General features: G+C 38.0%; 1 protein-coding gene across 1 annotated transcript; it reads left to right on the top strand.

Moving 5' to 3' along the window:
• Positions 1–46143: 46143 nt before the first annotated feature.
• lingo2 (leucine rich repeat and Ig domain containing 2) lies at positions 46144–126570 on the top strand. The gene is made up of 2 exons (XM_026182363.1): positions 46144–46448; positions 123228–126570. Exon 2 carries the CDS (start codon positions 123240–123242, stop codon positions 125076–125078), a length of 1839 nt encoding a protein of 612 aa, XP_026038148.1. The 5' UTR covers positions 46144–46448; positions 123228–123239; the 3' UTR covers positions 125079–126570.
• Positions 126571–130968: the final 4398 nt, after the last annotated feature.

The following is a 130968-nucleotide window of genomic DNA, read 5'->3' as shown; positions in this document are numbered from 1 at the left end:
GGTGCAAAGAGTGCTTGTATCTCCTACTATGTCATCCGTTGATTCGCTTCCACTTATCCTTATTAGAGTTACGGGGATGGGGGCTGGAACCTATCCCAGCTACCATAGGGCGAGAGTTGGGCTTACACCCTGGACAGGTTGCCAGTCTGACACAGGGTAACACAGAAAGACAGACAACCATTCTCACTCACATTCAAACGTATGTGCAATTTAGAATCACAATTTAACCTAACCCTATTAATTGCATGTGTTTGCACTATGTGACGAAGCTGGAGTACCTGGTCATAACCCACACAAATATGGCGCCTATTCAAGATGGTTGCTCAGGCCAGTGGACAAATGAGTATCATGTTTTTAAAATTAATTAATTATTAATTTAATAATTATTTTTTTAAAACCATGATAAGAAATAAATAAATACTCACTCAGTTCTCATTGTGACTCTTTGAGCTCCCCTTTAGCGAGAGCTTATATCTTTAACTGTCTGCTCAATAACTCAGTTCCACTCTTATCTCAGCCACAAGGAAGAGATTTAGTGTGAGGTGGGAGACCATTCTCTTAGATGCTGTAGGATGTATCTCACAGCCCAGTCTGTAAAGAAATACAGAGGAGCCCATCAATGATGTCTTTGAAAGATTACCATGAAGATAGTTAATAACATTGCACAGCATGTCACAACGGATGGTTTATTAATGGATGCTAGAGAAGCATTTTGAAAACAACATGGTGGTGAGCAGTTGTTTTACAAATAGGACTGCATGGAGAGCATCTAAATGGAAGAGATGGGTCTATTTGGGATATTGATTTTCTTCATATTTTTACTATAAACGTCTGGTTTAGGCAATCACTGAAATAAAAAAGAATACAGGATCATATACTATTTCTGATATAAAATTCCCATAGGAGAGAGACTATTTCAGTAAGTACTGATGGAAATTATTGTTGTCCAATATTGTGTCCAGTGCTGGCCAAAGGGAAAGGTACGATTGTAGCAAGATCTGACAATATTTGTGTGCTTCTAATGGAAATGATTCTGCATCAACCATTGGTAAGGGGTGCAGGAAAGGTGTCTGTAAGGTGTTATAGGTGTTACTTCATACTATATTTAAAGGCATCTTTAAAGTCAGTTCCTTAAATAAACCCATGATGCAGTAGATTCCACAATCTAGTTGAATGCTTTCCCGCACTGCTGTCGATTGTTGATCTGATTTTGAGCTGTGTGACACTTTGTTGATTTTATCGTGGCGTTACCTCTTTTTTTGTCTTGTGATTAGATCATCACATCTTCTGTGTTAGTGAGCACTGCAGTTGACCTGTTACTTTCCAGATTTGACTTTGTGGAACGGAATAGAAAGGATACTAGATTTTTCATCATACTTTTCATTGTCTCAAAAACAGACATTTCAGGTCCCATGATTACTTCTCTCATGAGAAAACAAAGCGCCACTTTGGTGACGGGACACAAGAGTGTGATTATGTGCTCTTGGGGTGCAAAGGGACATGTTTATACTAATACATTCTGACCCGAGATATGTTTGCACCAATTTTTCTCACTTCTTCCTTCATTTGAAGTTTTTCTGTGCCTCACCCTGTTCTCAATTTATTCTGCCATTTCTTTATTTATTTTCCTCAATTTCTCCGTACTTATATGTCTGGAATTTGTATGAGACACATTATTTGCATTAGTGGCTGTGCAGAATAAAAAATGAATCCTATTTTCTGGCTGGTCTGCCTCACCCTTGTTTGTTCCCTGCCCTTTATTTCTTTTGTTTCCTATTTTGACATTATTTGGCCAACTTGTTTGTTGTCATACCCAGTTTGTTCGACTTTGTGTTTGTCTGCCTTTGTATTTGTCTTCATGTTTACAGAGAGAGAAGATGTATTTGTTCTCTTGTGTTTGCTTTTACTGTTTAGTGAGGAGGTTTGCTGCTGCACTTGTAGAGACCAAACCAGAGAGAGGAGCTGTGTCTTTCTCAAAATGTTCCCATCTCCTGTTATACATGGAATTCCACTGAGAGGAAAGTGTTTCTGAATAAATATATGTGCTCATCTAGAGAAGGTATTCAGAGAAATAGCAAAATACATGCAGTCTAATATAACCCAATACAACAGTTCTGTATTAAATACTAGTGTTGTTTTATGTACTTCATAGTGTTAAAAGTAAAGGGAATAATAAAGTATAATAATAATAATAATAATAGTAATAATAAAGTCTATTTTGAGGAAATTTGTCAGTAGACTGCAGTGTGATATTAAATCACTAGAATATGCTACAATACCAATATGTTACACTTTTAGCAGTTCTTCGTGAACATCATACTTAATACAAGGCAATTGCTGCTGTTATGTAGTTCCACCCACCACAGAAATACTTTAAAATCTTTAATTGTTGGACATTTAACAGTTTTGATTATTTTCTCATTGCTTTAGAAGTGAAATGTTACAAATCCATGGCAGCATATGAATACCATCCAAATACTTCAGTCACTTAACATGTTTAAATAGGTCCCAGGTTGATTCTGTGAGAGCCTCCACTCTGTTGCATGCTACAGTCATGACCAAAGGTTTTGGCATTTACAGAAATGGTGTTTGTTTATAATATAGTAAAGAACAACTACAACTGTTTCAAAGACTTTACTGGCAAAAAAGAATCAACGATGGCTGCACGAGTGTCCTCCAAGGTAACCATTGTTAGCCCAGGAAGACAATGATTTTTATACTAATAAGTCTGCTCTTAAAATTCATTGCAAACGGTGGTGTGACTTGAGCTGTTTTGTATTCACTCACACTTTCCGCTGTGCTAATGAAGTGATACAGAAATTCTATTAGCTGATCATTTAACATCAGGGCCAAAATGCAGTTAACTTTATCACAAAGACACAATATTAACTTTTAAATGGATGGAGCTCTTTGGAATTCATGAATATGCTTCAGCTCGTTCTGCACAGTAATTTAAAAATATTGAAGCAGCAAAAAAATTGAAGTTTGTGAAAACACAGTTTTGGTCATAACTCTGCCTGTGTATGTATGGAGAATACTTGACAGAGTGCATGACTGCATCTTCAAAGCATGCCAGCTTGATTGGTTGCACCCTGTTCTTGTCCTATAATGGAATCATTGCTTATGTGATCTGATGACAAAGAGGCAGTTGAACTGATACCTAACCATCCCCAACTCATAAGAATAGAACTGGTTCTGCCTAAAGCCGCTAGCTAACCCACTCATTATTGTTATTGTTAAGCCTGATCTGGGTTGTAAAGTAGTCCCCTTTTCCCTCCCAGTTTAGGCAGAAGTTTGGTGAGGCCAGGTATTTTTTTTTTTGTCTCCAGAGCTCCCCACTAGTGGAGAGACTTAACCCTTTAAGACCTACCATAGAACCAAGTCCGCCAGGGCTTATATCATAGTTTTACATGCTGTAGTGCCATTTTTTAGAGCATTTCAAGTTGATATACATCAATACAACCATTATAGCCCAAATTTTAATAATATGTATGCATTAAGTATATAATAATTACATAAATTGCAAAAAAGTGCAATAAACTACAAAAAAATTGAAAATCGCTTTTGTTTTTTTAACATATATTTCTAGTTAGAGAAATTTAAGAGGCTCATCCCTCAAAACTGTAAATACAAAAAAGTTGCACAAACTAGTTTCCCACCACAGGAAATTTATTTTGAGTGTCTTCATAGTTTTATTTTTGATATACACCAAATTTTATATACTGCAAGAAAAACGAAAATAAATATTATAGTGCAAATTGGCAAAAAGACAGCATATGCATCAAAATAAACTATTTCCAGCAGTGCAATATGAGTCCTAAGCATCCGAGAAACGACACAGAAAGTCATAAAGTCAAACATAACTTTTAAAAACACCATATAGGCTCATGAGGCCCTGATGGTAAAAAACTTCATTTCCGCAAAATGACATCACTTCCGGTTTCGGGCAGGACATGGCGGACATGCGATAGTTCGCCCTGATGGACATAGGAAGTGTTACGAACAGCTGATCGGATCAGCAAAGCGTGTTTCTGGAATATTATGTTTTTGTTGCTGCAAGTGCTTTTTATGCAGTTTTTGCAAAGCTATATGTGGAAGGAAACTGTGACCTAGGACAAGCTGAAGGCATAAGCTGTAAGTACAACTCCTCCGGTTTCATATGCAAAAAAGATTATTGCGCTAGCTTATGTGGTTGCAGTGCTACCAGGATTTAAAAATAGTTACGCAAAACAGAGCGTGCCCGCTCCGACCGGCTTTAAAGGGTTAAACAACTTGGAGCAGGGAAGAGCAGTTGAACTGCAAAACTAACTACATAAATATCTTGGAGCTGAACTGTCCTCCTCACTGTCAAATAGATCCAACCAGGGATGAGAGGTCATCATACCAACATCAGGACAGACAGCACAAGGACAACAGCCTACATCAACAGGCAGCAAGGTCTAGGCTACCCCCATCTCTGCAAGATGTCAGCTAAATTGTGGCAGTGGACTGACCCCTGTTTTGCACTCAGAGCAGGACCTGTGCCATGATCATTCAGCGTCAAGGCAGACATAATACTGAAAAGGGGCCAAAATCCAGGAGATTAGACCATATTTGTCATCTCTTTAGAAAAGCTGCCTTGTTGCCAAAAAAAAAAGAAAGACGAATCACCGTTCTAGTTCAGGAGAACTCTTCACTTGTGGTACTTGCACTGTTGGCTCAGCAAGGGACAGACTTTGGGCATTGCCAGAACCTGTATTGAGGAGGTATGTGGGTTCAGAGGATAAATGCTTATTGCTGGTATTTGCTCCTGTTCCAGGTTTAGAAACAAGACCGTCTTTGGCTTAGCGTTTACAGCATGTAGGCCTTGACTTGGTTGCCATTTAAATAGGCGGAGTAGTCTGTTTGTTTTTACAGTCACTTATCAGGGTATTAGGCTGCAACATCTCCTCCTGGGGTGTCTTCTAGACAAGCTATGACTACACTGTAACCTTGGTTCTATGTTTGAAAGAGTCTAACTTTCCTGCTTTTTGGCCACTCTGACAGGATTCAGTTAAGCTATATGATACTATATGTAATTTAGTACATCTATGGGGTAGCTTTAGCTAGATAATGTTTGGTGGTGCAATCCCTGGCTGGTCCAGTTTTGGTGCCAAAGTATGGGCAACATAGATCTAGTTTGATGAGTGTAGAATAAAGTGTTTTTGTAAAAGGGTGAATGGGGTATGTTGTATGAAGTGCTGTGATGGTTCAAGCAGAGTAGAAAAGCACTATATACATACAGTTAACCCACGGGGTATAACTAGGCAAGCTAAAGTATCTACATGCTCTGAAAAGCAGTGTGGTCATTCTACGTGAAATGTTGAATATGCGAACAGAGTGGAATCTATTCACTCACCAAACCAAAGCTATAATATAATCAGAGATCACTAAATAAGCCTGGAATGGTGCTTGTAACTAGGATAACTTGTTTAAGATTCAGGTATAACAATAAAACAATACATGTGCAGAAGAGAAAAATATCTGTTTATACTTTCAGCTTGAATACTCCCCAAGAATAGATGTTAATAAATCTTGAACTACCTGAAAGAATAACTGAAGAGTCACACAGGTTGAAAACATGTGAAGTAAAACACTGGTCCTCAAGCAATAAAAGCAGAGAGGGTTTATCCTTCTATGAACTAATAAAGAGGTCATGTTTGTATAAATCCCTTCATGGTTGAGAGGATGGCATCACCATCACACCAAGGCAGAAATGCCAGGCCTCTCTGGTAATGCAAGAAAGCTGTTATGTGGCAATGACCAGGCTAGTGCACTTCCCCAACCTTCGACTTTATGCAATCTTTCTATGTACAACCAAACATTATCTGGGTCATGGAAATACAAATGTCAAGTGTTACCGCATGAGAATAGTTGTGGTTTGGGCAATGGGGACAAACAACCCCACCTCTTTTACCCTTTCTCTAAGCTTTCTCCCAGTCCCCCTTTTTTCCCTCATTCCTCTGTCTTTCTCATTATTTCATTGTTTCCCGCTTTCTTACGCTCTCTGTTGTCTTTCCCTTCCTGTGTCTGTGCTATGGCACGCACGACATGTCCACTTGTTTGTGGAGAGTGTTGTAGTAATGTTGTGTGGCAGTTGCTGAGGACAATGGCCACTGGGTGTTTTGTGATGTAATGATCCCTGCCATTGCCTCTCAACTCCCTCTGGTCAGTTAAGGAGAGAAGTGGATGGAAGGTAACACGCCAAGTACACACACATTTAAGGAAAACCCACCTGAGAAGCAGTATGCTAACAGAGCCAATCTTTGGAGTCGACAGTTTCTGGCTCTTATATTGTACAGGAAAATTAGCCCATGACATGATGAAGTATAAACCACTATACAGCATTTGGGCAAAGCACTCAACTCCCAGATGCTCTGTTGAAGCTGCTCAGCAGTGAGCTGTAAAAGATGGTGGCTGCTGTCATATGTGAACGTGTTTAAACATATGACTTTAAAACAAGGCTATACTGGAAAAGAGCAGGCATGCTGACCAAATGTTTTGTTGTAATTAAATGTCACATTGGCTTTTAATCATAAAACAGTATGGCAGAAAAGAGAATATGCTGAGGTGGGAGGGGGGGGGTTGCATTGCTCAGCAATGCTTTTGCCTAGAGAAACATTTGAGATTTACTGAAGTGAATCAGCAGGATATATATTGTGTTACCAGTGACTCACATTTTAAACTTATCTTGGGGTCATCGTTGGTGATTGGAGTTAGCTCAGTTGTCACTGTACTGGCTTAGCTGTAGTCAGCATGTACATGAATACAATGCACCCATAGTGGAGCTTTTTCGGCAAAGAGACAGTTTAAATGATACACCACCAGCAAATCTTAAATAAATAAGAAAAGGAACGCAACCAAATTAGACTCTTTTCAAGCTTTGGTAGATGAAAAATTTTAATATTCAGATCAAAATATTCTAAATAAATAAATACATGTAGAGTCTATGTAGAGACTGGGATTAGCCAACAAACTGATTTGTTGATTTGAAGTCACCAAATTTTGCTGAAATGTTATTTCGACCTTTCATAAAGATCACACCGACTGACAGAACAGAAGCCCACGAAAAACAAAACCAACAAGACCAACATTTGGGCTGAAATATGACATTGTGAAAAACCCTCAAGCCGCAGATCACATAGTCATTGTGCAGTAACATGACTGCGAACAAGGCTTTGTGAATTGAGCCAGCATTGTAGTTTTCTCTCGAGGACACAGCAGACCTACATATTCCAATCAAAATCTGTTCAAACTGAAACACAACTAATAGGAGGAAAATTGTCAGTAATTAAAATGTACATCAGAACTTCTTGTTGAAAATACACCACAGGCTGTTCTTCCATCTGTTAATTACTGTATGAGTGGCTTGTGAAATGAGTTCCTAGGCAATATGCTCATTTCAAATACATTTAGCTGCTGAGTATAACTTCAATGATGAGGTTTAAATTTGTGTTCGTTAAAGCCAAATTTCATACTTTTTTTTGAACATGTCCTAAATCTCTCACTGTAATTTCTGTTTACAAAACATGTACAGCACATAACACAAATTTAAATTTAATGCAGTTAAATTTGCGTTTAACTGCATTAAAAGTCAAGGAATCTTGATTCCTTGACTTTTTTAATGTTATTATTAGTTTTTATTTTAAATATTTATGGATCAATTGATTAATTAATTAATGTCTTGCACCATTATCAAGAAAACAATTATATGATAAATAGTTATGCAATAGCTTGCATAACTGTTGTGCATATAAATGCATTTTTCTTTCGTTTTTTTGTTTCTCCAGTCTTATTCTAATTGTGTAGAGATTGTACTGTGAGAGCTTTCTAAAGTTACTTTTCTTAGCAAAGTCAAGCCCACTGTTTGTAATCTCCATAACCATTGTTATTGTTAGTGTCAGACATTTAGTTTTAAGACTACAAATACTATTAAAACTGACTAATCACATTTTTAATCTGTGAAGATATTTCAAAGTAGTTTAGGCCTATACTCATATAATATTTAGAATATACTCAGGTTACTGTCCATTATGCTGAAGCTGAAGTCTGTAGACTATTTTCCCATGAAGAACACCACCACAATGATTTGTGATTGCAGCGATTCACCCACAACATTAGTTGTGTTTGTCTCCTTCCGACTGACTGCTTCTAGCCACAAAAGCATGTTTGTGCATTTTCATCTGGGCATCCCTTCCTAAGTGGGATCACCCACACATTCCCCTCTACACTGAAAAAGGATTTGATCACTGCTGCCAAGCGGAGTCAACGCAGGTGTGGGGAAATGTATTGCAAGGAGTGGGAGAGATCTGTGTGCAGGCTGAGCCTGTTTGTGATGTCTTTATCGGGCCTATGCAAATATAGGGACTGAAAGGCTCTTAAATAAAAATACTTCTTTTTCAGCTTATAGCAGGTGCAGACAGACAGGCAAACACACACACACACACACACACACACATACACATATGGGTCAGTTCAGAGAGAATTTTTCCTTCTTTGTCGTTTTTCCTTAGTTACTTTTCTTTTCTTTTCAGTGGCTCAAGAGGTTTATTTATTTTTTTATATCTGTATTTCCATAAAGTCCTTTGTTTTATTTTGGTGTATTTAAATAATGAAATTTGTTTTTAAAGATGTATCATGTTAAAAAATTTAACTGTCTTAACACCTTAGCTGTGGCTTTTCACACTGCTCTCACAGTTCTCTGTGTTCTGTACATGCACGACATCAATACATATATATGTAGGTATTTTAGGCAAAGCCCTTTGAATATAAAAAATTAATGTAAGAATTCTTCAAGCCCAAATTTATAAGACAGCAACATCAGGAAGAAACAACAAGGGAAGATATGGGAAGGTAACAGTGGTCCCAGTGGTAATGGGAGCACTAAGTGTGGTGACTCCCAGCAGATCCCAGGAACAGCATCAGAGATCTCTGTCCAGAAGAGCAGTCCTAGGAATAGCAAAGATACTGTGCAGGACCCTCAAGCTCCCAGGCCTCTGGTAGAGGACCTGAGCTTGAAGGCTAGACCATCCGCAGGGGTCAGAGGGGAATTTTATTACCCTATTACTCTATAGCATGAATCTATACACAGAGGCATTTGGGATCATTTTTAAGCCTGTTTTTGACTTGGCTGTACAACAATTATAGCTTGTCTCACTACAGTGTTTAATAATCGTGGTGATTAGGGATTGTAATCCCTAATCAGAAAGTTGTTTTTTTAACAGGAGTAATTAAACTGTAGCTGAAAAAGAAAAAAAAATAGACATAGTTTTTAAGTATGTGACTTGACTTTTGTGGGCCAGGTCGGCGCTTGCTCATCTGATGTGGTTTCTTAATTACCCTTATTGAATTCATTATTTATTTGCTGTGTTGAACCTGTTTAACCTTGCTGCCCTTCAGCAAAAATGATTTAGAAGGTAACAGAGAGTCAGCAGAGACCTCTGCCTGTGGGAGGATGGCCAAGTTATCTTCACCTTTTTGAAAAGTCATCAACTGAAATTAATCAAATTTTGATATATGAGCTGGAAGATAAAATTGTTTTATTATCAGCTTAAATCAAGTATTTAATATTCATAAATCATTCAATAGACATGTTAACATTGTTTTGTTTTGTTTTTGCTCAGGGTTGCGTTACTAACTTGCAGATGTATTTGAATTCATTTTACTACTACTAACAAATCAGTGTTCAAAAAAGTCATACAATTGTGCCTCTTTAAAGATCCTGTCTTGATTATACTCTCATGTAGTATGACATTACACGTCAGAACAACTCATCACAGAATTAATAAATGGAAGGCAAACAACATGGTTTTGGCAAAAATCCCATTACATTTTGATGGCTGGAAAATTCAGTTCTCCAACAGCACTGAGTTGCATTATCTTTTGATTAGCTCGAGGTCTTTAATCAGTGTGCAAAGTGAACATTACATTGTTTCACTTCACTGGTTGTAATATAAATTCACCATAAAGAATGTTTGTGTCAAAACAGACCTGATGGAACCAAACAAGGAAGGCGCAAACCACAAAACTGCAGCCTCCACAGTTCAGTGTCAACCAGCACATGTAACACAAGACCTTATATTGTGTTCCCATCTAGTGAATAAATGAAAAATGAATACATAATACACTCATGAGCAGCTAAAAAGTCTTAATATTAAAGACAGTCTATATGGTTGGTCTGACTCTGTTTAGAAGAATATGTCACCCATGTTTGGCCTTGGAGACTGACAATGAGAGACCAAAAAGAGGGGGGAAATGTGGAAGTACATTGAAGTGAGTTATAAACCCTGAACACCTATCAGCTTCACTCCATTGGGCAAATGTGTCTGTTTATTCCAAGTCCTTGAAGGGCTGTGCTTTTGAGTTTGCCAGCTACTGGAACACATCTCATGGCCACATTTGCCTTCCGTTGCCATGGTAGTGTAGGCAGAACTTGCTAGATAGTAATGATCATTTCAGCACACCTTTAGCATCCAACTCACTCTTGGCAAAATGCATTGAGATCGAGGGAGAGAGACAGTACCACTTTTTGTCTGTCTTTTTCTAAGATTGAAGGAGGCATAAACCAGCAGTTATATATATATATATATATATATATATATATATATATATATATATATATATATATATATATATATTTATTTATTTATTATTATTATATATATTTATATATATATTTATATATAGCGAGCGAGAGAGAGAGAGACAAAGACAAAAAATTAGAATTTGCTAGATCCCCATAGCCACAGGCCTGCTATATTCAGATTATTTATTGATATTGTTGTGCTTTCTCCTTCATAGATGCTTTGTGAATGATTCATGAGTTAATTCATACAGTAAATAACAAAAGCTGAAGCAGTCCGTACATATATTGGAAGCTTAGCCAAATATTGCACAACCTCTGTCACTAACCTTTGCACAGCATATTTGCTCATAAAGGATTTATGAAACATTTAAACAGACCTTCACTGAAACTTGAGGTGCTGAAGTTTGTGGAAAGTTGTTACAATTTATTTTAATTACTTAAATTATTGACTTACCCTACATGTGTGTGTTTGTGTGTTAGTTGGATTGGGAGATGGGGTGATGGGGGGTAGGTAGGTTGTTACAACCTAAAAGTCAAATTAGTGTAGCGAAAAAAAATCTTTACACACTATCTGTGTTTAGCGTGATAAGGACTTTGAAGGAGTTTCAGTCTTCCAGTTCTCATTAGTACTGACTGTGATTCTATTGCAAATCAGTGGGGTTCATGGTGAAAGGCAAGAAAATGTATTCATATCAAACTGAATTATGAAGTAGCCCCGGAAAATTGGGGTCAGTGATGGATCCCTTTGATTTTTTTTTCTAGTAGCTGTATGTCCATATCACTGAGGTCTGATTTGAAATACAAATTAAGTGAAGTAGTGCAGCATAAATCATCAAGGATATTTTAAAAAAGAATAAAAAAAATCTGCTGATGACTGTCGTTTTTGTGCGTCTGAACAGTTTTTATGTGATTGTCTCTGTGAAACTATGTGCACATTGACGATGCTGTAGCGTAGGAGGCACAGCAGGCCATCTACTAATCTGAAGGTTGGTGGTTCTATTTGTTGCTGTTCCAGTTCTGCAAAGTATCCTTGGACAAGATATTGAACCATGTGGGGACCACAGACTTCAACGAGTCCCTGGCGAAGTCTGTGGTCCCCACATGCTTCAAAAGATCCACCATCATCCCTGTGTCCAAGAACAGCAAACCCTCATCCCTGAACGATTACCGGCCAGTTGCACTGACCTCGGTAGTAATGAAGGTGTTTGAGAGGCTGCTGAAGAACATCATCTCCTCCTCCATCCCAGACACCACAGATCCGCTGCAGTTCGCCTACAGATCCAACAGATCCACAGAGGATGCCATCGCCCACGTCCTACACACCACTCTCAGCCACATGTACAAGAAACAGGGTAACTATGTGCGAATGCTGTTTGTTGATTACAGTTCAGCGTTTACCACAATAGTGCCCTGCAGACTGTTCACAAAGCTGAGGGAACTGGGACTTAACAGCCGTCTGTGTGCATGGGTGTTGGACTTCCTCACTGGCAGAACTCAGGTGGTGAGGGTGGGCAGGTGCTTCTCCAACAGCATCACCATCAACACAGGAGCACCTCAGGGATGTGTCCTCTCGCCACTGCTCTACTCCCTCTACACTTCAGACTGTGTGGCCACCCATGGCTCCAACACCATTGTGAAGTTCGCTGACGACACAGTGGTGTTGGGTGCCATCTCCAACAATGATGAGGCGGCCTACATGGATGAAGTGAAGAATCTGGCATCATGGTGCCAGGACAACCACCTCCAGCTGAACGTCGGCAAGACCAAGGAGCTGGTGGTGGACTTCAGAAGGGGTCAGCACAGAGACTACAAGCCCATTATCATCAATGGAGTTCCAGTGGAGAGGGTGCAGTCCTTCAAGTCTCTTGGTGTCCACATCTCCTCAGACCTGACATGGGCTGCCCACATTCAGGTCCAGACCAAAAAGGCTAGGCAGCGCCTGTATCACCTACGACAACTGAGGAAGTTCAGGGTCTCTCCAAAGATCCTCAGGATTTTCTATACAGGCGCTGTGGAGAGCATCCTCACACAGAACATGACATCGTGGTTTGGGAACAGCTGTGTGAAGGACCAAAAAGCTCTCCAGAGAGTGATCCGTACAGCAGAACGCTGCTGCAGGATTGCTCTCCCCCCGCTTCAGGACACCTACACCAGGAGATGCCGGACTAGAGCAGCGCAGATACTGAAGGACCCGTCCCATCCTGGCAACAAACTGTTCCAACTTCTGCAATCTGGTAGAAGGTTCCGCATCATCCGGGCAAGGACAGAGAGACTCAAGAGGAGCTTCTATCCCCAAGCCATCCGTGCCCTAAACACACACACCCGCCCTCTCACATCATCTATAATTGACTGAGACAGGACTCTCTTCCAGACACTCTAAACCCAGGCACAATGTACATTCCGAATTCCTTTAATTTTAAATATGTTTATATTGTCTATTCTGTAAAATAGTCAGATGTCTATTCATATTAATGTACAGATGTACACATTCACCCAATGTATATATCTATATATATATATATATGGTAAATGGTAAATGGCCTGTATTTATATAGCGCTTTACTAGTCCCTAAGGACCCCAAAGCGCTTTACATATCCAGTCATCCACCCAGTCACACACACATTCACACACTGGTGATGGCAAGCTACATTGTAGCCACAGCCACCCTGGGGCGCACTGACAGAGGCGAGGCTGCCGGACACTGGCGCCACCGGGCCCTCTGACCACCACCAGTAGGCAACGGGTGAAGTGTCTTGCCCAAGGACACAACGACCGAGACTGTCCGAGCCGGGGCTCGAACCGGCAACCTTCCGATTACAAGGCGAACTCCCAACTCTTGAGTCACGATCGCCATATATATATATATATATATATATATATATATATAGAGATATATATCTCTATATATATATCTATCTCTTTCTCTCTCTCTATATATATATCTCTTTCTCTCTCTATATATATCTATCTCTATCTCTATATATATATATATCCCTAAGGACCCCAAAGCGCTTTGTGATGCATTCATCAGAGTATGAATGCTAGACAGCAAGCACTTAGGTAAAACAAGTGGATTGCATGAATGAGGGATGTTGTACAAAGCGCTTTGAGTGAGATATAAGAACCGGTCCGTTTACCATATTAAACAAATTTAACCCTTGTGTGGTGTTCGTATTTTTGTTACTCAGCCAGTGTTCATGGGTCTGGTGGACCCGCTAGAGTTTTGGCTTTCCAAATTAACACTATCAAACAATTTTATGTTAAATTACTCAACAGATGATTACTTCATCCCAATTACAAGCCACATGAACAGCAAACATGGTTAATTTTTTCCCTTTACCTTTGTTAGATCACATTTATGAATTAATGTGCTTCTCGTTTTTTTTTTGTTTTTTTTTTAATAAAATGTTATAAAAAAAATAAATCAGTTATAATCAAGTGGAGTGAGTGGAAAGACACAACACATTTACACGTGAAGCAATATGTTTCACAACTAAATCAGCTGCTCATCAATGGTGACATTAGGCCCAGGGTTGTAAAACAGGGGGAGGTGGTGCACATACTTATCCCACACTGCCCTGATGGCAGCTAGCTTGTCTCTCTGCCGTCGAGCTGGTCTGTCGTCTCGGTTATCAAAAAGGAATAATCCTGGAAATTTTGTGGAAGTTTTCCAGAGACATTGATGCACGGAAAGGTTCTTGCCGGTTTCTGCATCCCACAGGGATTCTGTGGATTCCCCTTTGGACCTGAAAACTCCAGCAAGGATAAGAACCCCAAAGTAGGCCTTTGGGGTTCTTAGATGAATTTGGTCCATCTCCTTCCACCTCTCTCCAAAAACACACCTTCCTTCTAGATTACTGCAATGCAGAAAAAATTTCTGGATGGAATCTGGGATGAAAAGCTCAAATGATGACTTGATGTCCTGCACATGAGTAACTGCCAGCCGTGTTGGCCCTGGCTTATCACAGTAACAGCTCTGCAGGGTGGCTCATTTCTTGGGCAAGAAGACCATTCAATATCACCAGTTACTGACATCCATATTTCTTCACTTGCTGTCTGGTGGGCTTGTTCTGGTCCTGGAGCTGGCTGCAGATGGGGTACTCGTCTTCGTTTTGTTACTAAATGGTGCTCAACCTCATCCTCTTCTTCAAAGTCACTGTCAGACTCTGAATTTTCAGAAATGTGAAATATTCTGAAACCTCTTTGTCAACATCATCATCCGAAGCCCCTCTCTCTTCCAAAATCAATTGCATGGCCCTCGCAGTAGATAATCTTTTGCCATCTTGATCAGTTGTGATAAAGAACCACACTGGCAAAGTCTTATTTATAGTATTATGCCCCTAATTAGCAGGAGGGACAGGGTATGAGAAAATAAAATTTGGATCTCTCAAGAAAGAGGGTAAAATGTGTGGGAATGTAAGAGCAGACGGTGCTGATAGTTGAATTTTCAACAATGTTGCAACTTTGTGCGGGAGCAGGAGGGGAAGAAAACACTATCAGCAGCACCAGAAAGGAGGAAGACAGAGTGTGGGAACACAGGACCTACACTTTCAACACTTTTATTAGACCTGGGTCCAGTGGACCCGAACACCTTGTATGTAATGTAAATGCGTGGGGGGAGGTACAGTATGAGGTCATTGAAAATTAGTTTGGATTTATGTTCTTCACAGAAAATAAGCCAAAGCCAATGAATTTCAGGTTGAAAAAATAATTCATTGTTTAATTTTTCTCTTGAGAAAAACTGAAAACGGGTCTCACAGACCCGAACACCATACAAGGGTTAAAGGACTGTTTTCTATATTTGCACAATATCTCTAGAATTAGAAACATCCTGTCTCAGAGTGATGCTGAAAAACTAGTTTATGCATTTATTACTTCTAGGCTAGACTATTGTAATTCATTATTATCAGATTGTCCTAAAAACTCCCTGAAAAGCCTTCAGTTGATTCAAAATGCTGCAGCTACAGTCTTGAATATTCAGACCTCATTAAAAAAACTCTCATAGTACTGTTTCCTTCCAATAGAGCCACAGACTACTGTCTTACTTGTGGTTTCTATAGTATTTGAAAGTAGAATGGGAGACAGAGCCTTCAGCTTTCAGGGCCCTCGTCTTTGGAACCAGCTTCCAGACACCGTCTCTACTTTTAAGATTGGGCTTAAAACATTCCTTTATGATAAAGCGTATACAGTACCAAGAGGTGGATCAGGTGACCCTGAATCCTGCAATATAAAACACCTTGAGGCAACTATTCTATTGTTTTGGCGCTAAATAAATCGAATTGAATATAATGATAGGATTTGACATCATTTATACAACCAAGTTATTTTCCACTCAGACATGTTAAACAATATTCTAGCAGAAACACGGAATCATTGTTGTTGGGCATGAGTGAATGTGCTCAATTTGCTTGCATTAACATGATCTACTAAGTAAACTTGTTTAACAAATGATTTAGTTAAAAATTTTGTTAAAAGATACTAATGAGTAGGGATGGGTGTTGATAAGATTTTCACGATTCCGATTCCATTTTTGATTCTGTTTAACGATTCGAGTCTTTATCGATTCTCTTATCGATTCTTTTTAAAAAGGAGAACACTAAGGTTGATTAGCTTAGAACTTTGTTTTATATCTTCTCTTTGAACAAGATAGAAATTTAGGAGTAACATGGCCTTACAAACCCAACAGTGAGATCTTAAGAGATCCAGCCTACGGCTCTTCAATGGGTGTCACAGGGTCCCCAGGAAAAAAATTGTAAATGTAAAATAATAAAATAAATATTCTTCTGTAGCAATAACAAAGTATAACATAAATTATTCTGTAGCAATTACACAAGAATATCCAGTAATGTCCCTCCCTACAATTAAACACACTTACTGAAAATCATCTGCTATGGCAAATGGGTGCAAGCCTTTTACCACAAACTTAGTCACTGCTCGGTGACATTCGTCTATCCTGGCCTGAAAGGAGACGCTACCGGCAGACTGCAGCGAGAACTGCCAGCATCTGAGCCAGACTCTGTCTGTCTCTCTCATCATGGTCACCTAAATGCACAGTAATGGCAGGTTTTGTAATAAGGCAGATCGTGCTAACATAATATGCACTGTTAGTTGATTATTTACCTGCCGCATTAACGGGAGAGGACGTGCAAACGTTACCGCTGCTGCTGGGTTGAGATTCACGAGTCCGAAGCGGAATTAAAAGCACGACATTCATTTAAGGTCATCGTGTCTTTTGTGAGCAAATGCTTTTGCATATTCGTAGTGTTTCCTCCCTTAAATGAAATATCTACTTTGCAAGTATTGCAAGTTGCCCTGATGTCATCTGTTCTTCAACTTTTGAGCGTTTGAGGCGCTTAGGTACAGTGTTTCCTGCCAGGTAAATGACGCTCCGCAACATGGTGACGTCATTCGGGGCGACTGGAATCGTTTGCAAAAATGGCAAACAATTCCAAGGAATTGAAACAGTGGGAACGGGTTTTCGATACCCATGCCTACTAATGAGTGAAAATTATTATGTTATTTTAATATTTGAGGGAATGAAAAAGCACAGTTATATTAGCTTCTGCTCCAGGTGGGTTTTAAATCCAATGTGGGATCAAATGGTATGCAATTGTTAAAAAGGAAAATAACTGTAATCATTTATCTGCTATTTTCAAAGTCACTCTGGTAATAATGGATATGCAGAACTGTAATTGAGCTAAAGAACTTTCGATGAATTTATTGTTTGAGCATTTTTGGCACTTTTTTCCTTTTAACACTCTGTAAAAGGGACCTCATGTGGTGCCACACAGGAGGGCTGGAACAATCAGAGCTTGTGACCTCATAACGAAGAAAAACAAGCATCAAGCTCATCCATAACAACACTTTTGCTATCGCAGTGTGTGAAACAACAGTGTAATGCAACTACCTGCCATCCACCTTTTTTTTAAATTGGAAATTGATATATATATATATATATATATATATATATATATATATATATATATATATATATATATATATATATATATGTATATATATGTATGTATATGTGCATAACAAGCACCTACACTATTTCTCAATGAGCCTCCTTTAGAAAAAGGAACTCAAAAGGACTTCTTAATGGTTTCTACTTCTACAACCAATTAACTGGAAGACATTGTGTCACTATTCATTTGTAATCATTATGTGTATTTGCATGAGTAATGAGAGAGAAATACAACACGTGAGACACTCCCTCACTGTTGATGATAAAGTTGCAGCTCGACATCTCTGATTACAAACCATTAAATAGAAATGGAGGCAGTTTGCAGTCAGTCACATCCGTCATTACGAGAGAGCATTGGTTCCTTCTATAGACATGGGAAAGCTGCAGATACCTTCCTACTAAATCTAAGTTATGACATATTGCATTATGTTAGTACTTAAAATGAGCATATAATGTAATTAAAAGACAAACAAGGATGCAGATTTCATTTAGCCTGATAATTCTTAATCCTTTAAGATCTAAATCTGATGCAGTATGTTAAATGTGTTTGAAACCCACATTAAAGAACAGAGCAGAACTTCAAGACATGCAGATTAGACAAGTATTGAAGATGATGCTTTTTCTTTGTTTTTATATGAATAGGTTCATGCCTTTTGAACCTTAAACTACAATGGACATATGACTTGCAGTGGTCCCACCTATATTTACAGTGTGCATTTCTAAGCTAAACCTTTTGAACAAAGATGTATAAACATGTCTATACTGATCTTGCAATGCCTTTGCCTGTTTGTTTTGCATATGTTTTGTATAGCACATGCTTCAAGTGAGATTTATATCAACAAAATAAAATTAATACCACTGTAACTATAGCACAGCACAGTACAAAAGTAGTCTGTCATAACAAACTGGCTGACTGATTACTCTTTGTTCATTTATATATCTGAAAACCAAAAGCATTTTCAGTTTTCCATATAATAGTAATGCACAGGAAATTATAACAGTATTAGGTAAAAAAGTATTATCAGAAAGCTTTATGAAAATATATGTGATGGAAGTGAAGAGGTTGTTAACTTACTGATGTAAGAAACTTGGGTAAAAATGCATGTCAAATAACTGCAGAGGTCAGTATCATGACAAATAAGTGTCCCAGTCGGACTGTAAGGTACATTAAACAGCAGCATCCATCAATCACCATATGCTACTTTTTTGCTTTTGCTTTGCACTGCTATTTTCTGCAGCTATTTTACAGTCAACATGCAGAGCTGAGTTGACCGCTTATGTTTTTCCTACCACTAAATGAATCGCTTTATGTTAATTCAGGCGGAAACATTTAATGTTCAGTGCCTAAATTCTGCAGAGTCATATCCAGGTGTTAGAGCCCAGATGCACTGGCGCATGGTTCAGCAGAAGACTTCTTGCAGCCCATTCAAAGGCTTTAACAAACCACACCAGCACTACCAAGATATGTGCTAATGTGTATGCATCTTTGTTTGCTCTACACAATAGCTATTGTGATGGGAAAACCGTGCAATACTGCCAAATATGTGTGTGTGTTACTCCAGATACTATACCGTCATCAAATATTCATTCAAATCTCTACTGAGAAAAGCCAACAATTCTGCTGCCCTATTTAACAGCAATTCTGGGTACTTTTGACAAAGGAACTTCCCTGTTCAAGGGGTCATCACTGTTTTTCTTGTCAGAATAACCTGGATGTGTCAAATACTTTTGATTAATCACACAAGGGCAGCAGGTATGTATGCTTGGGTGCTTTGCAGAACATTTGCTGATTGAAATGTCAAAGTTTTGATCCAAAATTGATCCACATCATGTAAATTGTGCTTCAGTAACAAAAAGAATCATGACTGGCTCCATGTTTCATTCTTCTGGTGAAAAGCATACTTTTGTGTGTTGAAATACAGAATGAAGTTTGTTTTAATTATTCATCCTTTATTTATTTCATTTTGTGTGTGAGGTACTAGTATTAGTATTGCAAGATAAATATATATAAAAATTCCCCTCTCACCACTGTGGGCAGTCTGTCTTTCCAACTCGGGTCCTCTACCAGGGGCCTGGGAGCTTGAGGGTCCTGCGCAGTATCTTAGCTGTTCCTAGGACTGCGCTCCTCTGGACAATGATCTCGGATTTTGTTCCTGGGATCTGCTGGAGCCATTCGCCTAGTTTGGGAGAATCAAACTCCCAGGCTTAATTTTGATTTTATAGAGCAGAATCAAGCTCCCAGGCCTCTGGTAGAGGACCCGAGCTTGAAGGCTAGATTGACTGCAGGGGCGATATGGGTAATTTTATTAATATATATAACTGGACTTGCAAAAAATGCAAAAATGTATGTATTGGCTTTGATATACATTATATTATATGCACGTACCCCGTTTTTATGTGAGCTATCAGTGTGATCGGTGAAGGAGGAATAGATTTCAATCACTAAAGCAGTCATTGTTTCAAGGTTATGTGCTACTTTCAATGTATGAATAGTCAATGTGTTCATTCAAAGGAGAAAGTGTGAATGTGTCATAAATGTGGAAATGACATTATGCAGTATGTCAGCCATTCTCTTTTCCATACATTTTTTTAGGTCAGAGGTTCAAAAAAAGGCATCTTTGTCAAGTTCATGTCCCGGTTGTCAGTGCAAACAGAACATTTTGTTTGCAGCAATGTTTTCTCTAATTATGTTGTTGTTATTTTATGTCAGATCCAATTGAAGCTTGGAAAAAAGACAGAAAGACAGATGTAAGAATATGTTTATTTTTCATGTAGATAAAAGATATAGAACCAGATTTTTGTCTTGTCTTTATACTTTTGCATTCTATTCAAAAATATCAACAATAACATTAGCTTGTAAAGTGAGTGATTGCTCAATAGCACCAAATTTCAAGTATTTCAAGTTGAATACTCGCTTGAGTTATTGGAAACACTTTTACATTGTCAGTGATTTAAGTGCTGTCTCATAAGAGACAAATTAAGTGATACTTTGCTCATGAAAAAACTTGATAGATTGAAAGGCACATCAGCAACGCAGTATAACTCATGTAAAGTGTCTACCTCCAAACTTCCATCAGGTAGAAATATAAAATGAGAGCTACGAGGCATGTGACCATTTATTTTGTGGTGAGAGGAAGAAAAAAGAGGCCTTTACTGTAGAAAGCAAAGTCCTCTGACCTGTTTGTGGCCTGTTGGGTTTGATAGAAAGAAAACAAAACTGGGGAAGCTTTAAATTTGCAGGATGTTATGAAAGAGATTGAAAGAATAAATCTAAGTACAAATGTATGATTTATCTCAGCATCAACACCACACCTATTGAGACTTGCTTTTTTTATAGTGCAGAATCAATAAAAAGGGAGTGGAGAGGCCGTTGTGGGGTTTTTTTGTGGGTTTTTTTTTTCTTTTTTCCCCCAGGTTCTCTCGTCTCCCAACATGCCTTTCTTTCACATTGTCAGAGGCTACAGTAGATGCAACCCCTTAGTTGTAGCTCCAGGGGGTCAGATAAAAGGAGCTGGAGCAGGGTCTGCTAATCTTAGACATGCAGACTCCGATTACACAGAGAGGAAGACAGAGGGCTATTTTCAAGCCTGAGAGATACAAAGATGAAATGATACAAATGACAATAGTTGTCAGATTTTTTTTCTGCTCCGTTATTGGAACATTAGTGATTTCAGTAAGTGCCAAAAGGGGCACTTAGATAGAACAGCAGCCTTTAATTAGTACCACATTTCTGCATTCCTTTCTTTTTTCATACAGTGCACTTTATTTCTGTGATATATATTGTATCTAAATTGTTGGGCATTTTTCTAGGTTTTACCCATGATGTTTACAAAAGCAAGAAACTGTTTTTAATTATCTTTTTACATCTGCAAAACATTTAGTGCATTATATATATATATATATATATATTAGGGGTGCAACGATACACAAAATTCACGGTTCGGTTCGATACTTTGGTGTCACGGTTCAATATTTTTTCGATACAAAAAAATGTTCATGCATTTTTAATTTGTCATTTATTAAAATTATAAATATATATTTTAACTCAAAAGTACAGTTTTTAAATTTAACCCTAACCCTTGTGCGTGTTTTTTATTTTGACAGCGAATGCGCACCTGCAGACCACTTATGTGCAGCCCTGGTTATTTAGCTCGTCATATTGCAGCCACAGAAATTATTTTGTCCATGAAACCATAAAGCTGCACTTTCTTTTTGCCTTATAGTCTGATTTGTCATAACTTCTCCGTTTTGTGGTAAGCTTTTCTTTGGCTGTCACTTCTTCACCCTGACCTGTCTTATTTGGCTCAGCAGAACTGAAATGCTTTTACACACACACTCACATAAGCTCAGCGATTCTCTGCGCGACCAACCTCTCACATGTTTAAGCTGCGGGAGATTTCACTTGTCATGTTTGCATAGTAAGCTAACGATTGATAAGACGATGTCAGAGGAATTGGTGCACAAATTATCATCACTCACAGATCAGTGCTGTCGCTCTCTATACACAGTTCGCACGATTGCAAAGTGAAAGCAAAAAAACAAGCGCAAATTCAAACGCGATTTCAATATGTCACATATTGACAGTGGCTCACCGATGCCAATGACATAATTACCCAGCTACATTTCTGAAAGAATGCAAAAGCATTGACATATATTTTTCGTACAATAGCCCGACGGGCAGGGAAGAGATAGATTTTGGTAGCCCGACTGAAAAAATCATGTGCTAACAGCTGTCTAAATGACTCGGCTAAAGTTTGTAGCATGCATGCTTGTTGTTTTTGTCTTTGCACTAGGATGATGTCGGCGTAAATGTGCAGTCATATTCGTTGTGTTCCCACTAGTGCTTTCAGGTTAATCTCGTTGAAATGACCTTAACGCCACAACACGGCAAATCTCCGTTAACGAGCTACCGCCGATCGCTCCGTGCATGGGGCTAGACGGCCAACACGTTAACGAGCTAACTGCGCTAACACACTAGTTCACACCAATGTAATTGAGCATTGCATGGCACATCCAACATACTGTTTTACTTTAGTCCATGACTCGCTTACCTTCAGGGTCATACGTCACATGAAAACCAAAATAATTCCAAACGCCAGATCTGAATGAGGTTCAATTTGCTTGTTGCAAGCAGAGCTTAACTTCTGTCTCGCTAGCTTGCCCTGCGCTCTTCCTTCTGACTATACTGTCTGTGTTGAGCGCTCAGTGGATCTGCGCTGGACAGTGCAGCCTAGGCGGAGTAGTCGAACACAGATTCACTGAGCGCTCAACACAGACAGCATCGTCAGAAGGAAAATTGATAAAATAAATTACAAATGTTGTATTGTTCGATACATATGCGTACCGAACCGAAAGCACTGTATCGAACGGTTCAATATCGATACGAATATCGTTGCACCCCTAATATATATATATATATATATATATATATATATATATATATATATATATATATATATATATATATATATATATATATATATATATATACATACATACATACATACATACACACACACACACACACACACATACATATAACAAAAGGAGAAGTCCAGAAAGAGAAACTTGGAGTGCAGAACATGCATACAGCCTAATGCATAATTCTGTGTGGTATTCAATAGAAATCTTTTTTTCTGAATATGAATTTAGTCCTTGCACAGACTTGTACCATAATTTCGGGCGTTAGTGAGTTTTATAATCTCTACATGTATTTTAGTTAGCTAAGTGCTTTAATAATCCTCGATGTAACTTCAACTACTGCTATGCAATTTTATATGGGGGACAAAGTTCCTTGTTGTTTTCAAGCTACTTGAGTGTTTGCATTTTATGATTCACCAGAGCACATGGATGAACACCCATTTTGGTGAGTGTGAGCCCTAGTTGATGTGAGTGATGGCTAATAGCTGCATGATAATGAGGTGGAGAGGCGATATGGACATGGCATTCTTGTGAGTGAATCTCACCCATTAAGAGATGGATCTCTGCCCAAGCAGAAGTGTGCCACTTAATTGGTTCATTTCATTGTGGGCAAAAAGCTTTAATTGGGTGACACACTGAAAGATGGATGGATAACTTGTCCTGGAAAAAACATAGGTGGTATCTGAGGTGGATGGTTTAGTGCAATTTGCGTGTCTGTGTGGGAGTGTGTTAAAGAGAGTGGAGGCTTGAGAGAGATTATGTTAATAGTGCTCATTAGATCAACAAAGAAATATCTTGCATGAATGTGGCTGTGATACACAAGAAAGTATCTGCCATTGTAAAGGTACTAGAGAGGTAAATGCTCATGTGCTTGGCAGAAATGGTGGATGTGGGTGCTGAGCATGCAGAGACAAAGAGCTGAAGCCCACACATTGTTGTGATGGATGGCTGTGGAGCAAACTAACAAATTTAAACTCTTGAACATATTACAACCCCTAAGTGTACCAAGGCATCCATTTGCATCAGTTCTCTTAATCAGAGCCTCAAAGAAAAATAATAACTTGCAAATTTACCAGAGTGTCTCCTTTGTGTTAAGTTATTAAGCAATACTGATTTTAAATGGCCTATAATCAAAGTACCTAATTTGCCAGTAATGGAAATAGCATATGATAGAAATCATTCAGAATAGCTATTGTGGTTGAGTCCGTGCCACAATACTATTTAAATGAACGGGAATGCAGGTGTTCCTATCTGACAGAAAATATATTTTCTGTTTTGTTTTTGTGTTCATTTCAGGGCGTTTCTACCTTGGAATAATTGAAATAGCAAATCACTCTATACGATAGGTATGCAGAACTGCTGCTCCAGTCAATTGTTTTGGAGATAAAGAAGGAATAATTATGTTTTTCCATTTTCATAAGTGAGGCCATTATCATGGCATCTGTTGAGAAGTGGTGTTAAACCTTCTATTCGAACAGCCCCTATTACTTTAATGATGATATGTCTTCCCTGTTGACATTGGTGGATCTGTTTTTTATCTATTTGTGCTAAGACTTGAAGACAGACCCTGAATTTAAATGGCCAAGTTTCGCAGCTTGTGTCACAGTCTGACAGAGGCAGACTGTATGTATTATGAAAAGGACCCAAAATGCGGACACCATGAAACAAAAACTTAAATGTTAATGCCGTTTATTAAGGCTTGTGAAAACATTACAAAACAAAAGGCAGAGGAGAAGCTAAACAATAACCTAAACTGGGAGAGCTAAGATAACATAGAAACCCAAAACGTGAACCCTAACATGGACACAAAAATACCTGGAGCACAGAACCTGGAAACATGACACAAAGGACAACAGACGACCTGACAATGACACACTGAAAACAGAAGACTTAAATACACAGGAGGTGATTAGGGGAAGTGGGAACACATGGAGGAACAGCTGACTTACATGAGCCTAATGACAGGACAAGGGAAGTGAAACTAAATACAATGAACAAAGAACACATGACTCCTTCAAAATAAAACGGGAAACATGAGACAGACATGATAATACAAACTTGATAACATAAGATACGCAGCATGAAACAAAGGGTGAGGGAAACATAAATACAGGGGAAGAAAACACAAGGAGTCTAATAACCGAATGAACTTCGCTAATCTAATTAACTTAAACATAAACAACATCCAAATAAACTAAAACTTAAAACGCTGGGTCAACAGACCCAGGAACATGACAGCTTGGCTTCGTTATAACTGCCCTCATAAGTGTTACCAACAAGCCTGCTAAAATTTGGACGATAGAGTTTTACATTAATAACACTGGAGGTCTAAATGTCTACATTCATATAAGGACAGAGCACCATTTCTTTTTCAAACTTGCTACCCAGTAATTGGAAGCTGGTGTTATTAGTCACATTACACTAAATGAAAGGTAACATGTGCACAGCTACTGTATAACTGTAGTTCACCCTAATTTACTGTGCAAACCAGCTGGAAAGTTATATGGAAAAGTCAGCAGAGCAGCATAGTTTAGCAGCAGCCACAGAATGGTGAGGTATTAAGATGCACAAAAAAATCTGCCAGGAATTGGAAGATACTTTCTTCTGCAAAAATAAATGAATAAATAAAGGCCTACTTTCTTTTGTTTAATACAAGACTTTGTGTCCAGTTGTGTCTATGTTAGGCTAAACTAAAACTACAGAAAAAAGCGGTTGGGGACCGGAGCACAAGCAAAAGCATTTCAACAGTGGACAATTAATTGTGTTCTCCTTGCCTTTGAAACGGTCACTTCAAAGAAGGAGACCAGGTCTAAAAGCACTCACAAAAAGGTGCAGTTTTCACACCGATATTGGTGCATCAAGATAGCGATAAAACAACGATAAATTTGCAATAAGATGGTTTGCCATAATACTGCAATTAAATAGGATAAGTGTCTAATCATTTGGCCTCTGTAGCAAATCTGTTTCAAATGAGTGAAAAGATCAACCACAACCTGACCGTCATTCACTGCATCATTTACAATTAAACCTTGCAATCCATGAATTATTATTATTAAGTCTGACTGATTACAATGTGCTGGCGATCTGTCGGTTTATAAATTAGATGGGGATTAATTGCAAATGTTTGCCAGTCTGTTTGAGAATGACCACAGTCGGTCTGGGTTGGACCCAGAAAGGTTACATCAGTTTTTGTCCTAGAACAAATTTGGTTTGAGGGTATAGAGAAATACCAAAATCTGTATCGCTTTTTACTCACTGAAAAGGTAGCAAGTAATATTGCTGTGTGATAAAGTGCGCTCAGTTTAATTAGCTCAGATGACATATTTCTGTGTTTGCAAACATTTAATTATTATTATTATTACTATTATTTTATTTTATTGTTTTGTTTTTGGTCATTTTGCACATCTTTGTTTCTAAAAAAATGTGAAGCAATGCAAATATTCTGAAACTGCCAAAGATTGTGGTTGTTTTTTGGTTTTTTTAGGTTGGTGGAAGGTCTTATAAATAATCAGTCATTAGTAACATAACTTGGAATAACTTGCCTATAATTAAATTGATATTGTTAAACATCTAAGAATCATCTAAGAATCTGTTGTCTTCTGAGAGCTTTGCAACGTGACTCACAAATAATAAGTCTCCAAAAAATCATAAAGAAAAACAAGTTGAGTACGAAAAAGTAAAGAGAAGTAAAACAAGTGTTCTCTTAAAAGATTTTTCCTGTTTGTGTGCAAGCATGGAAAATATTTAACTGCTTTCCATGCTACAGTATGTAATTACAGTACATGATAGACAAAAGCTCAAGCTGACACCTGCTATGCTCAGTTTGGCAGAAAAGAAAAACGCCCAGGTGCTCTCTTGTTTTCTCATCCCCTCTCTCTCACCTTCTTTTCTATTTCTCTGGGAGATTGTGTGTTTGAGTAAGTGTTTATGTGCTGGGAACAGCGTGTGTGCTTTAGCTTTCCCGCTGGTGCCGTGCACTGGTTTTGCCTATAAGCAAGCGACCTATTTTTCTCAGCTCTGAATGAAGTAGACATTTGAACACAGAGTGAAGCAGAGCGACAGGGAAGGAGAGGGTGCAGATCAGTTCCTTTGCTTTTATTCAGGCTTGTGGATTAATTACCCTGTACCTAAACCTGATCCTGTGCTGTGAGCGAGACACTTTGGCATCACCCTGATCAATAATGCATTTTTCTGTCTCTCCATTTAATTTGCACGCAGGCCCTACGCACTGGCATCACCATCTCCCTAGAAAAGTGTAACAGACACCTGATATCCAAAGTGCAACACTCAACCCTCACCCCCTTAATGCCCCCTCCCTCCTCTGTTGTTCACTGACAAATTGATTCTCTCTCAATGTGCTGCATTGAAAGAAATCATCAATCGTCTGAGCGGTGTAATAAGATACAGGGCATGGATTAGCTCCTGGACTTGTACAAATTAGTTCCTCTTTTTGGGTTGAACTGTGACATTCCATTTCCAGACATTATGTATTTTGTGATGTCAAAGTTTAAGAAGCAAGACAGTGTAGTAGATGTTAGTGCTCCTTGAAAATGGTAGCTTAGCTAGCACAATGCTGCATCTGCAGCAGTCGGGCAGGAGTAGCTGTTGATAGCAAGGTCAAACTATCGGGGGAGACAGGTAAGTCATCTGATCTCATGTGATTTATCTGCTGTGTTTGTGTGTGTTTAGCCCAGCATTGAAAGAAGAGATGATTGTTGAGATCTTAGACTTTGTGCTTTGTAAAGTGTGTGGTTTTCCTGAATATCTAATTGAGTCACCACTCTCCAATGTTGAGCAGATCACTTTGTGCACCTGCACCTGAGTGTGTTAGGGTTTTGTTCATGTCTGTGAGCAGAGAGACTTCTTTCAGTGAATGGAGCCCCAGATACACTAAATGCATTGGCAAATTTAAAAAGCATAAACTGTTGTGATTTCTGGCATAGTTTACTGATTTTAAGATCATGATTTGTATATGAGGACACACACACATACATACACTGGTTCATTAAAATGTGTTACCAAAGAAAATGTAGCCAGGGACTGTTTGGCACTTTTCACTGCAATACATTTTGTATTTGTAGAGAGTGAAATATTTAATGTATTTCAGTGCCCCAGTGCACATTTGCACAGTCATCCATAGTGTCCTTATCAGGTCAAATGAGGTTATACAATAAAGTAGCCTGAAGTATAATAACAAGTTTTGCTGAATGCACTATGGTAATAGAATTTGTGTGACTTAAATGTATCTGTGGACAGGTGCCACGATAAGTGATGCAGCGGGCTAAGTGAAGCAGTAGGTAGCATACACAGAATCTCATGGGAAACTGGTGAAGGGTAGTCAGCTCTGACTTGCACTGTTAGAATCTTTTTATACATAATAAATTAGATTCTCCTGCAGCCAATGCATGGTCCCACTCACTGTATGATCTATGAACATTGCGTGATGGTTTTTGTCCTAAATATTTCACTGCTATTAAAACAAACAACAGCTGACCATTATGCAAACAAACAATAAGCTATTTAATGCTGTTGTGCAACTGTACAATTTAGCTTGAATTGAGCTCTGATGTATAATGATCATGTATGCTGCGCATTGTTTTTTTGTGTTGTTTAGAGTTCTTTTTCCTCAAAATTCTAAGTTAACTATCCTACTGCCACAATAGTGCATCTCTGAACGGCATGCTTATTGCTCTTGTTAAGTGAATCTGATTTGTCAGCGCTCCTTTTGTATCTTTATAGAGATTCAGACTGACATCAGCAGTCCACTTACTGCCTAATGCTAAAGAGAGTGCTGAGCCAATTAAGCAGTTGCCTTACTTCAGGCAATATGTTGAACAAATAAACTCCTCATGCCAATACCTGGCTTCTCGGTGTACTAGGGTGCCTCACCCAGTTAAGTGCAGTGGAATGTGACTTTTTTACTATTAGAATGGATTTGCTTAGTAAATCAACATTAACCCTTTAACACAATCTTGCTGCCCAATAATAAAGTGAGGCAGCAAAGGGAAATTAGGAGCTTTTTATGTGTCTTTTTCTTTTTTCAGCATGTGTCTGTTTAATCAACTCTACCTCTGTCATCCTTTACTGAACATTTAATATTTAATAAAAGCTATTTATCTTCCAAAATGGATGCTTATTAAATAAAAACTAAATAAATAAAAACAATTACATTTATAATGTTTAATTTTGTCAATTGTATGTGTGTAAGACAAATGTTTCCAAAGGCTGATATTTTCATTCGTTTTTCATTTTTAGGACAATTACCTCACATGTATCACTGGAGTTTGTTATCCGTAATATGGATTTGTAATGTTATTATGAATGCTTGTAGTTGTATTATTAATTTATGGAAATGAATGCAACTCTGTTAAATAGGAAATGCAGTTTTGTTTTTTTTTAACCAAATCTCATGATATTATGGTAAATGAAAATAATTGTAGCTTTTTAAGTACCAAGAGTGTCGCGCAAACCCACTTCCAAGCCAGCTTAGACATGGTGTAAAATGTAAATTAAAACAATGCAATGATTAATAATCGAACATAGAAGAAGATAAAATGTATCATTTTAAGATATTCTGGTAAAGGACTGCAGGCTGGACAAGTTCAGCACTCTTCTGCTACAAAATCATGCTGTTGCTGTAGATACTGTATGTGGTCCAGCATTGTCTTGCTGAACTATGCAAGCCCTACCCTGAAAAGGACCCTGTCTGGATGGAAACATATATTGCTGTAAAACTAAAAATATTTTTTTTCAGCATTGATAAATTATTTTGAGATGTTTGGGCTGCCACTTCCATAGGCACAGGCGCACCCCTTACCATCAGAGATGCAGGCTTTTGAACTGAGTGCTGATAAAAAGTCAAATGGTTCCTCTCTTTACTTCAGAGAATGTGGCGTCTGTGTTTTCCAAAAAGAATTTCAAATTTCAATTCGTCTGTCCACAGAATAGTTCTCCTCTTTGTCTCAGTCCATTTTAAATAAGCATCTGGCCCAGGGAAGATGGCAGTGTTCCTGGATAATGTTCACATATGGCTTCTTTTTTGCATAATAGAGCTTTAACCTGCTTTTGTGGATGGCATGGTGAGCTGTGTTCAGACTATGATTTCTGGAAGGGTTCCTGAGCCCAGTGATTTCCATGGTAGAATTGTGCCTGTTTTTAGTGTAATGCTGTCTGAGAGCTTAACAATCAATACTGACTTTTGGCCTTGTCCATTGTACACAGAGATTTCTCCAGATTCTATGAAGCAGTTGATGATATTATGTACTGTAGATTATAAGATATTCAAAGTGTTTCCAGTTTTATATTGATGAACACTTTTTGGAAATGACTCCAGAATTTGTAGACTCCATTTTTTTGTATAATTGGTGAATTTCTGCTCATATTTATATCTGAGAAACTCTGCCTCTCTCACATGTTGTTTTTGTACTCATCCATGTCACTAACCTGTTGCCAATTAACCTAATTAGTTGCAGAATGTTCCTCCAGTTGTTTCCTCTTAGCATCACTTACTTTTCCTGCAATTTGTTAACTCTGACCAAACTTTTATGAAAATATGTTCCTACCATAAAATTTTAAATTAGTTAAAAATGTTCTTAAAATGATAAATTCTGACATTTGATATGGTTTGTGTATGCTGTTGTGAACAAAATATTTATTTTTGAGATTTGCAAATCATTACATCTTTTTTATAAGATAATAGCACACAGATGAATGGATACAGCTGTTCAAATAAAACAATCCATGATGTGATGTGGTGTGTGATGGTTTGCAGGGAAATCACCCTTTATATCAGTTGACATGGATAGTTTATTTACTTTCTTCCTGATTGAAAATCTTGAAAATCCTCATTATGAAGCATGCGCCTTTGTTCACTCAGGAAAATGCATCCACAGAAAGTAATTTTAGTGTACAGGTAACTAACTGGTGTTGCTGGCAGTTTTTAGTGCACATTACAAAGTTACTGATTCTCCATTAGTGTGCTGACAACAAAAACCCCCATTTTAGTGTCTTATTTAATGCAGGCTAATGAAAACACACCGGCAGCTCTTGGTTTGGATTGTGATTCACAGCTGTGAGATGACTGTGTACTGAAGAGGAGAGTGTTTCCTACTTGCACCTGCCCTTCTGTATTTGTCTCCATTACAGACAGAACAAGCTGTAAAATCTAGAGAGTTGTATAGTTTATGAAACACACCCCGTTTCTGACAAATTCTATTAATATTTTAGGCTCTGTATTGTGTTCCCAGTGACAAAATACTTGGTGTATTGGAAAAAAAAAAAAGAAGCATTTTTTGCCAGATGTGGGGACATACACGCAGCTACCAGGGTAGCTCTGGGAGACAGTAATGTAGTCTTGTAACTCAATCTCTGAGCACACCACTGAATGGAGAAATGCAGCTTCTTTGGCTCATAGTCTGTCATTTCTCTGCTGTGACCTTTTTCTGATTAGAGACTGCACTGATCCCGGAGCAGTCATTTGACCAAGAGCAGAACAATGAAAAGACAACAGTGTGATGATTTGTTTTCATTTATGGTTATGGCATAGCAGTAGAGGTTGTAGACGGCAACTTTCAGTATATTATGTCATATCAAAGCTGGTGAACTGATACTATTTACAGTCTCGATTTAATGATACTTCAGTACAGATTTTTTATTACGTAAACAACTGGAAGCATGGGCAAATCTTTTTCTTGTCTTATAGCTGTTGTTCTTTTGGGAAGGAGACAATTTTATATTGCTAGCTTTGATTAGTGTACCTGCATACATCAGTGAAACCACATTTAAGAAATGCCCAAGCACTTAAGTAAATAATTTAAAAGATAAGCTCTCCATGTAACACAATAACTTGTAAATATTGTAGCCTTACACAGTCACACTGGAAGTAAATAAGTTATACTAAAAATACCTCCAACTTTAGCTAGTGCATTGCATGCATAAAGAATGAAGAATGGCAGTTTTTATTTTTCCACTGAATTGCAATGCCACCACTCAAGAAGCAGTGAATGGCACAGTATCTTCTTTTACTCCCGGGAAAAGGGCCTCGGACACATTCTTTGAGCTATCCCATGGCTTAACAACCATAACAGTTGGGAAATTGATCTCTTCAGACTTTGATTATCTCCATAACTCTATATAAACAGATAGGACATGGTTGCTGCGGTTTTTAAAATGACCAGGGGTTCAATCTGCCATCATGAACCTGTCAGCTGTGTGTTGGACAGCGATGGCCACAAAAATTGAAAGCTTATGCTACTTGAATCCAAGGCTACAAACATGACTTACCACAAACATAAAATGGGCCTTAGAATTTTGTCAGGTTATCACAGGTTTCTTATCAAGGTCAGGAAAAAACGTTTTGTTTTTTGTTTTGTTTTTTTAGACTGAAACCTGTCAATTCTCGCGTGATTGTACTAATAATTAAAAAAGCACCATACAATACAAAAATTGCATTCTCCTGGATGGGAGGGACCTTTTCTGTGATGTTTAACAGAGGGAAAAATGACAACAATGAAGGGCAATAGGACAGAATATTTCATAAAAGCAGACACCTTGCAATTCAAGAGCCTTTTTTGTGAAACTAGCCGTACTAATCTTGTTTGAAAAATGGGGTGTGGAAATTTTTGCATACCTGGTCTTGATAACAAGCTTGCAAAAATGAGTGGCACAGTGGGTGGAAATGTGTTAAAAATAATGGAGTGAGCACAATCTATTTCTGCCCTAGTGTGTTCCTCACGCTGCTACACATAAACCAAATGAAGCATTTCTATTGATTGTCACTTCCTTGGATTCCAGTGTTTGGGGACAGGAGTGTGGGGATCTCCTACTATCAGCTGATATGGCTCATTGCTCATCATGGACTAATAAAGAGCTTTGCTGGTACCATTGTGCATTCTCTGTGGCTGGTGACAAACTAATGACAAGCCTTAAAAATGCCTTTACAATAGAAACAATAAAAGATGGGGAGTCCCAGTTATTGCCTTAGCAAACATAAACCTTCATATGTATTTTTGGAATAAATGAAGTCACTGGGACAGAGTGGTTGGCGGAGGTTGGGGCAGGCTGAAAGCTCAGATAGAGGTCATGATTCCGCTTGACAATGGCTGCTTTATTGCAGATGATATATTCATTTGAACAAGGAATCTGTGTGTAATAGCTGACCTGTGTTTTCTGATGTCGCATAAACCCATAGTAATCTATGTCCCTGTATGTCCCTCTGGAAAAACGTATATTGGACAGAGAGAAGCAATCAATGAATTTCAGAGCACAAATCACCCTTTTGCACAGGGAACATGGAGTATGCCATAGCCAAACACCACCATGACACCAAACACGGCTCTCCTGGCACTCTGCCTTTCATTGGACTTGAACTAATAACTCCTCTGGCCACAGGGGGCAGTCTACCAAAGTTCCTGTCTCCGAGTGAGATGTATTTCACACTTGCTGGTTTAAAATGTTTCTTCTGAGCAAATTTACATAAAATACAATAACAGAGACTATTGTAACTTGTAACTTCAGCCAGAATTCTATTACTTTGTTTTGATTATCATATTATCAAAAGAATGTTTATGAAATTGGGAAGTTCATTACCATGTGAAGGCAATTACCTTCCAAACTACTAAGCATAATATCACGACCTCGAGTTTAGAGGACACGAGGCTGAATTGTTTACATGTTTGCTGACATTTGTTTGTTGCCAGAATAAGCCAACTTTTTTATGAAGGTTTCGGCAAGTACTAACTGTTAACTGTACCTTTGGGTATTCAACATTGGACCACTGCCAACTTATCATTGCATGTTAAAGAAAAAAAAAAAGCTTAGCAGTTAGTTTGTCTGACTTTATGGCTGTTTACACTCTATCCCCATTTACCTCCTTTGAACCCAAGTCTCCACAAAAAGATCACAACATAGGAAATAACAGTGAGGGAAGCAGGGTGAGCTTTTGATGTCAACTACTTTTATTACCTTTATTATTTACGGAGTCATTACAACACTAAACTAGTTTAGTTTAGTGAATTGGTGGAGTGAAGGGAGTAAAATAGTTAGAGTGCAGGTCCTTAGCAAAAAAAGCCCCAGGTTCAGTTTCACGTGATTATTCTTGAGGAAGACACTGAACTCTAACAGGCTATAATGAGAATTCTTAGCTCACGTTAACCCTCTCCATAGAGATCAGAAACTGACCCTGCAGATAAAATCTTGACCTCTGCTTCTTTCCTTTATAGATAATTAGGCAATTGCTTGGTATTAATAATAATCTTCTATCAGCATGGAAAAGGGAAGAATGATTGTGGCATAGAATAAAGAACTGTATGTTGTTTTTGCTGTTTGCGTATCCTCATCACATGTTACAGAAAATTGACTGCTTGAATCATAACATACTGAAAAATGTATTAGTACATTTTGTTAGGGTGAGAGATGGAAAAAAATCATCAAAGATTAAGCAACATGCAGTAATTTATTTTGTGTTGCTTGGATAGCAGGAAAACCCTGAAAAGACTTTAGCTACTTGACTTTATTACCAATATACACATTGTCTCTTTAGTTTTTTTGATGTCTCATCAAAGATTTAGAGATCTGTCAGAAACAGTTCCTGATCCATTCAAACTGAAAATGACAATAACTGCACAATTATTTTACACATGCTGTCATAGCTGGAAATATCTGGCTATAATGAACGTGTTAACAGAAACTTAATTCAATCTGAAAAAAAGGGAGAAAGAAAATTCCCATATGACCAAATCATTATTTTACATTAATATACCTTCAGATACAGAGGAAGAAGAAAAAAAGCAACTTAGTGACAGACAGATACACAGAAAGAAAGACAGAGAGCTTTTTTCCACTACATACATTTTCAGAACACTTGTGATTCTCGATCCCAGCATGCCGTACCCTGCCACTGCCATTACAGATGCTCTAAAATTGAATATAGATTTCAGTGAGCAAGGCTGGTGTGCCCGATGAATCTCAATTTGCTGCTGTCTATATTTCTTAGTCACTACTATGGATAGCTCAGAGGGAGGCAGTGAGAGGCCTATGGCTGCTCCTGCCAAACTGTCAGTTGCAAGTGTCAAATGATGATTGGTTCCTCATAAAAGTCCATATTTATCCCAGTCTAATTCCTGCCTTACATCATTTAATCACCAATATCTACGTTAGAGAGTAGTAAAGGAACAGATAGTGCAAAGATCTGCTTTATTTCACAACAGTGGCAATTTAAGAGAAAAGGAAACCCACAAGATGACAGTTTCTCCGCAGACAAAGATTGTAAGAATAGTTTACAGTAGCTCGAAGGTGGAACAAACGTACCAGAGCTTTCCCAAGGGGAGTGGAGGTGCCTTGCCTCCTGTTTACCTGTCAGTCTATTTACAGCAGGATTTGAAGTACTCATAAAATGAAACAGGACGCTATTGTTCTGCAACTCAGCGCTCTTCTTGTCTTCCCATCAAAATGTTACTTTGTTAGAAGTGCCAATTTTTTAATCAAATTTAATTGAACATAACTGTAAATCTTGCTCTGCAGTTAGTCATCCCTCACATTTATGCATTTAATTTAGTATGAAAATTAACCTACTTTCCTTGCCTTAAGTTTCATAAACCCTTCTATTAGAGAAAGTTTCGTAGGGACTACAGAAAGTGAACCTACTAGGATTTGAGCAAAAACAACAGTAAGACACTGAACTAAATTTTGCAGCAAATTAAGTATCACATTATGTACAAGGGACTATAAGGCGTGACACACAACCTTTTTGGATACGCAATGCTACTTTTTAACAGCTTAATCTTTATCAAATGATAATCATAATTGTGTTTCACTAATGTTGCACGTGTTTTTTTATTCCTCATCGATATCATTCTTAACTTTTTGTCATGGTCTGCGGAGGCAGACCGTGCGGAAATGTGTGTGGTGGACCCAGGAGCGAACACAAGCGAGGATGCAGGAGTGGAGTAAAACAAAAGCGAGCCTTTTATTCTGGCTGATGAAAGGAACAAAACAGAGTGAGGGCAGCATAAGAGTAATAGTTAAACAGAAACCTAAACTGGACATAAACTAAGGAAAAGCTATGGCTGGAGATCCGGAACACAGGGGGTGGTAACACAGACGACGCGACACAGACTACATGAAACACAGAGACTAAATACACAAGAGGGATGATCAGGGGAAGTGGCCACACATGGGAACACAGCTGACACAGATAAACATAACAAGACATGGCAGGAGTAAACAACACTGACGGGAGACTGTCAAAGTAAAACAGGAAGTACACAGGTGCAAACAGGAGGAGAGAGAGAGCGCGGGCATAGTGGGCTGGGGAAACATGGAATGAAACAAGGAGGGGAGATGAGGGCTCACAGATACATAGAGGGGCACACAGGGGATAAAAGTCACAAGGGGAAGTCAAATAAGGAACAACACAACAGGACAACTTAGGAAACATGGCCTAAATAAGGAACGAAATACAAAAATATAAGAAACTAAGAATACTGGGCCCACATGGCCCAGGACCATGACACTTTTAAACTTGTCATTTTAATAATGAGGCAGCTAAATGCCACAAATGCTGTGCTAGGATCAAAATAAAATAATGCAAGAGTAGAGTCACAGCATTAACAATTAATTATTTTTGGAACTGAAACTGAGTAGAAAACTGCTTGCACAAAGTTCAGTCAGATCCAGTCTAATTACTTTGTTTTGTAAAAGCATTTTGCTTTCATTGAAAGAAATGCTAATGTATTCATAACAAAGAAAGAATAATGAAATAGAATTTAAAATTCCAGATCTAATTAGAATTTTGTATATTAATTTATTAAGAACTACATTTTGCAGAGAAGTTCCAATTTGTTTTATGCATTTGTTATTTTATCAACAATAAAGTCAACACTGAACTAATCTAAACCAGCACATACCATGTAGCACAAGCTTGACTCTCTTACATACTTATACACGAGCCTGTACACCTGGAGATACTGAAATGCTCAAAGTAAGGGAAAATAAAATGAATGCATAATAAATACATTCAGATAATAAAAGGTTACTGCAATGCACATTTGGACATAGTCAAAATGACTTATGAAGTTCAAACTGAGCATTAGAATGTGGAAGAAAGGTGACTTAAGTGACAGTGGAAATGACATGCTTGTTGGTGCCAGGCAGGCTAGTATTTCAGAACCTGTTGATCTACTGGGATTTTCCAACACAGCCATCTCTAAGGCCTAAAGGGAATGGTCTGAAACAGAAAATATCCAGTGAGTACCAGTTCTGAATAAAGATGCCTTGCTGAGACCAAAAGTTAGAGGAGAATAGCCAGACTGCTGAAGCTGAAGCAAAATTGGACAAAAGAGGACGTTGACTGATATAATGTGTCTCGCAGTGCAAAATTCAGATTGTAGAGTCAGAATTTGGTGTAAACAACACGGAAGTTTCAGGCTCCTGCTGGTGGTGGTGGTGGTGGTGCGCTTTGGGCTCCTTAGTGCAAATTGAGCATTGTTCAAATGCCACAGCCTATCTGAGGATTGCTATACCTGTTATACATTACACCATCCACCCAAGCCATTATTTACAATCTATCATAAGCTGCCAGAGTAACATTCAAGTGAAAAAGACTAAACCGAAACTAAACTTTTACATATCAAAGTATCACACTCTCACAATACGCTTTTTGTTAAGTACAATTATAGTCTTTTGCACAAAATGTCAAAACATGTGCTCTGCACTGTACATGATTGAATTTTGTTCCTTAAAAATAGAATACAGATAGGAAAAAAACCTTCAGAGTCAATTTCATGATGGCACCAGGGGGTGAAGGAAACAGCAGAGCTTTCTAGTGTAATTAGAGTAGACATGCTACATGTGTCTGTGTGTGTTGCCGCATCTCATTAGGGCGAGGCATGGGCCACTGAGCCAGCTAAGAGGAATGGATAGGGAGCATGTGGCGGTGTAGTTTGCTTTACCACAAACATAGCCTCTCTGCTCTTTATCTTTCTCTCAGGAGTCGCACAGACACCTCTCGAGTCAGGGCCAATCAAAATGGCTTCGCTTGATGCAAAGGCCTGTAAGGAGCCTTTTGTCAAAATGAATGCACAGACACAAAATGGCTTGTCTGTAAATATGTGTATGCACAGTATGTACAAAAAGCACAAACTTCAGGGTACTTCAGAAAATGGAAATCTTATTGAGATACGGCACAAAATGTAAAAGGACAATTAGCTTACGTTTTTAGTTATGTAAGACAATTTGATAATGTCTAAACATTGCATAGACTTATTTGTTTATCAGTGTGGCTTCCAGCCATCTGCTGTACATCAAAGCACAAAAGTTATTTTTCCTCAGCACAAATGTATCTCTTCTCTTTTTTACTCTGTTGAATATCCACATCAATACTTATTAAAGAGATAAAACACATGTTTATCTCATTTGTGAGCAGAGTGAATTGTGTTTGGACAAATTAAAGTTACAGTTTAGATTTGTAACTTCTTTAAGTACTGCTTGTGTTGGCTGGTAAAAAGAAAAACAATACCCCTAATTCCTGAAACTACTCATCAAAGATTTGACAAGGTTTAACCAATGGAACCAATTGAGTAGCCCAACCCTTGATAATATGAAATATTATTGCAACAACCCACAGACAGTTTGAAAAATCAAAGCAGGTCTGTTGCAATGTGATTGTTAGGGCTCTAGCAGAGGTGGAGGCACAGCAAAATGTTTTAAATGTGAGCAACATTGAAAGATGATGAAAAATTACAAAATACATTTCTAGTATGCAAAGTTTATAAAGATGACGTTTATAAAGAGCCATAATCTAATATAAAGGGTGAGGCAAAGGAGGGAAATTATGGCTGCAGTACTGTATTCATTAGGTAAAGTCTCTCATAAAGATCATCATTTGGGCCTCAGCACTACCAGTAGGAATGGGAGGAAGGAAGAGCTATTGATATTATAGTTACCGTCAGTTCAGTCAGAGACACTTACAGGAACAGATCTTTTATTAACCAATGTGTATGTATTATGTTATATATTATATAATGCACAGTATATTAAACTGTAGGTCTCTGCGAGGAAGCACTTAATTATTCTGAGCAAGAATTACAATATTGCTGAGAGCTAATCCCTGACAAAAAGTACTATTCCTTCCTGATCCTCAGCAACAGAGTCACTACAATATGCCACCATTAATACAGCAAGCATGTCTTTAGTAATGAGATCCTGTGGTATAACTTAAATAATAATATTCATTGCCCTTAGATAAACAGGAGGTGATATCGTGATATCACATGAAATAATATGTATTTTACAATTAAAACAGTCTCTGCCTAATGTGCTTTCATACAAGATTTCTGTAAAATGCATAATCTACTGTAGAGACTTGTTATACCTTGAACATTAGCCTTACCAATGCAAATATACAGATTTCAAGTTAATATAGAAAGATTCAGAGAAAATAATAGCGCGAATCAAATCACTTATAATCATGTAGAAGCCATGCCTAATGTTTATCATAAATTGAATATGAATAACAGCACAACATTTAGGCTGCATCAACATCAAGCAAGCAACCACAGGAAATTTCAGTCTAGGCTTGAAAAATACATGTGAAAAAGTGTTTCTTTGTTAAACATATATTCTTTTTAACAAGAGGAAGCACTCACGGCTCAGTTATAGATATAGGGGTGGCTGTAGCTCAGGTGGCAGAGCAGGTCAGCCACTAATCAAAAGGTCGGTGGTTCGATCCATGCATGCCAAATCCTTGGGCAAGATACTAACCCCATGTTTGCCTACTAGTGGTGGTCAGAGGGCCCAGTGGCGCCAGTGTCCGGCAGCCTCACCTTTGTCAGTGCGCCCCAGGGCAGCTGTGGCTACAATGTAGCTTGCCATTACCAGTGTGTGAATGTGTGAATGACTGAATGTAGTGTGAAGCGCTTTGGGGTCCTTAGGGACTGAGTAAAAGCGCTATACAAATGCAGGCCATTTACCATATTTGTAACAGAATTATCATCATTATTATTATTATTCAATGAGTCTTTACTGGTTTCAGATTTTCTTTGTTAGTTTTTGCGGCATTATATTTATGACACAACTCTGGTCTGCCGGCATATGAACAAAGCTATAGTTATAGACCATTATAATCAAAGTATCTTCTGCAAAAGTCAGAGGTGTTATGAAAACTCATGTCTGTGCTTGATTTTACCAAACTTGTCACAGCAGAACTGTTCAGACAATGTTTTGTATTTGGCATCATCTATAAAGGAATATATTCCTTTATTGCTTATCTTCCCAATCTGAAGATAAATATTCGGTGTTTACATTTAGTCGTACACAAATGTCTTTATCATCCAATGAGAAAAAAGATCATTAACAAAGTTGTTTAACAATTAATTAAGCGTTCAAATTCAAATTTTATTTGTCACGTACACAGTCATACACAGTACGATATGTAGTGAAATGCTTGGACAACTGCTCGTGACCTAAAGAAAACAAAAAAGGAAAAGGCTATGAATAAGATAGGAAATAAATATGAAAAATTAAAAAGGGTAAGTTCAGATGCATTGTAATGATATTCATGTTAAACAATGGTAATAGGTTAAACCATGTCCATGTAGAGGACTGGGGTGATGGGTGCAATTTAATGGCTTGCATTAACTTCTTGTAGTGCCTTCCACTCACATCTTCAGTTCCCTCATTGTTTTTTTCTACCTTCAGTGGAGCAGACCAACTTCTTAATTGGCATAATAATGTGATTAATTGCTTTCTTGTCACTGGGCCCACTGCGTTTTGCACTGTAAAGAAATATAAATCAACCGTGTATTTACAAGCAATCAAATGGCCTAGATTGAAAAGAACATATAAAAGATGCCCAGCTGTGCAAAGTAATTGGTTCTGCTTTATTAACTGTATATCATTAGTTGAAAGTAAAGCCCTTTGGATTGGAAAGATGAGTTACTTTGACATGCGTTACACTTGTCAACTAAACAGTAAAATAAAACATTGTATAATAATGGGCAAGTCATCGAAATCACAATCAGATTTTATTTTGATAGCTATGTTGCAGATACCTTGAATTGGGTCCCAGCTGTTAGTGCTATAGAAAGTGACAGTGTATACAAAACAATATATTTGGGCATTATATTACACAGAAGCAACAGCATATCTTCTCTACATCTAGATTTCTGTTTTTGTGTTTTTTTATTTTTTGTGTTAACTTTAGCCTTGCATTGTCTAACACAACAATAATCGATTAGATAAATTAAAGACTCAGAAGTGAGTTTAGCAACAGTGGCTTTCCAGTTGATTTTGGACATTACCTTAATGGTGGGTGGAGGGTGTCCGTTCTCAGAAATTAAAGCCTTACATTAAAGACCATAATCTTAAAATTATTTTTACAGAAGTGCTCTCTTTGAAGGTTATTTCTGATTTATTAAATCATAGTGTGCATGCTATTCCATTCCCACCATGAGCTAGTTCTTGCTCTTAAAAATAATCCACTTGCTGATAAATACATTTGAGGTTGTCATTTATCAGTAAAATGGGAAGGCAAACAAACATCTCATTCTCCAATCTGTCCCTTACCATTTCCCATATACAAAATAAAACACCAATTATCTAGACCTGGGCATGGTAGTTAGGAACAAATGCTGATGAAGTTCTGATGTCTATAGCAGCATCCAGGTGCTCTTGCATATTAAGACATTTTATGGTCTCATAATTAAAGAGAGAAGCTAATGGCATGATCAGTGTGCATCTTGATTCCAGGTGGCAAATGGCGTGTTAATGCATCCTTGTGAATCAAAGCCAAGTTTGTTTCAAGGGAATTGCTGACAACTGTCACAGGGTCTGTGGATGACACATTGTCAATGGAAAGTTATTAAATCCACTAATGTACAATGATATACTCAAAGTGTGATTCTGAATTTAAATGATTTTGTTTGTTATAGGCAAAATGAATATACTGGCCTATAGCAAAAAAAACACAATAGAATGGATAATGGGCCTGCGTAGTTGTGCACTGGCCCTATGCAGAGCCTACACACAGTTTTGCAGGCAATTGCCTTCATGTTGTTTCTCTGTACTCTCATGAAGAGGCACTGTCACAGACGAGGGCTTGTGTTGTTTTTGGTCCTTTGGAGATTCATGGAGAAGACCAAACTTATGACAATCTTGAGATCCCTTTCCTGGTGCCTCAACATCCACTCGCATCTTACTTCAGGTGACCTCAATAGGTCACATGATAGGGTGAGTCAAAGTCTCACAATGGTTTTACCTGAAACCACTCGCACCTTGTTTCACCTTGGCCCATGTCATAAGGCACATGTAATAATGGATCAACGGCTGTCTTGGGACAACCACCATTAGGGTTTCAATACCTGGGACTCTCCACCATGATAAGACTGCTATGACCTGGATGACTGAGAGCCTACACAGACAACTTATGACATAAAGCTAGAGTGAAACCGGGTATTAATAACCATGAAAAGTCTCTGCTGCAGCCACAGCGTGTGCTTTTCCTGATTTATCTTTGATTTTTTTTTTTTTTTGCATGTTTCCTTCTAGTAGTAGTAGCTTAATTTCATTCCCTTTCCTTTCCCAGCCCACTATTCAACCAATCGGCATTTGACCTGTACACAGCCTCATCCATATTGTCACACACACATAGGTATGTGTGTGTGTGTTGAAACAACAACAACAACAACCTTTATTTATAGAGCACATTAAAAGCCTAGGCATACCAAAGTGCTTTACATAAAAGAAAAAAATTTTAAAAAATAAATAAAATAATACAGTTAAGAGCATTAATATCAGGCTATTGAGTCCCAAAAGATAAATATCTGTAGGGTAAGTGGCTGTAGCTCAGGTGGCAGAGCAGGTCAGCCACTAATCAGAAGGTCGGTGGTTCGATCCCAGGCTGCATCCTGGCTGCATGCCAAATATCCTTGGGCAAGATACTAACCCCGTGTTTGCCTACTGGTGGTGGTCAGAGGGCCCGGTGGCGCCTGTGTCCGGCAGCCTCGCCTCTGTCAGTGCGCCCCAGGGCAGCTGTGGCTACAATGTAGCTTGCTATCACCAGTGTGTGAATGTGTGTGTGTGTGAATGGGTGGATGACTGAATGTAGTGTAAAGCGCTTTGGGGTCCTATGGACTAGAAAAGCGCTATACAAATGCAGGCCATTTACCATTATTTAAGTAATTCAAATCTTGACTTGATGAATATAAAGTGATTTTCAGAGTTCTGTCTGTACCTGTTCCTCAAGTATCTTTAAGGATATTAAGTTCAGAACAAAAGAGCAAAACAGAACTATGTATAAAAAAGGTTTTTTTTCTCTGAAGCTATTGTCGAAGGGTATTTAACCCTCATCCTAATGACTAGGGTATGTGTAGACCCAAGCCACAGCTTACAATGTTTGTTAGTTGTTTTGTGTGTGTTTTTTTAAATATATAAATCATTTTTCCCCTTTATTTATTTTAATTACTGTCAATGTGTTCTTAATGATATGACATCATTATGTTAGATTTCTGCTTTGATTAGTGGTTTTTAATAATGCAAATGTCATGGGGTCCCCAGGGGCTCCAGTAAAACGCACCCAATTCCACCTGTATAGTTTTAATAGTGAACTATTTATTCAGTTAATGTTTCCCATTGGCCCTATCACACAGTGCTGAGGTAGTTAGGGTACCTCTGCCAGTCATTGTAAAGAAGAAAAGCTCCATTGCTGTCATTCCTGGTGGGTGTTGGTCTCTGTCATGGGTCTTAACAATTTTAATCACAATTCTTAAAGACAGAATTTCTAGGCTCAGTCATGAGGTGGAAGGTGGAGCATGTCAGGTGTGGTGGACTCAGGATCTTTCGCAGATGATGTAGTTCTCCTTGTTTCATCAGGCAGTGACTTGCACTGAGGCCGTTTGCAGCTGAATATGAAGTGGGTTGGATGAGAATTAGCCCTACCAAATCTGAGGCCATGGTTCTCACCCAAAAAAAAAAGAATGGTGTGTGCACTCTGGATCAAGGACAAGTAGCTGCCCCAGGTGGAGGATCTTAAAATTTGTCAATCAACAAGAATAGATTGAATTGTGGATTTGTGCAGCATCTGTAGTGATGTGGACGGTGTGCTGGTCGGTTGTGGTGAAGAGAAAGCTGAGCGTCAGTGCAAAGCACTTGATTTGATCTGCACTCCGGGCCCAGCGAATGCTCGCGACGCAGGGGGAACAAATTTTGTCCGGATACCTACCTTTGCATAACACCTGGTTTGGCAGCGTGTAGCGTGGCTCCACATGCTTTCAGTGTGAACTCCAGACTGCCGACAGGTCTAGCACACAACAGCCGCTCTATCACGTGATGTATACTGCTCCGATGTGCTCAGGTCACTACCTGGGTTCTGCCATGTCACCATGAGATAGCTGAGGTGGTTTGAGTATCTGAACAGGATGCCTTCTGGATGCAATGAAAAAGAAGAGCCTTTAGTATTGTTTGAATGGTAAATGGCCTGTATTTATATAGCGCTTTACTAGTCCTTAAGGACCCCAAAGCGCTTTACATATCCAGTCATCCACCCATTCACGCACACATTCAAACACTGGTGATGGCAGCTACATTGTAGCCACAGCCACCCTGGGGCGCACTGACAGAGGCGAGGCTGCCGAACACTGGCGCCACCGGGCCCTCTGACCACCACCAGTAGGCAATGGGTGAAGTGTCTTGCCCAAGGACACAACGACCGAGACTGTCCAAGCCGGGGCTCGAACCGGCAACCTTCCAATTACAAGGCGAACTCCCAACTCTTGAGCCACGATCGCCCCACTATAAAATATTAAGTTTATTGAGAGATTTAGATCAGCATCAGGCAATTAACCTTTCACTCTGGAATGTCAAAGACTAGCTCATCTGTATTATCAAGAACAGACAAGAAGAGGATTATTATGAATTCAGCAAAATCATCCTTTCAACCCATCAATATTCTGTGGCCATTGTGAGGAACTGGGTTCAGGCTTAACGAGGGGATCCAAGGGATAAATGATCAAAAAACAGGACAGCTATTGTCCTTGAACTCTTAATGGCGTACTAATAGTGCAGGGTGTCAAGAGTGATTTTAACAAGAGTGTCCTGAGTAAAACTTTTATTTAATCTCACTGCCTTTGGACTTGGAGTAGATAGCTCCCTCCTCTCTCTCTCCCTCTCTCATCACCACCACATTAGCAACTCAGACACGCCTATTGCATAATCACTATCCTTTGTGTTTCCTTCTGTAGTTTGGATAAGGGGTCTCATTATAGAAGGAAAGTAGTGAGAAGCGGCCAGTGTTCATTTTGCACCACATGCCGTTTATTAGGAACTTGGAAATTCGAAAGATTCTGAAACAGATACTTGAACAGCAATCCATGTACCCACATGCACGACACAAATCCCAACTTCCAATTTATGTACTCCATATCAAACTGAACATCATAACCAAATGCATTTTAAGAACTATATGTATATATATATATATATATATATATATATATATATATATATATATATATATATATGTGTGTGTGTATATATATATATATATATATATATATATATATATATATATATATATACACACACACACACATCATTGGTATAAACGCAATTTAAAAAAATGGAAAGTAGGTGATGACTCACAGTAATCCCAGATAATCTCATGTCTCTGACATGTAGCAGGTTACCAGCTTTTATCAAACATCTGATTTATGTGTTATTTTGCATCTAGTTAGAGAATGTAAACACAATGGATGCTGTGTGAAATGACTCAGGGTCTGACTCAGTAAATCAAGGCTTCACATTTTTCAGCATGTTAAAACAACACAATTTTTTTTTTATGTCAGTTTAAAAATACCCTGTCTTGGCTCAAAAGTATTAAATCTTTAACATTTTTGTTACAAATCCAAGAATTGTATGTGCACAACCTCATTTGGATGAATCTCCAACCTGTTCTCTCCAAGTACATGAAGTACCGATCACATAAATATGCCACAGACAGGCAAAGACAATTTTAGGAAAAACTGTGAAAGCAATGCTGTTCCTAGGAGATACAAAGCTTGAAACTGAAAATGAATGTAGATTCAGTTCTTTATATGTTGTTATATTTAGTTTTCTCACTACTGGTTAAATGATTGTTGTTGTTTTTAACCCCTACTTTCGGTTTGTGCTTTATTTTTTTCACCACTCATTAAAACATGCTGCATTATGTGACAGTTTAATAACAAAGTCCAAGGCATGATGTATCCACCATCTAATTTGACGTTTGTTGGTTTGTTTAGGGATTTTACTTTGGAAATGTTGACATTCTAGTTGCTGATTGTCACTGTGGTCATAAACTTAGCCATGATTCATGGTTATATTTCGCTATTTTTTTCTAGATAAAACAAGAAAAAAAGGGACGACCACACCAAAAGAAGAGAGAAAAGAACAGGCCATGGCTGCGGGGATGATTGCTTCTCAAAGTGGTAAGCAGCTAGCCTCAAATAGGCTCTGCATACTTTTCACTGCAACATACCTTTCTCTTTCATAGCGATTCTATCTTGATTTTCCACAGTTAATAAAATATGTAAATATGCAAGAGTGTGTTCAACTTTTCTGGCTACAGCCAACAATTTTTGGTGTAAACTTTTCACCTCAGAACTCATTTTTGATTAATTTCTTCACTAAAAATGTGAACTTGTGCATCTTTTGAATGGGATATTTGAAGAATTTGGTGGTGCGGTCTGTGAATTAAAGTTGTTCGACTGGTAAAAAACAACAACAACAACAACAACAACAATAACAACAGTTTCAGTTTTCAGGTTCTACAAGATTATCTGCCTTACATAAGTGTGATGGTTTCATTGTTATTTGATAGCCAGCATGTTGTTAAGCTAATTAATTGTATTTGTCAGCAGATTTTACTAATATGTTTTGTTTACAAGTTGTACCATATCAAGTTATTATTAATTAGTAATTTTATGCACACTGTTCATATCATATATGGTTTTGCCATACTTTCCATATCATATTTAGTTTAAGTTAACCCTTTAAAGCTGGTCGGAGCGGGCACGCTCCATTTTGCATAACTTTTTTAAAATCCCGGTAGCACTGCAACCACGTAAGCTAGCGCAATAATTTGTTTTGCATTTGAAACCAGAGCTGTTGTATCTTATGCCATCAGCTTGTCCTAAGTCACAGTTTCCTTCCACATATAGCTTTGCAAAAACTGCATAAAAAGCACTTGCAGCAACAAAAACATAATATTCCAGAAACACACTTTGCCGATCCGATCAGCTGTTTGTAACACTTCCTACGTTCATCAGCACGAACTATCGCATGTCCGCCATGACCTGCCCGGAACCGGAAGTGACGTCATTTTGCGGAAATGTAGTTTTTTACCATTAGGGCCTTATGAGCCTACACTTGTGTTTGACTTTATGACTTTCTGTGTCATTTCTGGGATGCTTAGGACTCATATTGCACTGCTGGAAATAGTTTATTTTGATGCATATGCTGTTTTTTTTGCAAATTTGCATTATAGTATTTATTTTAGTTTTTCCTGCAGTATATAAAAATTGGTGTATTTCAAAAATAAAACTATGAAGACAGTTAAAATAAATTTCCTGTGGTGGGAAAGTATTTTGTGCAACTTTTTTGTATTTACAGTTTTGAGGGATAAGCCTCTTAAATTTCTCTAACTAGAAATATATATTTAAAAAAAACAACAACGATTTTCTAATTTTTTGTAGTTTATTGCACTTTTTTGCAATTTATGTAATTACTATGCACTTAATGCATACATATTATTAAAATTTGGGCTATAATTGTTGTATTGATGTATATCAACTTGAAATGCTCCCAGAAATGGCTCTACAACATGTAAAAATATAATATAAGCTCTGGTGGACTTGGTTCTATGGTAGGTCTTAAAGGGTTAAATTCACATAAGCAATGTATTATAGTAGTGACATTATAGTTTTGGTAAGATCAATAACTGAATAAAACAGTTTATTCAGTTGCATTTGCCCATGTTTCTGTCATTTGTCTCAGTGACACTGCACAGTATTGTTTGCATCAAGGTCTAGCTCAGCCTTTAACTGATCTGGCTTCCATGTGCTCTGTCCAATTTGATATCTGGCCACAACAGCTTGTGTCAACAGGAGCTTTACTTCAGGAAATCAAATTTTAGTTTTAGATTATTTTATTTCATTTTGAAGGAGAATTGGCCAACCATGAAAAAAAAAACTTGTAAGTGGTCTTTGCAAGGTCGGGGTGACATGAGGTGTTACTGTCTACCTGCTAACATTTTGAACCTCCGCAGATGATTTTCACCCAGTCATTTCAGCTCTTTGTCATTCCCACAAACCTCTTGTTGTTCATTAGTCATCACTGCATAGAGCCCAATTTTAAATGCGACTCTACTGAGTCTTCAAATCGATATGCTTGTGCTTTGAGTAAAAAAGTATGCCATTGTCCTATTTAATGGTATTTACCCTAAAGAGCTTTGTTGGACTCTATATAGGCACTTTTAGCTTTGTGACACTAGACTTGTTTGTGTCCTACAGTTTAATTTCCTTTCTGTACTCCATGTCACCATGGCAATGTTGAGTCAGTGTCCCCTGCTACAGCCTCTCTGACCATTGAACCACAAATTAATGGTGAATAATGGCTCAATTCCCCATCAATGCTGCCAGGACAAACAGGTCAAAGCAGCAGGATATGTCCCATCTGAGAAAAAGGTTTTTCACTGTCAACCTGGGCTTTTGCTCACGCTGAGAGCATCCTTTAAATTTACAATGAGTCTGTGAATTCTTCACAGCTTCTGAGACAGCACCTATGAATCATAAATAATTTACAGTCATGGATTTCTGGTACTGTGTATTTATTTTTTTTTATTTTTTTGCGGGTAGTGTAGGAAAAGTCATTCAAAGGTTATCCCTTGGCTTGTGTTCTTATTTCCATGTGTCACAAGAATGCTAAATGGTCTGTAAGTTAAGCAGTTGTTTAGTCATGCGTGCACGATAGCTATTACTATAGACTATATTTACTATACTGAATCATTGTAAGATAACATGCTGCAGTTAGACATATGAGAAATATGGCTATATAGGCAAATGTTCTTTGTGTCGATCCAATTTAGTTTATAAGGTTGTTACAGATGTGCAAAACATGAGATCCATTGTCATTAGGCTTGACCCCTTAAATTCAACTGAAAACTGATCTGTCAGTTTTACTTCTCACTACTTCATATATTATAAAGAATATTGGTTTAAGAAAGGAAGTCATTACACTTAGATTTTCACCCTTCTATTATTAACTAGTTGGTTGCATCTGAATTTCTCAAATGTGGCCCTTGCAATTGAGGCATGCAGTTCTTTTGTGTGGATGCAATATTGACTTTTATTAGCTGTAAACTGAAACATTATTGATTTCTCTTTTTCTTTCTCTTGTAGACCTAGAGAACAATGTTGCCCTTTTTAAGTCACCAGACAATAAAGATGATCCAGACAGCAATACTCCTTGTGTGTAATGCATTAGTTGAGTTTGACAGTCTATACTGATAATATCAATGCAAAAGGGGCAATAATGGCTATTTTTTTATGTATGTTTAAATCAGAGCATTCCCTTCAGTCACGTTTGCTTTGCCAGACATGTTGAGTGCCGATCCAACACTTTTTAAGCCAATTCCATTTTTCATGCTACAAAAAGATAATCTTGACAAGAGTTTTAATTTACAGCTGATTCCCCCTGCCTGTAGCAGAGCTTTTGTCAGAGTTTTTATAAGAGTATGTAAATTTGCACGTGCATGTGCATACAGTCATTTATGGCATGCACACATACTTGTATGGCATGGCTTTGTAGGAAAATGCATCTGCAATTTTGTTTGATGAGAGAATAAGGTAGAAAGGCAGCAGACGTGATGTTGTGTGAAGAGATGGGAGTATGCAGACAGATAGTGTCATTCCCTCAGTATCACCATTAAATCTTAATCTTCTGGCCCCTCATGGGAGGAGCCAGCCATGCATGGGACTGTGTTTTGCATCTAAATCAAGATGTCTTGTTCTTTCAGAATACTTCATTGAGACAAAGTTTGATGTGTCTGTTTTCAACTTCCCATACATCTGGATTCAGCAGCTGATCATCCAGCTGTTGTTGTTTATGCTAAAGTCTTGTTAAATGCAATTGCCTCATAAACTGTAACATCTGTAATCAATTATAAAGAAAGAGGGAAACTAAAACTCCAGAGCAGAGTACTAAAGTTTTTATTCCTGATTGGTTTCAGCACGTTGCATCATGTGGGCTCAGTACTTGTGGCACTTGATTCCACAAGCTAAAAGTAGACAATTATATATTAGATTCAGAACATCCTTTCTTTCTAATAGTGGCTTAATGCCACCTTCATCATATTTCCACGTTGATCAGTTTCGGTGGTGTACCAGAACAAACGTTGCTCATTAGACTAGTATTGTCTCGACTATTAATCATTCCAGCTTTTGTAGTAACATTCTTTCTGCTTATTCTAAACTTTGGATGAACTAACTTCACACTTTCAAATTTCTGCTCCTTTAAAAAGCTACAAGAATATTACATAGAAAATCAGTGTGGAAATCACAGAAGAGACAGGAAAACACAGTCTGTAACATCATTATCATTAACATCAGATATAGTTCATGTCATCAATACATTGTAATATTGGATTGAGGTAAATGCTTTGTGCTAATAATTAAGTGGCTCATGAGATTTATTAGGCATTCACTTTAAGAAAAGCAAATTATTAGCAATACTTTGAGAATTGCAGTTATTTTGTTTTTATGTATATGTCCTTGTTGTCCTTGAAATTGTACCTATGGCTGTGGATTTGAAGGGTTTGTACTGCATATAACCTTTGCATAAGCCTATGAACATTCCCAAGGTGGGTGATTGTGACTAATTCCTTTCTGTCATAAAAAGGAGATTTTAAATGCAGCAACTAGCCTTTATTATAAAGGGTACTGTTTCCACACATCTCAGCAGGAAGTGGCTTATAGGTCTTTATTACCTCCCTTTAGGACCATCTTCTCATTTAGGATAAGAAGTTAGCCTTAGTTGGGACATGCATTTCAGGATGTCTTCAGGGTTACTCTTAAACATACTTACCTGCCACATTTCCAGGTGACAGGAGAACTCGGATGATCTGATATCCTCGTGTTGGTGTTGTTCCCAGACCATCATGAAAATGTTGTTCCAGGTTCAACATTGCAAGTGACCAATCACATTGTTGTGACGTTATTCTTTTGTGCGCCAAGCCATTCGTGCATTTATGAAATTCCAATGTTGCAAGGACAATATCAATTCTGCTTACTGTTTATTAAAGGGTTAGGGTTAGGGTCAGGGTCCGTTGATCGGCGGACAGAGGCGGTTTCACGCAGCTTTAGAACAGTTTTTTGTTTTACGCCGCTTTTTCCCAAAGTCGCAAAAGTATGACGTCACAACATTCTGATTGGTCACTTGCAATGTTGATCCTGGAACAACATTTAGTATGATGATCTGGGAACAACACCAACACGAGGATATCAGATCAACCGGAGAACTCTGGTGGAGCTTTTATATTCAAGTGACACAAAAAAATGAGTGTTTATTCATTGGTATTAAAGAATCTGGTGGTGACATTTGGGGATAGAGGACATGATTTGTGTTCTTTTTTTGTGTTCTCATTGTTTTCTTTCTCCAACAAAGTAGTAAATTTTCCCCAACATCAATTTCGATATGGTATTATTAGATCTGGCTGCACACTTTCAGATATGAAAGTGAAACATAATCTTTGTGAAAGAGGAAGGCTTCAATAGCACATTGACACTTAATGGAAAGCCTGGCTGCTGTTTCAAAGGGAGAACACAGCAAGGAGACTGGTTTGGAGAGCTAAAACTGTTTACTGCAGACAGGGATAAACCAGCAAGCATGCTCAATTCCTTTTACTACACCAACTTCTGATTTATTCTGGATAATGTTTCCCCTTTTCTTTCTCGTAGTTTCATCTTCTTTTCATTTGTGGACAATGTAATTTATTGAATTATGTGTGTGAGACAGTATATCGGAAACAGGAAAACACATGAGCTGCCTTGAAACGTCAATGATGACTTTAGACTTTTAGAATTTCTATTGTAAGTAGATAGCCTCTTAAAGCCTAAAAATGACACCTAACTCAAGAAATGAGCCAGTGTTGTGTCTATGCATAACAGACATAGCCAAGAACCTACTAGCTCGTACTAACCTTGAATTGTTTAGATAGCCTGTTGCCATGAAATATTAAGATGGTACGGTAGGATAGCACATTTTTTCTTAACCTTGTATAAAGGAAAAATGAGTAACTGGATTGTTAATTAAATTTATTAAAGATAATTAATGTAAGCTATGAAAACCTATATGTCAAAAAATAAATTTTGTGCCACCAGTACTTCTGGAGCCTACATGACATCTTTGAGTTAATGGATTTGCCATTTTTGAAATACACCTGTTATTTCTTATTGTTTAGTATGGCTAACCTTCCATTATCCTCTGACACTGTCCTCCAAATGCTATTATGTGGGTGATTAGGGAAATGCCAGCAGTGATCAGAATTTTTGGCCTTGATTAGAGAATATTCACCCTTTTTGTTACTGTCAAGAATGATCAAGAGGAGACAACTTTTGCTAAGTGAGTGAACGTGACTGGGAGTGTCATCATCATCTCTTTAACACAGCAGCCCCCGCATCTGTGTGAGAACATATTAACATGCTGGCACACTGTCATCCCCAGTGTCCTACTTAGACCAGATGGGCCTTATTCAGGTCTTTCAAAAAACACAGGCATGAAGGGATCTTAAATGTCAGCCTCAATATCACTAAAGCCATAATTAAGAATGCACCAGCAGAAGGACATGCACTTCTGTGGCCTAACTAGACAGACAGACTGTGCCATATCAAAAATCTAATTAATTAATTAAAAGAAATAATTACGGGGTGAACTGTCAAAAACTCCAAACAGTTTAGCATCAAAAGACTATGCAAAAAGTCATATCTGTATGTAGAATATCAGTGTCACCATTCTAACAGAAATCAGAGGGTCAAAAATCAGTGCCATCAAAAAGTATTTTCCCCCTTCTTGATTTCTTACCTCTAACATATTTATCACACAAATCTTTTATATATTATCAAAAATATTTTAATATTAAGCAGAGATGACCTCATTAAAAACAATGTGTAAGGTAAAAAAAAAAATAATAATAATAATAAACCTACCTGGCCCGATTTGAAAAAGTAATTGCCCCCTAAGCCTAATAACTGGCTATGCCAACAGCAAAAACTGCAATCAAGCATTTGAGATAACTCGCAATGGCTCTTTCACATCGCTGTGGAGGAATTTTGGCCCACTCTTCTTTGCAGAATTGTTTTAATTCAGCCACACTGGAGAGTATTTGAGAATGAACTGCCTCTTTAACATAATGCCAGCCTCTGTGTTCCTGAGATTGTGATGAATCTTCTTTTTTTCAATGCCCTGTTGTGCCAAACACATTTGCTTTGCCAAAAAAAACGCTCTACAAACTCTCTATAGGCTCCTTTGGTTTGTCAACTTCTTTTTATGCGTTGTTTTTGTTCATGTTATTGTTTTCCTTTCTACTATTATTGTTTTTGCATAAATGTATGTATTGTGTCACAGGGTCATGAGTAATCAAGCCCCACATTATCTTAAAGATATATAGTATCAATCACATTAATAGACCGCTAGCACTTAGACTGCCCGCTTACTTGTGGTGCCTCGTATACTTAAAAGTAGGCTTTCAGCCCCCTCTTCTGTGGAACCAGCTCCCAGTTTTCTGCCTTTAAGATTTGGCTTAAAACTTTCCTTTTTGCTAAAACATGGTTGAGGTTAGATCAGGTGACCCTGAACCCTCCCTTGGTAATGCTGCAGTAGGCTCAGGCTTCTGGGGACTTCCCATTATACACTGAGTGTTTCTTCTTCACTCACCTTTTTCACTCACTATATGTTTATACACCACTCTATATTTAATCATTCATTATTATGAATCTCTGGCTCTCTTCCACAGTGTGTCTTTTATCCTGTCTTCCTCCCTCATCCCCAACTGGTCACGGCAGATGGCCGTCCCTCCCTGAGCCTGGTTCTGCTGGGGGTTTCTTCTTGTTAAAAAGGAGTTTTTCCTTCCCATTGTTGCCAACTGCTTTCTCAAAGGGGGTCATTTAATGTTTTGAGTTTTCCCCCTCCATTATTGTAGGGTTATTACTTACAATATGAAGTGCCTTGAGGTGACTACTGTTGTGATTTGGCACTAAATAAATAAAATTGATTTGAAATTGAATTGGATTAATAATGCCAACAAAAGAGGATGAGCACAACAACATAAACACATCTTAATCTGATTTAAATCCAGACTTTAAGTAGCCATCCCAAAACCATCATTTTGGGGGGTTTTTTTTTGAGCCATTCAGAGGTGGACTTACTGGTGTGTTTTGCAGCGTAACGCGAATGTCCTTGAGCTTTAGGGTGCAAAACTGATGGTCAGACATTATCTTTCAGGATTTTTTGGTAGAGTGCACAATTCATGGTTCAATCAATTATGACACCGATGACTGATAGATGTCATTGATTTTATTTCTCTTCTGTTTCTGTAGATTATGGAATAATGGTTGTTTTTTTAGCTCTGTACTTCACTTTGTCAGATAGGTCTATTTAACAGATATTTTGGGGTCAGCATGTAATGCATTGACTGTTAACCAGGCCTTGGTGTGGCTAGTTAATTGAACTCAGTTTTCTAAATAATGTTAATCACAATTAAATTTTGATTTAGGAGGGTTATTATTTCAAACAGGGCCATGTAGGTTTGAATAGCTTTTTTTGCTTTAATAAATGATTTGAAAACCGCATTTTGTGTGTACTCGGTGTATCTTTGTCAACTATTAAAATTTGCACTCACCTTTTTGTTTTTATGATTAAAAGGCAGCCCATTAACTGGACTGTAACACTTTTGCAGGACCTTTTTTCATATCTTATAATAATTTATTCTAAAATAACTTGATTGATGCAGTTATTTGACAACATAAAGATTCTCAGATGCTCCCAATATGTCATGATAGTAATGGCACCTCTGAGCATAGTTATTAATTGTAGACCATGTTATATCACACATGGTCTACATGGCATTATGGGTGCCATGAAAATGGCACCCATAATGCAGGTGCCATTTTCATGGGTGCCTTTTTATCATCAGTAATTTATGTATTCAGGCATTGAAGTAATTCTCCAGTGGTCCACCACTAACTGTGGTAACCAGCCAATTTGTAGTGCATCTGTTCAGCCTCCATAAGTGTAAACTCATATGCAGCATGAAGGGATTCTAGGCTCAAAATAAGATGATAGGGAGTTCTAACCTTTGAAGACAGCAGAGGTGAATAAAAGCATAAAGAATGTAGGTCTTAATTAGATGGTGCTGAACCTTTGTCCTGTCACAAAGCCCACAATTACTACATACTGCTGCTATATAGTACATACAACAAACACAAAACAGGGTTTCTTTGTTTGCTTTGGTTTCTCCAGAGGAAATGCAAGGCTTTTAGCTTTCAGCCCAACTGTGAGCAACTATCATAAACTTCAATTTGATGTTTAATTTATGTGTGCTTTACAATTTATGGAGGCCATGATCTTTCTCTGGCTTTCACTTTCTCTCTCTCTCCACACACACACACACACACACACACACACACACACACACACACACACACACACACACACACACACATATTATATATATATATATATATATATATATATATACACACATACACATATATGCCCCACCTAATCACGACAATATTTACCTCAAGGTGCTTTATATTGTAGGGTAAAGAACCTACAATAATAGAGTTCAGCTTAGTTCTGCCAGAGAAACCTCTGGCAGAACTAAGCTGAGGGAGACACAGCCATCTGCAGTGGAGGAGGAAGAAAGGATAAAATAGACTATGGAAGAAAGCCAAAGGTTCATCATAACTAATGATTAAATCTATCTGTCTAAAGATCGATTGATTGACTGTTATGCACAAGATACACATATACTGTATGTGGTTCAAAAATATATGTCCCGTTTTTTTGTTTTTTTTTGCCTGTCCCATTTGGTTCTTTAGCCGTCAGAATTGTTGTCTGAAGACCAACAAGGATACCCAATGGATTTATTTTGCCAAATGGATCATCGTGGCATTGCCGTATTGGTCCATTTGATCGACCTTTGTTTTTATTATTTATTTTCTTTTATTTTCAGTTGTTACAGACGGGACAGACATGAGTGAGGGATAGGAAAGGGAGAAAGAAAGAGGAAGGAAAAGAAAAACAGCAGGGGAGAGGGGCAGTGAGAAAGGGGGGAAAAAAATAAAAATAAAATAAAATCTCCTGGATCACCTGTTGAGAGAGAAAGAATAGAAAACAAGCAAAAAAACCCAAATCAACATACTAAACACAACACCATCGCATTAATCTAGCTAAGTGTAAACAGCAGTAAATACTAAATATTCAGTGTTGTTGTGCAGCACGCAGGACAGACAGCGCACAATGTGCTTTGAAGTAGCAGCCAAGAAAGGTGTAATGTAAGTCTACGAACAGTGAACACGCGTGTGCACACCTGTGTGGATCAGCGCGCTTGTATTCAAATGGTTTCCACATGTAATGGTCTGCAAGAGGATGTAGAGAGCCATAGCCCCGTCCCCCAGGGCATGAAGCAGGCATGGAGGAGATCCAGGCCCCAGACATCTAGAGGCCCCAGAGTGCGAGAGCCCAAGGAGGACCACCGGAGGGGCATCTGTGCCACCCTTATGGGAAGGGCTGCGGATCCCCAGAAGAGGCGTCACCCAGTAGCCACCGAGCAGAAGCTAGAGAGGGGCTGCACCGGCAGTCAATGTTTATTAAAGAAAAATCTAGAGAATAATCTAATCAATAATCTGATCAATGTTTTTTTTTTTTATTTAGGGATTAAAAAAAATTAGTTTATTATAAAGTATTCTAAATGAGGTAACAATCTATCCCTAAAAAGATCTACATTAATCATATGTGTGCATTCAAATGTTTCTCCCTGTTTGCTACAGTGGAACATAATCAGGCCTTAGAAGGTGGATGGGAGTAATAACATTCATGACATTGCTGTCTACAATGGCCACGAGGACCGTGTTTATGTTCCTTTAGATTTCAACCTTTACTGTGCAGTGATGCAGCTCTAACTTGCTGAATAATATGCACTAAGCTGAGGCAACTGAGGGCTAAATCCATGCCTCAAAATATGGCTTGGATCAGCAAGTGTGACTGGGAAGAATAGCCCAGATTTGAAGAGGGGGAAATGCAGAGAAAATAAATATTTCATGGAACATTTTCTCACAACGCAGTTGAAAGGGAGTGGGGATACAGATCAATAGTAGTAAGAGATCTGGCTATATACAGATAGGATTACTGAGAGAGGGTAAACTAGCTTCAGTTAGCAGTTGTACCGGCTGCAAATTCTGAGTTAGGAGCACAGGTAGAGTATTGGCTTTTGATGATAACACAAACTGAAATGCATTCTGTTTCTGAAAGATATTATAATGCTCCCTGGACAGGACTGTAATTTACAGGGAAGAAGAAGATGTGTACCCTGGACCCTTAACTGTTTATACCCCAAATACTAAAATGACACTAATGACACTAAAGCAGAAGGGAAGCCACACCGTAGGACCACATGGATCTTCCATCTTCCCCTCCGCTCTCCTCTCTCTGATATTCAAACTGGTTCACATAGTCATTCAGCTGAACTCAGCAGAAACCCAGCAGCCCAAATACATAGACAAAAAATAGGGTGTGTGATGGTTTCAGAAAGATAAATCAATCAATAGATAAAATAGGTTAAGCTAGCTATTGTTGCCAGTATTTTAATAAGCTTCTGCTGAAACCAATGACTGTGTATCTTAATTTAGTATTAGTATTTAGTATTTATTTATTTATTGTCATTGTCAAGAACAATGAAATTGCGTTTGGGGCTTCCATACAACCCAAAAAAAAGAAGAAAATCATAAATACCCCTTAAAACCCAAGTGTATATATTTAACCCAGTGTGACTCCAATGCAATAAAACAATCCTTAGCAATAATGTTCGTAGAAATTCAGACAAAGACCTGAGAAACATGACAAAATACAACAATGCAACCCATTCAATATTATTGTACTGTGAGATATGATATCAGATATGATAGTTATCTATTTAAGAAAGAGGGGGGGGGGGGGGGGCAGGAGGGGGAAGAGAATAATCTGGCTAAATATGAATTGGGGAATTCATTGTATCCTGCAGATTTGCTGTTTAGTTATATTTTTTTAGTTTCATGGTATTTTTGCTATATTTTGCTGTTAGACATATTGTTGCTACCAAAGCTATTTTAGGACAAGATATATATATGCTCATGAGTTTTTTTGTTTGTTTTTTGGGCATAATGTTGATTCCACTTTTATGTTAGGGTTTCACCAGCAAAAGAGTCACACTGTAGCTCTTGAATAAATCCAGCACAGGTGATTACAGTATGCCTGAGTGAAAATTTTGATAAGTAAATGGCTAGCGAGGCAGCCGGAATGAAACAAACAAACGTATGTCATGCACGAAATTAGACTCAGGGTAGCAATATTGCAGTTAACAAGCTTACTGACACTTTGAATAAGGTGATTGAAAGGGAGGCAGTTTCCTGGCCAGGGGTACTGGAGCGTCAACCTTCAGTTTCACACATCCTATAGCCTCTATTCAAGAACTACATGAACCCGCACTGAAGGTGAGAGAGGGACCTCTGCTTCACTGAAGCTGCTCAGTATCCAAATGAAATTACTGTACTGAATACTGAATACTGAACATCCTGGAGTCAAATGGATGTTACTGGGTCTTTTAAACTGCAGGATTCCTGGAAATAATTTGTCCGTGTTGCAGCCACCTATTTGTATTCCATCCTGCTTTTCAGAACTATACCTAGGCTAAATCTTCTGACCACATTGAAAGTTATGCTCTGAGGAAGTTACCACTTAGGAAAAGTGACAGTTGTCCCAGCCCACACAGCAACATTTGTATCTTGATATATTCAAACTCTGTTCCTGCTCATTAACATTTTTGGCTCAAAAAATAAATTAGGCTGAAAACTCAAACTAGGGTGGCATAATCATCATGTTTATGTTTTGGTTTTTGACTGCAGGAAATACATTCAGTTTACTATAAAACAAGCATCAACATGTAGGGGTTATAAAACCTAATGCTAATTTCAATGTCCCTCTGCAGAAATAATGATTGTAGGCCAACTTCTGACATATCAGTAGTTTTGCTGATCCCTGTCACTGATTGTGATTGTGACTGAAAGGTATCATATGTTCTATCCACTACTACTGCCCTTGAGAAAGGGTCTGAAATCCTGAATCGGGCACTGCACTCTGGCTGACCCTGAATGTGTATCTGCCTGATGAAATATATATTCATTTCTATGAATAATCTGGGAAAGCTATGCAAAGAGGTTGAACTATACCACAGACAGATATGATGAATACATTGTTATATGAAGAGCCTATGCACACTTTGATCTCACTCACTGCCTGCAAATGCTGTACTGTGCTCTGCCTTGATAAATGACCCACTACTGGAATATTGTAATATTGCACTTTTAGAACCTCCCTCTTCCACCATTGCATTTTACATGCTGCGCCCTCTTTGTAGATAGACTTCATCTTCCATTTACAGGGAATGTATGATGCAGGTAGCTCATAAGACTACATTTTATGTGTTCAATTGGGAGTCGAATGGTCTTGAGTGATGGGCTTGGTAAGGGAAAGGACTTCATTTTAACGCCTGACTGAAGGTGAACCTGACCTCCTGTGTGGGCTGGAAAGACAGTAAAACTCTGAGCAGTGTAGCATTAGCATACACAGAGAGTTCAGAGGCTCTGAGGGGTCATTACCCCAAGGAGATGGGCTAGGAACACTGCCAGGGTGAGGTCATTATCAGTTTGTTGGTACAGGTGATTATGGTTTACTCTGCCATAAAAATCACACAGCCCACTATTTGAACTATGTTTAGCTCCACTAAATGGCCCCTGCTGAAATGACAGATATAATGTTTATGAGTGACTTATTTATTTCCAAATACAGTTCACTGAAATCAGTTATCCTAAAGGCACACACCAGGTTTATTCTGTTTAATTTTGTTTTAGAATAAAGTAATAAAGAGTAATGAAATCCATAACAGCTATACTTTCAATAGTGTAATGAAGGGGAAAATATGAAACAAAAGAACTATCCTTGGGAATAAACAGACACAAATGTGGCATTTAAAAACTGTGTTGTAAACGAGGAATAGCATTCGTAAAAAGGTGTGAGGAAATTCATTTTTCAGCTTGAGTAGGATCACAAACAGCACAGTAATTGACGTGTGTTTGAATTTTCTAGCTAAAATCAGTTAAAGTATAATGGCATGGGATTTGTAATGATGTTCCAAGCTTATTATCTCATCTCCAAACAACTGAGCATCATTAGCAGTTCCATTATAATTAGGACACTAAGGCCTGGAAATGGCAAGAGTGGTGTCAAACAAACTGCTCCAGACACTGCTTTGAGGATTTCTCTGTTAACATGTTGAAAAGTACCTTAAGGGTTAATCACTGGGTAAGGATATGATTGGATATGAGTGGATATGATTGTTTAATATGTTCTCAATATTTTCAATGTTGCTTCATATGTAAGTAGCTTTCGTAATGAAGTTTGGAGGATTCAGCATATTTATTGTAACATCTAAAGTAACTTCTAGTAAAATTTCTTTATTGCTTCTTTATTTCATTCATATTTTAAGAAGAAGTGTCAGGTGTGTGAATGCAGCAAAATAAGAATACATTGTATTTAAAGTGACCATAGAGCTTATTTATATTCATCTTTTTTTTTTAATGCAACTGGATAATTGGTATTGTCAACATTGTTTTTACAAACATGTAGAAGTACTATAATGCAAGTAGGAAGGATCTTTGATGGCACTGCTTACATTCTACAGCTGCACACTGAAGATTACTAATTATTACCTCATAGTGTAGAGGAATGATTGCACACTGAACATAACCCTCCTGGCAAGCAACGTGAAATCCACTTCCACTTGGATCTATCTCAAAGTTAGAAAGAATGAAATGAAATGATGAGCCTGTCTCTAGCTTGTATCAAATATTGTTGTATATTTTCAGCTCTGTGTATAACCTTTAACAATGTGCATGTGCAATTCCTTAACATAACCAATTTTATTCACCAACAAACCGAGCATCTTTCACTTCTGACTGCATCCATATTTCCTCAAGGACTAACTAGTTTAGTCACTAGTAAGAAGTCTTATCCTTAAAGTTGTCTTCTTGAGTCTTGTTTTAATTATCTTTAAAGTTCTTTGCACCTCTGGAGAGCAGATACAGGCCTGGGGCACCGCCTAAGCCATTGTGTGGAGGATGCATAACCTCCCCCTCCTTCGTTTATGCTTAGAGCCTGCCAAGGTTTTCTTATTTTCCTGCTGGGGTGCTTAGGTTGCTCCAACTGTGCTTGGGTCAAACATCATGCAGACTTTTTGGCACTAACACTCTAAGGTGACCCAGTGATTAAAATGTGATCATGAAGCAGCCGGGTTAACTTTTTTTGACTTTAACAATAGAGTATGTTTATTTTCAAAACATTGTAAAGGAAGTAATTAACTTTTAATTTTTGCCCTAGCGCAATTAACACTTATATTTCTCCTTTAATAACCCACCTACGTAATTCTAAGTGAAAAATGATCTGATTTAACATAATTAGCAAGCTTGAGTAAGTTTAAATGCTAAGAAAGCCTTCCTGACACATCCCTGTGTGTGCCTGTCATGAAAGATCTTGCTCAGATCAGTGGGTTTTGTTATTTAGCTGCCTAACAGATGGCTGATGTATGCTAGGCATCTTCAGGCTATCAAAGCTGTACCATGGTTTGAAAATTATCTGTAGCTACTTCCCAGAAGAGCTCTGACTTGTTTAAAATGTGAATACATTTTACACAATTTTTATGATTGTTACATTAACACCCAACAGGCACTTAGTCAATTAATGTTATATATTTTCATTTTATTTATTTTTTCTGACACTAAAATTGACACAGTGAGTCATTATGGTGCAGATCAAAAGCACCTTTTTTATAAAGAAAAACACACCCCAGAGCAGGACCTTAGTTACTGAACACCAAAGGAAATTACGCTGTGTTAACTGAAAAATGGAGCTGACTTGAAATCGGGATAGTCCCCTTTTAACTTACTTCTGTATTTCAGATTCAAGGAAGTTTTCTCTGCAAATCTTGAGATCTATAGATCTTGTGTACCAACTAAGTTAAACATGCTCATTTAGGAACCCCCAGTGGTCCCTCTGTTTTTAAAGAGAATGATAATATTTAAAAAGAAACAAAATCATTATTGTAAATTTTTATTAACTATCACAACTGTAGATATGTCTTTTTGCATAGAAATCTGGTAAAGAAAACAATGACATTCTTTCATCATTGATCATATGGACTCCATACATGATCTATGTATATCTATTTAACTATTTAAATTACATTATGTCAAAAGTAATAATAAAACAAATAGGGTGCAGATTTTAACCGGTCAAGTGACCATGATAGGGCAGCAGTGGCGAATGGAGATAGAGGGCTTCCAGCATACGTTAACATCCAGCCTGATGATGAATATCTTGATAATGCAGCCTACCTGCTCTCCTCCCTCAGATATTGTGCTGACAGCAGGAAGACGTGTGTGCCAGTTAAAGTAGTCTGAACGAATCCAGTGACAAAGCAATATATTATTTTATTTATCTTACTTCCCCTGCATCTCATTGCTGCTATTCATTACCCATGTGACAGCCCACACCATGGGTGTACATTGATATGTGGGGAAATGTGTTGTAAAGTGTGGGGGGATGTTCCAAGCCAGACATTTCCATTCATTGTAAAGAGAAATCTTATCACATTGGAGGTAATAGAGAAGAGAAGGAAACATGAAGAAGAAAATGCATTCTGTGTCCTCCTGTATTGATTTAAAATAATTAGTTGTACCCAAGCACAATGTCATTGTCTATGTAAGGCTCTAGCTTGACAGTGACATTTCAAGTGCATTAAATCACTCTCAAGTCTAGAGTAATCCACATCAAAAGAGCAGACGTTCATTGGCGAGTGGTTTCTGAAAAGAAATGGAACAGGTCGTACCTCATTTCACATTTTACAGAATAGTTATTTAACCCTATGTGCAACCTGCTGATTGTTGCATTTATGTGTGGAAAAACATGTAGATATGGGCAGATTATCACTGAAGATTGTGAATGTATTTTTGTGGCTTTCTCAGTAGCTCTGAAGGAAGCACCAATTTATCTCCTATGTAGTTTGCTCCTTATCTGGTGTCACTGATTAAATTCTGACTGTCATCACTTGGTCATTAAACAGTAATTTATTTAAAAAGAATCACTCTTCAGCAGTTACTCAACAATCATTCTCTGCCAGCCGAACGAGGACTCATCACAATATTCTATCACCAAAAATTAGCCTATCGGATTTGCATGAATGTGCAAATCTTGCATGACTGACCCCTTAGTAAAGCCCAACCTCCAGTTATAGATTAAACAATGCTTACAATTTTGTCTTTTTACTCCTTTTGAAAAGATAATGAGTTCTGCGGCTTTTTGGCACTGTTGACTATAATCCATTCCCCTGAAAATGAAGGCCTTTGGAGCATATCTCGATGTTTTTAGCTGTATTTAAAAAAAAAGGAAACAAGAAAATGGAAAATCAGGAAAGAAGCCCAAGTTGACCTTGTGCTTTGTCACTGCAACCAGTTGTTGTTTATCTTTTATGTATTCAGAAGGATTGAATGGATTGTTTAAGGGATTATCAGCCATCCACATGGACCAACTATGAATGCAGACTGTGAAAATTTGTCCTTCCAGCCAAATTGGAAGTGTAAAACAGTAACAGATTACCAGTGACTGTGGCTCTCACAAGGTTCTGGGCGTACTAAAGCAAGAAGTAACACTAGACTAGCAATGAAGGCAAAAAGCCAAAAAAAAACCCCCAACCTACAAATCATTTTCTATAAAAACTTAGTATGCATAAAACACACAAAAACTACAATGATAGATAAATACAGTGAGAGCTAACATTGCATTTCTCAGGTAGTGACATTTTTTCCACCATTATTTGAGATTTCATGCACATCTGTGGTTTCAACATGTGTGAATGAGTAAGAAGAGGAAGGAGGGTGGAGGGAGAAGAGGGTAAAGACCGTGAATGCTGCTTTGCTTTGGACAAAGACATAGCCCTTTGCAGATGTCTTGTTAAAGCTGCAGAAGATGAGTCAGAGAGCAGTCCCCTAACAGAAGCCCTTGTTGTTCGGGGTCTAGTCTGGTTTCATCTTGTCTGCCTTCCTCAGGGCAAGTCTAAAAAAGAGTGAAGCACAGGAAGCCTTCTCCAAGTCATCATCTTGACATTTTCCCCTCTATTAAATTACCTGAAAGCTACACAGTAATTTTCTGTCCCAAGATACTATCCCATTTGAAACTCTGTGTTAACTAAAGTACAATATAAATTCTTCTTTTTTTTCAAAGTTTACTTTACTTCAGACATAGCTGTTTTTACTCATATATAAACACCAGTGATTGTGATTGCTTATATGCACATATTAAATAGATACAGCTGCACTCCAGCTGCAATGGAACATTCCAAGTGGAAAAAGTCATATAAGACGACTGCCTAAATGGAGGGAAATTTTGATCAACAGTCACTGTGAAAGCAAAGTAATGATCAGATCACAGTGACAGTTCCATCGTTTCTTTAGCCCTCGGTATTAATTATTAATGGAGCATGAACAGGTTTAGAGAGACACAGCAATGCTTCATTTACCAGAAATTACTACAATACTGAGCAAATAGTTTTTCATTGCATCATATTCTCTAATGCATTGATGTAGTTTTGTTATGCAATGTATCTTTTTCTTGCAGAAAAATAGGATTATATAATTCATACAAAAACGGTTACACAAACAAAAACAATATAGTGAGAACATTTAAAAAATTTAAATTTTGAGGTATTTTGAATTTATTACATCAACTGAAGTCGGCCTCTGAAGTGTAACTTCCCATTTTATGGGAGAATTTCTCCCATAAAGTTTAGCAGATATATCATTCATTTTTTGGTCAGAGCTTTTTCTCAGCTGCCAGCAATGCAGCCATTAAGTATTTGTCAGTGCGTGTTTCTTTTGGGGAGAAATATCTGATATATGTATTTTAAAGAAGTCTCAACATAATGTATTATTATTTATTTTTTTCTAACAAACATTTTTTTGAAAGTTTGAAAACATCTCATCTTCCTATGCAGTGGTGGTCCTAGCCTGTTTGGCGCACCGGGTGAACACTCCCTCTGTAGCGGAGATGACGATAAAGTTTACTTTGACTTCAGCAGCGAGCAGGCGCACCTCGCAAACAGAGGGCATCCTTACTCCCAGCAAATGGGCGATAGAAAACCGATCGGTGCCTATGCCATTCCCAATATGTGCTGGCTGATGTCGGGGCAGCATGAGTACGAGCAATTTTTTTTCTTTGCCGATGCCCGTGATGCCGCCCCCCACCACGATGCCGCTCCGGGCAACCGCCCGTGTCGCCCGTATCAAAAACCACCCCTACTGTTACTATGCAACGCCAATTTATTTTTTGTATTTTTGTTTTGGTCTTTAGCCCAATCTTTTTTTTTTTTTAACCAACCAAGCTTTTTTTCTCGTAGAGATGAATTTCAGCACCACTGTGCTCTGTTTGCTTTTTGAAGGATGTCTAGTTTGTCTGTTTGATGTTTATTTTTGATTGACAAGATTGCTCTTTTGTTGAGTTTGGAACTTAAGCATGTTTCTTACTTCCTGCTTCATTGTTTGCAGTCTGTTTTCCACTGCCTCAGGGTGGTCCCTTTCTTCAATGGTTCTTTGGATTGTTTTGCAGATTTTCATCTTTGATGTCACCCAGGTGGCAGGTAGTCTCTCTGAGAAATCTTAAACCTACTGTTGAATCCGCTCCATTTTTATCTTTGCTTTGTAATTCCTTTTCTACCTTCTGCCATCTTTCCCATTAGGACTGAGCTCTACACCTTGAGGTCTATTTTAGCTTGCCATTCCGGATGTCAGTGAAACAGGAGTGAATATATTAAAACAAAATTCACCATAGATTGCTAGGAGAGATCGCTGCTTAGTAATACAATACAGTATACACCACCATTTCTACAAGATCAGGAGTTCAGCAACCAAACTTGACACGCAGGTACATCTTAGGCCCCTGAAGGTTCTTCTCTATAACAGATACAGAACACAGATACCATCATGTTGACAAGCAACCACCTACCAACAGGCTAAAATAATACATGTTTTGGCATTTATGCATATATACTACCCGTATAAAACCATTAGATTTTTTTGCTTTTACTTTTTTTTAGTGAGATTGAATTTAGCAGATTGCCAGCAGCACTAACAGATCAAAGAATATTGTAAACATGTGCTAGTAAATTTCATTCCAGTAACATTTACTGGTGGCTTTCAGTATTGTTACCATTCTTCTAATACAAAGAGGTGTATTATTACAGTTCTAGTCATTTAGTTTAGTTCTAGTGTTTGACAGGTATCACTGAAATGGCAAACATCTCTTTGCAATGAGAAGAGATTAGACAAGAGAATCACCAGAGACCATGATCACTCTGTTTTTTATAATGCTAAGTCTCAGCCCACATTGTTTTGGCCAAAGGCAAAAGCTGGTGTGTGACCAATCGTTATTTCTTTATTTTAATACAGTACAAAATGTTGTTTCATGTTAAGAGCTTTTCTGTCAAGATTCTTTGTTTATTTCACCATGTTTAGAAAAAGAGCACAACAGCTTTACAGGGAAAATGAGACATTTCCATGTTGAGCTTTCCTCATTGAAAGGCCTACTTTGTAAGTAGAATCTTACAGAAGTTAAATTCTTTTCATTTACTACCAGTAAGGCAGTTTTGTAGTAATCATTATTTCTAAAACATGTATTTAATATATCTCAGATTTAAAATAAGAGATAATAAATAAATTGTCCTCTTGATACATAGCTAGTTTTATTCAAACATTACATATCCGAAATTTTATTTATACTGTACCAAACAAAATGTACATGTATATGTATATAGCATGTACTTTATGCAGCATATAGCAAGTTACGTATCTACATTTACATAACATGTCAACCAATTGTGAGGCCCCCACCAACGCGTCTCAGTACCTTTGTTTTACAGATTGCAGGCAGTTAATATTTCAGTGCTGTGGAGCTCTATTTGGTGACAGCTAAGGAGCTGGGTCAGGTTAACGGGGCTGGTGCATGCCAGTGCCCAAGAGAGTCTTTAATATTTGATTGCCTTTTTCTTCTTAAGCTTCCTCTTGTTTTAATGCACTTTAGAAAGAATCTCCATATTTGTAGTTCAAAAACAGTTCCCAAAGACCCTATGTAAAAAACTTTTGTTTTGGGGTTTTTTGTGAGTTTAGATGTATTTATATATATTGTGCTGAAGTGGGTCTTTTTTTTGCTCTAATTTTCTTTGCAAGGTGGCAGATGAACGATAGAACCAAATTCTCAAGGGACACCAAGATAATGGTGTTAATGGATTAAGAAGTGGACTGTAAAATTTCTGCTTTGTGAGAGAGAAAAGCAGGTTCAGTAATGATATTTAAATATCAGCATCCACCAGTCAGGTGTAGCAAGAACATTGGGTTGCTATGACATAGCGGTTCAACACAGAATAATTTGAAATGTATGATTGGCTCTTACAATATTGGACTTATTATGTGAGTTGCAAAATACAGAGTAGAAGAAAGGTAAGAGAAAGTTTCTTAGTAAATAAGTGAAAAAAAGTTGGATCACAAAAACATAATATCCTCCTGAGAACTGAGGGAAAAAAATCTTCCAATTTAACTTTTTTTGTGATTTCCTTCCTCTTTGGTGCTAAAGAAAAGGCCACCCAAATACACAGGATATCAATAGGATGTCCTCTATTTAGTACATCAGGACTTAGTAGGGTAGCTCAAATAAGTCAAAAGATTTAGACCAAATACTGCTAACCACATACTGTTAAACCCATGGGCATGCCTACCAACTAGCAAATATAATTTGGATATTCTTGATTTGAGTCTCTGTGTTTATCATCCCACCCCACAAATATATATCTGCCTTCATTATCTTTCAGTTTTTGCAAATTTTTCATCCTTAGCAATCATGGGGATTGCTGTCATTGCTATGCAGACAAGAGTGTTCATGAAGTTGATGCCTTTCCTTACGGAGAAGCAGAGGCCAGGCTTCGTAAATGCAATCTATATTTTTTCACAGTTCATGTGAGACATAAAGAAGGCATGCCATCTCTTACACTTAGTCGTATGAATCACATTTATCTGTGGAGCTGTCTGATCAAAGTCCCATCAATTCTTTCCAAAGAGCCATTTGTCCTAGGCCTTCTTTGTTGTCGTTTCAGAGCAGTGTCGCACAGCAAATTGTCTCCTAGGGTGTAGTCTGGGTGGTGGGAGATGAAGAAGAAGAAGAAGGAAGTGACAAGAGTGTTGCCCTAAATTGCTATCGATTTAGTTGTTTGAACCTTTTTTTCCGGGAGGTTAAGAGTCTGGGAGGTGCTGAAGCTGAGGTTCAAAAGAAGGAACTGTCACCCAATGCTGATTCAAAGTGATGTCTGTTGCACACTGTTGTCCTGCTACAATTGTTCAGTTAGTGGGAAATCCCAAAGTGAAATATCTTGTGAATTACATCTAAATTTTCAAGTAACTGTTAATTTGTCACTCTTGTAAGAGTTCCCGAGTAACCTTAATTACATGGTTAAGCCTTTAAGTAATTTTTAAAATATGATATAATGTAGGTTTTTAGGAATATCCACATCAGATACAGGGAACAATACGAGTCAGTTGGTCTTAATTAATTCAGCTTTAGGTTTAAAGTTATTGATTTGTGAACAGTGTTTTTCCACAAATATTGATACAAGTATAACTTGAAGTTCACCGTCTATTATAAAAGTCAATGACTGAAATAACAAGCAAGCCTCTCCGCATACAGCAGAAAGCAGACAGTGCCAAAAACCCTCTGATGGCTGATCGATAAAGTACCCCAACAGTTCGCACCTTAAGAAGTGCATGAATGCCAAGGAAGGACAGAGGGAGGGAAAGACAGAAGGACTATATGAGAACACTAACAAAACCAGTGCTTTTTTTTGCACAATTTTTATGAAGAATTGAGAATTTGCCACAAAAAAAAAAACATTCTTCTAAAAGACGTCACAGTGGCATCCTTCATGAATGAGATATCTAAGGTGTACTCCTCTTGTGCTCCTTCACGTTTTTCATCCTTTGTTTAATCATAAGAATGAAATGCTGCAAAAGCTTTGTCATATTCTACAAAACAAAGCTACCGCCTTCTTTTAAGCATTTGTCCTCATTTCTTCACTCTGCTTCTATTCGCTACCAGCATCTTTCTCTTACTGTCTTTTACTTTTGTAAATTGAAGAAGTGAAGAATCACAAATATTCTATAGCCATGGCTGTGGAAGGATTCCATCAACTTGATTGGATTCCATCAACATCAGGTGATTTGCATTTCTTAAACTAGGCAAGCTCACTGCATTATGCAACACCCGCAATGCATTCTGCATAAATCTAGTCACTGAATACATTTTTTAAGAATCCAGCATGTTATGGAATTCTTTCTTTTTCTTCTGCGTCTTTGCTTCAAAGCAGAAGTAACAGCCTATTACTGTATGTATTTAAAAACTAGGGAAGATATACAGCTGTTTCAAGTCTATATCTAGCACAGGGAGTTTTCTAAAAATCTGGTGTCATACTGTTTAATATGTGGCACTTTATTGCTGCAGTAAGATGTGAAATTCAGAATTCAAAAATTATATATTTTGTAGCTAGTGTTTATTGCAAAAACCAAAAATGGCCGGCTTCCGTCACAAGTCTTTCCTTACTTCAGATTAAATGCCTCAGTCATTTATAGAAGTCCCAGTGTGGTTGGTTTATCACTAGCCTATTATGGGCCAGGGGGCTGCTTCTCTATATCCCCTGTTGGAGGTGACACTCTGCATCACTAATAGTGTAGCTTTTGAACTGTTTCGATTGACCATTCACTCGCACCCAGAAGCACAAGACAATTATTGGCATAAGCGGATCCATTCACAGTCATTTACTTCACAGTTGATTCTTTCTCTTCAGCTTTCATCTAGCAGCTTTCTTTTGTACTTATCTGTTGTGATTTACTTGATGGCACAGTCTATGTTTTATATAGAAAATGGCTTGTTTCAATGTGTTTTGTTTTTCCCAATTGGTGGCTCAGCATGATGCGCTTATTGCAGTATCTCCTCTATCACATAATACACATAATATGTTGGAAAGCACTGCCAGGAAGTGAGTCTCTCACAAAAAGTGCTTTTTTTTCGTAGGAATGATAGAAGACATATAAGAGCCCAGAAAAGTAGATCTCCAATTAATTCCTCTTAGCTCACAGTAAAGCAAGTGAAATTAAAAAGAAAAGTCAAATATCCACCTTGACAGCTGCAGAATTAGTTACATTCTCAGGATGACTTTAAAACTCATCAGACATACTCTGCATATTCATTTCAACGATATGTAATACATTTTTGCCTGGATTTAGATCTGTGGTTTTAAGCAGCTTCAAATAAATCCTCACAATGTGCCTATAGGCTTTATGTATGTGTGTGACATGGAGGGATGGATTATGTTGAGCAATGTCCCGCTGAAAAATTAGACTTTGTTCGTTCGGTTTGTTTGTTTTTTCAACCTATGATAGTCCAAATACTATGCAATGGGAAACAGAAAATATCAAGTCACATCCTACTTCTACATTAAATATTTACATAAAAGATTTCTCATTTTCAATTTTGACATATTACTTAATCAGTACACACCCAAACTACAGTACTTTTTGTGATTTTAGTCAGTTGTTAGGTGGCTTTTAGCAAAATGATGACAAAAAATGAGATATTGCAAATTTGTTTTAGAAAGATGTCTTTATAAGATGTTATATGTCCATAAACACTAAATGGGACATTTTAGACTGTCAGTAAGTGGCTGCTGGATTTACATCATCGGCGCCCCCCTGCCCTCCATCCAGGATCTGTACCTCTCAAGAACCAGGAAACGGGCAGGGAAAATCATCACAGACCCCTCACACCCTGGACACAGACTTTTTGATCTGCTGCCCTCTGGCAGACGGTACAGAAGCCTGCAGACCAGGACCACCCGACATAGGAACAGTTTCTTTCCCCTCGCCATCTCCCTTCTAAACAGTTGACCTGTCACACTGCTCCCACTGCCAGACTGCAACTGCACCTTATGCACATTCTGTAGTATTCATTCCACCTCATTTCATTTCTGTATTTTATGCATATAAGTTTAGATTAGTTATTTATAGTTGGTTTACACAGCTTTGTGTTTGTATGTGTATGTATGTGTAATGTGTATATATAGACACGTGTGTGTGTGTTTGATTTACATTGCTGTGCTTGAGAGCCACCATCTACCGGAACCAAATTCCTTGTATGTGTCTGCACATATACTTGGCCAATAAACACGATTCTGATTCTGATAACACATGATTCCAGTAAGACCCTTCAAGGACCTATGATGTACCAATTCTGGTTGTTCATCTCCTAATTGTGTAGCATCAAACAGAGATTCTGCATAAGATTTAATTCAAGTACAATTCAAGTTTGAATATAATAAGATTCAATTTAAAAGATGTGATTGTCATGTCAGAATGAAATATTTTTAGAACCATTTGTTTTCCCATATGCAAGATTTTTTACCATCTTTTCGATTACAGTTTGACCGGTTTCTACTAATAAAGTTTGACTAATCATTTCTATAATGATATTAACACCCAGTGATGGTATATGAATACAATTTCATATTAATCACCATAATGAGGGATTTCAAAGAAATGATGAAGGCAGTACAGTGTGCAGATGAGCAGTGTGACAGCTGATTTATAATTCAGATTTCGTGAGATTAAAGACAGAACAGAGGAAAAAAGTTGGATAACTTTATTTTTAATTATTCATACAGATGGAATTATTCCTCTCATAATATTGTCACTCTCTGGAGAAGACTCATCCAAATTTAATAATGGAGCAAGAGATAACCCTTTGGCTTAATTCAGTGCCTGTAAGTGTTTAGAGACTGTAGCTCCATTATACGCCTGAATGTTTTCATTTGTCTTACCTTGTTGGACACAAGGGGCAGTTTCTAAATTTTAAAATAGAGTTTTTGTTTATGTTTTTGGATTCTGTGCATTATTATTTATTGGTATTTCAGTGTTGTTTTTTGTAGCCATGGTGACAAAATGAAATTGTTGGACTGATGGCAAAATTAATGGAAAAAGATGATTGTACTGAATTATCTTTTTGATATTTATCATATTGATAACTCATATTTTAGACATTTTTTTTCTTAAGAAGTAACTTAATTACTTTTCATGTTGCCTTTTATCTAATGTAGCAGAAAAAAAGGTCACAGTTTGACATAACATGAATATTTTTGTTCTGCCTATGACACTATTGTTAACCTGTCAAAAACACATTACTATAGATAAACCCATTCCTATTTGTGTTTTTACCAACATGCATTTTAGAAATGTTAAATATAAAAGGTAGTAGGTACAATGAAACAGCATAAAAGGCCTGAAGGTTTTGCGCCAAGCTCATAAGAAAAAATGTATAACAAACATGTCTGGAAAAAATATATATGTTTAGTATATTTATATTGAATATAACAAACAAACAAAAACAAAACAATCACCAGCAACGGATTTCCCTTCATTATGTGCTTGCACTGATGAGTATATACTGATGTGCTGAAAACCTTGCTGGATGTTCTGCATGGTAGCATAATGTAGACAACATCTTTTCTTCACTAAGGAGTGTCCCCAGCAACCATTACAGCAACAGTTAGTAGTCCTTAAAAATGCACTTTAAAAACTAAAGAGTACGACAGAGAGAGTATACTTTAAATATATATGAGTAGAATGTCTATGGCTGTATTTAGGGAGCATAACAGTTAGTGTACTCTTCTCTTCCCCTTGCCTTTTTTTGATCTTTAAAGTTCCTGCTTCAACAGATGGCAACCACTGGTCTAGTTCTAAAGGGAGACAGCCTTTCTACCCTCTATCTTTCTTTAAGGACAAAAGGGACTTTTTTTGCTTCCCCAGGGCTACAGCTTGCTCCCCTGCCAATCACGAATCAGTGATTGAATTAGTGCCAGGTCCGCTAGCTGGTGCTTCCGCTGCACGACAGACAGATCCAGAGTAGAGATTAGGCGAGTGTGAAGTTCACACTACTTCAGAACTCCTCACATGCATCTCTTTCTCCCAAGCTCTCAAAGGCACCTCAGAGAAAGAGAGCTCTTGCCTGACAGGCCCTGAATCACCCAGCCTGTGCAGAATGCAAACTAGGCAGATGCCCATGTCTTCCTTCCTATCTCTCTAAGAAAAAGAAAAAAAACACAAATGCTATATTTAGGATTCAGTAGCAGTTCCCATGCAATTTCTAAAGAGTTCTTGGAGTTGGCAAGATAAGAATACACACAAACTGTAGCCTATAGCAGAAGTATGTCAGTATCACTGGTAATATCTAGTCTTTGGAATATTTTGTGTAAAACTGACTGGAATAATAATGTCCTTTAATCAGAGATGGGTAATTAACTATATTCCTTATCCATATTCCTGACCTCTAGTCTTGAGTTTATTGCTGCTGATGAGGACATTGTGAACAAAACAGAATCTCCACTCTCCAAACCAGCCTGGAGGAGGTTTTGCAGATGTTTAAATCCAATGTCACACAGCCAAGTGTGGTGGAGATATCATGCTGAGAGTGCAAAAGAGAAATGCTTTGGAGAGCAAACTAACAGAACAGCCTCCAGCTTAACAAACAATTTAGGCAGCATCACTTCAATAATCTACAATGGCTCTCCCTGTTCATTTCCATTCCTCAAAACGAAAACAGAGCCTTGTCTTTCATGTCCACTGCCTGACTTCTCTTTAACAAGAGAAGTACAACAAAGCAAATACAACTGTGAGTTACGTAAGCTAAGTTGGAGAAAGAGGTACTTCATTTGACAATGTGTGGACAGTATAATTACAAAGTAGTGGGCTGATCATAAAACGAATTTCAGAACCAAATGGATAGAACCTAAGCACATTTTTCAAGACTAATAAAATGATAAAAGATCCCTTTGATTAAAAGTTTTTACGCAATTAACCCATCTGGAGCGCAGAATGACTCAAAATCCCTGAAATGTATATGTCAACGCATTTCGGGCAGTTTGTCCAAAGTTTGTCCATTCTGCGCTACTGATGGGTTAAATGCATTAAAAAAAATTAATTGTGATAACACGTTAACACGTTTCTCAGATACCATCTTAGTTGAGTAATTGATGATGTTGATTTCTTGTGATTAAAACATTCTTACTTGTAGGATTTTTCAGTGAATGTTGCCTGCTTATTGTACTTCATACTGGTTCCTAGATTTCACACAGTGAAAAAAACCATTCTTCTATTCAATTTGCAATTGTAATTATTTAGCTGGAGCTGTCAAGAGAAGGACAAGTAGTGTTGTTTTTTTTATTTCTATAAATTAGAAAAATACAAAAGAGAAATAATTGCTTCAAACACACTGTTAATATAAACATCTACATTAGAAATGATCATACAGACAGCTGTACTGGCGGTCTTATCATTTGCCATTCTTGAATGGCAAATGATAATCACATTTTATCCCATCAGCTGTGGGTAATGTGATACTAGCCAGGATCCCATTATCATCATAGTTATTATCGACCACTAACTGTGCAAGCACTACAAACACAGTCTTACTGTCTGCCCAAGTGTGGTTTTTTTGAGCCAAATGGAGAGGGTGAGAAAAGAAAGAGAGAACAATACTTTTAAAAGGCTTTTACTGGAAGCATTTTCCGTATTAAATCATTACATATCTGTGTTCACAACAAGTCTTCAAGAAAAAAGTGAGTATGAAGACAAAAGAAAGAAATGCAGGGTCTACAGACCAACCACGTCAGGCAGCACTGCAAAAAGGGTCTTAAAGTATATCGCTTACTTAACTACTCATTTCTGACTTGTATAATTTATCAAAGACAATCAAGCATTTTAGTTGTAACGTGTGGGCAATGATTGAGTGGTCTGATTTTGTTATTTGACTGTTAATGCTACTACCAATTCCACATGACCCTTCAGTAGAATGAATCTTTGTAGAGCCATGAGACTGTAGTAATTGAAAAACATTTGCTGACACTAAACATGCTCTGACCTTCAGTCACTTCAGTGCATACTGTATGAAATCAAAAAATAAAAGCTCTTGCCGTGCAGTATACTTTAATCATTGCAGTGGCACCTCAGATGATTACTGGGGACTTGCTCTGAGGAGGCAAGTAATTTGCTGAACTAATCCTTTTCTATACCTGATATGGGGGAGTTGTACTAGATGAGAGGTTGATAGAGCTCAGCTGTGTTTTATGAGCAGATAGTGCGACAGCTGTTAGTGTATAAATCAATATTTGTGTATTTGTCCAAAGAAATATGACAGCCTATTCTAGGTAGGTGGTTATTAAGTTGTGAGTGTAATATTTTAAACACAAAAAAAATACTCAAGTCCTCTGTGAGACTGCAGTTAAGTTGATCAAAGAAACGACTCGTTGACTGTTTGACCTATCTGCAGCAAAAGTGCTTTTAATCTTTTGAAGCTTTTTTTTTTTGTTTGTCGGTGTGTATCTTACTTTTTTTCAATATGGCATAATGACTGGTCATTTATTCCAACTGGGTCAAGTGGTGAATAAATAAAATCACTGTATTACAGTTCTGAGCCAATACTGAAACCATCAACAAGGAATCCAGCTTTAGACAGAATTGCACAGTGCTAAAAGAGACTGTTGTATTTCAGGATAAATGTATAGTTTCTTATGTGTGCACTATTGCAGCCCTATCCTCCAACAATCAATTTCTTAGAGTGCTGGATGCACTTGAGTGATGGGAGCGCAAAAGTAGTGACACTCAGCCATCACAGAACGAGAGCATCAAATGATTGCCTCAGAGAAATTGCCGTATCTTCAAATGTCTTTGAGAATAGCTCCCATCCCTGCCTGCTTTCCTCCTCTGCTTGCTCCACTCCAACAGTTGAAGAGTTTCCTTTTGACTTATGTTATCTGTTTGTGGTGCACAGTCTTGTGAAATGGCTGTTTGGTCCTGCAGGATGCCCATAGTGGAAATTCCATTACCTTTCTTGAAGATCCTAAACTTAGATTTACAGTTACTAGACAACTCTGAATACCTGAACTCAAGTATTTCTCTAGTTGTAAAGAAAATGACCATCCAGTTACTTGATTCAATATCATAACAAAATACTGTCCAAAGTGACCAATTTCTAATCATCCATTACAAAACATTACTTAGACTCATAAACATCATCCCTCTTGAGCACTCAAAAATTAGGTTCTTGCCTTCCCCAACTGTTGACAATGACAATGGCGGAGGTAAAATGTCTGGCAGACAGTGAAGCAATTCTTTTTCAGGAGTTTTAAAGGCTTTAGCTTTAGCTCAGTCCTTCTCTCTCTCTGCCCCTCAATCCTGACATCCAGTAAACCGGTCTGGGTGCCCTCCATGAAAGGACAACACACAAAGGGTTCATTCCCCAGAAATAATGATTTCTAAACTGCCTTCTGTCATGTGAGTGATAGTAATTAGAAATAACAGAGACCAGCTATGAAAGAACTGAAGTCCTTGAGATCACTTTAGTGGATGGCAAAGCCGAGGAACTCAAATTGGAACCTTATTAGTATTTCATTAACACACCTTTTACCTTGTTCTCCAGTGTTGCCCGGGTAATTAACGCTTTGTCGGGTTCTCTCTCAGACCACAAGAGGCTTTTCACGGAAGGCAAGTTGACCTGCTGCCGTATAGCTGGAAATTGCTGCAGCCTAGTACTATTCTCTGATCACAGAGTCATTAAGTTGCTTTGACTCTCAGCAACTAAACATGTGCTGTATATCTAATTTTTTGCCAAAGCAGTTTTACTAGTGGGAAAGGAGTCCAAACCACTTGCCATCAATTTATTATTATTGTTTTGGTGATAGTGCAGTAATGAATTGAATAGCTGTTGTTATAGGTAAGACCAATAAAGTCAGCCACATCAGAAGAAAGCTATTTGATGAAAAATACTAAATAAAAGCATTTACTAATTTGGTGCATAATCAAAAACTGATCTCATAAGGGTGTCTTGTTAATTCAAATGAACCTTTTTGAATATTTCAGAGGACTGTGAGGTGAATTAAAATAAAAGGTAAAAGGTAGCAACATAAGACTGTTCTGTTTTTTGTTTTGTTTTGGTTAATTATGTACACATCAATTGAATTACATCCGGTACTGTTCATTCTTATTAAGACTGCAGTGTTTGTACGGAATTTATAATTGTTGCCTCATCATTAGGTATACAAAGTAACTTTGCTGATTAATTGTTTTTATTGTTGTATGATCATCCACAATAGGTTTGATTGAATTTGCCTGAGTCGCATGCAACGTGCTTATCACTCATACACCCACAAAATAATTACCCCAGCTTATCTTTATGACCTTTGAAGGTAATGTTCTGTGGTGTTTTGCCTGTCACTGAGTTCTAGGAAAGGTAGCTAAGAAAATTCAGTAGGGCCAGTACAGAATAATGAATGACTCTTCCCTTAAGAATTAACATCAGTACAATAGCCCATGCAGGATGCCCAGATTTTTAAAAACAATCACAGTGCAACTCCAAAAGTTGATTCTGTTCATCTGGACGCAGTGTTTTGTGGGAGAAACGTTTTGTCACTCATCCAAGTGACTTCGTTAGTCTCAGCTGACTGCAGGTTTCCCCAAATCTTATAAACAGTGCATTTACATAATGACTGAAACCAGCCCACTGAAGGAACGATGGGCTGGGGGGTCAGTTCCTTAATCATAATTATGCAAATTCTCATGACCACTGATCAACAACCACTGACCAAAACCCACTGATCAATGGCCATGAGTACCATTCACAGAGAGTTGGGGAATGGCTGCAATCACAGCATTGTAAGATGGCGAAAGATGTACCCTTAGGCCCCCTCCTCAAATCAGAGTGCGAAACTTCACCACATGCACACATTCACACATCTTCATCCAATGTTTCTGTCTGCTTTTTGTCTGCTCAATTTAAAAAAAACAAAACACTTCCTTATGAAAGATATATGGATGAGGATGGGTGTGGGGGTATCATTTTTCACCCTATCCATTCACTTTCCTCTCTCCACATTGGTTGCAGGCCGCCTGGCTGAGCTGCCTGGGCCTGGGTTGCTGTAAAATGTGATCCTCAGCATCTATATTTTTAATGGTTAAGAGTAAATCCACATGATATATACACTACCTGCTGGCCAAAGCTTTTTGTAGAGACTATCACTGAACATCCATTTAAGTTTTTAAATCATTAAACTACTTATTTGCATGCTTTAAATAATATTTAGTTGCTGTGTTTCTTTTTAAGAAGGGTTTAAATTCCATCTCTTGAAGTGTTCTTTATGAGTTAATCTAATAAATCGGTTGGTTCATCAGCAGTCACTGAAGTCCAATTAGCAGTTAACTACCCTTTAAATCACACTGTCATATAGAACTGTGCTGGGTGGCTCCACTGATAAAGCCTTAAGCCAGTCTTTACTTGTTTGCACTGTGTCATAAGTCATAATGGAAATCTGTATTTATCTCTGACCGCTATGTATTCAAGTTGATTATGCTCTTTCCCTGACGTGTAAAACATAAGTAAGAATAGTTCAAATTTTGTTCTATTACTAATATTTGTTGTGTTAATATTTTTAAAGGCTTTAATGTTTTTTTTTCTTTTCTTTTTCTTTTATTCTGCTCTCCTTGGTGCAGGTAAGTGTTATTACCATTCATCCACTCATTCTCTTCTGCTGATCCTTGGGAAGGGGGCTGGAACTTATCCCAGCCCATCTGATGCAAGACTAGTTGATAGTATTATTGATGCTTTTGCGTGTATGTATACATACATCATGTTATTCTGATCCAAATATATACATTTAACTTTTTGGAAATCTAGAAAGTTGGTCTTTTGTTGCCATGGAGACTGTTGAGATTAGTGCCACGGTTGGCTTTATAAATCACTAACAGCTTTGATGTCACATTTTTCTTTTTGTTTGTGTGAAACAAGAATAACTAGATACAGGTCAAGGTTTCAGTTGCTATTGCAGCGTATGAATATGTTGAACTGACAGAAGAGGAGAAGATGAAACGATACTGTAGTTGTGTTCTTGTCTGTTGGAAATAAAAGTCCAACACACACACATCCCCTTGTTTTAAAGTTGTAAAAATCTATTTGATGATGCGCTAAGACACTGAATTCCTGAAGGATGAGGCTAGTAAGGAGCTTAGAGTTAGAGAAAAGGATTGACTCACTTGTAACTCGGAGTGCTGTAGTGCAGTTTCAGTGGGATTCAGTCTAGTACAGCTCAGAGAGGTCATTAGGATTCTATGCGTTTGGATCTGGGAGGTTACAGCATGTTCCACTGTGTTTTAGAGAGAAAGGTGGATGTTGGAGTTGTTTCTCATGATGTTATGTAAGCCAGGGTTGAGACCTGGCTTTAAAGGGATAGATGACAATATTGTTGTGACTTTTCACTCACATATATATATTTTTTTACATATTTTTTTCTATCTAGTATCTTACTGTCATATACACTTCTTTATGATCAACACAGGTGTTTTGTTTTTACCTTTATGAATTGCTAAGAATTAAAACTTCTTACCAACGAACCACGCATTCTTTGCTTTCTCAGTAGAAGGAAGTCTGTTCTCTGTATTTTGCATGACATGTTTATTTATTTCTCATTTATTTTCAAGTTGTGGAAATAAGTTTAAGGCAGAAATGAGATCAAGTTTACAATCCTGGCATAAGTGCTTACACCCACAGTGACCATATTACTAGCAGAAAGCATCTGATAGCCAGTAATGAATTCAGGCCCTTGCCCCATAGCTGTCTATCTAGGCCAAGAAGCTGCTGGAAGGACTTATTTGCTATACCTGAATTTCTATGGGGGCAGTGTCTCCCAAAGCAGGCCTAATCTGGGATACTGACCCGTACTGCCCCAGGCCAGATCAAACTCAGGGCTGAAGCCACGGCTTTCCCACAGTCCCAGCCATGCCACCCTTTGATAGTTTAAGGCTCAAATCCTTTAAATGTCGGGCAGACTTTGAGATACACTGCAGCTGAGGGAAAAAGCAGGCACTTGCTAGGAGCTTACATTCTCTGGGGAGAAGCAGTGTCCCACTTTGAGAATAGGGGTAGAGTACCTTCACATCACGTCAGGCAGCTCTTGGAGGCTGTAGCAGCAGGTATGAGGACATTCATAGTCCCAAATGGTTTTGTGGATGTGGAGAAGTAGCTTCCATCTTACTTCCTTGCATCTGGCTTATAAAGTGATGGAGGCTAGTGGTTAAATCCAGAGGGAGTTCGGTCCAGAATGCAAGGTCCCAGCTAACATCTTGTATTGTGGTACTTTTTAGTACCACACAAACGTGCACACAACCATCTTCTTAAATTCAAATGCTAATTGTGATTTTATCTATTTGCTTAGATGTAGGCAACATTTTAGTAGCATTTCCAGAAAGTTTCATTTAATTCAGATCCGCATTGGAACACCTGTAACTGAATGAAAACCGAAGTGAAGAAATTACATGGTAATTTTCAACAGGCCCCAAGACATTAACAGAAAATTCCAGCTATTTTTGCAACATCTGTTAATATTTTTATTCAGTATAGATGTACAATGTCTCAGTGAATGTGAATAATAATAGTCTAACTACAGATGAAGTCCTCACTATTGATATACATTCAAAGTAGAATTTAATTAACTTTTTCCCCTTCATTCTTGTTGTATTTGTTGTCCTTTAGGACAAGCTTGTAAGGCACCAAGCTTGTGTAGAAGTATTTTTAAGGATAACTTCGAGGGAACATTTGGAAGGAGAAATATTTAATTAATTTAATAATTAAATATATAAATAATTTAATTTAATGTTTAATTACTACTGGGCAACAGGAAGAATAATATTTCCTTGGTTTCACTGTGGAAGTGGAAGCAATGGGTCATTGGAAAAAAAAAAGAGATACATTGCAAGCAGTCAGAGCAAACTGAAAATAGAGAATGATGCAAAAATATTCTCACAGGGCTGCAGAAACAAAATATGAAACCAAAGAAAAGTGGGAAGGAAAGAGTTGTAGCAACAGGGATACACATCCTGTAGAAGAGAAGAATAATGCATATAAAAATCATTGGTCTATTAGTCGTGTTAACATTTAGGGGTATGAAGATGCAAAGAAAGAAAAAGTTCCCCTAACCCTCAGAGCCTTCGGGAGGCTTACTCTAGCTATGTCAGGAACATTTCTCTAAGTCTCTGCTTTGAATGGTATTACGTAATGACAAAAAAATGCGTTTGTAGGCAGCAGAAAAGGTGGGATTGCAGGTGTCAGCAAGGGTAATAAAAATCAAATAGATCTGATCATGTATAAATTGGGTTTGCTCTTTTTATTTTTCAGGGTAATGAAATTTACTTCAGGAAATGATTATATATGACCACTGGGATCTACTTCATAAACTTCTAGTATCATTTAAGTAGACAGATAACATAATGCAAGAGCCTAACTGTCATGTGCCTAAAGCAAAAATACGTTATTTTTATTTGACACTGAGTTTTCAATGTTGTTCTTAGCTATCTGTAGTTTTAGCTGCAAATGAGTCTCTGACAATAGAGGAGACATAGGAGAGGAAGTACTGTCAGTGTTCAGTCTTCTGGGAGCATGGGTGTATGTAGTTCATGAGGCAGATATCTTAACCACAGCATCACCTTTGGGCATTTTTCTATTTGAATCTGCATCCACACTCCTTGGGGAAACCGGAAACAGGACTGAAGCGAGAACCCAGCAGCTCCTCAGCTTTGCTCTCTGTCGCTCTCTCCCCGTCCCCCTCTCTCTCTCTCTCTTTTTCTCTCTGGTCTCAGAGAAAGTCTGAAGTAGGTTAGCACTCAGTGCCTGCACAAGGGAGGAAATTGAAATGCTGATATAAGGAGTAGCTTGGGAGAAGATGGAGGAGCTATAACCGGGACAAAATTGCCCGGCCATGATGAGAAGGAGAGACATATCTACTTGGACACAGGGGAGTTCCTCCACTGGCCAATCACCGAGGCGTGTTGCCATCCTTTATTCTTCATTCCAGTCTTGGTTTAGTGTCAGCATCAGTCTTATGAATACTTTTTTTCGCCCTTTTTCTTTGCTTGTTGTATCCACATAGCCTACAAAATTGCATTGCCACACTGGGGTACACTGGTTTGTGAGTGTAGGGATTTAATACACTGCAGAATGAAATGGGCATCCTCCTGCCTGTCCCCGCTCTGTTCTTATAAGAGATTACTCCAGGGACTTTGATCGAGCAACAAGAATTCAAGCTGCATCTTGGTTGGCTAAGGCCCTGGAAACAGAACACAACACACACAAAAGTGCACAAAATATGCAAATACGTGCACACCAAGCACGACCATCTTACTGTAGTATGTTCAGGCTAAGCCATAATCTACCTCTCTCCCCGGCAGTTCTTTTATTATAGTGCTCCCTTGTGGCATATCTTCTGTATTTATTTTGTCACATTGCATAACTCTCACCATACTGTTGTGCAAGCACTGTACCTATGGCACAATAGATATAAGCATAATTTCATTTTTTTATAATTTGAAGTTCATAGTTCCAATTTTATACTAAGGTGTAACATACCCACTGTTTAAATTGGTTAACAAAAAACAATGTACACTTCCAGGCAATCCACATCTCAAAAGCCATTTGATCAGTGTTTGAAAGACACATGCTGAGATCTGTTGACAGTTATGTTTAAGCTCTGGCTGCGTAGCAAATAGCTTGTTCTTTTGGAACAAAGGGAAAGAGACATGGGAGAGTGACGAAGACAGTCCCAATTCAAAACCCGTAACATGTGGCAGGTCTGACTCTTATCAGTATGTTCTTTTAAGGGTTGTCAGTACTGAATATTTGCTACAATGCCAGGCCTCTCTACTATGAAATGTTATAGGCAGTTGCATTAGGAGCAAGAGAAAATGTTCATGTTGCTGTGGTAAATTAATTTATTTTATTTTTACTTACGAATAAAGCTACATATCAAATGGTAAACACATCAAGGTCAAGATCGTATAAAATACTTGTTATTAGTATTTTCATAATCATAAAGTTATCTGTGAAAATTAGCATATCAAACTGGTGTATTCCAACTTTGTGATGGTGGCAATGAGCAGTGTAAAGGTGTAAACGCGTGTAAAATATTACAACTAGATGTCGGTAAAATTCAATTTTCTTTAAAGCAGATCTAACAGCGTTGAACTTGCAAATAAACTCATATAATTTAAAAATAACTGTTTATCAGAGGCACAGATTGATTTTTCTTTTCAAGGCACTCAAACCTAACATTAGGCTCGAGAGGATGAGGTGGATATGAGAGACAGCGGTGGAGGAGGACAAAAAAATTGTCACAACATGATAACTTAAAGAGTTGATGAAAATATGTTTGCACAAATATTGAATCGTCATATAGTTTGAATGAGCTACTTGTGAAATTTAAAGTAAGTTATAAGTAACTTATAGGATGTACTATGTAGCCAAACTCTAGACACATACTTAAAACCTAATTAGAAAGAACAGTAGAAAGAACAGTGATGACCGTCTCAGCCACTGTATTCAAGATGATGGGGCAATATGGTGGCTTCAACAAACTCTTATGTATTTCAGTGCATTCATTCTAAATTTGTGAAAACACATCAATTTCTTGGAAGACGTACTTACACATCAGTGTGCTTTTATGAGTAAACATTCTTTTTTTCTATTAAATAACCTTGAAATTTTACTTACTGCACCTTTAAATCTCAAGGCAATCCAAAGAAGTTGATTATGATATAAATACTTAACCATGTACATAATCCTCAAGAAAATCAGGAGGTTTTACCTTTAATGTGATATGCCTAGAACGTAGACAGTCTATGTTGCACTTTAATCTTGCATGGTCAGGCCTTTCTAATCCAAATTTGTCCTCCAAACTATTGAAGTATTTATGTCTATAAATTGGCACAACATGCCCTATTTACTTTTATCGATTATCTCTTCCCTAAAGACGGCTGTGAGTGCTGTGAGCAGCTTTGTCTCAAGACTCTGTCAGACTTTGACCCTTTTGCCTCTCTCTAATCACTGCTGGGCAATATCAGAGCAGACTATTTTCAAAACATTTCCCTATGGAGCCTCTTAAGGAGGAGGACGGTGAAAGCAGAGGTTGTCGACTCTTTGCCCCTCTGAACTAGCTGACTGGGGCCTAGGCAAATATAATGAGACTTTATCATTCTAGAGCTTATCTTGCTGCAGAATTTTCTGTTTCTCCGTGACCATACATCAGTTGTTGGCGAGTTAGACTTGTTGCTGCCAGTGTGCAATTGGCATCCAGCAATGACGAGATGAGACATTGCTAACATTTCATGAAAACACTGTTTTGCTGAAGAATTGGTGTATGTGCAGGATGGTCACTTCAGTATTCAGTAACCTAATAAGAGTAAAACAAGAATCTTGACATTTATTTTGACAGAACTCGATTATAGTACATAAACTCTTTTGCTTTATTGTTCAAAATTACAAGTCACCCAGGGCGTGTGGGCAGATAGAAAATGATGCACTCGGAACAGAGATTAAATGGGTTTGTGGGTGTTAAGGTTAATTACCACTACTATTCTGAGATGCTGACCCTTATCAAAAGCAATGTGGAGAGGATACAGATACAGAGGACATAAATTCACACATACAAAGTATGTGTTTGTGTGTGTGTGGAAACACTAACCCCATGGGAGTGTATAAGTAAGCAGCCTGATCAACAGTTAAAGAAAAGGCCTCTTTGTAAAGGGAGAGACCATTTTAAATGGAATCCACACAAATGGCCTGTAAGAAGATTAAACCCTGTCCAGCTGGGGGAAGACTCAATATCCTTCCCTGCAGGATCAACACATTAAAAAAAAAACATCTTCCCATGGGTCCCTTCACTGATTGGTCCTCACACAGCACACCCTTACTAGTGCTTTCTGTTTACCATTTCAGTCCAAATGCTACATGTTGTGCACTTAGCCTTGGTTTTCACCTTGGTGTGTAGTTTTATAGCTGTGCAGTCTAAATGAATAGGTACTGACATACATACCAGCTGAGATCAGTAGGATAAGAATCACTTATATGCATTTACAATACTGTCAACTCACCCAGTCAGAATGATACGACATAACGAAGAAAAACACATACAACAAATGTAAAATATTCTCTCAACCATTTATCCTGTGCATCCTGTGTATTTTTAATATTGGAATAAAATACAGTGTTATTTAGTGTAGTATCGATTAAGTAGCTTCATCAGCTATAACGCAAAACTTCAGCGCATCAGATCAGCTCATCCGTAGTACTTTTGTTTTTAAACTTCCCTTTTAAACTTTTATGCATGCTCAAATCCCAGTACAGTGTATGTACTTTATGCACAGCCAAAAACCTGAAGAAAAATTTGAAGGCTGAAGCATGACTCAGGTTGAAGTTAAATATGAATGCAAATGAAGCATGAGTCATTTTGGGGCAAGTGAAGACAGCTGCACTGATTAAAACTGAAACAAATTAGTTACATTGGATGGACAAGAGTTAAAATATGGCAGACAGTGTCAGATGTACAGTGTCGTGAAAAGTATTTGCCCTGTTCTTAATTTCTTTGTTTTTTGCATATTTGTCACATTTAACTGTTACGGAACATCAAACAAAATTTAATATTAAATGGTCTGTATTTATATAGCGCTTTACTAGTCCCTAAGGACCCCAAAGCGCTTTACATATCCAGTCATCCACCCATTCACACACACATTCACACACTGGTGATGGCAAGCTACATTGTAGCCACAGCCACCCTGGGGCGCACTGACAGAGGCGAGGCTGCCAGACACTGGCGCCACCGGGCCCTCTGACCACCACCAGTAGGCAACGGGTGAAGTGTCTTGCCGAAGGACACAACGACCGAGACTGACCAAGCTGGGGCTCGAACCGGCAACCTTCCGATTACAAGGCGAACTCCCAACTCTTGAGCCACGATCGCCCATAGTCAAAGATAACCTGAGTAAACACAAAATGCAGTTTTTAAATGATTTCATTCATTAAGGGGGAAAATAGCTAAACCTTCTAGGGCCTGTGTGGAAAAAGTACTTGTGCCCTAAACCTAATGACGGTTTGTGTCACCGTTGGCAGCAACAGCTGCAAATTTTCACTCAACCTTCTTTTCAGAATAGTTTTAATTTAGTCAGACTGGAGTGTTTAAGTATGATCAGCATTTTTAAAGTCACGCCAAAGCATCTCACATGAGATAATAGTCCGGACATTGACAAGGTCACTCCCAAACCTTCATTTTGGGTTAGAAGTTTTTGGAGTTAGGAGGTGGAGTTGCTGGTGTGTTTTTGGTCATTGTCCTGCTTCAAAACCCAAGTGCACTTGAGCTTCAGGGCACAAACTGATTGCTCGACATTCTCCTTCAGGATTTTCTGGTAGAGATCACAGTTCATTGGTTCCATCAATTATAACAAGTCCTCCAGGTCCTGAAGCAGCAATAGTAATAGCAGATCATCACACTGCCACCCCAGCATCACGTGTGACTGCTGGCATGGGTTTTTTGTGCTTTTTCTGGGGGATGAGGACAAGCACTTTTGTCTCATTAGTCCAAAGAATATTTTCCAAAGAGACTTGGGGATGATCAAAATGGGGTTGTTGTTTTTTTGGGGGTTTTTTGTTATTTGTTTTTTTTTGGGGGGGGGGGGTGGTTGGGGTGCCAGACACTGATCTTAGCTGAGGCAAGGGAAGCCTGTGGTTCATTAGATAGTGTTCTGGGTGCTTTTGTAATCTCCTAGGTGAATTGCCAACCACTCCTGGAAAGGTTCACCATTGTTCATAGTTTTCTCCATTTATTGGCAATGGCTCCCACCATGGATGCTGAAGTCCTAAAACCTTGGGAATGGTTTCACAGCCCTTTTCAGACTGATAGATGTCAATGAATTCATGATTTAACAAGTGAGGCAATTACTTTTTCCACACAGGACCAGGCAGTTTTTCCCCCTTAATAAGTGCAATCATTATTTATATGACTAATATCCAAAAGAAACTAAGGGGGCAAATATTTTTTTCACGGCACTGTATATTAGCAGTGGGTTGGTACAGAGAGCCACACTTTTTAGTATCACTGAAGTGAGAGAAAAGATCGTTGCTCTGAGATCAAGGCCATAGCTGGTGGGGTTGTTTCACCACTGAGGAATTGTTGCAGAGTGTTGGGAATGACTGTGGGCTATGCTTTGCTGACGCAAGAACAAGAATGCCTCGATTGTGCTAAAATTGTGCTCACCTGTCCCCAGAGTCCAGTGTTAGTTGAATTCAGGTTGTGGCTGTGTTGGATTTTACATCAGCACTGGATTTAAAAGCAGCAGTGGGATTTGACAGTTAATGCACCCCAGCATGATCAAAAGATAAAATTCACATTGAAGATACATGTGTAACCATGGCTCCAGTAATGTTACTTAAAAAGTAAAACTGTCATCTGCAATGTATTTCTACATATATTAATGTTACTTTTTCACCCATTCAGCAGAAAATGTATGTGTATTCAAGCAGAGTATAGACATTCCATGCACATACCCTACGCTATTCACACACACAGTTCATAGAGGGCAGATATAAATGCATTCACCATCAGCATTATTATTACACCCTCAGTCAATCACACAAGCCACACCCTTACACACAATTATTGCCCATGCTTAACACAGAGTAAGAGCTTTTATTACATGAGTGAAAGAGTGAGTGACATCAGGCACCCAGTATTCACCCTCCTCTCTCTGGCAATCTGTTCTTACCTAATTATTTGGGGGGGTTGGGGTTGAGATCTACCTTAATTTGCAACTATGCAGTATGCAATTAATCAAGGCCCATGCTAACTGACAGCCTTAATGGACGCACTCAGCTCCTCTGTGATTGTCTGCTTGCTGCCTCTTCCTTCAGTGCATAGCTTCAGAAGTCAGACAAGCATATCCTTCAAGAGCAGCTACACATACAAGGACACTTCCCCTGAATTGAATGGTGGGGTGGAGTGCTGAATGAGTACATTCATCTTTGCTTACCCACACCCACCTCACAGTTGCACTGTGGTAATAACTGTGTTAGAAATATCAGCCTTTGATACCTTTGCAGAAAGGTTCGTACCTAACTGATGGTTAGAATCTGGTTCGAGTAAAAATAATGTACTTTTTTGCTACTTGAATGAATGTTGTATGATTATGTAAAAGGGTAAAGCAAGTAATATCAAGACAAAGGCAAGTATGTGTGCTTTTAAGGTTTTCAAATAGTCCTCCAGCACTTAAGATTTCGACTGCACTCAGATGGAGAGTGAGGATGTTGCCTGAGGTGCAATGCGATGACAGAGATGTGGCTCCATTTTCACTTGGAAAAGAACTTTTCAGAGCAAGTCTGCATTCTCCAGACGACCTGCCTTCTATAAAGATGTGATGGAGTGTTACATAAAGCATTAGTTCATAAAGTTGAGGGCACAATTCAAGTGTATTACAACTCCAGGGAAACCTTTTTAATTCTCTATCTCTGCTTTGGGAGTGTACGGCTCATCATGACACTCAAACATGAGAGCCCCTCTAATATTTAGTCCTACACATGTGTTTTGTTTTGCTTTTTTCTTATTTTACCTTTTATATATCAGTCAAATACCTTCCTGCTCCTCATCCACTCCTCATATACCGTTCTTGAATCGGGGGATAAAAATAGCAATGTAGTAATGTATGTGGGAAAACTTATGGCAGTGTCTGACTTGAGAAATGGTCCTCTGCCACACTAGGTAACACTTGAGGCCTTCTATGTAATTTCACATCTTTAGTGGGAACACAATGTTTGGGGTTTTTACATGGTTAAGTGCGTCAGTCTGAATTTAAATCCAAACCAAGAATCACGTAAATTGTCTCTCCCACCTTTTACTTTTCTTCATCTGTAAAAAGAAAAAACAGAAAAAAAAACTCTAAAAGAAAATATAAGAAAAAGCAGTAAATAAATTGCACATCCACATTCAATTGGGATAGATTTAGAGCCATTCTTGTGAGATTGCAAGTTGCAATCAGAATTACTTCAAGGAAGAAGCATATCTTTTTATGTGCCTCAGTGCACACTGCTGTGGACCAAGATAGAACTCAGCCATAGTTAGCGTTGTTTTTTTCAATCATTGTTTCTGCTTTATGGGCCCATAGGCAACTTTAATGGCAAATTACAGAGAGTACATGAAGATGAGTTGTTATACTGACAGCAGAAACAATGTCCAAAATGAAAGACGGGGGAGACACAACATGTGATGATGCATTACAGAAAGCAGCCTCAGTATTTTTGTTGTTTTCAACAAGAATGTTATGAAAGAATTTAGACAACAAAGTACCAAAAAATCCCACAAACTGCTGAGACTGGGGTTCCAGTCTTTGTAGAGAAAAACTCAATATTGTTCCCATATTGAGTAGACATCCATGAATAGTAATTATGTGAAATCATACGACTTCTTCTTCAGGCTATTTAAATATTCTGCTACTCTGTCATGCTGTTATTGTTTCCCTGCTTATGAATAGGATGCTTCCTGGCAATGAATACTCAGAGAGAGTTTAGCCTTAGAGTTATTGTGTACTACAGTGTTTGACCCTAAGAACAAATATAATTGCTTGCGTATGGAATTTCTTGCTGAAGGCTTTTGATGTTTACTGTAATGACTCATGCACAGGCTGCTAGAGATAGTTGCTGGAGTAATACATTTAAGTTTTTAATATAATTGCATAAATGTCCTTCTATGCCATTTTGTCTGCTCAAGTTGCTGCAAGTATTGAACAGCACATGTAACATGCTAATCCAACTTCAGCAGCGTTGCTTGAGATACCAGTGACCACAAGTTTGCAAAAAAGTGCTACTCCCGACAATATGTGCCTCAGTCTTTTTGGTCTAACACCCAGATGGAAATGCTCCGGGCTTGGGGTGACCAAATACTAACCTTTGACTTCTCTGTACTTTACCTCTGACTGTGAATAAATGATTCTAAAGGGCCCCATCCCAGAGGATTAATGTGCTCAGCAAGGCTTCAAGCTGTTCACTGAGAACAGACAGAGTGAAAAATGTGCCACTGACTCTATACAGTACAGTGATACAGTGACAGTAAGTGTTAGAACAGCACAGTTAGGAATCCTGTTGCTTTTGTCACTCAAGAATCAGCTCTGTGGTAAGGGCATTAGAGGGACCGTAGTTAGTGTCAAAGTGAGATTGAACATAATTTGCAGAACTGTGAAGTAATGAATCATAATTATCAAGTTGGATAATGGCTACTCACGCAATTTACTCTGGTAAAGGTGAATTTAAAAAAACATATTCACTGGACACTTCATTAGTTACACCTTACTGGTGCTGGATTTAACCATCTTTTGCCTTCAGAACTGTCTTAATTCTTCACAGCATACATTCAGTTCTACAGAAATTTTGGTCCATACTGACATGACAACATTATGCAGTTTCTGCAGATCTACTGGCTGCACGTGATGATGTGGGCTTTGTGAAATAGCTTGTTATCCTGCTGGAACCAACCATCAAGAGATGGGTACACGGTGGTCATAAATAGAATAGAATAGAGTAGAATAGAATAATCCTTTAATTGCCCCACAATGAGAAATTTGGTTGTAACAGCAGCAAAAAAAAAAAAAAAGAAACGGAACAGAACAGAATGGAAAGGATCACCAACAATATGTGTGGCGCTGTGGTGTTAAAACGATCAACTGGTACAAAGGCAAACAAAGTTATGCTATAAAAATATCCCCCAAATCACCATTACACCACCAGGAGCTTGAACTGCTGCAGCATGGCAGAATGAATCCATGCTTTCATGTTAATTACACCAACTTCTGTCCCTACCATCTAAATGTAGAAATTGAGACACCAATTTTTGTATTGTCCAGTCTTCTATTCTACTTTGGTGAGTCTGTGAAATCATAGCGTTTCCTGTTCTTAGGTCATGGGAGTGTCGTTCAGTGCCTTCTGCTGCTGTATCCCAGGTACAAGGTTTGACATGCTGTGGATTCAGAGATGCACAACATAACTTGGTTGTAATAAGTGGTTATCTGAGTTGCGATGCCTTCCTATCAGCTTGAAGCAGTCTGGCATTCTCTTCGGACTGGTATCATCATAGCAGTTTCACCCAGAGAATTACCGTTCACTGGATATTTTCTCTTTCTTGGACCATTCTCTGTAAACCTTAAAAAACCTTCTGTGATAAAATCCCAGTAGATCAGCAGTTTCTGAAATACCAATGACCATGCCATGTTACTTAAAAAAAGTCTTTGTTCATTAAGCTTGGGTCCCCTACCAGAGGCCTGGGAACTTGAAGGTCCTGTGCAGTATCTCCACTGTTCCTAGAACTGTGCTCTCCTAGACAGATATCTCAGATATCATACCTGGGATCTGCTGGAGCCACCCACCCAGTTTGGGGGTCACTGCCCAAAGTACTCTAATTACAATGGGGACCACAGTTCCTTTCACCTTTCAGATTTCATCTAACTCCTCTCTAAGCCCTTGGTATTTTTCTAGCTTCTCATGTTCTTTCTTCCTTATGTTGCTATCAGTTGGTATAGCTATATCTGCCACTTCAGCCTTCTTCCTCTGATTGTCCACCACCACTATATCTAGAAGTCCAACACGATCTTAGTTTGGTCATTCTCAACCATCCGAGGGACATTAACCCATTTTTGACCTCGGGACTCCAGGCCATACTTGGCAAAGATGTTTCCGTATACTATGCCAGCCACTTGGTTATGGAAAGCAATTTTTTTTGTTCCCTACATGTTGAAAAATTACTTTACATCTTTACCAACAACAGCCCCAAATAATATTCTTTACAATTATGTTGTGAAACAGACCACAGAAAATTAGTAGTACATTTAATTTTTAATAAAATTAATCTCTATTTCATTTGAAATAATAGGATCAAACACAACATTTTACCTCAGAAAATTTATGCTCAGCGCGTTAGGACTTATTCAGGCAAGCAGTACAAGCTGGGTAGTAGGTCACCACTAGGACACGTCCACCTGGGAACACAGACACACTCACATTTCATGGAGAAGAAGAAGAAGCAGCTAGAAAGCACTTTCAGTAAACTCCCAGTAAACCTTTACAGTTGTCCATTCATCAAATGCCAGAGAAGAGTTTATTTGTTTGCATGGTACAGTTGATAAATTTCCAAGCTAAAGAAAGGTGATCCATCCATGGGGCAAAACATTTTACACTGAGGTTGAGTCAGTGATGTATCTCTGACCACAGTTGCTTCATGGGACATCAAACTTCAGAATTGCTTCTTCACAACTGAAATGTGAATAGCTGGAAGGAAACCAACCGGATATTAAACATTAAATAATTTTAGTGTGAAATTGCCATTTTCTGTTTTCTTCTACAATTTGCCATCTATCATCTTCCCAATGTCTGCCTGTTATTGTCAGATTTGATTGCAAACAAAATGGATGCGGTTGATATGCTTTCATATTCTGATAAATTTTCCAGCAGGAAGATAAATAGTCCAGATATGTTTGTGCTTGTACAAGCATTTTGCAGGGCTAGCACATTTGTCAAGTGCTGCTGACACTGTTGTGGAGGAGTCCTCATGGATCACTTGGTATCCAGGAAGAATGTAGGCTAGAACATACGCACAGAGTCATTTTAAATAAAGACATTCTTGTATCCTTTTAAATAGAGCATTAGACCACACGGCTATGTCAAACACATTACATATATTATCAACCCCAGTCTGTGCAAGTGTTGTTTGTCATCTGATTACCACCCACAAGGGGTGCCATACAGTCAGGGGTGAATTATGGGGTGTCAGCAGAAAAGACAGGGGTCTTTTTTAAGTTTTTTTTCCCTGATAGTTTTATGTGAAATGAATATGAATTTCCTCCCCTCTCCCCTTCTGTTCTCTTCCTTTGTGCTGGTAAAGTAGATCCTTGGAGGCTGAGAGCATTGTTTAACTGTGGGGCCTAATTAAGCACAGGAGTGAAATATCAGAGTCGGATCTGAGACGAGTACGGATGGGGATGCTAACAGAATAAAGGGCTGGGTGTGTATGTGAAAGCCTCTGTCCATAGAACTGAGCATGCATTCCACTAGGCATAGCATCACAATCATCAGGCTGTGGTTCAGCATTCCTACAGCTTGAAGTCCTAGTTTGTATTCTTGTCCACTTCTTGATCAAAAATCCCCAATGGACAGTCCTCTGCAGCCATCACTTTGGGAGTAAGGCTGGTTGGAGTTAATTAAATCTGAGCTAAGTGAAGCGGCAGAGTTGGGTAGGAGGTAATGGTTACCCATCTTCAGCTAGGACTGTAGAGCGTCCTGACCAATGAGAAAGCAGGAATGATGCACTGCCTCACAACGGCACAGCCAAATAGTTAAAGAGGACAAGAGCAACATGCCGTTAAATTGAATGGGAAAGATCTTTAAGGCAGGGTGCAGCTCTCAGGCAGTGGGCAGAGCCGATAATTTCAACGTCTGCTAATCACACAAATGCCACTGAGTGCTAACAGTACCTGAACCTGATGTTTTCATATTTTCGTATCTCAGCTGGAAATATTTAGTTGTTTTCTTGTGCCTCTAAAGTCAGTCATAAAACCCTAAATGAAACAGACTTGCTGATTTAATGAGAAAGCACAGCACTCACTAATAGGAAAAAGTCAAGGAATATTATAAACGGATTTATCATGTGTGCATCATCAATGTTGTAATTTCTTCAGTATCTCTTCATAATTGTTATAATTATAATTAAAATTACTGGTGCAGGAAACTAAGCAGAAAAATTACAAGTTGTATGTATGAAACAGGAGACACCTTTCAAAAGCATCTCCTGGAGTTTAGCTTCATCGTTAATGTTTTGTATGTGAGCGAGAGTAGAAACAGCTATATTTATATCTGCTTCATACATAGGTGAACAAGGAAAACGACGTCTCAGTCAAATATATATTGAAGTCTTTTGCTTTTAATCACAATACCATGTATGCAATCCACAAGTTACATTTAATTATTGTGACAAATTAAACTGCATCAATATCATAAGTCCACTTGTATTACACTGACTGTGCGACAGCAAGAAGTTCCTTTGCATTTTTGATGTAAAGAATTAAGCTCATGTCAGTATCTACTCCCAGTTGATGTTTATTGTTTGTTTACATCATGTCATATGAAGTCTCTCTCGTCAGAGCTGATTGTACCATTCTAATAATCATGAGGTCTCGTCTTACTAGCTGAGCATTAGTTCATTTACTGACTTCACCTGAATGTGGAAAAACACCACGCACGCTTTGAATTTTCTCACTGCTACAGAGTAATGAAGAGAGCTTTTTGGGACAAGCTTTCACAAAAGAACTCCTTAACATTTTAAGGTTTTTGAGTTTCTCTTGTGTCACAGTGACATTTCCAGAGAAGGGTCGCGGGTGGAAGAGTGCATCTTTCACTGCCGAGCTAACCTTATCTGTAGGAGTGAATACTGCACAATGTTCCCTGCCACAGCTGATGGAATCACATTCAGCAGGGCCACCAAGACCAGCAAATTGAGGTTCATTTTATCACAGTTTATATTGCAATGTGTTATTATTCCCACACTATTATGGGCAAAAGGTAACAGTCGTCCACGTCTCAGATTTAGAATTTGGCCAATCTGAGAATGACGTGGTTTGCTCAGGACTTTGCTCATGTGGTTAAACACTTTACTGCAAGGATACACTTTGGATCCAATGATAGGTTTCTTGTTTGTTCCAGTACAGAAATACAGGGAGAGATTACAGATTACAGATCGTTGTAACGGTCAAGAGGTCGATGAAAAAAAGGCAAAGAACGAGATTGTCAAAGTGGTCTTGCCTCGAGGAGCGAGAACAAGGGCTTGGAGCAGAAGATGATGATGATGGAAGGTGTGATCCAATGTCTGCTGAGAGCAAATCTACAGGTCTGAACAGCGGCCACTGTGTTGTCGGACAGGAAGCTTTTGAAAATTAGATTTCTTTCTCTTTTTTGCAGATGGAAGGAGGTGTTATATCTCATAGGGGACAGGATGTCATGGAGGAGAAATGTATTTTTTTTCTTTCCTCCAGCTTGTGGGAAACATCCACCTGGAAGTGACAGTTAGGCATGCAGCAATGCATTGTTGAATCTGACTGTGTGAGACATGACAACTAAGCAGCAGCATTGCAAAGTGTGCGTAGAAGGGGGCTAAAGGCAGTGCAGTGAAGAATTGTTTTGCTTCAATTCATGCTGCACCCCAAGTTTTTCACATTTCTGGCTGTGTTTGTGCATACACAGGCCAATATTATGAATAAAGGAAATATTGATTTATGGCTGATTTATATCAGATGTTGCAGGTAATAGAGATGAAAATGAAGTTTCTCTTAACAGCATTTATATAATCACTAGCGAACATCTGTAAGCCTCACTTTTGGGAGCTGATAAAAGATAAATATGAATTTCATTAGCAATGGAAAAAAAACCTTTCATTTGTAGGTTTTATTCCTAATAAATGCATTACAGGGAAACTGTCCTTATGCACATATTTTTTTTCATTTGTGAGTTAACTAAATTACAAATATGCATGAGACTGCTTAGACCTGTGAAAGTATTTTTCTTTTAAACTGTAAAATGTGCTGCATCTATTTTAATTTTTTTTAGGTATGCTCTGGTGGACTCATGGGAAATCAAAGTGCATTGAAGCCCAAGATTTAAAAACAAAGTAACACGGCAAATATTTACAACAGTAAATATTTTTGCTGATCGGTCTACATAAAAAATAAGTGTCTCACAGACACATCCTTTGCAAAGTAAAAGAGTAAGGGAAGACTGGACGTGAATCAAGGTCCATATTTCAAATGTTGTTTTCCATCTATATTTAAACCAAAAGATGTCAACATATGTAATATTTAATAATACACAGTTATATATCACTAAGGTGGCCAAAACTGTTTTTTAAACAAAAAGTAACCTGAATGTTTGCGTCCATGTAAACACATCCATGGCTCAAAGGGTGACATCGCATGTCAATGGGCAGTTCAGCATCTTCTCAATTAATTGGGTTCTACCTTCTTTCTCTCTGCCTTAACCGTAATGCCTGTCTCTATGATACCCCTACGATACATATGAACAATGTCTTTTCTATCAGCCATTTAAGTACACTGGACTGGTTTCAGCCTTCCTTCTCTTCATAAATGTGTATCCCCTCTTTCTTACTCGGCCTCACATCTGTGCTGGGTCTCTACAGCATGCCTTAAATTTTCTGTATTTGCTAGTGTTGGGTATAGGCCCACATTCATCATGACAAATGTAAAGTCATGAGAATAATGAGGTAGAACAGAAATCACCTAATTTTTCAAATAGGAGTTTATTTTGCAAACCCATGTTTGACTTCCCTAACTAGATACCAACTTGCTGTTTCCGGTGTTCTTTTTAACATAACACATTTAGGTTTTAAAGAAATTAAACATCCCATAAATATCCCATCTGCCTCTGTGCTAGTCACTTTGCAGCCACACGCAGAGTAGAGTGCAGATTTAACAGGTTTGTGTACTCACATTCTAAGAAGCTCGATATTCCTGCAGGTATATCTTTTTTTTAATTTGCTGTGACACAGTAGTAGTAATGTTTTCTGCAACAGTGATACAGACAGATGGGTTTTGCTTATAAAATAATAAATGACTAACCTATTGTCTATGTGATTCCTAGTGATAGGTTGACTTTTACAAAAGCAGGATTTTTTTCTTCTTGAGTTCGACTATATCAAATTGTGGCTTACATACATTAGGGCTTCTTTCTAGATTTTTTAATATCTGTACATTTTGTTGTACTTGTAATGTATATAGCATCTATTTACATACAATAGATTTTTTAAGATATAATCTAGGGAATATTTGTGAAAATGGACCATATATAAAAGATCTCAATACTAGATCACAAAGCATGTAAGTGCTTGCTTTAACCAGTGATTACTGTAAATATTTATCTGAAGTCTAATTAGTCATCACCCCTGGTAGGCACTTTGTCCACGATTAAACAGGCATGTGGGATTATACTGTAGGTGGAAAATTTTGTTTATCTAAGGTACCGTGAGAAATGCAGAGCGTTGGATGTTGCATAGATTGTCAGTCAGCATCAGTTATTTTAGCAGTTGTTTATATTCAAGTGACAAAGCCTCTTGTGGCTAAAAGATTTGTGACTCTTGGTTATGAAGAACAAAGGATGAAATGCATTTTTAGACATCCACACTGTCTCCAGAGGAATCAGGTTGGGAAAGCAAACAAATCATCAGATTTTGATTAATGCTCGTGTCTTCCTTGCTTACTTTTTAGATGGTTGTACTCTAGGAACAGGCATTTCAGTCCTGATTTTCTCCTGTCCAAATGTCAGTGTGCTACTCTCATCAGTGTATTAGTACTTTGAGCAACTGTATTTATTGCATACAATACATATGTTATATAAGATCAGGTTAATATACAGAGATTGTGAAGTGCAATGCTTCATGCTGCATGTCAATTGGCCTGTGAGCAGCACTTATATTTAGACTAGACTGCACATTTAAAAAGAAATATTAGATGATAACAAATAATGTGTGTGTGTGTGTGTGTGTGTGTGTGTGTGTGTGTGTGTGTGTGTGTGTGTGTGTGTGTGTGTGTGTGTGTGTGTGTGTGTGTGTGTGTGTAGGTGTGTATTTTAAAGCACTGATCAAATGAAAACAGTTTGTTTCTATGGATGACTTCCTTCTGGCTCTTCCAGAATCATTTCCACTTTAGTATAATATGTAATTTTGTTGCATAAAATTGTAATATACAGCTTTTATTTAACACTACTGTGTGAAGATGCTTTCTTAGTCTGGTCAGTGAGCTTGTGTTCCACTGGAATCCTAGATACACACCACCACCATGCCCTAACCAAACCTCTACAGCTTCTTGATATCTTCAGAACACAGTTTCTCATGCTTGCCACGGAGCCTTGTCTTTAGAAAATGTCATTAAATATTTATTTTGTGGCTGTTGACTGTGTCCTGCGTAATTTGGGGGCAAGACCTTGTCACAATTTACAAGAAGGTCTCGATTAGGAATAATTGTTCTGCTCCGGTGATATGACTGGAACCTTCACTATTTTCCTCTCCGCACCTGTTCATTTCATAGTTTACTATCCATGAATATTTTTAAAAAATACCAATATCCCTCTGGGTATTTTTAAGGCTGATTTACTCAGTGTGTGTGTGTGTGTGTGTGTGATTTCAAAAGGCTATAATTATGGGTTTGCTAAAATAGCAACCTTGCAGTAAATTTAAAAAATTGACTTCCACTAGAGGGCAGTACAACAACCTGCTCTAATTAAATCTGTTGCCAACTGCCAGTAAAACAGAAGAAGACGAAGAAGAAATTACATATTAATCATGCTGTGAGTGAGACAACGCAGCAATAATTGAAAATAAAAAGTAGTCAATCTGACCTGGGTCCTGGAGAAAATTCTGACCCAGATGAAGGCCCTAGCATGAGCAGTGGTCAGAAGAAAGCTATACTGGGGACAGACCCAACCAATTCCGCTATGCCTGATGTGGGGGGAAAATTATCAATATGCTTCTTGTGACATTTTTGTTTGGTGGTGTACCGTATGATTTTTCTAATGTGCAATGTGTCTAATGTGTCTATGTGCCGTGGCTCCAAAAGGTTGGGAAACATTGCCATGATCAAACTCGTCCAATATGTTTGCAGGCATGTCTGGAGTCCCTGCAGCCACTGGTGTTGTTATGCAACCTACTGTTATCCAACCATGTGACACTCACAATTCCCCTCTTTCAAACAGTATGTTTTTTGATCGTTACCAGTGAATGCCTGCAGAATTAATGGACTTCATACCTTTTTTTCAAAAATGAAAAACAAAGATAAACAAATATTTATTTAATCTAAAGGACATAAACATGAAGTGCGTAATTCACTATCAAGTCATGTAGGTAATAAAGGGAAGCGTTAGCAAATGTGAGATACGTGTTGGCAACAGTGTTGGGTAAGTTACTTTAAAATAGTAACTTAGTTACATTACTAGTTACTTCTCTCAAGAGTAACTCAGTTACTTGAAGTTACTCGTTACTTTCAAAGTAACTAGTTACTAGGGAAAGTAACTTTGGTTTTACTCGGAATTCTCTTGCTAATGTGTTGCTTCCATAACTTTGCCAGTCTTCTAGCTTGCTTACTTGCCACAACTGCACTGTGCCACCTACCAATAGAAAGGAAAAGATAATGTACATATTTCCACGAGAGAAATCCCACGCCTGGACCGTCATTGACTGCCACCATGATTCTAGCCTATGTCACAGAGTCATGTGCGTCTTTTACATCCAACACAAAAACTGCAGTCGTGGTGCTTTGATTGTACTCAGAACTCAGAAATTCTGCCTTCTGAATAGGAAGATGTAGGTAACACCAGACTGCAGATGAGCTGCATACAGGGCTGGACTGGGACAGAAAATTGGCCCGGGCATTTTGACTAGAGACCGGCCCACCATTATTGGAAAAATCATAAAGCCTTTGAATGAAAATAAACACTGTTGTGACAGTGATGTACACTGTTCTGATGGTATATATGCATCAATCTATCAATCGTTTGTTGTAAGATTCAGATAATTATTTTTTAAAAGCGAGACATTTTAAATGAGAATAAGAAAGAAAAGTATTTCTTTGTGCCCCCCTCTCCCTGTTAATGCCCTACATGCCCCCCTGGCAACACTTTGCTAGATCCGCCCCTGCACAGTTACCAGCTGTCAGCTACTTAGAAAACGATCCTGGGGTTATTTGTCTCTCAGAAACAGTTCACAACTTCCCTTCAACTCATTCATGTCACCTAAAAGGTAAACCTGTTTCTCCATCACAGCTCTGATGGTTCAGTAAGGACATCTCCTGGTTTCATCTTCATGTTTCCCTCTCACCACATATACAAACCATATCATGACCAGCAGCTTTACAGCTGTGGCTCCAGCAAACATCAGCTGATACTAGAAATTAATATTAAATAAATTCTAACAACAGCTGATCAAGCTTAAACGTGCTGCTGTTGTTTAGCGCGACATCCGCTGGTTTCCTCTTTCTGGTGCAAAGTGAGCGATAAACAAACAAGAGAGAAAAGCCGATCAGCTGATCATTGATCAGTTTTCATGACTGAAGAAACAGGAGAGGGAGGGGGGAGAATGAGAGAAGAAGAGGCAGCTGTGCAGCAAAGACACAGAATAACTCCAGCTTTGTGCCTTTTCCATTGTAGCTGAATTACGGGACAAACTGTTCCTTTTCACCTCAATAAGAAACGCGTAATATTTTCTCTGAATACCAGACGGGACGGCTGGCAACTCTAATAACTTATGAACAAAATAAAGTTCAACATCATTAACTTCATAGCACCACCCAGCTGTATAGAAACTCCGTCATGCTAGCTAGCACGCAGTACGGAAAAAGTCAGAATAACGAAAATAAACTCCACCTAAACTTGGTTTATATCTGACCCAGAGAGACTGCAGGTCATAACTTCTTACCTGAAGTTCAGTTCACACTTGGACCGGCGGCCGCCTCGGGTCTCTTTTCCTTCTGCATCCCTTTTCCTTCATCCACCTGCTGGCCTCCACCACTTGCTAATGTTACTGAATCTGTGGAAGCTCCGCGATAGCCACCACACGAAGTAACGAGTAACGAGCCTATCTAAATCCCAGTAACGACTAACGCGTTCCTGATTTTGGCATAATAACTAGTTACCGTGCTCGCTACAACAATAATAACGTAGTTACTGTAACGCGTTACTTAATAACGCATTAGTCCCAACACTGGTTGGGAAGTGCAAACCAAACCTGAACAATAACACAAACAAATGGAACCAGGAAACAGGAGATTGCATAGGCAGTTGGAGCAGCACCAGTCAATAAGAATGCAGATTTAAATAGCTGTTCAGAGTAATGTGTTCACGTTTCCACCAGTCTCCCTCAGCTCTAACCAGGAACTTGCAAACCAGAACAGAAACAGCACCAAAGGAAAAAGTGCAGCTGTGATAAAGGCAGCATTCTGCATTCATCATCTTTGGAAATTTCTAAACACTTTTGATGAGCTTTAAATAGCTCAGCATGCTTCAATAACTAAGTCAATCTTTCATTAGTGTAGCTGAACTCAAAAATGAGAGACTGCATTTTTCAGCAACTGCACAGTGAGGGAAAATCTATTTGGTCAGATCATGCTGATGATTTCTGTAGCATTGCATCTAAATGGGAGAATAGTTACATTACAGCAGATTGCTAATGAGTACAGTCTGTGTTTAATGACGAAACATAGATCAATGAAATTGCCCTAATTGCATTATGCAAACTCTGTGCGGAATTGAAATACGGAAAATACCATCCAAGGTGAAGCTCATAATTAACGACGAAGTAAAATCCTCACAATATATTGTGCTTTCTTCAGGTAGAAACAGTCTCAGCTGGGAAAGCAGAGCTAAAATGTCACTAGATGTCAAAGAAAAGGCCAAGAGCCTGTAAGTTCAGACGCTTTCAGGTCTTTTCTCTCCATTCTTCTCTTCATTTTGTGCACAGGCACCGACATTGTGGTTTGATTAAGAGCTCCCCAGGGTTTGGCAGAGGGAAGAGAATGTGTTTACTACAACAGTTTTATGCCATATACAATGTTCAGTTTGTGGTCCTGATTGAGCCCAGTAGGCCTATCGAGATCGCAGCCTCTGCTCTCTCTAATCCTCTGGGGGTTAATTAACCAGAATAGGTAACTAGCTAGCAGCTTCTGATTGCATTAGCAGGCAAACAGACCTATTGAATCTTCTTTGTTTGCTTCTAGTAGGTAGTGTTTTCAAAGTTTATTTGATTTTCCTTATTTGAAACTGCAATTTGAATGCAGACTGAATAACTGATGCAGATTTTTTCACTTTTATCAATTTCCACCAAGTCAGTTGTGGCGCTGTTTTTTCAGCTCTGATACACTTGAGGGATCTTTTTTTTTTTGCTCAAGAGAGGAAAACACACAAGAAGAAACCAAGAATCCTGTTTTCTAAAGGACTGTTTGTGGCATATTGATATCAGTTGCTACTCAATGAATTACTGTGGTAAGACATCTTTACTTCATATTTGTGTTTAAAACATAAGTTGTTAAGCAAAAGTCTCCAATCTGTAAAGACTATTGGAGTAAATTTAGATAATGTATTACTTATAATACACATAGTTCATGCTTGTAATCATACAAGCATCTAAATGGGCGCTTTGAATGGATTAATATTTGAATATAATCTCTGAAAAAGAGGTGTGAGGGATCAGAGAAAGTCATGCAGTGTCTTCATTCTTTTCAGTGTAATCCTCTTTTTTTCTGTTGCTGTTTTTTAGAGTGTGCGTGTTCACTTTCGATGACATGATAAAAAACATTCTGCAGCCTAATTTAAATGCCTAGGGTCAAATAATACTTTTTGGATTGCTCCCTTGGTTGCCTGAAATACTACGATACTGTGAGATTGTCCCCCTCAGACAAATGCTTATTTTTGACTCGCACACAGATGGGTGTAAATCCCTGTCATCTTGTTAAATCTGTGCCAGTGACACCAAACTTTACAGAAACATCCTGATGGCAAGTGCCCTTTGTGAAAAATAAGCTTTGTGCCCGTGTCGCCTTACTAAGCTTCCTCCGTCTTACAACATAACCTTTGCGTATACTACCCATCTTATCATCCTATTACTTGTTCATGTGGAGTAAATGAAGAATAGCAGGGAAGAATTGTACAGTGAGCGATGAATTCATCTTTTCTACATAATACATGCCTTTTTGCCATAGTCTTTGTCTTCATGAGCCAGATACCTGTTAACATGTGTGACAAGACGAAACACTAAGAAGTCTACTACTACTTTTAGTTGCGGTTAGCATTTTTTTTTTTACACGTTGTACAAAAGATCCTAAGAGCCTTAAAATGTGCATTTTCTGCATGCTGGTGTAGGCTTAATCTTTCCACTGTCTCCAGCAGTGAGGTGTTATGAGCATACAATGCTAGTCTGAAAGGTTTCACCAAAATGCTGAGGCTTAAGGAAAAGAAGAGCATGATTCATCTTGTTTGTAAGCCAAGCCTCTATTAAGGGCAGAGTAAGAAAAAGGCCTTTGCTATAGCTCTTCCACCCAGATGCTCTGTAATTGCTTTCGGCTGCGCCTTGAGAATTTGATGAGTCAATTCAAGACTTTTGTTTGAGTGACTGAGCAAAAACTGAGCTCTCGCGGTGAAAGTGAATTATCACAGCATCATTGTGGAAACACATAACTGAAGGCCACAGGGTGTGAGCAAGCTAAAAAGCATTAGACATCAGGGCTCCTTAATTCTGAATACATAATTGCTTTCATATGCATTAATGAAGAAAAAAAAGACACCTGCAGCCTGCTGATATTGTAATTCATTGCTTTTGAGCTTTTAAAAAATGATACACACTCAGCTCACATTCACAATAGTTCTTCAAGTTTTGCATTTTTAGCAACAGGGTGTCATTACTGAGTTTATCTTTTCCCAGGTTAATGTTAGCAGAGTTCACACGCAGTTTCAGTAAGGATCATCCTAACACTGAGGTGTGGTCTGATGTGTTGTTTGTGTACAGCTTGGAATAGTGTTTGTAAAGCTCTTGACAAACAAAGCACACACGTAATTAAAAATATCTTTATGTTGGATTTATACTTATGACCTCTTAGCCTCAAGTCTAGTCACATTTCTATTCCCGTGCTAAGAAGATGGATGACACATTGAATGAATCTCCTTAAAGCTGATTTCTTATTAAAATAGAATAACCCCAGTTCCACAAGGCCAAATAACCAGTTTTTTCACGATGTCCCACTTTCTGGCTTTCAGGAGTTATGAAATGCATACCCTTCTGATTCGGTGGTAAAGATAGTTTAAATTAGCAAGGATGAGACAGTCTTTGTATGTGTCACAATTTTCCCGTGGTGGCCTACAGAGAAGGGCCGCCACACAAGTCTCTTAAATTATAAATGCGTAAAATTATCATTAAAATCAAACTATCCCTGCACAAAATCTACCACAAAGCCAAGTCATGCTCACTCATAAACAGTGAAGTCCCTCTATGTGTCACCCTCTTTACACGTACAGATGGTTGTATCTTGCACTTATGACTCACTGATCACTCAGGCTCTGTGCCTTGTTGTGTTGTTTTCACTTGCACCTCTCTAATTATAACTAATTTCCATAATACCCCCACCACTCGTTGTCCTCCACTGCACTTTGCACCCCTGTACATAGTTCAACGTGGAGTGTCTAACTTTGAAACATGTTAACAATTAATAAAAATAGAATTCTGTATAACAAGACACAGACAGTCCTCTTATTAGAGCTCAACAAAATGTACCGAGTTTGTCAAAAGGAAAGGTTGTAGCGTCCTCACAAGACCCTAAAACCTATGCTCTTTGTCATACATGAGATGTGTCAGATTGCTTAGTTGTTTTTACAGTCTAGCCACGTTTAAGAGGATGACTTGTGTTTTTATTAACTTGCTGTCATACCAGAAATGTGTTTATATAAGTTTTTTTTTTTATAAAATTTGTCAATTTCCCTGAAAATAATTTGCAAAAATATATCAAGTATACAGGTATGTTGTTTAGAAAACGCTGTCACGTATAGGAATAATCATTTTTAAACCAGATTCCAGAATAAAAGCAATCATTTTGGTTTATTTAATAAGAACCGGGGACATGTTTACACACTTTTTAAGGATGCTGGCCATGTGGTGCACATGGACACTCAGTAATTAATTGCTGGAAATGATACCTATTCAGACCATCTGGACCATAATTAGGCCACAGTAGTGCCCTCTGGCTTAGTGTCGTCATGCCCCCCCCCCCCTACAGACTAAAACCAATAACCTTTTTCCCCTGAACTTTTTCATCTTGATGACACTGCTGTCCTTGGAAGAAACCCCACGGAGCACCTTCCAATAAGTACAGGATTCTATGCTCTTTTTAGCAAAGATCACTGTGGACATGCACATTGAAACCAAAATGAGATCAATACTGAAACTGAGAAGTATAATGTATGGTAGAGTAAGAAACTAACAAACTAGGATGTATTTATAGCTAATGAGCAAAAGTGTGTTTTCTCAAACCACCATCGGTTTGGCTTTTTGAAATGCAGGGGTCCTACAACTGGAGCTGCAATGGTGAACAAGTCATTTCTTAAGTTTCATCAGATGCTTCTAAGTATAAATAAGAATTAACAAACTAATTATTTTATATTTAAAAGATTTTGAAAAACTAAAATTGACCTCACAGTTGGCTACAACAAAAAAAAAGAAACATTTTATCATATAAATTTTAAGTATAAAGTAGAACAAAGACAGCTTGCTTGTGCTTCTCTCTTCTACCCCACACACCAGTCTGCCTTGTTGCTGATTTAGACTTCTGTGGTGAGTCTTCATAACTTAAATTTATGTCTGTTCATGGTGCATTCGATGTTATCTTGTTGTGGTGTAATGATGTTATATATGCTTTATATAGTCAGCTTTTCAGATGCAAACATATTTGTCCCTCAGGTTTTTGCACTTTGTACATTTTTTCAAGTCCATTCCTTCTATTTGTTGACATCTATTAGTCTTTATATTGAGGCTGTTGATCATTATTCTTTATACTGATTGTCATTCTCTTAATGATTTATTAAAAACAGCCAGAAATACATAGCACGAATCTACTGCATAGAACAGTTCAATCAAAATAATTATAGGCTGAATCAAGATGACATTTAGCTGCATTTTTAGGAAAGGAACACTGGGCTACAGCATAGGTTCCATTGTAGAGTTTCAGTGGGGTTTATGGTTACTATGGTGTATATTTAACACCGAAATACCCCTTGTCAGTCTGCAACCCTCCTCCCCTTCCAGTGTGCCTGATCTGCTATGGATTTCTCTTTATTTGCTTGGATTCGTACTCCACACTCTGGTCTCTATGCTCATTTCTGCTATGGTTCTCTCACTTTTCTGTACAGCCAGCAACCCACCACGTTCTCTGTGGCCACTCACACATCCTGCCCCAATCTGACCCACTCTGCCCGAGCTCAATATCTCCATGACCCGTTGAGCCCTACAGTAATTATTCATCTTTAATCAAAATACGGTCTCCTTTCTATCTATCTGTCACATATCTTTAGCTCTTGCTGATGTATTATAGCCTTCATTCTTCATTCCTGCTTGCTTAATCTGTTCTCTGGTCAGGTTTTATCTTCTTGTAAATGCAAACATGGCCAAAGTGTTCAGAGAAACTTGTGAACTCGTAGAAAAGAAGTGTGTCTGTGTCTCTGTTACAGTGCAATTAGTTTAATCCTTGCGAGTAAACAGGTGTGAAAATATTTCAAAGTTGTTTGCAGTTGGATCAGTAATATTGTCAGCATGCACTAGCAGATGGACTGGGAGATGTAGCAAGAGATGTAGCAGGAGTTGGCCAGACTGGCTAGAAAGTGTAGCTGCCTTATGAAAAAGGCAGTGCAGCAGATAATCTCAGAACTCATGATCCATATCTTACCTCAGAAGCAGTTTACCTGCAGTGGTACAAGCTTCATTTTTTCAGTACATCACATTGGTTGGCATCACTAATTTTAAGACATGTCTTAACCAGAAACACATGAAATACTAAATGTGTATTAAAATTTTGATAAAATATATAAAAGCTATTAGTTTAAGGTGGTACATGGGCATAATTTGCTTACTTAAAGACTGCCTCAGCGGTGGTAGTGCTGAGAGTAATATAATAAGATTTTTGTGGGTGAGTCCATAGAGCAACTGATTAATCCAAAGATTAATTTAATCTGTTTTCATAATAAAACATTATTAGCCATCTCCTCCTTTGAGCATTGCCTTCCAGCCTTCTTAAAAGATTATAAACTTCCCCATCACTTACCTTCAAGCAGTCAAGAAAGTCATTAATTTAAGTAGACATCCTTAGTGTTCAGGATGGAAGAAATCAACCAAGTGCCATAAGAAATGACCATGTTAATGATTTCTTTGCAAAAGGGTCTGTCTGCAGTAGAGTCAGTTACAGCTTATCTTCAGCAAACAGGGCCCTGAAGAAACCCACCCTAGGTCTCTAGGTAGCAACAAACTTTTAATGCAGGAAAGTGGTTGTGAGCAATAAAGAGTCCTCAATAAGTCTACTATGAAAATACAGAACTGTTTTGGTGAGTGTCTCCAAATCTTGGCAAAATTGTCCCCCAAATGAACATAACTCCTCTGCTTGTTTATCATTTTCTAAATGATAAACTATGGGCTTATCAAATACCAGAAATACGGTGTACATTTTAGGACATCGTCAGGTATCAGACAAAAAATTGTCAATTGTTTATAAAAACGTGTTATCAGCACTGGTAATTATCTTTTAAACTTAATATCTTTAGCAAACTTGTAAATAGATGCATGTAAAATGTGAGCTAGTGACATCACCTTTAGATTGAGCTGGACTAAACAACACTTGATCCCAAAAAAACAGTCATTAAATGTCATATGTGTTTGTGCCAGAAAACATTCTTATTTTTCCTTAGTTGTCACAGTGTATATTAAAGAAAGTTGGTAGTCTTTCCATATTTATAATCTTTTGTTCAATCCATGATAAAATATAACTCTCCAACTTCCATGTAGTTATATATTCAGTTTTTAAGCCGGGGTGTCGTGAGTCAGTGGGCCAGTCAGATCATAATTCAGAAATGGCCATACTTGTCCCTGAAATGCAATAAAAATGTTTTTACAATGATGCTGATATTTGATACCATTTTAGAGCTGATTCACAGAGCTCTTGTAAACAGCTTAATATCAGATCATCTGCTGGATTTGCACATATTGCACATGTTGCAGATATGCAGATATACAATCAAAGATTTTTTTTTCATTCATGAAGAATTTCAAAGTAGCCTGATAGCATAACCTTTAGAGCTGCTGAATCAAATTTCACATACAGGAAAGACAAGCTCACTTTTCATGTCTCTACCTTGAAACAGTGAAGTGCCCAAATAATATTGAAAAAGGTTTTATTTATTTAATTATATATTATTATTGTTATTAAAATAGTTGACCAGTCTAAACTGGAATTTTACTTCTAAACCAGGGTATACTTTCAAATGTATTTCATATAGAAACAACTACAAAAATAATCCTATTTCAGAATTCACATGGCCATGTGACTCTTCTGATCCAGTTTTTCCTGCTTTTATGTGAAATATTAGATTTCTGCAGGGATAACATATATATGTTGACCCTGCAGAAATACACACACACACACACATATATAATTTCTCAGTTATAGACGTTCCGTTACAGGCAAAGAGGCGTAATAGTTCTTGTAGATGTACTAGATTCAGGGCTTTGCTTGAAACGTGGTCTATTTGGCCTTGTGTTTGATGCAAGTAATTTTTGATTCCAACTATTATTAAAGTCAGGCGTGTGGATTTTAACCAACAGAGTAAAGTATATATCTTCCTCTGGGAAACTTTTCCATTATTGGTTAGCAGTTGGGTCTGTTTCAGAAATGAGACTGCAGCCTTTTACAAGCTGAAGTTACCTTGAACATATTGCCTTGGCAGACCTACTGTTAAAATACTGGATTCCCATATCTCCCCTTTTTGAGTACTTTAACTAATCACCCTGGGCTATTGTTAGTTAAACTGCTGCCGTGTAGAGAGCTACAGTCCCTGGATGTATCCAGATGCTTTCTCACTGCTCTGTGTTCACTGTGAAAGCAACTTCAAGGAAACATGAAACAGAATAAAGTGAAGTAAAGTGAGAGCTACTTTTGCATTGCTTTTTTGATGGATTGCCTGCAAATATGACAGAACTGTAACAGTAACTGAGTGAGTGCTTAAGGTACTTTGACTTCAAAAGTCCTGCTTTTTTGAACAGTGTACTAAAAATTTCACTTACTAGTTTTCCAAAAGTGGTTGGATATAATATCTTAGTGCAGCCAACTCTAACCCTTTTAATGCTCATGTTACAGATTAAATGTTTTCTTTTCATTCAGAAAAATCTATTGTTAAACAATAATAGTAAGAAAAAGTTGTCTTCTTTGACATGAAATCCCTTGAGGGACTGTGTGTAATTTAGTGATTAGCACTGAGGGTGTTTCCCTCCAATATTTACCAAACAGTCAAGGACCCCATTAGAGAAGGAAATGTATTTGTATTGTCCATTGCAATGACAATCAGCTGAAGAAGGCCATTTGTTTAAAACCAATTGTTGGAGTCAAATTGTTAAATGTTGTGATTGTGTTACTTAAATTTGTAAGTCTTAGTTTAAACTGTATGATCAAAGACATTCTTTTGTTTCTGACTCCCTCCCCAGCCTGTTGAATGGTGGGGGAGGCTGTAGTGTTTTATTATAGGCACATCCTATGTGAAGGTTCTGTTTTCTTGTTTAGTAAACTTCCTGCCTTTATGACCCTTTCGGTGAACAGGAGAGTCACACAAACACACCCCTAAACACACACACTCACACAGAGTGTTTTAACCTTTTGTGACCATAGGGTTTGTTTTTTTTTACAATGGGTGTTTGTGTAAACTGTGTGTCACAGAATAAAAGGCTGCAGGAGAAGATGGTTCTTCGAAGTGGTCTGGGACCGAGGGCAGAAGGGCTGCTCTGAGATCCTTCCCGCGCTAACATGTGAAAAACCGGTTGAGCTGTTCGTCTTGCTTCATTAACGGGAATAAGTCTCTAAATCAGCCGGGCCTGTGAAGCGCAGACCCAACACCAATAAAAGGATAGATAAACATGAGAAACAAAATTCATTTATTACATCTTAGTATTATTTTTATTTGTTTATGCCTTTTTTTTACACTACTAGACTCTAGTGAAGTTCCCTAATTTGAATTCTTCAAAGTTTTTTTATTTCTTTTTTTTTATACTTTTCCAGTAATGATATTCCATTGTTTGCACTGGAGGCAATGTGCAACTGAAAAAGCAATTTAATTAAACTTGAACATGTTTCTTTCGATTAAATTCTGGCTACATTCTTTTGTACTGTTTTCACGAGTCAACATTGTTTAAGTGACATTACCTGAACACCCGCCGGCAATGCAAACACAATCCTACTTTTGCATGTTGCATTGACTGAATGAAGCCTGTGGCTATTGCCTTTGACAAGACGTTCTGACAGATTCATGCTGAAATTCAATGATCTCCATTTTTTGCGTGTTTTCTTTTCGTTTTATTCCCACCACTTGCTTTCTCGAATTGTTCCAAATGAGAGTTTGGTGAAAGCATCAGCGAGAGAACCCGGGATTTTCCTTATGAATTATTCAAAGGCACAGAGTTTGAAAAGTATCATGGTAGGATAATTATTCATAGAACTAAGCACTGACAGGGGACACATTTTCTTGTTGAAGGTGGTGAGAGCAAAACATATACTCATGGCAACATCACAGCTGTGTCAGTCATCATTGTATAGAGCATGATTTTTTTTTTTCCTTTTCTTAGCTTACTTTTCTGTCACAAGCCCTCCACCCTACAGTGGAGAGGAACTAATAAAGATTGCCACTTCTGGCTGTGCGATAGATCTCGCTGTAAACTATCAACAAGGGGATGTCCTAAAGAAGATCCTGCACAGGACAGGCGCTCCAAGGATCAGTATAGCAGGCTGCAGACCTTAAAGGCAGTGGAGAGAAAAAAAGCAGAAGCAGGTGTGAAGAGCTTGAATACAAACCAGGCTAAAGATGGCTCCCCATAAACCACCACTGCCCAGTATCTGCATCACCAGTGCCAGATCGCTCAGCAACAAAGAGTACATCACAGCAAAACACAGAGGTTTTATCTGCCGCAGGAGTCATTGTTCTGGCTGTGTACATTTTACCAAGCACCAATACCAAGACTGAATAAAGAAGCCAGCTAGTTTTTTTTTATCAGCAACCTACAATCTCTTCATCCTGATAGGATCTTTATTATAGCAAGAGGCTTTAATAAAGCCAATCTGAAAATGGTTGTTCCTAATTTCTGTCCCACCAGAGGGCGGACCATGTTTCCAGCAAGCTCAGAGACGGATACAGAGCCCCCACCTCCACATATATATTCTACTCTAATTATAGTTTTTTTCCTGATTACATAAGGAGAGATATTGTTTCAGATGCCTCCTATGAAATGTTTGTTTCCAGACCTCAGTTGTATAGAACATACACAATAATTTAATGATTTAAAACAATTTTATTCTCATTTAGTTGGTTGTCATATTTGTATTATTTTCTTTCTTTCTTGACATTCCTGTAAGGATTACTGCAAAGAAAAACGCTTTACTCGGTAGAACATCTGATAATTATGTACATCTTTGGCAATGTTGCAACTGCCTCCTAACTGGATTTTTGAGGTTGGTACAGTACTGATATTTTTGGCAATATTGACGTATCTGTTACATCAATAGAAAGAAATGTATCCAATACTTACATGTTTGTCCTTTTCCCGATTGGTACTTATAGCCTATAGGTGTGAATGTTAGAGTCGATAGTTTTCTGTTTCTCTGTTAGCTCTGTGACAAACATGTCCTGGGCATATCCCACCTTTAATTCTCTGACAGCAGGGATAGGCTCCAGTCCTGAAAGGATCCTGAAAATGGATAGGAACAAACTGATGGATAGTGTAATTATTAATTCTAATGAGTGTGAGCAAATGAGTAACATTATACAGCGTGTGTGCATCATCATTTAACACACCCTGAATTAGAAGGTAAAAAGCATCACGGGCCATAAATGCAATATTGATGAAGATATTTTGGACAAGAATCAACTGGAGTGTAATTTTGGACTTCTTTGCCTGCCATTCCTTTTATTCTCTTTTACGGCTTTTTCATCAGCTGAATCCAATGGACTGATCAATAACTAGTAAAGTTTTGTGTTTCCTGCATGGACAACAGAAAACCATATTGGATGAGTGATAACAAGCAAGCTATAGAAACAGCCAAATCACTTAAATTGTGGCTTTGATTTGTCCTCCGAGGGGTCCATTACTTCTTTGTAAAAACCCCTGCTCAGGGTTCAGCTGTTCAGTCAGATTAGCACTGTTGTCTGGATTCCCCTGGGTAGTAATCATGCAGTGCGGTATTGAGGCAAAGCTTTGTGTTGTGTTGGTTATTCTTCAGTTTTTACTCGTATTAGTGACAGTGTTGCACACTCTTCTACATGCAGTGACAATGACAATGTGATACTTCATCTTATATATATTACTCATATCTGCACTTACCTTCTATCTCTTCTATCCCACCTGAACAATATTATATTCCAACACATTTAGTGTGTTGGAATATAATATTGTTCCTTTAGTGTGTTGGAATGTGTGATTTTTGCCTCAATAGCCTACATGTTGTAGTAAATAAAACGTATTTACTATGAGATCCTCAGTTTAGATGAAGGGAAAAAAAGAAGATCCTGGAGGAAGTAAAACTTCTCTCAGGACTGATTTCCAAGCCACAACAATAATGAAATTTACATTTGGGAGAACCGGAGAGGAAATATACAAGATGTTTATAGAAAGTACACAAAAATTGATGTAGTGAATAAAAATAAACATCCATGAAATGTAATTGAAGTTATCCACACATTTCTTGTTTTGTTTCTTTGTTAGTGTGCTGTTTATTTCAGAACCTTCTTGGGTTTAGTGGTAAAACACAAAAGGCCCTTTCAAGTCAATCAATATGCCTTTACAGCCCTGTTTAAAACACCGGTGTAAAGCTAAACAGTTAAATGCATCTGTATTTCCCCTCCCACTGTATACCTCACACTAGACTGTAAAGACTATAAAGAGAAAAGGCTACAAGCAAATATCAAGGACAGAAGAAGGCTTTCTAGTCTTTCTCAAGGTGTTACAAGCAGCACTACTGAAAGGATTTTAATGGCATTGAGCAGCAAGGTCAGAGGCCAGATCTCTTGATTGGACAAGGAGACAAAAAACCAAAGAGGAAGGATGGAGAGATTGGGAGACAAGAGAAAACACAGTAAGAAATGAGAAGAGAAAACAGTGGCATAAGAGAATACGGTTTAAAACAATCAAGCTGTATATTAAATTTGATTTTTTAAAGGGGGGGGGGGGTAAGAAAGATGTCTTGCAGCTATTTAGATAAGATTTCCTGCTAAGTATACTGAAAGACTGTTGGGACATCACAGAGATGCATGTGTATGCTGGAGCTGCATGTGTTCCTTTTAGCTAACATCATGAATAATTTCTCTCTTTTACAATATATATATATATGAAAAAAAAAAAGCATGTTCAATGGCCTCTTGTGGATGTGCTGAATGGTACATTACACACAAATGACAACAGTAGCCGCTTGTGATAAATTTACAAAGCTTGGCCACATGTAATAATATCAAGCTGTTAATTAATATTACTGTCATTTTATCAGTATGACTATGAGATGTTTACAGTGTCTCATTTTAATACTGAAAAGCATCCTCTCAGCAGAGTATGCGGTCTAAAATGATGCACTTTTGGCAATAGGAAACATCACGCTTCCATTATGGCAGGTGCAGTCATCCTGTTTGTTGTTTTCTAAATTTTTGCAACAGGCATTTATGGAAGCAGTGCATGTCTTTATCATAGCTAATTGTTCATGTTGCATGTTGTTGCTACACTGTGTATTTATGAGCTTTATGGTATATTTATGGGAAGACTGATTTAAATATAGGCTAGGATGAGGTGTGTGCGTACCGTCTTTAACTGCCTCTGTTGTTGAGTCATTGTACAGATGAAACACCCCCTGACTCAGACCTGATGTAGGCTGCCTAGGAACAGAGGGGTGGGGGTCCAAGAAGAGAATGCACAAGGGCTCTCAGGAGCCCACACAATGTGTTATCAGCGGCTGCAAATGCATTTTAATCAGTTCACACAAATTATCTCACAAGGTTTTTTAGTTCAAAGCCAGAGAAGGTAGAAATTCACTCAAGGTTCTGCTTATCATTTTAAAAATGCTCTTTAGACTTGAGGCTGCACAAGAAAAGAGTCCAGGTCAGTGAAAATTTAAGAGATGAATGATGAAAATTTGAGACAGTCTTTGCTGGTTATGCAAGTTTATGATGAAATTATTAAAGGAGAGAGGATTAAGAAAAAGTGTTTAAAGTTGCCTCTTTTTTATTTCCCTCCTACGCCTATCCATGTTTTGTTTTTTAACTATTCCTAGAAATACTGTGACATGATTTAGGGAGCAGGTTGTAAACACCTGCAGCAGGTTCAAGTCTTATTGTTGGCAAGCAGTGCACACTCTGCTGGTTGCACCTTTGAGCAAGAACCGGCATAGCGCACAGCTTCTGAGGTACTGTTGTGGGCTAATCTCTCAAGGGGGAGTAGCAGGTGGAAAAAAGAGAATCCCCCCAGGCTTCACTGATTTATGGTAGTAACACTGCTTGAAATGTGAAGTGAAAAATGGCAAATCTAAAACATGGTTTTTGATAGTTGTACATTGTAACGCTACACATCTGTGTTTTATTTGAGTCTTGATTATTATTGGATTCTAATTACAATGAGTAATTAATATACTTTCATGCATCCATGTAAAAACTCATCTAATGCTCATATTGCAGGACATGTGTTGTCTAATGCATTTATTGATTTTTCACTCTGTCTAGCTAATGTAGCTTAGTAAGCTACAATACACATTAAATAAAGAGTTTTTGAAAAAGGATATGCATAGGGCGTAGGAAATGTGTGCACAGTAGTGTATCTGTGTATGTGGTTGCTAAGTTGAAGATGGTAAAAGATCTGCTGTTGAGCTCTTCATATATGACTCTGATTATTTGCATTAGATAAGAAAATAAGTGTCTTTCTTTTCAGCATTTCTGGAACATATAGGCTACTTTAGGCCATTTCCCCTAGTAATGTGAGATGAAGTATTCTGACCTGCTAAAGTGGAAATATAAGGCACTTCAGCATCAATATAACGGTGCAGTAATGTTTATGTTGGATAAGAGAATCAGTTTTACTGAGAAAAATATACTGCAATAAAGCTCTTAATACGTAGCACATGTCTCTCTAATGAACTGAGAAATTGGTTGATTTTTTTCCCACTTGTCACAAATGTAATGAAATGACAGTGTACTATTCCCCAGACCTTATTAAGTCCTCTCATATTGTGGCTGTTTTATTTTTATCCTCCCATTTAATTACGAAGTTTTTGTTCCCTCTCCCCCCCCCCCCCCCCCTTTTTTTTTTACAACCTCCTGCTTGTCTTCAAAGTTTAGAATTGTAATAGTTATTATACATGGGATTAAGGCTCATGTCTGAGAGGCTTTTCCTGTGGGATGAACCAAGATCTGACTGTTTGATGCAGTGTTTTTTGACTCTATCCCTAGTTAAGGGTTATCAGACACCAAAAAAAGCAACTGGCTCAATCTACCAAGTTTATCTCTAATTAACATGGATTAATTGAGCTTTGACTTCGCTCTGCAAGCCAAGCAGAAGGGTAATCTGTGCATGGAAGCCTGTTATTGCCCCAAGGCTGTTGATCCTCACTGTTAAGGGTTCTAGGTCCCAAAGCCCTCTGTCACGTGACCATAATTATGTTGCTCTTGCAGTGTATATGTTAATGAATTGTACAGTTAGCTATGCTGAAAACAATTTATGAAAATTGTTGTGAAAATAGAACAATTACCAGCAACGTCTTTAGATTGTTTCGCTGCCATCTGCATGCATTAGGAGTCAACAAGACTGCCGCTGCTCACATTATTCTTGTTTTTCCTACTCCTACTTTTATTTGAAATATTGCTGCCTTCCTTCCTTAATTATTTGTGTTTGGCAAAACTGAAGGAGGCAGACTTGTTTAATCGTATCCAGGTCACATCCTGTGGAGCCATTCTGTAGCATCAGAAGTCAGATACACACTGGTTTATTAAAGGAGTACAGTGTTATTTTGCATGTTGGCAGGCTCACCTTAAAGCCTCACTGCCCTTTGCAAAGACCCTCTCAATAATGAATAAGCCAAAGAGCATTGCAATCTCTTTCCTCTCATTATGATCCCATTTGATTGCTTGCCGATGCTCTTTTGAAAAGGTGGGTTAATTGCATACTCTGACTGTGAACTAACCTGCAAGTTAATAACATCTTTCCTTCAGGGTAGCATCATTATAAGATATAAGCCTCATTAAAATAAAATGATGATTTAATAACTTTCCCTTACAATGACCCTTATGAGGTTGTGCTGTTATTTTGTAGTTATCTGGGAAATTAAGCTATCAAAGACTTTGCTTTTGTATTCCTCTGTTTTCAGAAAGCAAGAGTTAACCATTTCAGGGCTGCAGGAACTCTGACCAGTGTAAATGCAAAAAAAAAAGAAGGATAAGTGCTGGCGTGGTTTCTATCTTATACTTAAATTAAGATATGCCCAGTGCTGTAATATTGTGTTTGTATGTAGGTTTGTTTTTTTAACTCTACATACTACAGTATGGTTTTGTCACTTTCTGAAAGAGTCTTGGTTCATATTCTTTTCACATGATAACCAACTACACTGCAATGAACTGGACCCTTTGGCATGAGGGCAGCCATATCAGATGCTAATCTGAGGCTTGCTTCTTGCACGCTGCACCCAGTATGTAGCATACACTGTCCCTGCATGATTACACATAATGTTGCTTTTATTACAGCTTTACTCTGCACACAGTCCCATTCCTCTGCAGCTTCACTCAAGCTCCCAGAGTTAATTTTCATCCATTTCCTGCCTTCCAGAGTAGCTCTTTCTTTGGAGCCATCTTCCAACTCAAAAAATTGAAATCTAACACTTTGATTATGCTTTTTAAGGAGTGTTAATAATTGCTGGGTAAAGAAAGCAACTTTCTCCAACCATCCACCATTAATGCAGAGAGGTTTTTTGTGTGAAGAGGAGTCACATTATGTGCAATGATCAGTGCCTGGGGGCCACATCAAACACAGTCTGAAAACCTTTCCTGAGGAGATAGAGGCAGGAACATTTCACAAGTGGCTTTTCATTGGTTGATTGCACAGAGGCCAAGTTGTTATCTAAATCCTCAAAATTCTGAGGCAAAATAAGAAGTGCCTTGTGACCATTCAGGGTGTGCAAACTTACCCCTTAAATAAATACCAAAGCAAAATGTTTACAACCAATACTGTGCTGGATTATGGCTTAGGAAACCAAGTGGTTACAAAGTCAACCAGTGACATACAGTCTACAAAAATGCATTATACCAACATTGATTTGCATGGTTTTACTTGAAAAGACAGCTTAATATAATCCTGGACAAGTTTTATGCCCTAGCACCCTGCATTCAAATAACTTCAGAAACATATGATTTTAATAGTGAAGTATTATTCGGCTTAACTATGCTTTCTTAAAACTCTCTTACATCACAGCATGCAAATCTTTTTCTCTTCCTTTGCTAAGATCACATATATTCTAATAAGTCAGCATCCTGTACTGTTGAGTGAATTATCCATGATTATATCAGCTTCTTATTGGCGCTCTGTGAATAATTAGTTGGTAAATAATTTGAAATCAAAGATAGATGGTGAGTGTCCACTTTTCTCAGCACGGAGAGAGATAATTATGTGTAAACTGACCCATGATTCCTAGACTTAGTTTGCTTTCTACCATGTTTCTGTGGAATAAAAGACAGACAAATGTGCAGAAGGACAGACATATGTCATATCGACCATCTGAGGTTTATGTCTGCTACACTCGGCTAAAGTTCGGAAATACTACGTCTTAAACGACCGTGCCTACAACAATTAGTATTGTCTTTTACATAGAACACTGAAAACTAAACAACTAAAATTTATTTATTTTTTTGTTTTTTTTAGAAAGGAATAAATACAGACTTTGCCTCCTCAAATTTCAGCTTGTTCTAAATAAGCAAGCTCAGATTCAAGGTAAATAGATTTGTTGCATTTGCTATCATATGACTTTAATGACTTTAATTACATGTAAATGAACAGTTTTATCATCTAATTCACTGTACCCAGTAAAACCAAATTTTTCACTATGGCCATATTCACTACCACATTGCACCAGAACAAACTTAGTTCTGGCATAAAAATTGCATTTCCAGTATGTACAAAGCGCAAACTGATTTACTAATGTTCGCCACATGTCATTTATTACTAATTGTACTAATGTCTAATGTCAAAGCAGTCTTTTTTTTTTTGTCTTATTATTTTGCCTTATTTTTTGGCTTTGATAATGTGGCAGTTATTGCTGTGTAGAGGGGACGTTTTGAGATTTGAGAGCATGTGCTAAAGAGCCAAACAAAGATGTGATAAAGATGTAGAGATTTCCAAGTCATCTAATTGTAAATTAGCTTAGTGAACTCCAGCCTAAAGGACCCATGCAATACCGGCGACAACAAAACTTCTTGCAATTCTTCATTTTTAGGTTTTGGTTTACCGTCTGTGGCAGGAATTTTACAATCTTCTCAATAGGGAGAAGAATTGAGGGAAGAAAACACCGACTTTGATACTTGTCCTAAAAATAATCTGAATTCTGGATGGGAATTCTGAATAGCATCCCGTTTTTCACTTAGAGTTTGGAAATTGTTTGTTAGTTTTAAGGTGCTGTTTATGCATTAAATAGATTTATTACACTCAAACAGCAAAGTATTAAATAAATTAAACCGGTATGATTTCAGGACCATGGACAGCGTATCTGATCACCATTTTGATGAGATGTGTGTTTTCAGTGATGGACCTACACAAATTCACCTGCATGCACTTTGTATATGCACTATATGTGCGATATAGATCGCAGCATAGTACCATCTCTGACTTTGTACATGCTGTCTGTATGGATATGCTACAAGACAATGCTCTAAAAAAAAGGGTAAGCAAAATAAAATAGTTATAGTGAGACCATACCAAAGAAAAATAAACAGAAATTCTGCAGTTACCCATCAGTCAGCTGCCCAGGGAGCAATTGCAACACTCTCACCTTCAAATCTCGTTTTGATAAAACCTCTTGTAGGATTCATTTACCTGGACATCATGTCAAGAGTTCTGAGTTGCACTATTATTCTGACAAGACTAATAGCTTATATATCGTGCACAAGTGCAGCTGATGATGAGGAAATATAACGGATTTCTTTTGACCAGAAAGCCTTTGAAGAAAGAATAAAATTCTAACTAACAGTGTAACTGTGTGGTTTGCCACTCTGATAAAGTCGGGCATCATTTCTACTCATCCCCTCACAAGTTTGCCTGAGGCTGTGTTGAAAATTAAAGGGGGAACATGGGATGGAAGTGCCCCATATGTTTTTAGCGATTCATATGGAAATTATTCAGTGATGTGAGCTTACCAGAAATAGGCTAAAAAAAAGGTTTTCTCATGTATTTGTTATACTGGAAGAGCAAATGATGATTTAATAGCCAAGAAAAGTATTATAAGTTTGCTCTTCACATTGGGCCATTTGTGTATGTATGCTTGGGTTGATGGCATTGCTCATGTGACCTCAGCACCCCTGCGAAATGTCTGTTCATGGATTTATGCTGAGTCAGACACCATTAGCTGTTATCATCCCCCTCTCAGGATCCCACTCTGCACTAATGTGGGTCAAGGGCCACATTATAGAAAAGCCTTCCCCGTACAGACTTATCTCACAGTGCATTGCAGGATTTCTGCCATTGGACTGTCGGTGAATGTCATAGGAAGCTTCCAGAATATTGAGATAAAATGAAAATGCTTGAAAATCCAAGGTTGGGTTGTTTTGTTTTTTTTAAAAATCTGGTTTTATTGAAAGACCATTTTTGAACAAATTTGTCATGTGAGAGAGTGAAAATTTTGTATCTTGTATCTTGTTAAATACACAATCACTCTAACATAGCTCAGAACACACAGCACACTAAATATATGTTGTTTGCAGTTAAATTATAAAGGAAATTGTAAGGAAAAGAAAAATAAACAGTGCACTCAGAAGTGAGTTCCACACAAAAAATAACTGTGAATGAACAGATAGCTGGAATGTTATTTGTGGACGCTGCCCTGGGGCATCTGCCTAATTCTATGCGGCATTTGCTCCGATGCAGGACACACTTGAGTGGGTGCCGCTGATGATGCACTTGATGCACTAGGGTACTCTCATTCAGAAGTGTGCAGGTGACTAGGTCACATAACAGGCTCACTCAAATCCTGATTATGAACTGTTACAAAGAATTCCAATCATTATCCTGATTAGACACCCTCTTAGTAAACCATCAAATCATATTGTGCTGCAATTCATGTGGACAGCCAGAGTACATAAGCCAGCTATTATGTGGAAAGATTTGTGCACAACAAGAGTGTTCTGTACAGAGAGTCATTTTTGTCCACTGTAGCTAGAAGTGATTGATTGACTACTATGTTAAAATCATTATCGGCTTCATTTACTTTTGATTGTGCTCTATTTTTAAGTGGTTTTAAGAGTTAGGATTAAAGGACAATCCTGCGTAAATTTAAAAAACTACAAAACATAGAAGTTACAGGTGTGTGTGTATTAGGAGAAGCCCTGTATGTTCAGTTAATGTGGAGAGCCAGTTGTGAGCATCCTTGAATTTTATTTGTGATAATCAAGACAGTTTATTTCATCTGCTTCCTTACCTGCAACCCTTTCAGGGGTTTGTGTCCCCTCCCTGTCTCAACCTGGGGTTCTTTCATGTGTTAAGCAAATATATTAATCTCCACAATATGGAGCCACTGAAGCCACTTTCAAAATCTTACTAATCTTACTAGTTACTTCTAAAACACTGATAGGGCTTTCAGATTGAGAAAAAGATACCTATGTTAGTATTTAGATTGAAAGAATAATCTTGATTAAATATACTGTTTATATATACCATTTTGTAGTGTTGTATTTTTCTAAAAATCATCTTGAAATAATGAGTGTTTTATTGCAAAAATATAGGAAAGAAATATGTAAATGAGTTACATTATTTATTTAATGTTTTTAATTTACATCTTCCATTTATTTCTAATTTAATTCAAAAAGATAAACTCGATATATTTGATATTAAAACTCATCCTACTGACTGGGGTATATTTTTCGTCATACCCCAGTCATACAACCATTATTAAAAATGCAATTTGTTTCTAGTGATGTCACATTAGTGTTTTGCCTTTCTGCTTTAATTAGTGATTGTTTAAAATGTTTTGAGGTCCCAGGGGACTCCAGTTAAAAACATACAGAGAAAGCAGAGAAAACCCCAACAATCATATGACCCCCAATGGCTAACTGTTGGTTACCTCCAACAAGGCAGTTTTGGGGCAGTTTGCACTTCTGTGTGAAGTTGCTGCATGAGAATAAACTGTTGCAAGTATAAGGCCATGGTTCTCAGTTATGAAAGGGGGGCATGTCCGTTCCAGACCAGGGGTGAGTTGCTGGTCCAAGTGGAGGACTTTAACGGTCTCAGAGGATTTGTTCATGAGTGAGGGGAAGAGTGGAGCAGGAGATTGGCGGATGGATAGGTGCAGCACTTACAGTAATGTGGGCACTGTGCTGGTCTGCTGTGGTGAAATGAGCCAATTCTGAAGCTGTCGATCCAGGTTCTGACGCTGGCCGATTGTCATGAACTCTGGGTAGTTACTGAACAAATTAGCAGAAACTAGCGTATTGTTTTTAACGTTTCTGGAGTGTCTCTCCCTTAGCAAAATGGAAAGTATCTTGGTCATTTGGGACTGACTCGGAGTAGAACTGTTTCACCAAGTTCTTAAATCAACTTTTCTCAGCAGTCCTCTCAAGGCTGCAGTTATCTGTGTCGTGGCTGTTTGTATTAAACTAGACTTGAAAATAAATCTTTATACTGTTTGAATAGTAACTGAACATTAAAATATCAATATGAAAGTTTACTTTTCATATATGCCCCCTCCATATAGAAATGTCCTGTCATATAAATATTATATTACAGCAGCAGAAATATTTCAGCTATCTTAGTTGATTTCTTAGGTTTATATAATGCTTCTCTTTAGATAAGTATGTCATCATATTATCTTTGCACCATAATCTGTTAGAATAAGCCTGAGGAGAAATTCAGATTATTCCTGTCATCGTTTAAATTTAGCACAGCCCATGACACACCAAATGAGGCAGGAATGGTTTGCAATCCTTGCAACCTGTCACCCAGTCTGTTTGTTGCAAACACGGCATTAGTTCATGTATCTACTGTATGTGCTTTATGATATAAGTACAGCTGTATGTATGAATAACCGAAATATGTAAAGCCACCCAGTGATATAGTGCAAGTTGTGTTTTGTATTATTTTTTCTCGAGTATCCATGTTTTAAACATGTTTTATTTCTAAATCAAAAAATATAAAAATATTCAACATGACAAATTAGTAAATTCTGCTCTTTTGGAGGAAATGCTTGTAATGATATTCATAATGTTCTTTGAATGTTACATGTGTTTCAGTTTTGTAAGTTTCTCAATTTTTCCATGTTACACCTCCATGAACTTCATGATTTTCGAGTGGTTTCTTTTATTCTTTATTCTTTCTTTTTCTTCTTTCTGTCCTTTTAGAGATAGGGTGGATACTTTTTCTGAATGCTACTATTTCCGAATAACAATGTGCTTAAAAAAAAAAAAATATATATATATATATATATATATATATATATATATATATATATATACACATGTCAAAAATAGATAAATCATTTACAATAAAAACATTCAACTTTTTAAGAAACTTTTTCTGAAGTTCTTTGTTTCTATTGAAACAGTGGGTGATGTCAAAACAAAGCCTAGCACCCAATTGTTCACCCTGTATGCATCCACAAGAATGCTAAGGAAGGCATTCTTGATATTTCGATGTGGTGAGCTACATTTATCAAATATTTTTATGTTCACCTTGTGTGGTTTTCTCCATAGTTAATTCTCCTATGTTATTTGTGAATATTCATTATTCATTCTTCAGGCACACAATGAAGTCTATCATGAGGAACCAGCTAATATATCGCTTTCTCTCCCTTTGTTTTCTTGTCTTGCAGAACCGTGACAGAATGGTCGAGTTTATGAGCAAAGTCATGCCGCACACGGTCATCTCATGCTGGCAGCCTTTCCTGGGATTGGCCCTCGTGGCGGTTTTTGTGGGTTCTACCCTGGGATGTCCCTCGCGATGCGAGTGTTCAGCACAAAGCAAGGCAGTTGTCTGTCACCGTAAGCGCATGCCCACCATCCCAGATGGCATCCCAACTGAAACAAGAATCCTGGACTTAAGTAAGAACAAGCTGACAATGATCAACCCCGATGACTTTTTTGCCTTCCCTGGGCTTGAGGAACTTGACCTCAGTGGAAATATTATCAGCTATGTTGAGCCTGGAGCATTCAATGGGTTGTTTAACATGCACTCGCTCAGCCTCAAAAGCAATCGAATCAAGCTTATTCCTCTGGGTGTCTTCACAGGCTTAGCCAATCTTACCCGACTGGATATAAGTGACAACAAGATTGTCATTCTCCTGGATTATATGTTCCAGGACTTGCACAATCTTAGGTTTTTGGAAGTGGGTGACAATGACCTGGTTTACATCTCTCACCGTGCATTCAGTGGACTTTTAAGCCTGGAGACACTAACCTTAGAAAGGTGCAACCTAACAGTTGTACCCACTGAGGCTCTTTCTCATCTGCACAACCTGGTCAGCCTGCATCTACGATACCTCAGCATTAGCACTTTACATCCATACTCATTCAAAAAGCTATTCCGATTGCGGCACTTAGAAATTGATAACTGGCCTTCACTAGACCATGTGCCAGCTAATACCCTGCATGGCCTCAACTTGACAACACTGTTTATAACCAACACCAACTTGTCCACCTTCCCTTACCTAGCCCTGAAGCATCTTCCCTATCTGACACATCTCAATCTGTCCTACAACCGCATCAGGCACATTGAAGCGGGCATGCTGATGGAACTGGTTCGGCTGCGAGAGCTGCATATTGTTGGAGCTCAGCTGACCACCATTGAACAGTATGCATTCCAAGGTCTGCGGGGTCTCAGAGTTCTCAATATCTCACACAATCGACTGGATACATTGGAAAAGGGCGTTTTTCAGTCTCCTGAGGCTCTGGCGGTTCTTCTCATTGACAACAACCCCTTAGTGTGTGATTGCCGCCTCATGTGGATCCTGCAGAAGAGGCATTCCATCTTCTTTGGGGATTCACAGCCAGAATGCAGCACACCTGAGGGCATTCGTGGACGCCCTTTTAAGGAGTTTAAGGAGACTCTCCTGTCTTATTATGTTACATGTACCAAACCGAAAATTCGTGAAAATAAAACACAAACAGTTACTGTAGATGAGGGTCAGCAGGCTATGTTGCGTTGCAGTGCTGATGGGACACCAAGGCCAATTGTGTCTTGGTTGTCCCCACATCGCCGAGTGCTAACAAACAGCCATAGTAGAGTAACCATCCATAAAAATGGTACACTAGAAATCAAGGCAGCAGAAGTCCAAGACAGTGGAGAGTACCTTTGCCTTGCCTCCAACACTGCTGGAAATGACACCTTGAAGACATCATTGGCGGTGAAAAGTTTAGGATCACTGTATGCCAACAGGACCCAGTACTACACAGATCCCAGCAATGCCACTGCCAATGGAACGACTGGTGTGACCCTCGGTTTTGACCTTAAGACTATTTTAGTGTCAACAGCTATGGGTTGTTTCACATTCCTGGGAGTGGTCTTGTTTTGTTTCCTGCTTCTTTTTGTTTGGAGCAGGGGAAAAGGAAAACACAAAAACAATATAGATGTTGAACATGTGCCACGATCAAAGTCTAACGGCACTAATGTTGACTCAGCAGAGGGACAAGCCGGTCCTCGTCGTTTTAACATGAAAATGATGTGACTTCTTTTATAGAACTCAGAGTCTGGATTGTGGAAAAGCCCAAAGTACAGTGTATTTTTTTGAAAACAGAATGACTGAATCTTCTCACTGCTACAGGAAGAGTGGTAGTGAAAAGACCTTGGGGCATCACAAAATGATGAGCATTACCTTAAATCTGTGGATCTTGATATAGTTCTTGAATACTGTGTCTCAAATGAAAAAGATTTTAGAATGACTATCACTGCTGGAAAAACCTCTCAGATGAGTTGCTCTCATGAAGACCTGGATGAAATAAGTGTCAGTTATCAACTTTTTGAAATTTATATGTCCCAGAATCATTCAGTTTTGGGATGGATCTACAGACTCAGTTGAACAATGTACATTACAAATTTGTATCTAAGCTATAACCTACTTTGTTTAGTCTTGCGCCATGCTTATTCACCAATCAATGAAACACCATTTCCTATGTTCTATATTTTTCATATGTGTACGTAATGCTTCATTATGTACATGTATGTACATAATCGTTCAAAAGAATAGTTCATAGCAATATTCATGGGATACACTTGCTAAAATTGCTATAACCCTGTTCCACAAGTACATTCTTCAGGCTTTTGAAGTTTCCATTGATTCCAGAAGGGCTTCTATGGCTAAGTATTTGTCCTCTGCTCCCCAATTGAATAAATATTAATAAATATATATATCATTTATCAATAGAAGCACAAGAAAATGATTTTATTCATGAAAGTATTAAGAATTTTGCAAAATTCAGTCTTCAAAAACTTTTCAGGATAACAGCTGGATTGTCATAACATTGAGTATTGGTCAAGCAACCTACATGAACCACTTTTCTGTCTTATTTTGTCTATTTTTATTCCTTTAACTGTACCTTTGCTAGTTGGCAAACTACATGTGTCAGTTTTACTACAGTGACATTTGCATCATTTTCCCCAGTAGGAATTTTGGACTTTGTTGTGGTAGTTCTTCATTTTGTTGTTGAATCATTTAGATTGTGAAAACAAAAGTAAAAGTAAAAAACTATGTATGTGAAATAAAAAAATGTATTTGTACCAAAGTGTCTGACTAAATGCATAAAATATAATCATCTTCTACGCAGCCTCACTGATAGACTTCACATCAATGGTGTAATAATAAGTGTATCATTGCTAATTCCTTTTTTATTGTTGCAGTCTCTAAAACCTCACAGAAACATTCAAAGCATTAACACTGAAAGTGATGTAGTCAACCATGGTTAAGAGATAAATACTTATATGAACAATATTTACTTGCAAATGCCAAAATGCAATGCTAGAAATATTTGATAATATGGTACAGTGATCCAGAACTGCAGTGATCCACTCTAAATGTTCACAATAATAATTAAATTATGTCTGTACAGGCCAACTCAATGAAGCTATAGTTTGTATTTAGTTTCACTTTAACTATCATGGAGTTACTAGCTTATAACATCTTTAACTCCCGTTTCTTACAACAAATAAATTTCTTATTTATATATAATTTTGTAATTCATTTTGTAAGAATTCATACATTTAACTGTGTTGTCACATTATCAGATCCACATTTTCAGTTGTTTTATTTTGACTGGCTGGTTGTATGATGAGAAATGTCAGTTCTGGACATTTTTTGTGTTTTTATTGCCCTATTTGTGCAAATACAAATGTATACTGTGAATTCATTCTTCAGATGGGGATGATGTCTAAACATGTAAACTATGCCTTTGTTGTTGTCACTTTAGATGAAAATATGTAATACAACTCGGGTTGTTCCATTATCCAACTTACACAATGTAAATTGAAGATGAAAACAGAAGCAGTTTGCCTGCAAAGTAAAACATGCCCCTTTTTTAAAAATGTCTTGGCTGCAGCAGGAAGATTTAAGATGAGCTGAAAAAAATAAACAAATTACCTAAATGTGGAACACCATATATATATTGCTGTTGCTTTTGCACAGCCTCTGGGTGTGACTGTTACAGGGATATGAGGGTTATAATACTGGTATGTATAAGTAATAACTGTGTATGTTATTAAAAATGTAAGAACCATTGTCTTTTTACCTATACATGATGCCCATTGGCATCGTGTTGGATAATAGTGATTCCAGGCCAGCCAGTCAACTCCTTGGGGTTGAGTGAAACTTCAGTCGTAGAAAAAGTTTATTATTTCAAACATTTGAGTAATTTAGTATCAGAGTAAAACAGATTGAAATGGTCTATAAATAATTTATCAATGTGTTAATGTAGGCAGGGCTATATAAAATCATAGCAAACTAAGTACAATTGTAAGTTGGAATTATGGAACAAGCTTTAGTGCACTGAATTGTATTACATGTCTTAATCCAAAGTGACAATAAGAAAGGCAAAGTTTAGAGAGCATCAGCATTTAAAGAGAAATTCACAGGTGCCATTATGTATGTGCCAAATAAGAAAATTAAAATAGGAAGTACCCCCAAAACTGGCATTTATATTATATAGCTTCAGCAGTTATACTTAATATACTGAACCTCACATTTATGTTGCATTTGTGTCTTGTGATGAAGAGTAAAAGAAATAGCGACTTCCAAATTGGTTCCTCCTCCATCAACTGCAGAGCAACCAAACTTAAGAAATTAATTCAGTTACTTTACTTCACCCTGCTTAACATGTTTTTGTCTAAAGTATATTTGCATGAGACATCAAGAGTGACTAATTTCTTCTTCCACACTTGTCTAAAGGTAGAGTCTTTAGACTAAGTTTCCAAGCCTGTAGTCCTCTGGGCTGCTTACGAAATGAGAGCACCAAATGCTACAACTTGACCAAAAATACAAAAGAAACAAGGTTAACTTTGTTTTGTAGGTCAAATACCAAACACACCTTTTATTTTGATATCTTTTTTTTATACACTAAATGAAATGTCTAAAGAATAGAGAAGGTCCACACAATGCTCAGATCATAATCAGCAATTAGCTTAGTGTGCATGTCTGGATTGTGGTGAAATGACACAGAAAATTCCACCCAGGATCTTTGTGCTATGAGGCAGCATGAAACTGTGCCACCGGGGTTTCATCCTTATTTTTTAAAAATAGGTACCGGTCTTAATTAACAGGCAGTATGTCACTATAGCAACTCAGATATGATTCAAACCAAAGATTTCTAAATGCACAATTATAAGCCGTGTAAAAAAATATAACAATTGCCAAATGTTTAAAATACATTTCTGTGGATATGTCCACAATAATTTGGTGTTTTGGTGATCAATTTATATTAACTGAATGCATTTAAACTGGACTAAAGCATTTGAATTGCATATGAAAAGCTATTAGCACTTTCTGTTTGTACCCCTCTTATCAGTTATTGACTGATCTGACCACTCTTATTTTCAGACGAATTACTGAGGATAATTTTTTCAGAACAGATGAGAGTCTCAGCCTAATTTGACTAATGCAGTTCTTGGCTCAGAAAATGAAAGACTGACATATTACCATAATTCTAAATCAATCAAATACATTACTTACCTTGGCCATTAAAACTGTGATGACATACAGGTTCCAAAAGCTCGGAGACACTTCAAAAGTTTTTATTTTATCAAGTATCACTAAAATATGTAGGGAAAGATATCTCGTATTTCTTTCTTTACAACTCTTTATGTTTTTTTATAAAGAAACAAACATCGTTTCTAATGTCACATCAAAGAAGATCAAAATACATGTTTGATGTAATTTACTAACAAAGGCATTAAGTCAGAACCCCCCACCCCCCACTGACTTTCTTCCAAGATTACAATGATACTGAACATTAGCAAGTTATCATTATTATTATATCTTGTATAATAAGACCAGAAACACTCTTTCATCCCCATAGCTTGCATGAAATGCTCTGCCCTGGTTTTATTACATCCAATGTGCAACAGAAGAAAACTCTATTAGTGCTGTAGGTATTTAGTCAAACGACAAGTACTGTAAAAAAGAAAACTATAAAGGGAAAGAGGTGGGGTACACCCTGTACAGGTCATCAGTCCATTACAGGGCTCCTGTTGATAATGCTGTATCCAAAATCAGGTCTGGAAACTAGAGACATTTGTTTTGTTTTGTTTTAATATAAGAATGTATATTCTGCAACTGTAGGAACAAGCCCTGAAGCTATGCTACAAATGCAGACACTATAGATTACTAGTGCTATAGAAGCTGTCTCATGAAAACTTCATGAATCATCATATGGTGCTTCTAAACAACTATACATGTAAATTAAGGCCTGCACATACACACACACACACATTTCTGTGTCTAAGGCTACGTTCACACTGCAGGCGAAAGCACATCAAATCCCACTTTTTTGACCCTTTGCGACCCATCTATCCGATCATGGTATGACAGTGTGAAAGGCACAAATCCCATATTTTCAAATCCGATCTGGGTCACTTTCGTATGTGGTACTGAATCCGATACATATCTGATGTTTTAGAAAGCGACTGCTGTTTGAACGGTCATGTCGCATTAAATCCGTCTTTTACGTCACCGACACAAGACAGACGCCAATTATCAGCGCCGGAGAAGACATGGCGAACGCTTCCTGGCCATCCAGTGAAACTGTTGGGAAGACAACGATGGAGAAACGTGAATGTTTTATTTGTACTGTATAATCTGCAGATTTTGACAGAAATCTGCAACTATCCTTTGAAGTACCGCTCCTCTCTAAAACAGCAATAAGGATAATTATTAGGCCACATGTAAATAACAAAATAACTTGGGAAACGTGAAGTCCAAAGCAAGTCTTTATATTAACGGCCATCAGTTAAAGAATACTGTTTGGTCTGGGTCTAAACAGAGCGCGTTGAGTGTGACGTCTTCTTTTGGCCGCTTTGAGGGTTCACACTAGAGCGTGTTTCCTGTCACATTTTATTTGTAGTGTGATTTGATCAAAAAATCTGAATTGAGCATTAAAACCTGCAGTGTGAACGTAGCCTTAATCTCATGAATCTGAAACACCAGCTAAGAATGAATTAATCAATATGTTGTGTTTTTTGATGAAACAGTTGTATTGATGGATGAGGAAAGCTTATCTTTCTAGTCTCTATAAATACACATATCTGCAAAACAAACAGTCCCAGGAATAGAAAAGAAATGGGGGGGGATCATCATATGCTTGCAGAAATCTCTGTGGTTTTTAAATTACATACCACATTTTTGATACGTTACCAGACTCCACAGCCCACAGAATGCAATGCAAACAACTGAAGTAAGAAAAAGACAGCGTAGAAAGCGAAAGCTGTGTGGTTTTGGTTTCACAAGAGAGTGGAGCTGGTTGTAGCTGGAGCCTTGGCTGTGTGTGCTTTCATTAGGCTCCCCGGTGGCAGGCTGGTCTGCCAAATGAGCTCCCATGTGAGCCGACTCCAGTTCCAACCTGACGTCCAAGAATTGTGGCTGGCTGCAGAATAGGAAGGCATGCGTTTGCTGCTATGCATCTTCTATAAACATTCAAGCATTCACTAATATGAAATAAATGTGCATTCCTAATGAAAGACAGCACTCGGTGCTTAAATTCTTTGGCACGTGGAATAAAAGCATGCACACACAGTGCCTCCTCTTCATTATGCCATTGTTGATCTGCTAGAGAAACAGCTTTTTTAGTGTTTTCTCTCAAGACAAAGGTAAATTCAAGGGACTGAGAAAGTGGAAGAGTTATTCCCTTCTTTTTAAAAAGAACCTTTGTCACATTGCAAGACAGCAGTGAAAAACGTCTCCGGGATAAAGGACCAAAAAAAAAAATAATTATTAGCAAAAAAAACCATTCACAATTTACACCCAATGTTTGCCTGTAAGCCAGCAGTCGATATTTCTTTGTTAGCGTGTTGCTGCATTCTGTAATTATGTTTTTGCCCTTTCTGGGAAACACAGTCATGAAAAAAGAAATGAGAGG

The sequence above is a fragment of the Astatotilapia calliptera genome, chromosome 2 (assembly GCF_900246225.1).
Source record: "Astatotilapia calliptera chromosome 2, fAstCal1.2, whole genome shotgun sequence".
NCBI lineage: Eukaryota > Metazoa > Chordata > Actinopteri > Cichliformes > Cichlidae > Astatotilapia > Astatotilapia calliptera.
This window is presented reverse-complemented; position numbering and strand designations above follow the sequence as displayed.

Coding starts and splice junctions, on each gene's coding strand:
- lingo2 (XM_026182363.1), top strand. CDS start 123,240: ATGGTCGAGTTTATGAGCAAAGTCATGCCGCACACGGTCATCTCATGC.